The 108,163-nt window shown below is 56.3% G+C and overlaps 3 protein-coding genes across 7 annotated transcripts; 2 read left to right on the top strand and 1 right to left on the bottom strand.

Moving 5' to 3' along the window:
* Positions 1–2,434: 2,434 nt before the first annotated feature.
* Positions 2,435–67,888, top strand: CUX2 (cut like homeobox 2). 2 transcript variants are annotated; one of them, XM_086623427.1, is made up of 20 exons: positions 2,435–2,584; positions 51,545–51,627; positions 51,660–51,913; positions 56,252–56,389; positions 56,582–56,708; positions 57,547–57,623; positions 57,707–57,773; positions 58,052–58,100; positions 58,873–58,977; positions 59,601–59,792; positions 59,902–59,960; positions 60,082–60,338; positions 60,585–61,220; positions 62,115–62,216; positions 63,094–63,869; positions 64,314–64,473; positions 64,998–65,267; positions 65,511–65,699; positions 65,805–66,078; positions 67,231–67,888. In XM_086623427.1, the coding sequence occupies exons 1-20, from the start codon at positions 2,522–2,524 to the stop codon at positions 67,886–67,888; spliced, it is 4,536 nt and encodes a 1,511-aa protein (XP_086479553.1). In that variant the 5' UTR covers positions 2,435–2,521. The 2 variants fall into 2 exon arrangements, with proteins under 2 accessions (XP_086479553.1, XP_086479552.1); XM_086623426.1 differs by lacking the exons at positions 2,435–2,584; positions 51,545–51,627 and having other exon boundaries at positions 51,754–51,913; positions 58,873–58,975; positions 59,596–59,792.
* A 4,675-nt stretch (positions 67,889–72,563) lies between these two features.
* On the bottom strand, positions 72,564–73,343 carry PHETA1 (PH domain containing endocytic trafficking adaptor 1). The gene has a single exon (XM_086623626.1). It carries the CDS (start codon positions 73,341–73,343, stop codon positions 72,564–72,566), a length of 780 nt encoding a protein of 259 aa, XP_086479752.1.
* A 4,127-nt stretch (positions 73,344–77,470) lies between these two features.
* SH2B3 (SH2B adaptor protein 3) lies at positions 77,471–105,056 on the top strand. Of its 4 annotated transcripts, none has more exons than XM_086623220.1 (8): positions 77,471–77,801; positions 86,244–87,029; positions 99,596–99,697; positions 99,957–100,048; positions 100,167–100,258; positions 100,461–100,675; positions 101,004–101,175; positions 101,516–105,056. In XM_086623220.1, the coding sequence occupies exons 2-8, from the start codon at positions 86,271–86,273 to the stop codon at positions 101,788–101,790; spliced, it is 1,707 nt and encodes a 568-aa protein (XP_086479346.1). In that variant the 5' UTR covers positions 77,471–77,801; positions 86,244–86,270; the 3' UTR covers positions 101,791–105,056. The 4 variants fall into 4 exon arrangements, with proteins under 4 accessions (XP_086479346.1, XP_086479348.1, XP_086479347.1 ...); XM_086623222.1 differs by lacking the exon at positions 77,471–77,801 and adding an exon at positions 79,654–79,678; XM_086623221.1 differs by lacking the exon at positions 77,471–77,801 and adding an exon at positions 85,413–85,428.
* The last annotated feature ends 3,107 nt before the right edge of the window (positions 105,057–108,163 follow it).

The following is a 108,163-nucleotide window of genomic DNA, read 5'->3' on the forward strand; positions in this document are numbered from 1 at the left end:
CCCTTGCTGGACCCTGTCTCTGAGTGTCCAACAGCAGATGCCTGGAGCATCTTGGTCATGAACAGACTGAGCCATGCCCACCACTGGCACAGAGAGGACACCTTAGCATCAAACAGCAGAAACCAACTCTTAACCCAGCAGAGACCATCCATGCCTCATGGGTTTATTGACCCATCCTATAACCAAACCTCCCCTCGTGCATGGCCCTGAAAGGGGGATTGAAATGAATTCCCATGAGGGAATCCCCCCCTTACACAGCCTGTTGTCTCACCTCTGGCTAATTACAGCCTTGTTGAGCCAAAAGTGAAGCACCTGCCTGGCTCCAACAGCAAACCCAAATCTCATTACAAATTGCAGTGATTTGGGCTCTCCAATTTTTGTGTTGTGGGGTTAAGAGAGGATCTATTTATAGTGCTTGAGTTCCCAGAGCAAGCTGGGATGGGCTCAAGCAGGGGCACTGTAGAGGCACCCAATGGTTGGGATCTTAGAGCCTTCATAGAGTTTGGAATTGATGCCAATGAGGTCAAGATTTCAGCTCAGCATTTGCAATTGCACCTGGGGTTGATGGGTTTCAGGTGGATGCTTTTGTTGTGGCACTATGAGGAGGATCTGCTGTAGGACTCCCCTTCTCCAGCCAGCTCTGGAGGTGGAGGACAGGACTGGGAAGAGGCTGGAGCAGGGCTTGTGGGAGCATCCAGGCTCTCTCTGACGCAAACTGCCTTGGCTCTTGCAAATCTTTTCTTTGCACTTTGATTTTCTGTTCACTTGTTCTTCTGCCTGAGGCATTTTGCAATTGTGGGATTGCGAGCAGCTCAGAGTTTTTCTGAGTGGAAGAGATGAGAAGGATGAGATCATGTCCTAGCTGTCTGTGCTCTGGTGTGGTGCCAAGGTCATTTTGAGTGTCTGCCTTACCCTTTTGGACAGTTTTCCTGGCGCAGGTGAACTTCAAACAGCAAGAAGCGAAGGAGCAGACCTGCCCCTGTGACGGTTGGAAGCGCTTGTGGAGCAGGCTGCAGTTTGAAGGGTATTCTTTTTCTTTGGTGTCTTCTGAACTCAAATTGTTGCTTTTTAGTGGAATCTCAAGAGTCCTGCAAAATGCAGGTAACAGCAGCAGGACAGTACTTGGGCTGCCAGGTGGGACCAAGCCCTGGGATGCCTGAGGAGCTGCTGCCTCCCCAGCCCTGTGCAGAAGGAGGCTCCAGTGCCACAAGATCCGCTGCGGCGAGAGGAGCCAAGAGCTTTGGTGCTGGGATGGCAAAGGACTATGAGTGACAGGTGCAGGAGCAATTGTCCCAGGTTTGCTGCTGTCCGTGCAATGCAAGTAGTGGAGGCTGCCAGGACTGGGAACGGCAATGGCTGACCATCTCTCTCCAGCCTCTTTGAGAATGAGGTCTCTGCAGCGGCAAACAGTGACAGGTAAGATGGGGGAACACCAGCGTGTGGGTGAAGGATGAGGTGCTCCCTGTTGCCTTTGTCCTCTCTGCAGTTTCAGAGGCACAGCAGTGCCCATGGATTGTGAGCCCAGGGTGACACTTCAGTACCACATCTCTCTCCGTGGGGTGGGGGGCCTGGCTTGCCGCATGCTGGGTCCCAGCTGGGAGGTTATTGCTTTCCCCTGGGGATGCTCAAAGCCCTTGGGATGTTGGTCATCCTTGGACAGGATATGGGGCAATTTGGGGCAGAAACTATAAAGTTAGAGTGGTGAAACACTGGACCAGGTTGCCCAGAGAACCTGGGGATGCCCCATCCCTGGAAGTGTTCAAGGCCAGGTTGGATGGGGCTTTGAGCAACCTGGTGTAGTGGAGGGTGTCCCTGCCCATGGCAGGGGGGTTGGAACTGGATGATCTTTAAAGTCCCTTCCAACTCAAACCATTCTGTGAGTTTGTTGTTTTTTTTTTTTCTGGTAGGAAAGCAAAGGGGATGTTTCTTGGACAGGTTTTGTTAGTGCCCAAGTGCTCTGTTCTGCTGAAGTTGGTTGAATTCTTCAAGGCACAACTGCATTAAGTCATTTAAAAGTAAAGTCCTAAACCAGTCTGAATTTGGGGGTTTTTCTGGCCGCGCTGCGCTGTGAGTGTGTTTGCTGCGGCAATTCCCACCAGGGTCAAAGGTGCTGGATGTGTCAGGTCAGGAGAAAAAAAAAAAAAGAAAAAAGGAAAAGTTTAACCGCTGTTTTCCGGATGGTGATTTTTGCACCTTCCCGCGGCGGCTGGATGGTCTTAAAACAGCGATTTCTTTTAAAAAATCAATTGCACTGAGCCTCCGCGCCCCGTCCCCTGCGGAGGCCTTCGAGGGGCTGCTCCGCGGGGGGGTCCCGCGACCCGCGTGGGGGCGATGCCCGCGGGTGGACCCGGGGGTGGGGGTGGACCCGGGGGTGGGGGGGGCCGCCCCCTCCCCTCCCCTCGGAGCGCGGGCGGGGCGAGGCGGCGGCGGGGCCGCCCCCGGCGGTGGAGGCGGGCGGGCGGTCTCCTCCGCTCCCGTCCGCGCCGCTCCGCGCCCCTCCGCGCCGCCGGTCTCCCCCAAGATGGCCGCCGACGTGGGATCGATGTTTCGATACCGGACGCGGTTTGATGTCCGCCGGCTCCAGGTTGGTGGCGGCCGCGGGGCTGGCGGGGGGGGGGGGGATCCAGGCGGCCGCCCCCATCCCTCCCTCTCCCCCCCCCTCCCCGCGCTCCCCTCCCTCCCTCCCTCCCTCCCTCCTCCCGCCCTTCCCCATCGATAGGTATCAGAAATTGATCCCCGCCGCCGCCGCTCTTTGTTCGGCGCCGCCCGGGAGCATGGAGCAGCGCTAGCGGCGATGGAGCCGCGCCGCCCCGGCCCCCGCCCCGCCGCCCCCGAGGTGACAGCGGGGCCGGGGGGCGGCCGCCGCTCCGCCCCGGCGGGAGGGGAGGGAGGGAAGTTGCGCGGGATGAAGTTGCGGGGAGCGCGGCCCCCCGCGCCGCTCCGCCAAGTTTCTTGCGGTCCCCGCCCGCGGAGCGGAGCCGCAGGTGCCCGCGGGCTGCAAAGTGTCCCCGGTGTGTCCCGTGTCCTCCCCCCCCCCGCCGCCCCGGTAGCGGGGCCGGCTCTGTAACTGCATCCCCTGCTCGTCTCTGGAGCCGGCGCTGGGAGGGCAGAGACTCTTTATGGAGATGATGGATGCGCGGTAGCCCGGGGGATGGCGGAGCGGGGCTGCCCGGAGCCCCGCCGCGCTCCCATTGTTATTCAGGGCCGGGGGTTTGCGGCGCCGGTGCTGGGACTCGGTGAGCCCTGACTGTCAGAGAAGGCGATCGGCGGCAGCCGGTTGCCAGCCGGTCCGGGGAGCCGGCTCGGGAAAGGGCTGGGTGCCGGCGTTTGGGACTTGTGATGGATGCGGCGGGAGAGAGATCCTTTGTGGCTCTGGGCAGGTCACGGATGCCATATCCCGCCGTAGTGCCCTCGGTCCGTGAAATTAACGGTAAGTCCTTTGTTAACGGGTGCGAGGGAAGGTTTGTCAGGGGATGCTGACAGTTTGTGACCTTAAAAAGGCACCTGTGTGGCGGGGAGGCGGATAATTAACACAATAGCTCTCCCAACATAATGGGATGAAACCCAACCTGGATCTACTACAAAAGCCGAAACGCTCATTTACATGGATATTAAATGGGTTTATCCTGGTAGGATATTACGGAGTTTAAAATGCAGCATGCTTCGTAGGGGAGTAAACAAATGGAAATGCGATTTATGGGGCTTCGGTACTGTATCAACAGTTCCAGCATTTAATACATTTTGGCTTTTAAGCAGATTACGTGCTACATCTGTGATACGCGACCCTAAAAGTAATGCAGGTACCAGGGCCGGTCGGCTTGCCATGACTGCTCAGTTATGGCATTGTGGTCGGAAAGGGATTACGGGTCTAAGCGCTTTGGATACAAAAGCATTCCTCGCTACGTCGCGCTAATGACTTTTCCTGGGTGCACACGGACCTTTATTTAAACACAAATATCGGCAGCTACTTTTCCATGGGTTTGTCGGAGGGGGACTTTGCCAGAGGGAGAGGTGGGCTGGGAGGTGAGCTGCTCTCCTTCCCCGCCGTTCTGCTTGACCGGGTGGCCGTGGCTGGGTATGGGAGCTGGAGAGGGAGCAGTGGGGATTGACTTCTGTCCAGGCAGCAGTTTTGCTGCCTCAACGGGATCACGGTGGGAAAGGTGACCTTGTGCCAGCTTGGCCTAATGCCCTCTATTTAAAAAAAAACCTACAAAAACAAAACCAACCAAAACAAAAAAAAAAGGAAAGGAAACAATCAATTTATTATTCTTCCAAGAGCTTTTTCCTTTTCCTTTTTTTTTTTTTTTTTCCATCGCTTTTAATGCATGTGTCTGAGCAGCTCTGCTGGCCTGGGGCTGGCCGGGAATGGCAGAGTTTGAGCAACCCTGATGAATGGTGGGCATATGTAAAACATGTAGATAATGTGCTACTCGGCAGCACTTTGATTGAAACGGCGTTGAGCCTTTTTACAGCAAATAGTCTCGGAAATGAGAAGAGATAAAATTCTATCAAAGATAATACCAGACATATTTCACTGGGTTATGAGATTGTTTTATTGTGTACATTACTAATGCAGTATTTTTTTACAGCTTTCTTGTGTATAATAGTCATAGCGGGATTCATACCTTTATGGGGTTTTTGTGTTTTAATTTGCTCTCGGTTTATTATGTTCCGGTTAGCGTTGTATGGATTACACGCTCCGGATGCCGTTTTAATCTAACCCGTTCTGTGTTAAAACGGCAAAAAATGGGAAGAGTTGTGAGCTGCTGATTTGGGATAATAAATATAACCGCGAGCGAGGGGAGAGAGACCGATTATAGCCATCTTTTAGAAACGTCTTCACATCTCATTATGCAGATGAGCTCTGGCTATACGGCTCCAGCGTTCGGTTCGTCACATAAAAAGCTCTTCGTTTTATTTCCCGTAATGCAAATGCTTTCCGCGTGCCGGAGCAGAGTTGGGCAGAAACTTCGGCGGCGGCTCAGCCGGATGGCGGTGTGCCGGGAGCCTCGGAGCGCCGTGCTGTTGATGGAATGTTTTTGCTGTTCAGAGTTTAGGGGAGGGGGGGGGGGAAAAAAAAAACCAAACCCACAACCCAACAACTGCGGATGTGATTAAAATATTATAACCTTATGATATTCTGAAGTGCATAAATTTTACATATCAGCTACAGAGGGAGTTTAGACATCCATTAAATGATATGACAGCTTGACTTATCTAAATGTGCTATCATTTAACAATGTGTCAAAATTCTTCTTTCTATAGACGACAGCAGTAAATAAGCTATCAGTCCTCTTGGCTGAAGCTTAATTCCTGGAGCTTGGACTAATAAACTTAACTGCACTCTTGTCGAGCAGCCTGCGGGTGGGATAACCTCGGGGGGAGGCCAAGACTCTTGTGGGGGTTTCACCTCTGCAAATCCGCTGGGCTCCTGTTTGTTTTTTAGGGCTCTTATGGAAAGACTGGTGGGATCTTCCAGTTCCTTCCAGCACTCAACGCTTTCCTTCCCACCCCTGCTTGGCAGAGGTGGGAGGTGGGATGGAGGTGGCTGTGCCCGAGGGGAAGAGGGAGGAGCCCGAGGGGGCTCTGGGTGCTGCCATCTGGATTTTGTCTTTCCGAGGTGAAACCTCAGGGTTTGGGCAAGTGCAGTCCGTGCCTGGGACTGGCTGAGGAGCATTGTGGGGTTGTGAACGTGGTTTGTGCTTTCCAGTGGCTCCAGCTGCTCCCTGTGCGTCGGAGCATGGGCTGCCGAATTGTCCTGTTTAAACAATTAATATGGATTTAGGAGCAGTGGTGCTAACGAAGGCTGGTTCTCTGCAGATGTCTGTCTCATGGTCAGGTTAGCTGGTGTCTAGTAGGTGTATGTTCCTCTTGGGGCATTCCCAGTGACCAGGGCCTTACTAATAGTGCTCTTCATGTAGATTCTCTGCTGTCTCCTATTGTGGCTGTGCTCTGTAGCCTGTCTCCTGGCAGGGATGCTGGTGGCATTTTTTCTTCTCCCAGGAGCCCTGTTCCCTCAGAGATCTAGGGCTATGGCAGCTAGAAATGGTTGTCCTCTCTATGTGCCACTAAGCAGGTTCAGCTGAACTGACCTCCAAAGTGTAGCTGATGCTCCAGCATGGCCCATTAAAACCTTGGTGACTGGGGGACTTGCGTGTCTCTGTATGTCACCATCATTGACCACTTTGTGGTGTCCTCTTCTTCCACACCTCCAGCACATCTCCCTCCTTGGGACAGGTTGAGGTGCAGCACCTGTCCTATATCTCACTGTTTCCCCATAATCCTTCATTAGAAGTGAATTCTTGAGGAGAGAAGGCTTTGGGGACTCCTTTTAGCAGTCTTCCAGTATCTAAAAGGGACCTACAAGAAAACTGGAGAGGGATTTTTTGATAAGGGCATGTAGTGATAGGACAAGGGGCAATGGATCTAAACTGAAAGAGGGGAGATTCGATTAGACCTAAGGAAGAAATTCTTCCCTCTGAGGGTGGTGAGGCACTGACACAGGTTGCCCAGAGAAGCTGTGGCTGCCCCATCCCTGGAAGTGTTCAAGGCCAGGTTGGATGGGGCTTTGAGCAACCTGGTGTAGTGGAGGGTGTCCCTGCCCATGGCAGGAGGGTTGGAACTGGATGATCTTTGAGTTTCCTTCCAACCCAAACCGTTCCATGATTTCTAATATTTCCAATTTATTGAAGTGAAGGGGAGAGCAAGATGGGCTGTGTTCCTGGTCCTACCTGCTGCTGGGTCTGTGTTGTGCACCAGCAGAAAGTCGGACCATGAAGTTCCTGAGGTGAAATGTTATGTTTTTTCTTTTTCCTGTGGCTGAATAATTGAGATGCTGCCAGACAAGAAGAGAGCTGCAGAAAATGAGAGTTTATCTTTAGCTCTGCAGCTCTCACTTTAGAAACTGGTGACCCCAATTCCAGCCTGAAGAGTGACTTCTTCCCTAATTAATAAATCCATTAATTAATTGTGTGCATGCTGCAGCCCATTAGAGATGTACGCGCTGGCCTCCTGATCCAGTTTAGTGGATTGTCTCTGTGGCCTTGGGAAGGGGGGTGTGGGAAATGGGATTGTAACCAAGAGGCGAATAGGGGACAGGGATGGAAATATAATTTGATTTTTGTGGGACCGGAGGGAAGGGTGTCAGCTCTGCCACCTTCTGGAGGGTTATCCAGCTTGGAGATGGGCAGGGGGACAGTGAGCATGGGCTTACTGTGCCCACCGAAATGGGGGGGAGCACGGGGTGGGGTTCGTGGGGTGGAGGCAGCTGCCTGCTGCCCCCAACTCAGACCAGCCTGGGTGGTGGAGGAGCCTCTCACATCAGTGCCCTGCATGATGTGATGGGGGAGCCATTTCCTTGGGGTCTCCGGGCTGCGTCGTCATCTCCCGCTGCCTCGCAGGCGGCGAGTTTGGCAGGGCTCAGCCGGGCTTTTGTGCTGCAGGTGGAGCTGAATGTTAAAACGTTTGGTGATCCGAATTATTATTTATGACCAGATTAAGCAAACAGTACACTCCCAGCCTGCGAGTCCTTTAGGAGGTACTTGCTTAACTAGATAACCTCAGCGGAGCGTGCAGAACTCGCTATTCATCTCCCTCCATATGTTGGCACGGGAGCTGCTCCCTTCAGTTAATTTTTCTTGCTGTCTGTGGAGACTTCAAATAAAAATGCAGGCGTAATTGTTGTGCGTGCCAGTCCCACAGCTACTGTTTTCTCTGCTGAACGGAAAGTTAGCTGTTGGCAAAAGAAGAGCCATCTTTAAATGCAGAAGGCTTTGCTTGCCTATGGATTTGGAGGCTGGAGGGACCCGTCTGCTCTGCTGTTTTCCCCTCCTATTTTTGCTGGTTGGGGAAAAGCAGAGATTTGGGGTTCCCAGGGGCGACTGCGTGTCCCGTGGGACGACGGCGATGCTGCTCCCCTCCTCCCTTGGGTGCCAACGTAATTACGGTGCTGTACATCCCTGGCTGTGGGAATTCCCACCTCTGGAATTTCAGGGAATTATCCCAGGAGCTGCTGACACAACATGGCAAATTGAAAACGCGGGGCCGATGTTTGCAGGGAGGGAGGTGATGGTGAGCTGCAGCATCCTGCTCCTCGACAGCCTGCCTTGGAACGACATTACTTTGGGGTTCAGAAGTGATGGTGGGTGCTCCCCTCTTGCCAGCTTTTGAGATAGGAACCACACTGCAGCTTGCCCACTCTGTTAAGGACGTAGCAGATTCCTCCTTGGATTGGAAAAGGCGTATTAGAGGCATCTATTCCCCCTGCAAAAAAAAAAAACCAACAACAGGGTGAAGTTTCTCAGAACACTTTGTACCACCCTGCTCCTATTACCGAAAGATGTAATTCCCCAACTTGGGAGATAATAAGCAGGTATTGACTTCTGCTGGGGTCATTATCAAGATTTATTCAGTCAATATGGCTTCTCGGGTCAATAAATCTTGAGGTTGATAAAGGAGGAATATATACTTGCAGACTTTATTAAAAAGTTTTCCCCTTTCGTAACACTTTCTCGTGTGTGTTGCAGTAGCATCCATGACTGAGTTTTCTTTAATTACCTTTTTTTTTTTTATGGTGCTTGCTTTCCTGCAGCTTTTGGTGTGTCTTGCCAAGACAGCAAAACCAGGGAAAGAGGATTCGGCCCCGTGCTGGGTACGGCTTGCTCGAGATCGCTGCCTTGCAACGATCCCCCTCTCCTGGCTTGGCTTTGGTGGTGGGGTGGGGGCCTTGGGGGGAGTGGGGTCTGCGGGTGCCTCACCCTGTCATCTCGGGGCTTGGTGGGTCGGGAGAAGAGGGCTGAGCATGAGGCATTGGGTTTTTCTGCGGAAGGGTTAGAACTCAGGATTCCTGTTCCCAACCCGCTGTAAAATAACAGGATCGTGTCCCCTTCCCCAGCGCAGACTGAGACATCTGTGATTTGGGATGGAGCGAAAATGACCACGACGCTGGGTCAGATGCTGTCCCAGCACCCACTTGCTTCCTTAGGCAATGGGTTTGTGCCTCCATCCTGCTAATGGAGCGCAAGGGATGGAGTATTCTTGCAAACCAGTGTCTTAGGGCATATCGCCCCAAAAAGGGGCCTGGCAGCATTGTGGTGGTTGCGCCCATGCTCTGGGCGTGTGGCTGGGTGCTTGCCCCTCGTCTCCCGCAGCAAAGGGCCCTTGGAAGGGTTGCGTGTGCCATTTCGGTTGGCCGTGCACAGGATCTGAGAGGAGCATCTCTGCAAAGAGGTCCAGGCTGTATGGGCACAGCGAGGAACTGGCTCCTGGAGCCAGCGAGCCGCTAGCCGCAGGGGCTCGGCAGCAGAACCGAGCCAGAAGGCTCAGAGAGCCCGGAGAGCTGAAGTGCTCGTTATTTACCGCAGCGCTTGGTAACGAGCAGGGGGGCAGCGGCGGCCCCGGCCCGTGCTGGCAGATCCCAGTTTGGGGAAGAGGGCAAGCCCTGGACGAGGGGGCAACAACTGCTCAGCCTGGGCTTGCAGGCAGGAGCCCCGTTGGAAGGGCTGTGTGCGATGATGGGCTCCTTCAGCCTCATCCGTGTGTTTAATATGATTTATTTTGGCTGGGTCTGCCAAAGAGCTGCTTTGCCATATTCCCACAATTGGTGGTTTTTCTTTTTAAGTTGAGCTTCCCGATTTCACGCAGCTGAACACGCCGACACCTCCTTCCAAAATGGTTGTAGTACTTTTTTTTTTTTTAAATTTTTATTTTTTTAATATGGCCTTGCTGTGTAATTATTTTTTTGACTACTTTGGTGTAGCACTTAATGATTTCCCCAAAGCTGCAACAGGACCCCAGAGTATTGATTTAGCTGCAGTTTAAGCGACTCGCCGCTAACGCGTGGCCGTTTTAATATTAATTGCTTGGCGTGTGCGTGCTAGCTGGTTATTCTGCAACGCAGATTTCTATAAAAGTAAATAACCAATTTGAACCCCGTGTAAATATTCCTCTGGTGGGAGCTGCGCCGTGCGTCAGCCGCTCCGAGAACGCTGCCGTTGCCTTTGGTAACGCTTCTGCAGTTTTACACCGAAGTCAGGACCTCGGGCATCCTTTGTTTTCTTCCGTCGGGATAACATAATAAAGTATTACCTGGTGCTGGCAGCGGGGCTTGTAATGTGCGGTGTAAGCACAGCCGCTCCTCGGCGCCGGAGCCGGTGTGTTATTGCTTAGCCTGGCTGCAGAGGACATTTATTCTTTATTAATCACGCCGACGGGGAGAGCTGCCTTCGGCTGCGGCTCTCGCAGCGCTTGGCAAACATTGCTTCATCCCCGGGAGCTGGGTAATTATTACCCCTCTTATCCCCCTGGCTTCTCAGCCAAAGGGAGAGCCGGGGCACGGTTTGGGGGAGTGGTGTTGCTAGAAGCCCCCCGTAATGCCTGTATGCGATAGCTGGGATGGGATGAGGAGGAGGATGGTGCCCTCCAGGAGGAAGGCTCTTGGGGACGCTTGTGCTGTAACTCCCTGTGCCCCCTGGGATGGCAGCTCCCCACCCTTTGTGGTGGAGCAGGATATCACACTAGGGCCCATGAAGTTCTTTGGACCCTGAATTCAGCACCCAAGTTGCTGGTGGATGCTCCTCCGTGGGGTCCCTTCCCCCGTGAGCGTTTGCTCGTGCCACATACACTGTGCCGGAGCGGGATGCCCTGGCTGTGCCGCTCTGGTTCCCTTCCTCCGGCACCGGTGATGGGCTGCACTCTGCTGATCCCAGCCACCCCCAAACTCCCCTAGACCCCAGCCCTGGCAGAGGTGAGGGCTGGCCAGTGCAGTGGGTGCCCAGGGCCAGTGGGACCCAGCCCGGGGCACAGCTCTGGCACGTGTCCTGGCAACCAGGATGGTGGCGGCCAGCCAGGACCAGCAGCTTCGCTTGCTCCGTTCTCTGCTCGGCACACGCCGCAGAGGTAGCAGCGTCTCCTGCCACTGCACTTTTCTTTCAAATAAAAGCAGCTAATTAACATTATTCTTTAATTATTGCCTTTATCAACAAGGGGTCTGGTTTATACCAGCAGGATAGTCGCTTTCCCTTCCACTACCCAAGCGAATGCTTCAATTCCTGTTGCTTTTGAAATGAATTTGATGTCATCTGCCCATTGTCACTTAATGGGGACACTTGGGTAATGATTGCGCGCTCCAGCCCTGTTAGCAGCACTGCGAGCGTGTAATTTAGCCCCTTAGGCAACGGTACTTTTGAAATCTCTGGATAGTTTTGAACTCTCTGTTCTTAATTAAATATGCAATTTTTCACGGTAACCAGGTTAATTCTTTTGTGTTGTGTTGTAATACTGTTAGGAATTTTCATAGTTCTTATTAAACATTATTCAGGCATTGTGAATTCCATAATTAAAAAAAATGAAAAGAACAAAGCTTGATTCACTTCTTTCTTTTCCCTGGTTAATTTATCAAATGAATTTTGCAAATTTTTCTTTTTCTCCCCAGACGGTGTGCCAAGTGTTTTAAAGGGGAAGGATTTAATTGCTCTGTAGGGATTGGTTGGTTATGAAGGATTTGGCTGTTTGATTAGTAAACCCTATTGGGAATGGTTTAATGCTCCATGATCTTAAAAATTGTCTGATTGTTAGGCTCTCCAAGGATGTTTTCTCTTTTCCTTATGTACGGCAACAGCTTCGCACAAGTGTGATTATTAGACAGTGAGGAGGGAGCGGAGGGGTAGATGGCCGGTGCTGGGTGAGCCTCCCTGCCCCGGCAGTGCCGAGGGGGCCGCCGCAGCCTTCGGCACAGTGACGATGATGATGATGGAGAGACAAACCAATGGTTGTTTGTGCCCATCCCTGCAGACTGTGGGGATGGATCGCTGGCTGTGCCAGGATGGGGCTGCTCTGGGTTGGATCCTGTGCTCAGTTTCTCTTCCAAGACTTGTTCCCCAATAGCTACCTTGTAATATAATGAAATTATACAGGATATCTGGTTTACCAAGAGGTAAAACCTTGCTGCGTTCTCCGTGTCTGAATCACTCCGGTATCCCACTGGGCACCATCCCCATCAGGATGCTAAAGTGCATGGGGAGGTCTCGCTGGGAGCATCCCTGGAGCCAGGCAGGCAGGACTGTGCACAAGGAGAGATGCGGGGCTGCAGTGTGCCAGGGTTCAATCCAGGCACCCCATAGTGGGGGTGCTGGTAGAGCCCCAATCCACGAGTTACATGGGCGATCAACCTGCTCTGACCACAGAGCCTGGGGATGCCGGAAGCCTTTAACCGCAAAAGCTTTAAAAAAGGGAAAAACAACACAAAAACACTCTGCTTGTGGTTTTTCTGCTGATGGGGAGGGCACCTTCTGCCCAGTCACTGCTGCTTTTTTTTATTTCTCCCACCTCTGCATAAGAGGGGGCTGTGCCTTGCCCTCGCACCCCTGGCCTCGACGCCTTCCACTGAGGTTTGGATCCAGAATTGATGGAGGTGACGTCTGCATGTTGACATTGGGGACAGGCTGTGACTCCAGCTGTTTGGTGTGCCAGGGAGAGTGCAGCCCTCCAAAATCCCCTTCCAGGGCGGCCGGAGAGTGTCCCTGCGGGTGCTGTTGCTGGCAACAGCTCTCTGGGTTGTTTTTAAAGCACTGTTGGACTTAAATAGGAAAAAAAACATTCAATAGCTAGTGCTTCTAGCTGTACCTTGCCAGTTGGGGTCCCCCTAAGGTTGTGGGGTGCAGGACAGTGATGGGTTTGTTATTAAATGACTGAAAAGCTCTGGGGTGGCACTGGCACCCAGCAGGCTTTTTGGGGTGGGGGTAGGAGGGGTTTCGCCTCCTGCCTGACACGTGGAGCATCCCTGGGGGTGCCACTTGCTAGGAGATGGCAGCCAAGCCAGGATCGATAGTGGCTGGTCTGAGGGGGCTCCCCAGGGGTTATTTGGGCTTTAAGGAGAGGTCAGAGAGTCATTAAACTTATAAATATATTATGATTTAAGGAGAAGAGCTGTCCTTGTCTTCAAGCTTGGTTTATGTGGCGCCAATTTTTCCCCATTCTGGTTCAAATCTCTTATGTCGGGAGGATCAGCCAGTGGCTGATCAACCAGGCTGTTGCTGCCTGCGGCCGGGGCAGCACCTGGGCAGCTTGGGATTGAAAATAAAACATGCAGCAGCATTAGGCAGCGAGTCTTTGCCCCAAAAAGCACCAAAACCTGCACTTAAAACTTCACTCCCCCTGAGACTTGCAGAAAGATGTTGATTTGAGGTCTGAGGAGCCAGGTGATGCTGCTGTGGCTCAACCGGTGCCAATCTCATTCCAGGTGCCAGCAGCGGTGCAGAGTTGGAGCCTGCCACGAGGCTGGGGCTTCTCTGCGTCCTGGATGCTTTTGGGTCAACGGGGGTTTTTTGGGGAGGTGTGAGTCAGCAGCACGGGAGTGCCTGGGCTTGGCACTGGAGCCCTGGCAGAACCAAGCCTGGTCCACACCAGCCAAGTGTCCCCTGGGCACGGTGTGACTGTGGAGAAGCTTTGCCAGCCCATAAAGCCGGATCCAAGAGGCAACGTGCGGGGTATTACCCAGTGGCCACATCAACCCATTGCGATGTCTCCGTTGTCATGTGGAGCAGCACGGGCAAGGAATGCAGAGGGGCTTAAAAATATTGATTAAAATAAAAAAAAAAAATCCAAATTTCTCTCTCTCTATTCCTCCATGGCTGATCCAGCAATGCTGGGCTGTGGTTAAAGCAGGGATGCAAACCGTTTGCTCTATGAATTCTGCTCAATGGCGGCTCCCTACAGTGCTGTGCTGAATCCAGAAAGTCATTTAAAAACCAAAAAAACCCACAAAAAAGGACTAGACATTTGCAAGGCGAAGCCGAGCAGACGCCGGTAATGTATTCCCAGGCATGACACAGAGTGGCAGCGTGTTGTGAACTGCGTCCCCAGGGACCCCCGGGTCTGTGATATTGGCTTTAACCCCCACCGGCTCTGGTCGGGGCGTAAATTCATCAGGCTTACGGGTATTGCTCTTGGACTACTGAATAATTTACAGTTGCAGAGTCCAGCCAGGTTCAGGTCATCGGGGTTCATGGGTTAATAACAGGTTTGGTTTTTGTTGTCAGCAGCTGCCTTGATAACATATGAAAGAATCCTATTCTGTTGATTAGATTTTGAAATGGATCAATTTTTAATCAGCAGAACATCTGACTCACTCAATAAGAGTAGCGTGGTGGAGACAGGACGAGGGTCTCGTTATTTACAGGATTGTTTGTTTTTACTAATACGCAAATCCTCGCCGGGGCTGGAGCCTGCCCCCCGCCTTCCCTCGCCCCGGCTCCCCCAAAATAAATCGTCGGGATTATCCGCAGCCTCGTGCCAGGTATTTGATTCATCTACTGATTCGGTAGGAAATCCATGATGGTGTTTAAGAGCTCCGAGGGCACGCAGAAGCTTTGATTCAGCTATCTGTTGTTATCAATGCAAAAACATTTACTTACCAATGACCAAATCTTGGCTATAAAAGCACCTTGGGGGTGCTTGGCTCACCCCTTCCCGAGCATCCCTGCGGGGAGTTCCCCTCCCTGAGGGCCACCAAGAAGCACCTTCGAGATGCGCGTGTGGGTGCTAGGAGAGCCAGGGACAAAGCCCCATGGGATGCAGAGAGGTCCTGGCCAAAATCCTGGGTGTGAGCAAAGTTTCAGAAGGAGTAACTTTGGTTTCATTGTTCATACTAAAAGAGCTGAATTCCTGTTAAAAGCTAAATACTGAGTGGGAGACTTGGACAGATGCTTTTGCTTTTTTTTTTTTTCTTCATTACTTTGGGGCACAAAAAGCATCCCAAACTTGACATACTGCATTACATCTTGATAACGACCTGTGTTTCTTTTTGTAAAGACATGCATAAACCACTTTTTTTTTCTTTTTCCCCTAAATGGAATCTGCTGGGTCAAAATTTTGCCTTGAAGCAAGTGTTAACAACTGCTCTAACAGGACTATCTGAAAACAAGACTCTATTTCTTAATAACAGAAAAGGTAAAAGTCCCAGAGACAGAACTTTGGGAAGAGTGTCAGTAGAGCACGGATGACTCTGCAGTTGCTGGCTGGGGACGGTCTGTCTCTGGCAGGTTTTGATATAGATAAGGAGAACTTGGTTGTGATGGTAATTTGCATGGTTTTGCCCTGGGTGCTTTGGGATTTTACTTTTCAAACTTGTGCCTTCTGGCAGTCTCCTTAACCTAAATAAATATTTTCCCTCTTGCCACGGATCAATTAAGATCATGGCTGCGTGGGGGCTTGCTCCTGGCAGTTTTGGTTTTTTTTTCTCCATTTTTTCCTTGAAAGAGTTGCCTCTCATTTAAAATTGGGTGTGTTTATGAATTTATATATGTAGATTTTTTGTTGATTTGATGAGGTAATGATTTGAGTGTGCTGCAGCCTCTGGCTGGCAGTGGGGATGCCGGCGGTGGGGATGAGCTCCGGGACCCTGCTTGGTGCCGTAGTCTATTCCAAGGGCTCGTTTCTATAACCTGGAAATAACGGTGCAGGTAATAGGTGTTTGCAAACAGCCACAGCAATAACTTACAGACTCGCGGGCCCGGGCGATGTATCGGTATCTGCTGAAAACATTAGCAGCATCAGAAGGTTAAATATGCATATTATGTCATCCCTGGCGGTTTTATTTTCGGGAGAGCAATGGGTGTCACAAGTTCACGGCTTCAAAATTAGTTTATTTAGTGATGGAAAATGTGCTTTTCTGTTGAGCATCTGCTGGTTATTTTCTGAGATGGGTTGAAAGAAAAACGCTTTTGCAAAGAGTAGAGGGGCAGCTGACCTGGCTTTTATTTAATAATAGGTGCTTAGAAAGCATTGATGGAGATGATCAGTCTTTAGGGTCCATTGTTGGGCAATGGGGAGCTGCCCAGTTCTTGTGCTTGAGAAAGGCAGCGGCTCCCCTGGTAACTTGTTAACTCTCAGAATTGCCCTTGTGTTTAGCAACTGAGTAAATGAGTCGCTGATGGGTCCCTGGGTTTTGGTGTCATTGCCCTGGACAGGATTGACCCAAAACTGTGCCAGGGCCGATTCTGCTGCCCCCGTGGGTGCAGTGCGGTGGGAGCTGGGTCCGGCACACAGTGGGAACAAACTGCACTGGTGGGGTTGGAGATGGTGTTGTGCTGCTTCGTTTGTGATTTAAGGGCACGGGAGGGGGTTGCTCCTTTGCAGCTCAGGGGTCGTTTTGGGTCTGTGAATTTGTACTTGCAACAGTCCCAAGGCTGGCAGGTACAACCCTGCGTGTTGCTCGAAAGCTGTGCTGATTTGATCTGGGTCTTGATTTGATCTAGGTCTTGATTTGATCTGCATCTGATGGATCTTTGATCCAGATTTGATCTAGAGCATAGTCCTGACCTTTTTTCTCCTTGAGTTTTTTAAGCCGTTTAGCTAGCTATGAAGCTCCAACAATTTTAGGCACCACAGGGTATTTGGGTTGGTTAGGTCTTGCTATGGGGGACATGTGGGTTGCCTTTTGGCAGCAGTCCTCTTCTCCTTACCCATCCCTTGCTCTTATTGGAGAACCCCGCTTCCTACCAGGATGCATAACCTGAGCCTGGAAGGGTTTGTGTTTCCATCTTTTTTTTTAGGCTAATAATTAAACAATAACAGCGCCCAGCATCTCTTTATTTAAAGAGCAGATGGAGCATCCTGAATATTAGCATGGTCCCGGCTCCGGCAGCGCCAGCGAGTCCTGGAGCTCACGGTTTGGATGTGCCCCCCAAGGACCACGTTATTGGGCAGGCAGCAGGCAGCAGCCCCGTGGGATGTCGCTCCCGGCTCTGCCGCTCAAAATTACAAGGGCATCATTAGGTCGAGGTGAGCTGAGATGCTTTTCCTGCCCTCCCTTCCCATCCCATGGCTGAATCCCAGCGTGCTGCTTTGGAAAGCACTTTTGGGCCTCGATGGGTCGTAAGTCCTTCCCGCCGTCTGAGTTGGCAAAATCCGGCACGCCGTGGCTGCCACGGGCTCGGCCGGGCGCCGGGCACCTCTGCCTCCATCCTGCCTTTGTGAGCAGCTCGTGAGCGATCCGAGGAGCTGCAGCTTTTACAGTTATAACCGGCGTGGGGTTTTTTTGGTGACAAATACTTTATAATGGATAATCCCAGTCTGCTACTTTAAAAAGCTATAAAAGAAAATAGCACAAGCACTGGCTGCTGAGCTTGCCCGAAGCTGGTTGCTCCCTCCTTCCAGTCACGGATGCGGAGCCGCAGCGATGCATTTGGAGCTGCAGATGCTGCTGCAGAGGGTCCAGATCAATCGCCAGCAAAATCCCTGTCTTTCCCCATTTTGCTTCTAACCGGCATTGCCATCTAGCACCTGTGATGTTTGCCTCCCGCACTGATTTCTCATTGAAATGCTCTATTTTTGTTTTTTTCTTAAGCAGCTACAATTGATAATTTAGCTCTGGATAAAGCAACCTTAGAGCTTTTTATTTCTCAGAGGCCAAACATTGACGTTGTGTGAAATGGGAGCTTTGAGGAGGCTTTGTATGGAACTTAGCTTCCTGAAAAATTTATTTACTGCGACTGTGATCTGCAGGAGCGAATTGATGTTTATCTATAGTAGTTCTTGCCAGAAAAAAATAAATAAATGCATAACTGCACTTTCTTGGGAAGCCTTGAAAGGCCTTTTAAATAAGTGTCTAATAGTAGGCTCTCAATAGCAAAGAGCCAGCTTGATAGACAGTGTACAGTATATTATTAACCATAAGCAGGCTTAATCTTTTTCTCATGTTTTAGAGAATGCTTTATAACCTTGTGGCCAAAGAATTCATGATCGCCAGGTAGTTGAAGCTGAGCAAAATTATACTGGCTGTTACTGCTGGGAGATCGATACTGCCGGGAAGCGCGCGAGGCCGTGAGCTCCTGCTCGCAGCCCGTGTCCTGGCGTCGACTGCTCCCAGGCAGTCCTGGCCGCGGAGCTCGGATTGAGGCGACGTGTGATCCCTGGAGAAGGACACTTGATGGGGGTTATTTATTTATTCTCTTTTGCAATTGCCACGCAGGAGCTGGGGGTCCCTGCATTGTGCTGGAGTTGTGTGTGTATCCCAGCGTGGCGATGCAGTTGCGTCAGAGGGCAGGATTTGGCCCTGGTGGGATGGAACTGGCTCACCTGCATCTCTCTTCTGTTGGATGTGGCAAAAAAAAAAAAAAGCCAAAGTTTTCTGGTTTGCCCCGAGATGAGGATGCTGAAGTCCCCAGTGAGCCTCCGACCGCCGTCTTCACTTGCAGTCGAGGGCGATCTCAGCCACACGCTTTAGTGCCCGCGTTTGCAGTTGTGTTTTTCTGCTTTTCCTGCCTGCTCCGTATTGGATCCTGGGAGCTCTGGCCAGGAGTCAGGGAATCGATAGATGGTTAAGGTGATAAGTGGCTTTGCTAAAAACCAATTTTGCAAGAGGAGTTTGCAAAGAGGTTAGCGGAGAGGATCTGCATCCCTGCCCCAAATGGCTCGCTCTGGCCAGGAGCTCGACTCTGACCTGAATTAACCCAGGAAGCATCCTCGGTGCAGGTTGCAGCTGCTCTTCTCCTACGTCTGTAAATCCATGTGGATCCTGTGGGAGGGTGAGCCCAAGGAATAAGTCTTTTTCCTCCAGAGAGATCGTTTGAGGAAAAATCAGAGAGGTGAATGAGCCTGAAGGCAATATAAAATTAAATAAGCAAAATTTGCTCAGCTGATAACTTCTAGCCAGTCTCAGAGCCGGTGGCTCTGCTGGCATTACGGTGCCAGTATTTACATAGGGATGAAGTGTTCCCGTACAGCTCCTCCAGCGCGGCCAGGTCTAAGCAGGTTTTTCTCTAATCTCCACCACGGCTGGCTGCTGCTTCCAACTCTATTTTCCTTTGAATAAACATATTTGTTGCACTCACCATTGAAAAGATCCCATGGCCCGTTAGCGGTGTGATCCTTGCTTTCAGCAGTGCCGGGGGGACAGTGCCATGCTGGGACACCGTGCTGCCTCCTGGCATCAAGCACAAGTTCCCCCTGGTCTCCCGTTTATCGAGTGGGATTTCCCTTGGCCATTGACCCCAGAAGGAGCATTGCGGGATGCTCATACGTTGCTGTTGGGCTTTGCTTTCATGCCATTATTCATTACTATGTTGCTTCATTAATGCACCCACCGTTGGAATGCAGTGTCTGAAACCACCTTATTTCATTTTTTTAATCATAGTGGGGAGGCTGTTTCTGGATGCTGATTGATGGAAATATCTTATCTCCTCTAGTCAAAGTGTCTCCGCTTTGCGCGGTAATGAAATAGTTTGACACTTTGACACGAGTGTCAAACACTTTTCCGACGAAGCAAACAGTGAAGACTTTGATCTAGGTGCAAACTGGCTTCATTACAACAAACAGACCCCCCTTTCATCCGGAAAAGAAGATAGGGGGTTTCAATTGGTGCTAACTAGCAACTGCTCTTAATGATTATAAAAATAAAAATAGGAAAAAATATAATAATAGAATAGTTAAGCTATTATGTCATGTTATAAACTAGCCCCAGTGCTGCGGAGTGAAATAAGGTAGGCGTAACACCAGCAGTATGAACAATAAACATGAGAGAATCCTCCTAAAATAAAACAACAGAAATCTTCTGTTTTGGGAGATGTTCAGATTTGGTTTTCCCAATATTTCAAGCGAGAACATCTTCAGAAATGCCTTTTCTGGAGAAAATGCATCTTGTTTTTCACAAAAGTGGCATTACCCATGAAAAAGAACGACTTCTACTATTCGCTTTCTTTTTAATCTCTCCCCCTGATTTTCTCCTGGCCAAGCCTGGAGATATTTTAAGTCCTGGTGGGAGGATTGGACGGAGGAATCCCAAACACACCCCCAAGCTGACAAAATTCTGCTCAATCATGAGCTTTTTCCTTTTCAATAGACAATTTTGAGTAGAAACGGGTAAAATTCCTCCCTGGTGTAACTGTGTTGGCGTTAGGCTGAACCATGCCTGGATTTGGCCTGAGTATGTCCAATTAAAGGCAGCAGCAGCACCGTTTTCCTATTTTGAGTGTGGAGTTTGTGCACAAATGCCCTATGAGCAGCTGAAGAGAATTTATGTGACGTATGGAAATGATTCGGTGACAGCAAATCCTGAGGTTGACGTGGAGGTTTTCTCTTCCCTCTCCGCCGTACGGACACGAGTGGCATCAGCCCCAATGCTGCGTTCTGTCTTCTCGCTTAGAGAATTTTGCTTTTGACTCTTTTCTTAGAAATCTTTCCCCTTTTGAACATCTTGGACTAGGTCATCGTTGTAGGTCCCTTCCAACTGAACCAGGTCACATCCTGCTGCGGTGCCCCAGGTGCTGGGTTTGTCTCCTGTCCTGCTCTGCCCTTGACCATTGCCCCCCAAGATCTCTCTGCCCAGAACCATGGATCACGCACGAGCAGAAATGCTTAATTTCGTGCCTCTTTAATTAGTGCAGCAATGCCTACTCCTTGCCCTCGTCCCTGCCCTCTCCGTGCTGGGGGCTGGAGTGCAGCGAAATCCTCCCCGGGAGATGCTGTATTTGGAAATGACAGGGGATTTGGGGCTTAATTTTAGCCAGAACACGTGGCTCGTTTTCAGATGCTTCTCAAGTGAAGTCGCGGTGGCTTTGTTATAGTTGAGGGAAGAAAAAAAAAATCCCAAAAAAACTAGAGAGGCGACGCGGTTTAGATGGTATCTCCGCACAGACGGAGTTATGGAATTTAATACAAGGAAGCTTTTGCGAGTTGCCTGGTCTGCATCGGAGCACAGAGAGCCTGCGTTGGAGATTAAAACTCACATTTCATTTTTATACACTGTGCTTAATCCAATAATGATTCCGTGTTACAAACGGCAATAATATCTTTCAGCATAGTTAATCAGAAGAGACTTAATGCTGTCACTATTTATTAACCTTTGTTGAAAAGCAAGAAGTTTTCTTACTAATCTGTGATTGTTGCTCTTGTCAGGCTCTATCAAGTGCAAACCAGATTTGGCATTCGTTACAGCGGGGAGGATGCTGCCGCGTTCCCTGCTGTCTGCTGCATCCGACCCCCATGTAGGGACGTGGTGTCCTACAGTGCAGGGGGGTGGTTTGGGTGCCTGGGCCGGTGGGGGCCAGGCTGGCTGGTCCCTGTATCTCACCCCTACATCTGCAGCTCCCAGATGAGTTACAGCCTCATCTGCTCCTCCAGCTGCACAGTGCTGGGGTAAAAAGGCAGCTTTACTTGTCTCGGGGTTATTTTTTGGCTGCCTGAACCGTGTTCCTGCATCCAGGTCCCCTCCTTGGGGGCTGTTTGAAGCAGCAAGCTCCCACGTGGGGAGGTGTTTTCCTGGCTGTGACGCTGGGGCAGCAGCGTCGGTCCCCAATGGTTTGCAAGAGGTGAAGTGACTTCCAGTGGCTTCCCCAAAAACTTGAGGGATCCCCCCATCCCGCTGCCTGCATCCGTGCCCAGGGGGGGAAGAGGGTGTCTCTGGGTGGACCAAGGGGTTAAGGGGGTTTTGCAAGGATGCGGTGGCAGGAGCTGAGCCGAGGCACGTGGAGCTGGCTTGTCCTTCACATCTGGAAAGGCATCCCTTGCATCCGAGCATCACCTCAGTCCCTGGCAGAGGCAGGCAGGAGGCTGCAGGCAGCGCTGCCCTTGAAATCACGGCCCTGTGTTGGCGTTCCCAGGACAGCGGCTCGCGTGGCTCTACAGTGCTTTTAGCCAAAATGTGGGGTTTGGGGAGGGGAGCTGTGCGGAGGGTGTGTGTTTTTTGAAGCTCCGTGGTGATAAAAGGTCAGTGCATGAAGGAATTTCAGCCTTCGATATTCTCCCGTTTGTCTTCTGTTGCAGAGAGGCCAGTGCTGGAATTGGCTTGTAGGAGCACCTGGAATTAATGAGCCAGCTTGGTGCCGTGCAGAAATCGATGCTTCCTGCATTAATTGCGCAGTGTTCGAGCTTCGGCTTTTTATTCTGAGTTATGCAGTTACAGGGAGAGATGTCTCTCTTCGGCACAGCCTTTCCTGGGGGAAAGGGTCCTTCTCCCTGCACTCATCCTCCCTCGGTGCAGGTGGCATGTCCCGCATCGCTGCCAGCCATGGGACAGGGATGCTCAGCGTGGCCGGAGTGGGAAAACCAAAAACTAGAACAAAAATAAACCTCAAGTCTCAACTACCTGCCTCTGTAATCGGCCAAAGGAAGAGACCGCTGGTGATGGCCAGGCTGGGTGTACATCTCAAGGTGGAAAAGCCACTGGCACCCAGCCCTGGTTTGCAATGGGAGATGTATGTGCAGGTGCAGGAGAGGTCTCTACAGAAGGCTGGTGTCTCCTTGCGAGTGGGTTTGCAGCAGCTTTTGCATTTATTTGCACATTATTTGTGATTTCTGTAACCAGGCATCCGTGTGGATGGAGAGCAAAGTCCCCCAGACCCTGGGGGCTTCAGGAGCTGTTTTGGGAGAGCAGGCGTTGCTGTTATTTTTAGCATCGAGCACCATTCTGATCTCAGCTTGGGCACTCGAACAGGTGCAGTTATTTTACGTACAGCCACGAAGAATCCCACTTGCTAATATCGTTAAAGCCTAAACATGGTATTTATATTTTTAGCAAATTGTTCTTTATGGTATTGATTTACATGTAATGTAGTCCTTGCATGAATAACTACCATAAATCTGGAAGCATTTATCATCCGAAATAGCTGTGAACTCAGTCAAATCCTTTATTTGTTAGACACGATTAAGGAGCTTAAACTGGAAGGTAAAAAGTAAAATGTAAACTGTGTTTTTTGTGACCAGCTCAGAGTTTCTGCCAGCCAGCTCATTGATCTGTGATAAGGGTTAAGATAATTTGGCAAAATGAAAAAATCAGGAATAAATTACAATAAATGGGATCTTTGGTCTGGCTTGTCAATGTTGGGGATGGTGCCTGCCTCCACCTTCCCTGCCTTGCTGGAGGAATTAACTTTTGAACTGGATGCCTCCAATCTTTTTCTCCTGACTTTCATCCTTTGTGCTGATGGGCAGCGGGGACAGGCACTTATTTGTTATCCTATTGATACTGAGCCCAGGAAAGCTTGGCTTTGTGGAGCCAGGGCTTAAAAAAATAGTGTACATCTTATTTGGTATTTGTGAAACAGAGATCGTATTAAAAAAAAAAACCAAAACCCAGCTCCCAAGCCCTCGCTGGTGCTGTGTGCCAGACGTGGAAGGCTGGAGTTTGGAGGACTGGAGCGTTTCTTGTTCTAAATTTAGCCATTTAAAAGAAGATTATAGACTATCCACTTGGGACTTTTTAAAAGGCTTTCACAATAACTCTTGAAAGCCTGGTGCCTTTAATCCTGAACTTTAATTTAAAATAAAGAAACCTTTTCAACTTGCCTCTTTCCCCTCCTCCATCCCACTGTTCCAGGCTGAGGTTCTTTCCAACTTGCTTACGGAGCAAAGATGTGCTAAGCTCTTTTAATTTCTTATGAAGATACTTATTTTTTAATAGAAAGAAAAATCAAGTCAACACTCGAGAGTATACACAGCAGTTTACCGCAATAGGAGGAATTAATCAGTCTATAAAGTTCAAAATATACAAAGAGGGAAGCAAAAAAAAAAAACCCGACTGATCAAACACGAGGCTCTTCTCTGAGATGGGAAGATAAAAGCCTTTTCCTCCGCGAGCTTCTCCGCTATTGGCAGCCAGTGGGGTCAAGATTTTTTTTGTTGTTGTTGTTATGGAAAGCTTGAGATAATTAATGTTGTTGAAAGAGGACCGTTGGGTTGGCGTCTCGCAGGCTAGCCCCCGAGTCTGGCATCTCGTGAAGCAGCAGCGAGTCGGGGGGGGCGAAAGTTCCCCACCGAGGGAACTGCCAATTTAGTGGAGCAATAAATAATATCGAGAGATAAAAAAAAGCGTTTTAAAAAGGGATGCGGTGCTGCTGTGGCTGGTTGAGCCTCTGTTCCCCAGCTCAGCATTGTCTGGGAGCTTGGAACAGGCTTCCTGGAGAGGTGGCCGATGTCCCGAGCCTGGCAGTGTTCAAGAGGCATTTGGACAATGCCCTTAATAATTTGCTTTAACTTTAGGCCAGCCCAGAAGTGGTCAGGCAGTTGGACTAGATGGTCATGGTAGGTCCCTTCCAACGGATATGTTCTAATTCTATTCTATTCTGAACTCTATTCTGGATAAACTCTATTCTATTCTAACTCTATTCTGGCATCTGCCTGGTGTTACTCCTCCAGATGCTGTTGCAGGGCCAAATATCTGCAGACTCCTCCTGGATACTGGGAATTATCAGACGGGGCTGTGTGGACCCACTTGCTGCATGCTTGATCTCTCTTGTCTCCTAAAGCTCATTTGGATGTGTCCTATTACGGCGTTCGTGTTAGATCTGCCTGCACTAATAATCAATAGACGTATGGTCACCCAGGCTGTTTATGTATCTCTTCTATCAAATCCCTGACAACACGAGATCAAGATGCGAGCAGGCAGGCTCCTACATCGAACCGCTATTTAAAAAGCGGGATGAATTAATTACCACCATTAATGACTGGGGAGAGACTTGAGGAAAGCTTCAGCTGATGGTTTGGAGCCTCGAGCGTGAGACAAACCGAGTAGGTGGCATCTTCTGGTGCTTCCCTGCTGATGTTTCAGGCTGGGATTCTGTGGTCCCCATCCACATCCTTTTAGCTGATGGTTGTGGGACCGACCAAAATTTGTAGGGTGTGATGAGTCCCTGCGGATCTGGTAGGGAATGGACCTGGGGAAAAGATATATCTAAATGGGCCTTGTTCCTAGCATCTTTTCCTCATCTCACTGCTTGCTCAAAATTGTGTTTATTTTTTTTTTTTTTAGTTACTGGGGGATCTTTCTGGCCTTTCCCAGCCCCCATCGAAGGAGCCGAGACGGCACAGCTGATCGTCCCATCCGCCGCCGCCTTTTTTTCTCTTCCAGTTATTTATTATGCAGCATAACTAGAATTGCTCTCAGACAGGACTTGTCAGCTATAAAAGACACTGGCAAATTTTATTAGTTGACAGAAGGGTTTTCTTTTTTTTTTCCCCCTTCTGAAAATATTAAAAAGTCATTGTAGTTTAGAAACCTAATTTTAATTTAGTTAGGTTTTAATTTAATTTCGTTTTTAAATTCATTTTCCAGCAGAACTCAATTTTTCAAGTGTAATTTGATGCCGTCAGTGGCTATAATGTTTAATGTCCTACCTATAAATTGCGGGGATGGCTTCGAGATGATTTACAGGATTCAGGGGGATAAAGCTGTCTCCTGGCCCCGCACGTGGGAGAGGCTGGAGAGAAAACGGTTTTATGGTGGCAGCCGCAGTGGCCGGTGCTGTTACCTACGGAAAGATGGGAAAAGTCTTGATTTTCCTCCCAGCTCAGTGCTGGGTGGGGATGGATGGGAGAGGGATGGGGTCTGTGCTCAGTGGGGATGCTCTGCGGATGTTCCTGGGTATTTATGCTCTGCCTGTCTCTGTACAAGGATGAGGGGGACCCCAACAGAGGCAAGGGGGGTTTGGGACAGTGGTGTTACCCCACAAACCCATCTGCTTTTCCGAAAAGCGAGCCGAACCCTTTCTGGACGTGGGATATAGGTGACAGCTGGTCCCCTCAGGGGTTAAAAATTGGGGCAGACCCTTAGAAAACGAAACATCAACATAATTGCGTAAAATACCCTCCCGCTTTCATCCATCTAAGTGTTGCATCTAATTACTGGATTAGAGAAGTCTTCGGACCATGTATCGAACATTATAAATGGGGATAAGATGATTCTGGTAATGGCTTAATAAAACAGGGGAGGTAGTTGAGGCTGTCTGTGTACCTCTTTGGGTCGGGGCCAGATTGATTTGGCAGAGGAGGAGAAACCCCTCGGCGCTTTGGAGAGCGTGGCCATGGGGAGGGTTTGATTATTTTATTCTTTTTTTCCTCTTAGTTTTGGCTTCTGAATAGCAGCGGTTGGCTCCTTTCGTTATCTGGGGGATGCGCCGGCCCCTGGCAGTTCTTGCCTGGTAGAATTTGTCTGAGTTTTTTGGAAAAGAAGCAGCTAAGCTGTGCATTCACGGGTGGGAAGGGAAAATCCAGGGGCATGTCCCAGTGTGGAGTTTGGGGAGCCCGGCAGCAGGCTGTGCCTGCCCGGGTGTCACCTGGGGGCAGGTGGTTTTGGCTGCGGGTCGGTGCGGTCGTATCTCATCTCATAACCAACTTTGGTGCGGTTGGGGTTTTACCCTCCTGGGACCTGAGACGTGGTCGCTTCCAAACTGGGTGCTCAGGGAGCAGATGTGATCCTGGCTCATGCTGCAGATGCTGCTCGTGGCTTCAGACCCGCCACGGGCTGTGGAAACTCATGGAAGTTGCAGTCTCCTCATAGAGATGGTCAGTAGGAAGCAGAGGAGAGGGGGCTGCGTTGGCTGTTCAGACCCCAAATCCATCAGCTTGTGCCAAGCATGCGTTTCTCTAAACATAAGAGTCCTTGCCCTAAAAATGGGTGCTCCCAGGTCATTGCTGGGTAACAGCTGTGCTGGGCAAAGGCCTCCATCCTGGAGGATGCAGATGGAGGGAAAAAGCTCATCCACACGGAGAGGTGCAGCCTTGGACCGGTGAGATCCTGGGACCTCCATCTTTGGAGGTCTTCAGAGCTGACTGGGACGTGGCCCCAAGCAATGGGCTGGGCTGGAGACCTCCAAGTGTCTCCCCTGACCGGCGCTTGTGCAGAACGGGATGTGCTGCCGGCTCCCACCTGTCAGAGCAGCACCGACCCATCACACGTCCGACCATGGTGAGCTCCATGGTGTTCATCCCCACTGGCCAACATGCCATCGCGCAAGGAGCCCCGACCCCCTGTGCCTGGCTTCCTGCAGGGCTGAGGCTTGTCCATGATGTCCATCCCCCTCAGTAACATGAGATTCCTTTGGTGAATTTTAACCAATTACTGAAGATGTAAGTATTTTAAGAGATACCCTGAAAATTTTCATGAAAATGGGCAAGAGAAAACCACCTTAAACGATTGTCGTCTACGGAGAGAGGGGATACAAGCACCGTCACCATATTAGACACTGGAGAATCCACGTGGGAGCTGTGTGCTGTAGCCTGGGCTGTGCCGCCATCCTCCCGTGCCACTGTCCTCTACGGCTTCTCCTGATGTTCCCACGCTGACTTTGGGCTCCCGCATGGTCCAGATGCTGCACGGAGGGGTCTGGCCATGCGAACGCCCCCGGCGCTCAATCCCGAGGCTGATGTGCCGGCACCAAAGGTGAAATCCCAGTGCCCCGCTGGGGTGCCTGTCTCTCCCAGCAAGATGCCATCGTCGCCTGGCGTCCCCCGGGTTGTCATGGTTACTGACGCATGGGACCCCAGAGACCCGGCTGGGAATTAATGGCAGCCCAGGATAAAGGATTCCTGTCTCGGCCGAGTTGATGGATTACATTGATGTGCCATTTGTCATACCGTAATTGTTCTGGCAAATGTAATACCCACTAGTATAAACATTGTGCTGCTTTGCTAATAAAACTGAAAATAGGAAGAGAAAGGATGATGCAGTGTTATGGTCAGTTAAAGAGACACCACCTCCGCTCCGCACCCGCACCGGGGGCTTCTGCCTGGAAACCCGCCCCATCCTGCCCTCGTCAGCCGTGGAAGACGGGCAAAGCGAGTGGCGAGATCCTCATGGGATGCGTGTGCGGCCGGGGAGGCTCTCAGCATCGCTTTGCCCATCGCTGCAGTGCTGGATCTGCCTTTGTTTGGGGGTACCAGGCACCTTCCTCGCCCCCCAAAACGGGCAGGTGGGGAGCTGGGGACCCCAAGGGTGTCGGTGCCAGGGGCTGAGCCCATCCCTGCCTCGCACCAACTTTAATTGTCGTGCGAGAGGTGAAGGAGGGCTGCATGCACTTGGCATCCGAGGGGGCGGCTTTCACCTTGATGGGGCTTTATAAACAGGGGGATTTATGGTGTGGTGGGTGTTTGCCCCGGGGTGCCACCCCTTCCTCTTGTTCTGGGGGGTACCGGCGTCTCCCCTGCCCCACCGACCGACGCTGCTGGGAGCAGCGGGTGCCTGAATCCCCAGGTAGTTTCACTTTCTCACTAATGGACCCATGGATTAGGAGCCCAGTGGGGATTTCAGCCAGGGCTGAACTGGTCATCCTTCTGCGAACAGGTCCCAGTGCTGGCTCGGTGATGGAGAGAGGTTGGAGAGCTCCTCCAGCTGCTGCCGGCCCTCACCAGTTGGACCCTCCATCACCGCGGGGTGATCTGATGCATCATCCCTGCAGCTTGGCTGGGCGTTGGGTCATGATGCCAAGCCTGTGTTTTGGAGGAGGTGGTTGGAGCAAGACCCCAACAGCACCATCTCATCCCTGTCTTTTCCCGTCTTGCTGGCACAAAAAGCAACAACGAAGAGGAGGAGGAGGAACAACAACAACAACAACACCACCACTCGCCCCCCCCATCAAATCCTGGGGTAGTTCAGCGGCATCATGGTTTATACGATCTTATCTCCCAATGTTTTTAAAGTTTCTGGTTGACCTGATTCATGGGGAAAAAAAAGATAAACACCCTTTCTGTGTTTGCAGTCATATGTAATTTTTATCTCTTGACCTTTAAACGTAAGCAGCAGTAAAATGAAGAACTATGGCAGTCATTTAACACCCTGCCTGTACTAACTGGTTTCTGCCTGTGAGCTGTGGTTTTAAATTGGCTAATGCAGAATACTTGCAGAGCTAATAATAATTCAGATTACTCCTGTCAGCTATTCCGGTTTCATGGGTAATTTAGTAGTTGAATAAATTTTTAAAAAAATTCATTCGTTCCCATGCACTGTTATGAATCAGTAGATGGTTTACCATTGGCAGCAGTAACTGTAAGAAGATTTAAATTGCTACTGAAAAGGATTTGAGTGAAGGTAATGTTTTATAATGTTCTAAGCCATATGCACTACTTTCAGGCCTCATCAGTTTTACATTGATTCCTAGTGAAGTGTTTAATTGCATCATGAATGCAATATAATTCAGTTCTTTTTGCTAATATGGTATATATCTCAAAGTGATATACAGCACTGACAGCGAAGGCTCAGGATTTTCTTAGGATTTTCAAATCTGCGTCCGTGTGTGTGTTTGCACGCGCGTGTTGGCAGCTGTGTGTGGTCGGGAGCTCTTTTCTTGGGGGAACCTCTGGGCTCCGCGTTGGGCGCTCGGTGCCGAGAGCTGCCGGGATGTCGGCATGCGGCCATCAGCAGGTAGGGATTTTTTATGCATATATATAAACACACACACATATACATACACACATATATAAAAATGTAAAATAAATCAATATATTGTATATTTATGGGTGTGTATATCTATGTATAAAACATGCCGATGTTACAACGTGACTGCTCTGATGTTCACCGCTGCGCGAGGGCCAGCTCTGCTCCGGCCCCGCTGCTGTTTCCGTCCTTCCCGGTGCCGCTCACCCCCGCGGTGGGCGATGGCATCTCGGTCGGAGGCGCAGGCCTGGTGCTCTCGGAGCCTCGTGGGCAGCGGGTTAAAAGAAACACGCCTTCACGTTACCGTGAAGACGATTTATTTGAGTCCATAAAAGAGCAAATTAGGGATGCGGCACATCGCTGGCTGTTCCCTGCCCGCTCGACACCAGCAGCGGGGAGACGTGCGCTGGCGGTGCAGCTCCGGAGCCGCTCATCCCGACATAAAGCCCATTCCTGTCCCGCTGCCGAGCGTGCTGAGCCGTACGGGATCAGCTCCGGAGCCACCGCACTGTGTCCGCCAGTGGCCCTGTGCTGGTCCTGGTGCCCTTCCCTCTCTCCCCAATCCCTCTTAGCACCTTCCCTGTCCCCCCTGACTCCCTCTTGCTGCTTGCGCTTGTTGTAACTTCATCAACTCGCTAAGGATCAGGCCCTGCCAAGCCTGTTGACATCCTGATGGGGAAACTGAGGCAGGCTCAGCGCCGGCTGGAGTTTTCCCGTGGGAGGATGCCAGCTCTTGGCTGCAACGGAGCGAGCATCCGCCGTCCCTGCTGTAACCTCGTACCTGGCTGCATCCCACCGTCTGCTTGGCGATTTCCCAAACTGCCACGCTTTGCGAGGAGAGGAGCACCCAGTGCCACCGGGGACACGTCCCTGGGGGGTGGGTGCTGTTTGATTGCGGCTGCAGCTTTCATCTTTGGGAGTCTTTAATTTTAGATGAACGAGTTCTTCGTTCAGGATGCGGCGCCTTTTGTTTCAGTTTACATCTCGCCATCGTGAGCGGGGAAACCCTGCCCTGGCCGTGCCCTCGGTGGGATCCTCGGCTCAGCACCACGGGGCTGTGCGACTTCTGGGGAAGGTTGGTGAGAGCAGGATCCGGCCCAACATTTGGAATATTCCCAGAATGCTCCCCCTTGACCTGGGTGCTCCCCAGCTGGCGCTGCCGGGGCCGGGATACATGCTGGTGGTAGAACCTAGTGCGATACCGAAGTCACTAACATGGTTATGCTTAGATGTCATATTAGGGGAAATGAATCCTGATTCAATACCAACTACTAATTCACTAGAACAGAAAATTGCTGAGAGAATAGAAAATTGCCGAGCGTGCCGAAGCCGGGCATCGCTCGGAGGAGACGCGCGCTGCCTGGCTCTCTGCGTGCTGGAGCTGTTTTCTGCAGCGGTTGGTGGCACAGTTGGCCGGGATGGCACGGAGCATCCCTGGGTGTGTGCCAATGCTGAGCTGGGCAGCGGCTCCGGAGACGGCTTTGCCGAGGAGCTGGGATGAAGAAACCCTGCTTTGCCTTCGAGCCCGAAGCTCGCAGCCAAGGGTCAGGGGATGTTAGGTGGGACCTGCAGGAGAGCAGGGAAGTGGCTCCAGGTGCTGGAGGCGAGGGGGAAACAAAGCTGGTGTGGGAGAGTGAGAGGGTGAGACTCTCTGCCGGGGCCGGCTGCCCCAGCCGGAGGAGGCTGCCCGATGGAGCTGATATTTTAAGATATTTACTTTTCTAGTGCGTGCATCATATCTCATTCCTGGGCTGGTGCTAAGCTTGAGCATCCTGAGATTCAGGGGAGCATCCCTGTCTCCGTGACCACGACACTGACAGGGGCTTCCTGTGGGCCAGCCTTCCTCCTCACCGTAGGCTCTGGATTTCCTCCTCCTCTTCCTCCTGCTCTTGGCATTTCTGCCTGGGGACGTTCCCCCCTTGGCATCTCAGATGTGCTCCCTGCACCGGTTGCTGCTGCAAACTGGCTGTGGAGTCTCCTGCTCCTCAGGACAATCCCCGGCACCGCGGCTGCTCCCACCAGCACCACCATGGATTTGTACCAGGGGTCGGGGAGCGTTGGGGTCTTGGTGAGAGGCAGCTGCTAACACCAAAACTACATGACAACCTTGTTAGTTTAATTAGAGTTCTCTTTCAAATTATTATTGCTCGTACGAGTTTTCAGGCTGATGATGTTCCTGGAGCCACGCGATGTCCCCGGACCGTGGCGCTGGCTCAGCTCTCCGTCCACCGGCACAGCTGGGGGAGCTGGTCGCACAGTGAGGGAACCCAAATTTCACCAATTTACTTCTGAATAAGGAATTTTCATTGTAATTTAATGCATCTGCTGTGGATCGCCTGCACCGTGGGGGCAGAGCGGGGTCCTCGGTGTCCGACCCTGCATGTCCCCCCGGCCCACACCTGCACCTTGGATGCGATGAACGTGGCTGGTTTTGGAAATTCTGGGTATTTACCTGGTTCAAAGAGAGCCATAACTGGGACACACGATGTTTCTGTACTAATATGGTAGGAGAGTCTTATTGTATTAGCAATTTCCCATCAGATCATGTCATATTAGTATTGTATTGTATTAGTATTTGTTTTCACTAATGTGATGTGAAAGTTGCTAATATGATAAGACTCCTGCATTGTATTAGTGAAAACAAATATTAATATGATAGGATGGAAAATAGCTAATAAGAAACGAAGTTGCTAATCTGACGTGATGGATCTCCTAAAGGAATCGGTTGTAGCTTTCCTGTACTTTTCCAGAACCACCTTCAACCCCGCTCGGGGAGAGATGGGAAGGCAGCGGCACTGACGTGCGGCACTGCTGGATTTTAAAGGGATGAATCCACCTGGAAAGCGAGAACATCTCTTTTGGGCTTAAATCCAGGCTTTGCTTGGACAGGAAGAAAAACAAAATCCCATATGGGAAAGCCCTTGTGTTCCGGGAGCCTTTCCCAAGGGTCCGGGGGCAAACTGAGCCCTGGAAAAGTGCAGCAAATGTGAATTTAGGGGGAGCAGAGCCGTTCTCCGGCGGCCTGGAGGCCACCCCGAGCTGCAGTCCCAGCACAGTTGAACTATGATGAGACATAACCAAGTTTCCTAATTTTATTATTTTTTTTCTTTTCCCCAGCCACCGGAGCAAAATATCAATTTCTGACATGGAGAGCCAGGGTAGGTGAACCAGAGCTAAATAAAAATAAACATTAAACAATTATTGGAATTTAGGCTTATTTAAAAAATCAGCAGGGTTGAGGGAAGGAGCCACCTATTAGCGGGCAAAAAGCTATTGGGCTTTTTAACAGCAGGCTGTTTCTTGGCGGAGGCTGGGATTTGGGCTGCGCGCGCCGCGGCAGCCCTGGATGTTATTGATTAAAGATGATGTAGCAGCAGCGCAATTATATCACAGTTTGCGCTCGCCGCGGTGGTACCGTTGGCCTCTCATTTGTCTGGCGGAGATTGGTTTGTTTGCCGTGCCCTTCCCGGGTGTCGCTCGTCGCTCCGATGGGTCGGGTCCCCCGGCACCGGCGGAGGATGCTCGGGGCGCTCGGGGACTCGGCTTGGTCTCGGTGGTGAAAATGTTTTTAATTGCTTCTCGTCCTCTGTTATTTTTGCATTTAAGGATAATTCCAGGTTCTGTGCTATCAGCTGCATCGATGCAAATAATAGGGGAATGTTGTGTTTGGGATGAGGGATGGATGACTCCACCCTCGCCCTGTGCCGGAGGGTCCGGTGTATCCCCAAGGTCGGGATGAATCTGACCTTGTGGCTCTGCGGCCCATGCTTGGGATGCCATAGTGGGCGAAACAACGAGGAAGGGTGGTTTTAAAGTGTTTCCAGAAAATTCTACACAGGGATTCAGAGGCCAACGTAGAGGCGATGGGAAGGGAGCGCAGGAGCGAGCGGGTAGCTCGCAGGGAGCGTGCATCTTCAAATCAGTCTATAATGCAATCAATTCTGTATATCCCTAGTGAAACAGCAACATTTATTTAACGTCTTTTATAGAGCAGCTGAGTTTTATCACAAATCACATTCCATTTCTATTCATCGGGGACCCCTTGAAGGCTAAAACGCACTTACTTTCCTCCGAGGAAGTTTACCAATTCTTCAATAAAGCCCCATTTGCCTCCGTATGTAAAATTGACACTTTTATTGAATATTAAACATTTGCTGGTTGCTCGCGCGCGTCTTTCGACTTTATCCGCTGCCCTTAAAAAGTCATTAAGGGAAGGATATATCAAAGTCGCAATAAAGGCGTGTTTACGGATGGCAAAGGGATGCTCGAATCTGCCGGAGAGGCTGGTTTATCCCAGTCGCTGACTCCATCCTCGGAGCAGCCTCTTTCCTCCACTGTGTCTTGGCAATAACCATTTGGCAGTGGGTTTTCTCTGATGATGATAAAGGATTTTCCGTGCGTAAAAGCTGTTTCGTGTTGGGTGCTGGTCGGGGTTGTGCCGGGTTGCGAGGGATACGCTTTCCTAATCCGGAGTCGGTCGAGCTAATTAGCAGAAGGTCCAATAAAACAAGTTTTTCTTTTATCACTGTTACTAAGTGCTGTTGTAAATCAATTAAAATGTATTCTAGTAATTCTGTTTTTCCTTGGCGACTCCATTTAAAGAAATACCGGCTCATTCACCCTGTTCTGTGTATGTTTGTGGGAGAATATTGTGCTGTTGCTGTTGAATTCGGAGCTCGGCGATGGACGCCATGCCGTGCCCCTCGCTTTTTTCCCCCAAGCCACACGAGTCTCTGCCTGTTTATTTGGAGAAAGGTGCAGGTTTTTTAAAGGTAGTAAGGAGGGAATTTTCTTTTCCTTGAAATTGGGGATTCACACACTTTCTACGAGCCATCGCTCCTCTCTGTCTCGTTTCCCACCTTTTCTCTTCTTTCCTTCTAAGTAGAATTTACAAACGTGGGCCGGCTTGCCCTGCTTTAGGGGTAATTTCTCGCAGGCCACTGGCTAATTGAGGACGCGTCGTTAGGCGGGGAGGGGGCTGCCGGGTGGTTTCACTGACTCTCGAATATCAGCAGAGCACGAGTAGCTGTTAAACGATGGCTGGCTTGACGCCTCAAATGGAGCCCTACCTGCTCTATCAACCTGGAGAGATGAACGGGCTACAAAATTTGGTAGGGAAGGGAATGTCCTCCCTGCTGTGGTTTAACTCTTTAGCCCCATCGGGGATTGGTTTTGGCAGCATTTGGGAGAAATGGCCCCAACCCATCCTGGTCATCGGCTGCGCTTACGGAGAGCGAACTCGTTGAATTACTACTTTGCTGAGCACAGGGATGGGATCGAACTATTGGGTTGGTTTTTTTCGCTCATGTCACCAGCAGGAACAAGGAGCATTAAATTTGTGATGTAGGGGTTGCTTGGTTGTTTTTAAGGATTGAGTTTTGTCCCTCCTTTGGAGTGAGGCGACTTGCATGCTGCGGGGATGCAGCTGGCTGCAGGATGGGGTCTGGCTCCCACTTTGCCATCATTGCTATTCCATCTCTGGATACTGAATTGTAACATGCCTGGTCAGAAAATGAAACTCTTGGAGCTGAGACACCCCGAATTGTCCCAAAACGGAAGAGCAAATGGGTGTGCGGAGGAGCCAGCCCGTCTTCGCAGCAGAGGCAAATTTTCAGGGCTCTTGTCCATATTAATTTATAAAAGAAGCTGGTATAATAAACGTCACCTAAACAGAGCTCCAGTAAACATAGCTCATCTTGAGTGTATAATAAAAATAATATACGGCTGCCTCTCGGCAGCTCCCGTCTCGCTGCCGGCCGGGAAGAGAAGCCCCTTAGCCGGGGATCCCGCTGCCGGCACGACCCTCGTCCCCGGCAAGAAACACCCGAAAACAGCTCTCGGCACAAATAACCTTTCCAGTGCACCGAGAGGCTCTTCTTTATGGGTGAGGGAAAGTGCTTAAAATGCTTAGAGGGAATAAACAGCTTTTAATGAAGTTACATTGCCACATAATGGGTATCATAAAATTGCCTTCATAGTACGGGGTCCCAGGATGGCTTTTATTATCGACTGAGCAGGAATCCTGTCTGTAAAGCTCCGGCAGCTGCAGAGAGGAGAATGCAAAGTCTTCTTAAATTACCTGATTGAAATAACGGGCAAATATTCTGCTTTGCTGCTTTGTTGAAGGCAAAGCTGCCTTTGGGGTGGTCTGTCAGACCTGGTTTGCAGCTTCTGAAGAACACAGGAGTTTCATTGCAGCAAAACAGATGTTCATCTTGTTTCTCTATCGGCTGTTTGATGAGAAATTTATTGCTCTTCTGCTGGGCTGGAGCTCCTCTGCTGTGGAGTCTATTAGGCAGCCCGGGAGCTGGCGGGGAGCCAGGGAAGCCGCGTTTTGATGAAACCCATGAAAAAGCCTCGGCTTCGAAGGCGCCAGTAATAATGCATCGGCTAGACTCTTCGGATCGGGCGATTGATTGCCGTGATTTGATTTATTGATCGATACCCTCGAATTTGGCGTCTGAGAAGCTGAACTAATCTTTAACTGCTGTGAACATCTCTGCCTGGTGGAGAATTAGAGCTGATAAGGAATGTATGAAAGGAATCTGAGCTTATCTTAATCACACAGTGCCCCAGCGCTGCCTGTGCCGAGCGGGAGTGGATGTGTGCAGAACACAATCACCAGGCAGAACAGAGCAGATCTATAAATTGATGGAATTCAAAGCCTCCAGCATCGATTACCATTATAACAAACAGTGGCGCGCTGAATGTCTGATTATTTTTAGACAAAGATTCTGTGCTCTCAGCAGCAATTTTGCTGATGCTGTCACTGTGTCAGATGTCTGTTGTTGATTGCAATTAGATGCGATACAAAAAAAAAAAATTTAAAACTATCTCTGCCTATAGTTTTATTTCCACTTATTAAATCCCCTCCTTTGTTTGCCTCCTCCTAATGTCTGCAGCTGGATGAAATATTGCATTACCAGAAGAGATCTCTTATATTCAGTTGGATATAATCACTTTACAGATCATTGGATTATATCTGATATGGTTCAGATAATCCTGGGGAAATGTGGGACATTTACTCTGCCTTGGTTAAACGCGCCCTGGTTTAGGGTTTTGAACGCAAATCTGCGTAACATTTGGGTTTCTGAAACAGGTCTGCGACCCTCCCAATGATCTAATTCTATTAAAATACTAATCAATTCCCCTTGACGTCAGTCTGCTTTCCTGCTGGTGCCGAGCGTTAGGTCCGACGTGGATTTATCCTGTTCTTTTTAAACAGCTTTTGGAGCTGCTACGCCATCGGAATGGTTTAAGGAATGAATCCCCTGAAGCGGCGACAGGGTGTGGGGCAGTGGCAAGCGTGGCACACCGGGCACCGCAGTTTGGTTTGCTGGGGTTCTGTGTGCCAGGATGCCACTATTGCCAAGTGCATCCGTTGGTTTGATGCTTTCTGGTTTCTCTGTGGTGCCGGTGTGTGGCCGAGGGGCTGCGTTTGGCACTGGTTGGTGCTGTGGGAATGGCTCTGCTGGGGAAACGTGGCTGGAAAAGGGCAGTTTCTGAGATGGCTCTTTCTGTTGGGGAAAGCTTTTTGGGAACCCTCTGTGAAGCCCAAATGAGCGATTCACGCAGGGATGCAGAGGCATCAGGATGGAGGAGGGATTCCTGGGGAGCCCCGTTGGGGTTTGTCCACCTGGGCACTGGGCTCTGTTCGCACCCCACAGCGGTGCCCGTACAAGATCTTTGGGGAATTTCACGTCTTTATTTCAACCCAGATAGGGGGATGTGGGCTTTGCCATGTGGTGAGGCGGTGGCCGTGGCCCTGGCCCTGACCCGGCCGCCGAGGGAGCGGGAGGTCTCCTCTTGAACGTGACCTCATCTCACGCAGCCACGCGCAGCTCCGGGGCTTGATGGAAAAATGCGCCGCGGCGGAGGAGTTATGTGCTGCTGGCAGCTGGTGTTTTCTTTCTTTGGGAAATCTAATATATTGATTAGCTTTCTTCAGAACAGCATCAATAAAGCGTATAATGGCATGGCTGGTGCCTGCGGCGTCTCCTCCCCTGGTCTGAGCCCCCCTGGAGCCGGGAAGGACCTCGGCTGCTCCGCGTCCCGCCGGCTGCTCCTCCCTTTCCTGGCAGCCACGGGCCCTGCTCTGCCCAGCGAACGTGCTTGGCTGGACACCCTGGTTCTCTGCAGGGAGGTTGGCCCAGGCAGCCTTCCGCCTCCTCCTCCTCCTCCTCCTCCTCCGCCGTGCCTCTGCAGTACAGCTGCCGCCAGCGGCTTTGGCTCAGTCGGTTCCATCACGGAGCTGGTGCCTGGAAAGAGCCAAACCCCAGCAAATATCTCCAGAGTCCAGCTATGCCATGGGGCACAGCCGTGACGTGCTCCTGCCCCAGCCGTCCCCATCTTCGGGCAGCAGACGTCACCAGCGGAGCCACCATCACCCAAGGTGGTGGCACCAGTGGTGGCGGACTGGCACAGTGCCGGGGGGGCTCGCTGTCCCTCGCTTGGATCTTGGAGCCCTTCCAGGAGCACATGGGTGCTCTGCCCGTGCTGTCGTGGTCCCTGGCATGGTACAGACCCTCCTGCTGCAGCCTGGCCTGTGGTGCATGAGTTGCTGCTTCAGCCCCATGGTCATGGCTGGGGAAGATGGAAGGAGATACCTTTTCCATTAAAGCGTCTAAGAGAGTTTAGAGGGTGGTTTATTGTTGTTTTTGCGGTTGTTGTGTTTTTTGGTTTGGTTTTTTTTTTTTAAGCTGATTGATTGCAATAATGAATGGAGCCCAGAAATCGGCTGGAGCGGCGGCTCGAGGCTGGCTGCCAGATTTAAAGTCCTGGTTGGCTTCAAAGCCTCTCAACTTTTTCAGCTTTCATCTGCAAAATGCGCAGAGAACAAGCAGGACCTTATTTAGGGCTCTCCCAACCCCAGATCTGCCCTCAGATGCGAGTGTCTGTAGCAGCAGGTGCCTCGCGCTTGGATTATGTACATCACCGGCTTATTTCTTTCTTCGTGGTTGGCTGGAGAGTGAATCCATGTGGGGGGATGGCCCGTTCCACCTTGCGGTACCGCGGCGTCATGCGGCGAGTGAGGACAGCACCATCCAGGATTGATCCAACTTATGGATGCTTTTATTTTTCTTTCAAGTCCAGGCTACTTATAAAAGGGTAGAGGCACATCCCAGTCCCCAGCGCCCAGGGGGGAAGGTGACCAGGCTGCGTACCCCCAGCCAGGAGCCTGGAAGGGTTTTCTCTGCTTCCCGAGCATCTTGCTATGAGCTCATTCCAGAGAGAGATTTTCAGGGAAAATTGACAGCTGATGACTATGGGAAGATGTTTTCAAAAGGAGAAACAATTTGCAATAATTAGAAATTTATAAAATGTCTTTAAACATGGTGGTAATAGGGGTAAGAAAACACTTGCTGCAATGTAATCAGTTATTAGCAGCTGATCATTTATCTCGATGGATAGTTGCTGCTGGTACATGAGACACGTAATAAAAGGACTCTTGATTAACTAATTTGAATATCTTTTGAGAACAAATTCTGAGTTCTCTTTTTTCTCCATTGTAACGGATCCGTACATCTGCGAGATAAACACTGAATGAATATGGTAATGAATATTATTCTGGAAGTGTAGCCCTCCGACGCTCCCGGCGCCGTCTCAGCCCTGGCCTCGGGGAGCTGCCGTAAGAGATGCAATAAGGAAGGGGCCTTAACGAAGCCGGCCGGGAGGAGCCGAGCTGCGGGATGCAGGAGGAGTGTGCCAGGGGGTTTGCAGGGGTGTGGGATCCCAGGGGGCAGGACCAGGCTGGCCTCCTCCATCAGCCCCTCTTTGGCCTCCGGTAAGGAGCAGGACAGCAAAACCCCGGGGTGGTGAAGCTGCCCGTGAGCAGCCACCAGTACAACACGTGAGATAGCGTCCCGTGGTACGTGGGGCTTTTTAAAAGCACAGCCTTTCCTGTCTCGCCGGGAATGGAAGTCTGAGGCGCGTCTCGGATCTCTGCCCTCTGCGAGATCCCGTTACGGCTCTTCGGATAACACGCCGCAAAGCCCGATTCCGTTTTAGATGCTGGGACCTCGTCGCTCAGCATCTGCACTGCGGGACCGTGGACCGTCGGTGGCCCTGGGACAGGGGACAGGTACCAGGGTGACCAGTGGCAGCAGCAGGACTGATCCCTGCTCCCGTGCCCACGCGTGCCAGCGGTTAAAGGACGCAGCTGCACGTGTGCAAGCAGCCGGGAAAGCAGAGCGAACTTGTATTTCTCCTTCCTGGCACAGCAGGCAAAGGGAGGAGGCGGGTGCTGGGTGGGTTAAGTGGGTCCAGTCCCAGTCCCAGTTGGTTTCTCTGGCAGCTCCCGGCCCGTCATGCCAGCTGTCTGTGAACTCGCTGGCGTCTCGGCAGCGGTTCCTGCTGCCTGTGAGTTATTCATCCTCCTCAGCCACTAATGGACTCCATTCACATCCTCATCTCTCATTCCCCTCTCCCAAATGTTCTGATTCACGTAGTGGCTGAAAGCAGGTTCCTTTTGGCAGCAACAGCCTCAGGTGTTTTATATTTACGCATCATTTTCTTCAAGGATCCTAATTTTTCCCTTCTCTCTTCTTCCCATTCTCCTTTTGGCTCCATCCCTGCTCAGACCAGGTTGTGGCTCCAGCTCCGTCACCTCCCGTCCCCTGCCCACGTGGCCGGCGATGCTGCTGAGGGCCGGGGGGTGCTGGATACGGCCGCTCCTGCGGGGTTGGGAAGGTGATGCTCCGAGGTGTTGGCACTGCTCCTCCTTGTTGTATTTACTGCTGCGAGGAGCAAAGTCCACGCAGCTGTGGATGCAGTTTACAGGTAATTAAACTCAGCTTGGTGAGGATTTAAACATTAATATTGATGCTAAAGTTTTTAATAAAATATAGGTACAGAGGGAGAGAAAGAGGTATCGATTCCTATAAGCTTTTTATTTTTTCTTTTCTCCCGCTTTTATTGTCGTGGGGAAGGGTTGATATATGGGTGAGCGTGAAATAAAAATGTCCTGTGCTGGCGCGGGGGGCTGCAGTTGGGGACGGATACGATCCCAGAAGGACAAGTTGGGGAAAACTGTTAGGAAAACGTGTTTGGAATTGATCCGTATGGTGAGGCCGTTCCTGACGCTCCCCTCCTGGGCATCCTCTGCGGTGGGCGCAGGCTCAGCCCTGTGCTTGGGGACAGCATCCGCTTCTCGGGAATTGTGCCGAGCCTCCGAGGTTTCCACGTCCGCTTCGGCATCCCACGTGCCGCTCGCCATCGCGGCTGGATCAAGACATAACCCTTCGGACCGCACCGCCGTCCGTCTGTCTGGGCAGTGCCACTGGCATCACTCCCATTCCCGGTGTAGCATCCGGGATGGGGGTCTCCACCGTAGCCCCGGTGGGTCCGGGATGGGGTCCTTGGCACCCTCTGGTCTCACTGTGCCACTGCGGTCATCAAACCCCCTTTGCAACCCGTGTTCCTGTACCGCACCGAAGGCCGTTAAAAAGATGCTGACGGCCGTTTTTCACTCCCTGCTTCTCTGTATACACACAGGACTTGGCTTTATCTGCTTTCTCGCCAATATTTTTTTATATAACAGTGAAATATTTATATTGTCCAATAAAAGGCAGTAAGCTTGCAATCTCGCCCAAATTCATCTGAGACCGGGAGCTTCGTTGTCTGAATTTTACACCCAGCAGTGACCCCTGGTAATTGGCTCCATACGTCTTGAGCGTCGCGGATTTACGTAAGGCGTAGGGGGGAAGGTCGATGGCCGGGGTCACCCCACCTGCCCCGCCACCCATCTCGCAGGGGACGGTGGTGGCCGCCCTGCGCCGCGTCTCCTCCTGCCCCGCGGCCCACCGCGGCACAGCTGGGTGGGTTTTTGGTGATGCCAGGGAGGAAGGAGCCGGTCCCACCGTGATTCAGAGTCGTGACTCAAATCCTCGCGGCGCCGAAGTGCCAGGTTGGCGCTGCGCCCAGCGCTGTGGTCATGGTCTTGAGGTTTTGGTGGGACGTGCAGGAGGTGGAGCAAACTGTGGGTCCTGCAGCCAGGACTGCTGGTCTTGGTGGTGGCGACTCCTTCCGTTATGAACCCAATTTGCCCCAAAAGTGCCTGTTTTGGGAGCTGGGGCGGGTGAGTTGGGGACGGGCATGCGTCGCTGGCGGCCGGAGCTCAGGGCACAGTCGAGCCCCACGCAGGCACCTCCCAACCTCCGTCACCAGCACCTCGGCCCCCAATTTATCAAAAGGCCATTAATAGCCTCCCCTTGCCCCTCCCCACTCAGGTTTTACGGTTTCTGTCTCTTCCCGCCGACTGCAGGGCAGTAATTAGAGTCTGTCTAATGAGGTTTTCATGGCGGGGATATGGTCTCTCACCTTATCTCCCCATCAGACAAAGGCTTTGCTGTGGTTTATGGTGCCGGTGTAAATTTTTTCTGGCTGTTTTCACCGCGATCCAAGTCGGATAGAGACCGGGACATCCCTCGACACGGCCGGACTGCGGGATTTACCGGGGAGCACCCGAGAGGTTGTCTCACATCACATCAACCCCATCACTTTTTTTAATTTTTTTTTTTTTTTTTTTTTCACGTTCCACCAAAATTAAAAAGCCATCTATATCTTAAAAACCTTATTTATGAACACTTAAGCGTAAGTAAGTCATCGTTGGACGCCTTCCCTCCCCGCTGATGGATGTAATCTGGCACCGGGGTGGACCGGGAGGGAAATCTGGCAATACAATATGCTGCGCTTGACTATTTTGACACTCGGAGTGCGATGTTTTTTTTACAGTTACTGATGAGCTTATGGCACTGCTCCTTTTGGAGAAGCGAGGAGGAGGCTGGGGCTGAGAATATTGATTAGCAAGCTCCTGATTATCTCAACAACCCTCTCGGCTTGCCTTTTCTTTTGCGGGGAATACAGAATTTCTTCAATTATTCATATAAACCCCCTTGTCGATATTGCCGACGCGCCGTTGGCTGCGCGACGCAGAGCGAAATCAGTCCGGGGGAATTATATTCCTGCGATTTTAAAACCCAACCTTCCTAAATCACCTTTATTTTATTTTTTTTCCTTCTCCTTTTTTTTTTTTTTTTTTTGTTTTGTTCCAGAAGGAGCTGAATTCCGTTGCTTCGGCGCTGGCGGCGCGGCGGGGGGAAAGCGCGCAGTCTCATAAACATTTAATTGAACTCAGCCAGGAATTTAAGAAAAATGTACCTGAGGTTCAGGAGATTTGCTGTTAGAGAATTAACTCGGCAGGACGGCGGATCCCCCTCCCTGACAACTAGATTTTTTTGAGAACCATAGATGTAAGTGGCTAATGAGAAGGGAAGCTAATTAGCCACAAAGACAAATCGGAGCCCCTGACCTTGGGCAATGGGGGATTTTTTGCTCTTGTTGCCTCCAGTAACTCCTTTGGATGGGCAGAGCTGGGTCCTGGAGGGGGGACACAGGAGCTTCGCCGGGGGATGCAGCATCTGCCCAGATGCATCCCGGGAGCGCGGGTGGAAGCTTTGGGTTTCGAGGCGTTTATAAAAAGCCAACGTTGAGCGTTGGGCGCCGAGATGCTGGCACCCAGCTCGCGGCCCAGATGGGAGGAAGTGTGGTGGGGTGTTTTTTTTTTAAAAAAAAAAGATTAAAAAAAGACGAGAAGGAGAGGAGGAGAAAAAAGAGCGATTCTAAAATAGCTTTCCTCGGAGGCCGTGCGGGAAGGGGGGTTTCTGCCTGCCTGGGTGGGAGACAAAACTGGCAGTGTTATCAGGGGATGCTTCCCCAGCCGGTGCTGGATGGTCCTTGTGCCATGCATGGGCAGGGTACAGGCAGGGCGGGCAGGGCCCTGCTGCCCATGAGCTCCCTGATGTCCTCTGCAGGACACCAGGGATGGTGACCCTGCCTGGAGAGTTTCCAGGCAGGAGAAGGAACCATCATCGCCAGGAGGTGCCGTGGTGTGGCCAGGAGATGCCATGGAGTGGCAGGGAGGTGCCACAGCATGGCCAGGAGATGCAATGAAGTAACTGGGAGTTGCTGTGGTGTGACCAGGAAATGCCACGGTGTGACCAGGAGGTGCAGTGCTATGATGTGACTGGGAGGTGCCATGGCGTGACTGGGAGGTGCCATGACATAGCCAGGAGATGCAATGACATGACAGGGAGGTGCCATGGCATGGCTAGGAAATGCCATGATGTGACCAGGAGATGCCACGGCATGACCAGGAGGTGCCACGGAATGGCCAGGAGATGCAGTGACATGACCAGAGGTATCATGACGTGACCAGGAGGTGCCATGGTGTGACCAGGAGGTTCTGTGGCATGACCAGAAAATGCTATGAGATGACCAGGAGGTGCCACAACATGGCCAGGACGCATCAGATGAGGTTGCAGTGGGAGATCTGAGGAGGAGCCAAACACCAGGGTGGGATGATATGGTCCCAGCCCACCCTGTTGTTGTAGAAGGCATCTCACTCCTCCATCCTTCAGCCTGCCACGGGTGCTCCCCAGCCCCGTGTCCCTGCCACGTCCCTGGAGGCCCCGCAGATGCCTTGGGTTTGGTCCCCGACGCCGGCGAGAGACGTGTTGCACTTCAAGATACCTCTTCTTCTCCCCAGCTTGTTAATTCTCTCTTTGGGGGCTGTTTTCTCTGCTCCTCTAACGCGCTTCGATGGAAACCCCTGGAGAGGTACCGGTACTCCGAGCTTGCCAGCAGCGACACATTAGGATCTGTCATCTGCTGAGCGTTACCTGATTTTAAATCTGTCTCTTTGGAGCTCCAGAACTGCATGAGAAAATATTAAAGTAAACAATAAGTGGATTTACACAAATGCGACTGATTTCCATATTTTTCATCACTTCATTTTATTACCGGGTTTACTGATACGCTCATTTATTTATGGGGCAATCCAGTATTGATTCATTCCGATGCGCTATGCATAAACACATAAAAGAGAGTGATAACAATAGGAATACATTTTCAGTCTTTTAAATACTGCATTTTTTTCCAATAGTCTTCATTAGATCCGCTACGAGAATATGAGCTATGTCCTTCGGGGAGCCCCCGCCGGTCCCTGCGCCCAGCGCCTCTGGATTTATGGGGGTGTAAGGGAGATTGGGATGTGATTCCCAGCTCGGCAGCGGCTGCTTCCCCAGCTCTGCTGCCTTCTTTCCCCCCAGAGGTTTTTCCCATTGGAGGTTTTGGGGGATTTTACCCCAAAAGGTGGGTTCTGCTCCCGTGAGGTTGGGTTTCTGGGCTGCCTCAGGGCCCGGCAGTGCGGGATGGGCACCGAGCGCTGCCGTTGCTCCTGGGGCTGGGTTCCCAGTGGCCCAGGGGACTCTTTCCCCCTCTTTTTCCCTCTCATTTTCTGCCTCTTTTTCCCCTCTTTTCCTCTCTTTTCCTCCTTCTTTTTCCCGCCTTCTTTTTCTCCCTTCTTTTTCCTGCCCTTCTTTTTTTCCCCCTTTCTCTCCCCTTTCCCCGCTTTTCCCCCCCTTTTCCTCCTCTTTTCCCTTTTCCCCCTTTTCTCCCTTTTCTCTCCCCTTCTCCCCCTTTTCCCCCTTTTTTCCCCCCTTTTCCCCTCTTTTTTCCCCCTTTTTTCTCTTCTCCATTTTCCCCCTCTCTTCCCCCTCTTTCCCCCTCTTTTCCCCCTCTCTTTGTCTCTCTTTTTTCTCTTTTCCATTTTCCCCATTTCCTCTCTCATTTCCCCTCTTTCCTCCACTCTTTTCTTCCCTCTCGTTTCCCCTCTTCTTCCCTCTTCCTCCCCTCTTTTCCACATTTTTTCAAAATACTCCCTGGCTCTGTTTTCCCCCTCGCGTGCACTTTTCAGCGCTCCCATGACCATGTGGAGGGAGAGCCGAGCTCCTCATCGTCACCCCACGGGAAGGAGCCCGTACACGCGGGTGACGGAGGATGAGCGTTCCCTCCCCCACACTCCTTGGAAATGGGAAAAAGAAATAAGAAATAAAATCATTTTCAAATACTAACCTGGGTGGGGGCGGATGGGCTTTCCGGGCCGTTTCTGCCATTCCCAAATATATCTCCTATACATTTAGGCGCCTATATGCTTCCTATGCAATTTTTTCCTGGAGGAAGGAGGAGCGGGGCCGGGAGAATAAATCGTATCCATGGAGAATAAACCCAGCTTTTATTTTTCCCCCCGCTCAGCTAAAGGGCAGTTTCTTTTTCTCCCCGAAATCTGCCCGCCACGGCGGTTTAATGGCAACAGCTTGAGCCGGACAAAGTTTGAACATCCTTGCGCCGGAGAAAAGAGCAAAGCGAAAGCCCTGCTAATTACAAAAGTTGCTTTATGAAAGATAATTCAAAGCAATAATTTAGCAAACATAATCAAGTAGCGCAGATGGGGATTTTGATGAATAGTTTGCAACATGCAATTAGCAGCTCTTGCAGTTACATATCATTAACCCTCAGAGCACAAAAATTATTTTCTCATTATTAGATGAAAAGGTAAAATTAAGCTGACTAGACAGTAAAGGAACAAACTACAATTAATTACCTTCATTTATTACAGTCATTATTTTAAACTTATTTTTTTTTTGCTCTGATAGATAGATGAAAACATCTAAATTAAAAGTTTTGTTCTGCTAAATGGGAGGTGAAATTTTGCGATGCTCGGGGTGCGCCCGCGTGCCAGGGCCAGCCCGGCCCCCACCCCAACCCCCTCGTCACCCACCTTCGTCCGCGCCGGGCACACAGAGCCTGGCACATCCCTGCCCGTCTGCTCCGCCGACCCGCGCCACCACCACCAGCTGCGCAGGGAGTTTGGCGTATTTTTGCAGGAAAATAGTTTTGCAGGGAAATAATTTTGCAGGGAAATATTTGCGGGGAAAATAATTTTGCAGGGAAGTATTTTTGCAGGGATATAGTTTTTCAGGGAAATAAGAAATCCGGCCCTGCTGGGAACTGACCCGCCCAGGGGGCACCTTCTCATGCCGACGGTTGGAAATCAGCCCGCTCCTTCGAGCTGCGTTGGGTTCGACGCTGAAGCCTTTCGTTTCGGCGCGTGTGCCGGCAGCAGATGGTTTGGAGTTGCCAACTGTCAGCAAAAGCACTAAAAAAATGAGGAAAAAAAACAAAGAGGAAAAAAAAAATTAAGGAAAAAAACCTTAACTAAACCAACCAGTGGGAAAAAAAAAAGTGGATTAACTTATATTGGTGAGGATGGTAAAATAAACTTGAGAGATTTTCCCCACTGGCTGCGTCGTGCCGAGGCTGCAGCTTGGCTGGGGATGGGCATCGGGAGGAGCAGGAGGATGCTCCAGCACGGAGTGGGCAGGGGCCAAGAAATCCTGCGGTGCCAAGAAAGGGAAGAGCTCGGGCACCTTCTCCCGGAGCCGGCCGGGCCGGGCTGCTGCGGAAAAAGGGGAGAAAAAAGCAAATAATGTAATGAACTGAACATCCTCTGCTCTGAGGAACTTTGCCAAAGCGTCATTGAACTTGTCAGGAAGTATTACAACAAAATTAAGAACCAGCAGCAATTTTCTTGCGTTCGGGATCCGATGCTTTATAAAGTAAATTATTAATGTGATTTTTTTTTTCCCTCCGTTAAGCAGTTATTTGCAGCAGTCTCGGTATATTTCTCATTAGAAATAACATCATCTGAAGAACTTATATTGATTCTTTTTTTTCTTTTTTCTTTTTTTTTTTAATCTCCGAATCGCGAACGTGAACAACATATTTCTATGACGTTCCCTTTAACTAGAATTCTCAGGCTTTATTTTTATATTATTGATCTTTTTGACACGAATTGCTTTTTGGCCTTGTGCAAACGTTGTGAGCTGCTTCTGCCTTTGGAGGAATGGCTGGGGGGTGCGCAGGGGGACAGGGGGTGCAATGGGTCTGGACGAGTGTGCAATAGGTGTGCGTGCAAGGGGTCTGTGCAGGTGTGCAATGGGTCTATGTGGGTGCAGTGGGTCTGTGTGTGTGTGCAATGGGTCTATGTGGGTGCAGTGGGTCTGTGTGTGTGCAATGGGTCTATGTGGGTGCAATGGGTCTATGTGGGTGCAATGGGTCTGTGTGTGTGTGCAATGGGTCTATGTGGGTGCAATGGGTCTCTGTGTGTGTGCAATGGGTCTATGTGGGTGCAGTGGGTCTGTGTGGGTGCAATGGGTCTATGTGGGTGCAATGGGTCTGTGTGTGTGCAATGGGTCTATGTGGGTGCAATGGGTCTGTGCAGGTGTGTGATGGGTCTGTGTAGGTGTGCAATGGGTCTGTGCAGGTGTTTGATGCATTTGTGCATGCGTGCAATGGGTCTGCTTGTGTGCAATGGGTCTGTGCAGGTGTGTGATGGATCTGTGCACGTGTGCAATGGGTCTGCACATGTGTAATGGGTCTGTGCCCGTGTACGATGTGTCTGGGTGGGTGTGTGATGGGTCTGTGCACGTGTGTGATGGGTCTGTGCGGATGCACACGATGGGTTTGTGAGTGCACGCGATGGTTGTGCGCATGTGCAATTGGACTATGTGTGTGATGGGTTTGTGGGTGTGCAATGGGTTTGTGCACGTGTGTAATGGGCTCTTGCAGATGTGCACAGTGGGTTTGTGGGTGTGCAATGGGTTTGTGGATGGATGATGGGTCTGTGCCTGTACAATGGCTTTGTGTGCATGTGCACTGGGCTTGTGCATGCGCATGCAATGGGTTTGTGGGGGTGTGATGGGTCTGCACGTGTGTGCAGTGGGTTTGCACGTGTGGGATGGGTCTGTGGGTGTGTGTGCAATGGGTTTATGTGGGAGTGTGATAGGTTTGTGTGGGTATGATTGGTCCATGTCCATGTGTGATGGGGGTGTGTGTGTGCACCATGGGTCTGTGTGGGCGTGCGATGGGCCCGTGGGTGCGATGGGGCTGTGGGTGTGCCGCGGGTTCATGCGTACGCGCGATGGATCCGTGTGTGTGTGCAACGGGCTTGTCCGCGTGCGATGGGGCTGTGGGTGCGCAGTGGATCTGTGCAGGTGTGCGATGGGTCGAAGGAGCCGATCGGACGCGGGGCACCGGGAAGGCAGCGAAGGGCCCTGGCACGAGACGTGGGCTCCCTGGCACATGGCTGGTCCGGCCCCCATCGCCCGGAGCTCTGCCCTGGGACAGCAGCTCTCTCCCAGGCTCTCCCCCCTCTGCACCCTCCCCTCCCGCTCCCCTCCGCTTCTTTACACTTCAGCAAAAACAAGCGAGGAAAATAGCGAAGGCTTGAATGTATTTTTTTCAGCAGTTTTCTTCAACATTCGGGGTCTCTGCTGCCGCTTTCTCCCCCGACAGCTGTTCCTCTCCGCTGAAAAAGAGCTCATTTGTGGTTTACTGCCACCAGTATTTAGATGGAAATAACCCACTACTTATCCTGCACTTGATCTCATGGATATAAGAATAAAGTCACCGCCGGTGCGATGCAAATCCCGCGCCTTTGGAGAGGAGCCGCTCAGACAGTCGCTCCTCGCCGCCGTACCGGGAGGAGAACCGGCTGCGCCGGGGGAGTTTTACCATTTTGTCAGTCAATTATAATAATATTTCTGCTTCCAAATGTTTAAAAAGTTGGCTTCGGAAGGTATAATCATGGCACAGAGGCCAGCCTGACAATAGTAATTAATTAGGCTATTACGCATTCTACAGTGATAATTGCTTTGCTGGAAAGTCACCAGCCATGAAAAGGACCCGGCGCGTAAATGTAATTCATCACGCGGCAGCGATCCCGCGCCGCTGCCGTGCCTCACCTTGAGCCTGCGGATGCTGCGGAGGGAGACGGAGCCGAGGGGAAAAAATAAGAAATTAATAGTACCTTGATATATAACGCGGAGGCAGAGCTCGCCGAGGGCTCGGCGGGCGGACGGAGAGCGGTTGGCGGTGGGTTCGCCGTCGCCGATGGGCATCGTGGTGCCAAGGGGAGCGGGGATGGCGCCGTCCTGACCCCAGCGAGCCGGGGCTGCTTGCGGGGACGTTCAGCTCCCCTGTTTTTAGCAATTTATCCTCTTTTCAGCAGGACGCGGGTGACGTCGCTCTCTCAGATGGGGATGCAGGATTGGGCCCAGCTTCTGCTCCAAGGGAGCAAACGTTTAGGGTGTTTTTTTCTACAAAACCTGGATTTTAGGGCTGATGGGGGCTTTTTCCAGGTGTTTATTCAGCTTTACATGAGGAATAACAGCGGTTTCGGGGTTGGGGTGAGCAGCTCTGGCAGGAATGTCCCCTGGCGTTTTGGTGAATTATCCCCATCCAGAAAAGGTTGCTGAAAATTTTAAATACCCTTTTTTTCCACCAATGTTGAAGTTTAGTGGGGCTCCAAAAGAGCAGAGCAGACACCTGCCTCGCCATCCTGCCGATTGGCCGCACCGGTGGTGCCCCGGCACTGAAACATGCCGGCCCCGAGCCAGAGCCCGGCAGGGGAGAACGGGGCAGGAGCCAGGGCTGGTGAAACGGCCCCCAAATGCCTCCTCAGCACGAAACTGCGGGTCCCGTGGCTCTGATTAAGAAGCTGATGGTAATTAATGGGTGGAAAGGTGTTACACGGCGCCACGCGTGCTCCCTGGGAAGGTGGGATGAGTAGTGGGTCCACCCAGCGCATGAACCGGGAGGAAACCTGGATCCATCCCCAATGAGCCCGTGGTGGGTCGCCGTGGAGAGATGGGGTCCTGGGACCACGGCGCAGGGGTGCTGCAGGCTCCTGCCCACCCCGGAGCCACAACATTCCTGGTGGGGAGGGCTCGGATCTCCATTGGGGTTTCATCCTCCCGCAAGGAGAGGGAAAGGCATCAAAATTTCTCCTTGGAAAGCACTTTGTCTCTATGATGTGGCTTCAGGAATGAAATTCAGTGGAAACAGCCTGATGCGGAGGTTGGGGCTGGCTTCTCCTCGCTGGCACAGGGTGGGCATGCCAGGGCACTGGCACGGGTGATGGAGAGTTGATGGAGAACGCAGGGCTGGCTCTTCGTCGCCCCGCGGCAGAGCCGTGCCTCTGGGCTGTGCCATCTCCAGCTCCTCTCCCGCGCAAAGTCCAAAGGATGCGGGAAGTGGGGGTGTCTCAGCATCCTTACGGACCCCCCAGCCGGCTCCCTGTGCCACCACAGCGCCACGTGCCACCGGTGAGTTCGGCAGGCGGGGTGCTGTCCTGCCGCAAGACGCAGGCAGTGCCGCTCGCCGCCTGCTTGCTGCCTCCCTCGTCTCTTCCCCACTTTATTATTATTATTATTATTATTATTTTAAAGCACCCCGAAGCCAAGCTTTTTTGCAGAACGCTGAAGAAAAGCCCCCAGATTCCTCCTCCGCTGGAAATGCGGCGCCGAGAAAGTAGGTTTGTGTACGAGACGCTATAAAAAGCCCGGCTTCTGCAATTTTAACAATAGAAAAATGATCTTTGTGCTCCAGTGCCTGCGAGCTCGGAAGGAGAAGGGCGGTTTGCTCAGGTGCTGCCGGATTACAAATGAGCCCTTCGCTTTGGCTGTGAATGACAAGCGATGGCAAACCGGGAGCTCCGCTGGCACGAGGAGGCGGGCGGAGGGAAAAGGTGTTCCGGCGTTGGAGGTGCCGCTGGGCTGAGGTGTGAAGTTCGGGCTTTGGTTTGGTCATTAGCCCATGGGTGACTTAAGAGTGGTTTAATTAACGGGTCTACTGTTGGTAATAGTGTGTCTGATGCCAGGTGGGCACCTCTTCTTCTCTTGCCAGTTGGCACAGGCACCTGGTTTGGATGAAATGGGGTGTTTTCTGGCTGGGAATGGGTCATCTCCATCCCCGGCTCCTGTGCCCGGGGTGGCAGGGACACAGAGGTCCACGCGTCCCACTGGCATCCCATCTCACCCGCTGCACGTGCAGCCGGATGCGCAGGGGTAGCGAAGGGACCTTCGGCAAACGAAACACGCCGGAGCCCGGTGGGCAGCACCCCTGCCCCGAGGTGTCGGCACGGCTTGAAAAATTAAGGGGAGTAAATGATTCATGCTCATAAATGTTGGATGGGAGCGTGCAGCAAATTAATACGTTGTTCGGTTATTAGCGATGCAGCGTGCCGTCTCCCCGCGCCCAGCCGGCACAGGCGTCACCGGCACCGTGGCAGCCGAGGGGGACAGGGGCGTGATGTCCCGGTCCTGGTGCACGGGGCTGGCACGAGCGTTGCTCCTGCCCACGGCATCGCCCCGGCCATGCCATCCTGGGGAGGCCTGGGTGCCGGATCCAGCCCGGGAAGACCAACAACAGGCTGTCTGCTTTATTTCTTATTTAAGCGCCGACATTAAATTATAATTTTCATTTACTCAGAGCACATCAATGATTTAGGGCGACGTGACGCGGCAGCGGCACGAGGAGTTTAGCCAAAGGCGGCGAGCGGCTGCGCGGGGCACAGAGCGGGCACAGAGCTGCGCCGGGTGGGACCCGTGTGGTGGTCACGGGTGGCACCGGTCCCGGTGGCCCGGTAGAGCTCACTCCTTGCCCCACAGAGCCGGTTCCATCCCCTGAGCCCATCTCTCACCTCCTTTTTCCATCTCCCCGCAGGTGATTGCACTTAGTAAGAGGAGCAAGGAGGCTGAGACGGCTTTCCTGAGCGTGTACCAGCAATTAATCGAAGCTCCAGGTAAGCAACGCGCTGGCGACCTGGCTGCCTAACGAGTTGCGTGCCGGCTCCGGTGCCGAGAGGAGCCAGCGAGGACCGCGGCAGCGCTGCCGGCCCCGGCGCAGCCGGCGTCGCCGACCTCGGCTGGCGCATGGTGCTCTGGAAATACCAGCCGAAGAGCGGAGCGGAAACAGCTTTTGCCGTCGCCGCGTTTCAGCCCCTGAGCCAAATGCATCTTGACGTTAGGAAAGGAATACATTTGCTCAGCCCGTGTAATAACGCTGCGGCTCTCCCCGCGTGTCTTTTTGACGGTAAGTTAACCGAAAACAACCGAGTGCCGGCTCGCAGCACAGCTCCTGGCACCGGCTGTGGCTCAGGGACAGCTTTCCTCGTTCCCGGTGTAGCACCCGGCCAGGGTGCTGCTTGAAGTCTTGGGAGGGGGAAACTGAGGCACAGGGCAGCCCTAAGGCTTGTGTCGGCAGAGTCGGTGCTAGGGCCGGGCGAGGGGCTGGGACCCCCCTCCCTGCTGCTCCCCGCTCCCCACTGTGGGCTCTGAGCCAGGGGGTTGGCTGCACCGGGCATGGTGGCGCGGAGCACCCCGTGGCACGGTGAGGACGGAGAGCTGCGAACAGCTGAAGATGCGCAGGAGGGCTCCTGCAGGGCCGCTCATTCATTTTCCAGACATTTAGGAATAACAAAATGTTTTAATGATTTCTTAGGGGAATTAGGGAGACATATTTTTGTCCTCATTAAATTTTCTCCTGTGCTACAAGAACCAAATGTCAGCTCGGTTTCCAGAACCCAGTTATCTTCCCTCCCTGCGCTCACCCGCCGCGCTCGTCCTGCTTGCACACGCATGCGCTTGCATGCACATGGATGCACACATGTGCACGCGGATGCGCACAGATGCACACACATGCACGCCCCAAAACTGCTCCCCTATGCTCTCTGTACCCCTCCTCTTCCTCCTCCTCCCCTCTCTCTGCTCTCCCACTGCATCCATCTCTTGCTCCCATCTTCCCCCCTTCTCCCCGAATCCTCCCGCCTGCCACTTTGTCCCCCGTCCGTTACGTGTCCGTGTGTCTCTCGACAGGCGACCTCTTTGTGGAACACTTTGCAAGCGCCACATAAGTCCTGATTCGACATTTTTTTGCTTTGAATGGCTGCTGTCAACACAAATCTCTGGCAGAGACTGTAACAGAGCCTGATTGCTCAGCAAGTATTTTGATAAGTGAGCTGGCTGCGTGTCTGTAATTACGGGAGAAAACCGTAAATCTTTTGGATATTGTTCACACAGATGTGGCGAGAAGGGAAGGGGGGGAAAGCAGTAAAATGTGTTAAAAGCATAATTAATGTCATTGTTGTTGGGGATGATTTGATTTAAGGTTGACTTGGATTCGTGGAGGGATTCGTAGGGCGCCGGTGGATGCGGTTGAGCAGGTTGGGATGGGGCGGCGGAGGAGGTGCCGCCCCGCTGGGAGAGATGGCAGGACCAAGGATGTGCCATGGAGGTACCGTGGGTGGAACGTGCGTGCACGCGGGTGCAACGTGGATGCACTGTGGACGCACTATGGATGCACCAGGGGTGTCCCGTGGATACACATGGATGCACCATGGATGGATGCACTGTGAGTGCCCCGTGGGTGCCCCATGGATGCATTGTGGATGGATCCACCATGGGTGCACCGTGGGTGCACCGTGGGTGCCCTGTGCTCCTCTTGGAGCTGGACAGCCAGGTGAGGCAGCTGTCACCCTTCAGCCCACGGCACGGGGACCTCCGCCAAAGACCAGGCCAAACATCCAGGCCCTGGCACAGAGATGGGCTGCCCGTCTCCAGGGACACGGGTGCTCCCTGGAGCTGTGCACGTGGCCTGGTGATGGGCACCCAGGACACCTCACACCCCGTCACACAGTGCCTCGAGCTGCTCTGGTGACTTTGCGGTGCCGCAGTAGGGGGGTCCAGGAGTGAGTCTGCTGGTGACCCAGACCCCCTCCAGCATGGGGAGAGGCTCCCAGCCCCATTCCCCCGTACTGGGGCTGGGGACACCGGGAGAGACCCCTGCCCACTGCCTGGTCCCTGCTGCGGCACTACCAGTGCCACTGAAGGACGGCCAATGACGCCAGCTAGTGGCAGCACTTATTATATAAAAAATAAATATATATATTTTTATAGCTAGTGGGCAAGCGTATGGAGCAATAGGTAACCAAAGCGGCTTCTGCTTTGCGGCAGGGACTTGCCATTTGCTGCATGAGCTGGCTGTGCCGCCGGCGGGCGACGCCATGCTGTGGCCCTTGGCATACGGGAGCTGTCGCGGGTGGACGTGGCGCCGGCGCGTGCGGCACCCCAAGGTCCTATTTTGGCACATCCCTCTCTTGTGTCACCCATCACCCGGCTGTGCCGCCGGTGAGTCACCGCCACGGCGGGGCTCGCAGCGCCATCTCCTCTGATGTGTACCAGTGGTGGCCGTGACCCATGCAGGGGGGACCATCCCCTGTGTCATGGGCAGTGTCCTGAGCCGTCCCACGCGGCTCGGTGTGCGATGGCACGTGGCATCCGCGCTGCCTTGGCGCGAGGAGATGATGTGCTCGATTTCAAGCGTATCCTCTCTCCAGCCCGGCAGTGGGACGGTTGGTTCGGCAGCACGAGCATGGCATGAGCATGGTGTGAGCGTGGCGTGAGCGTGCCATGAGCTTGGTGCCTGGTCCCAGCAGCCCCTCGGTGCCTCCGAACGCGGAGCAGGGCACCGGCGGATCGCCCTGGCTGTGTTTTGGCAGCGGGGCTGCGGCTGGTGGGAGCGGAAACGCTGACCCGAGGAAAATCCCCGGAGCTTTGTTGCTGAGGCTGGTTCCTCCCGTGTTATTTTCCATCACGGAGGCAGGAGAGGAGTTGCTGGTGCGGATCGGACGGGGCCTGCCCCGGCGTTGATGGCGGCGGAGGCGGCTCGCAGGCTGGCACGGAGCCTCCTGCCAACCCCTCCGGGGCTGGAGGAGCATGGGGGGGACACCCAGCCCCCACAGCCTGTGAGCTGGAGTTTAATTAGGCGTATCGTTATCTCAGCTCCACTACTTATGGGCGTTATTAATGGCTGTGAGAGCATCCAGCCTGGTTCAGGACCACGCCGCATTGCCGCGCTGGCACGCTCCGGCATCCTTGGATGGGGAACCAGCCCAAAAGGTGCTGAGCCCCGGCATGCCGTGAGCCGAAGGGTGCCGAGCTGAAGGATGCCGGGAGCAGCCCGGGAGGGTCCTATCTGGAGCCAAGTCACCAATTCAGTGCCAAAGCTGGCAGCGTGCCAGCAGGGCTCAGCGCCCGCCTCTGGCTGGATCCCCGCGGCCGAGCCCTGGACACAAACCGTTTTTCCTGGCCCATCCGCGGGGTCTCTGTGGTGTCCAGCGGAAAGAAGAAGGGTCGTTCCCTGCAGAGCAGGATGCGCCGGGGGCTTTCGGCATTAGCACGTGGCATCCAGCAGTTGCTGGTCCGGGGAAGCCATGTGGCGGGTGCTGCGGTGGGGCCCTGCACCCCATGGCAGCGATGCTGTGGGGTGGGAGGGCAGCAGCGGGTTGGGAGGACCCCCCAAACCCCATCTTGGGGGGGTCACACGTCTTAGCTTTGCTCATCTGCAAGGAGCATCCGTGCTGGGCACCTGCAGCGAGGATGACAGGCCAAATCCTGCATCTTTTGGGCAGGTTTGCCCCAAAGATGCCCGGTGCGCCATGCAGGCGCAGCCCCAAACCACCCCGAATCCTGCAGCAAGGCCATAGTGGTGCCAGGTGCCCTTCATCCTGCTCTGCTGCCATCTCAGCCGGGGACTGGCCGAGCAGAAGACCTGCTCTGTGTCCCGTTCGAAGCAGAGACAGGCGGTTGTTTGATTTTTTTTCCCATCACCGTTATTATTTTTCACCCTTGGATGTGTGCCACACCGCCGTGCCGTACAGTAGCGCGCCCGGCTCCATCCCACTTCCCTGTTTGTCTAACTTTTAACCCTGGAGAATTCAAATCTATTTTCTTTCCTCTCTTTTTTTTTTTTTTTAAAAAAAAAAAACAACAACCCAAACCTATATTAACCTGGCTCAATAGGAGGCATTTTCTTGAACTTATTAAAAAATCCAGACTTGTAAATTAATTTGTTCGTGTTGTACAATGGCAGTGCAGATGGACTCATTAGCATGCACACAACAAATAATTATAGATGAATTTTTAGCTGGCCTGCTTAATGGGCTTGCTGGGTTAATTATGTCAATGTATAATTACATCAGCCCTGGGAGACATAATGGCACACCCCGCTGAGCAGACACCAGCTAATGACGGTGTAATGCTGACGGAGGGAAGACGGACGGCTCTGAATGCACCTGCTTACCTCGGCACAACCCGCCATTGTCTGCGCCCCAACGGGCTGGCGCTGGTGCCACCACGGCCACCGGTGCTGCGGGTGCCGCCGGCTCGCTCGGGGAGGTGATGCCCCCGCTGATCCCTCGGGGCTGGCGATGGAAAGCGGGGTGGTCACCGAGGGGTGGGTTTTACGCGGGGTGCGGAGGGTGGATGCCGTGGGGTGGGTGATGAGGAGGGTGGGCAGCGGGTCTCCAGGGAGGTGGGAGAGGGCTGGTGGTGGGCATCGCTGCCACTCACCGCCATGTCTCGTGTGCCACAGACCCTGCTCCCGTGCTGGAGGCTGCCCGGAGCCTGGAGGACCGGCTGCAGCAGCTCCAGCGCCTCGAGCCCGAACCCACCCCCCTGAAGGACATCAGCCACCCCTGGAAGAAGCACCCGGAGCTTGTCGGCACCAAAGGTACCCCCCGGCGCCGGCCGCCCCATCAGACGAGGGTGGCAGCGGCGATTCCCAGCCGGGTCCTGCCACGTGCCTCCAAGCACCCCTGCGATGCCAGGGCTCTCGGGGCCAGGACCCATCCCCTGGTCTGTGGTCCCCGGCAGCCACCGTTGCTGTCCCCAGCGTGGCCGTGTGAAACATGTCCCCTTGCAGAGCGCAGAGAGGGGACGTCGCCGGCGGCCGGGCCGGTGGCAGCAGCCGAGCCCCCGCTCTCCGGCGCCGACGGCAAAGCGCCGTGTGCGGAAACCTTGCAGCAGAGAAATGAGGCAGAAAAGCAAAAGTACGTGAGTACCGGGGACGGGGCTTCGCACCCCACAGCCGGGGTTATTTCGGGGTGCTGGGGGGACACGTGGCTCCATCATCCCTGCTCCTGCACAGGCATGTCCATCTCTCCTTCCCTCTCCTCCTTCCCTTCGTGCCTCCTTTGCTTGTTAAGGGCAGACACATCCTGCCCAGAAACCTGATACACAGTCCCAGGCGCTCCGAGTGTCCGTCTGTCCGTCCGTCCTCCATCCCAGGTGGTTTTTGGGCAGCGGCGGGCGCGGGCAGAGCCGGGGCAGGTCCCACCTGCCAGTCCCTCACGCCGTGTCCGTGGCACATGGCTTTGCTCGAACAAATGGGCTAAATCCAGGTCAGAGGATGAACCCTGTTAAACCTTCGAATTTGGGGGCTCCCGGCTTTCCCGGTGCCTTCATTGTTATTCCTTAACGTGCTGCACTGGGAAACAAATTAGGAATCTTTAAACCCTAAATTGCAGATCTCTGCTAGTGAGTTCCTGGCAAGCGCAGGCTATAAATAATGCAGAATAACTTTTCCCTGATTGCTTCCCCTCACCCTCCAATTAATTAGAGGCGGGGGTGGGCTGCCATCCCCCCCAGTGGAGGGGTTCAGCTCTGAGGATCGGGACTGTTTTCAGTCCAAAGTGAATTTTTTTACACCCGGGGCAATAAACCCCCAAACGTCGGGGGTTATGTGGCTCGAACACATCCCAGTGTCCGCCGACGAGCCTTTCACCAAGCGATGGGGTAGAGGAAGAGATGCCACAAGGGCATCTCTGCGTGCCCTCGGCGGGGCTGCGGGGTCGGCACGGCCACAGTGGTGATGCCCATCTCTGGCAGGGGGCTGCAGGAGGCACAGGTCACTTTGGCCACTCGGCTGGGGGAGGCAGAGGAGAAGATCAAAGTGCTCCATGCAGGTAGGGGTGCCAGGGCAGGTGCCGCTGGCCATGGGGGGGCCAAACCCCCACCCTGTGGCTCACCTTCCTCTTCCTCTTCCTAGCGCTGAAGGCCACGCAGACGGAGCTGCTGGAGCTGCGGTGTAAATACGACGAGGAAGCTGCGTCCAAGTAAGTCACTGGTGATGCCCGGTGGTGCCCAGAGGCTGTTGGCATGAGTGAGGCTGAGCTGAGCAGCCTGCAGCAGTGCCAGGACATCTGCGCAGTGCTGCTGAATGGCTTGAGGAGCTGAGATACTTTAAGTGACCATAGCAGCATCCCAAGTTGCCAGGGCTCCCTGTATCTCAGCCTGTGCCCTCGGCTGCGGTGCCGGCAGGAGCCCTCGCCAGCCATGGTGGGCTGTGTCTGCACCTCCGTGCCAGCTCACGCCTCTTGCTTTCTCGTCACAGGGCAGATGAAGTAGCCATGATCATGACGAACCTCGAAAAAGCCAACCAGGTGAGTGGGACGGGACTTTCCAGGCAGTGCAGGACACGTTCCCTGCTCCCCTTCCGCCGCGCTCGGCCGCGGCACCCCGGCGATGACGGGTTTCAGCCCACAGAGCCCGGTGCTGCATCCACCGCAGCACCCTGAGCATCCGCGTGTCCTGGATGTCTGTCCCCAAAAATGATAAGGAGTGGCTGGGCTCCAGGACTGGGAAGCCCAACAAAGTGGGGGCTCTGGTTTTCTTCACCCGGGGACTTCTCCAAACCAGGCCAGTGGGACCCCCTGCCCCATGTTGAGGGGCACTGGTGTGTTTGGACTTCTGCCAGGCTGCATTTTGGCTGCTGGAGCTGGAGTTCGGCACCTCCGGTCTCTCCCGGGTGTTTTAGGGCATGACCCACCTTTGTGTTGGTTTCTGGCGTAAATACTTCTGGTCCCATCCATTCCTATTCATTAGTTTTATTTAATTCTGGAAATGGAAGCACCCATAAATGTGCATGGGTAATAAAAGAGGCTTAAAGAGCAATTTTCACGTAAATATGGACTTTTGGGGTGGAAAAGGCCGTGTTCTGGAGGTGGTGTGTGGCCAGCACCCAGGGATCGGGACCAGGAACCGCCTAAGGACGTGGGGAGCCGAAATTCGTGGTGGGGCCAATGGTGACGGTGGTGGGAGCAGGATGCTCAGGCGAGGCGCGGGTCGGTGCAGACCCTGGAGCCCCGCTCTGCCCCGTGCGGGGTGGGACGAGCCACGGGTGCCCGACCTGACACGCTTTCTGCTCTCCTGCAGCGAGCGGAGGCGGCGCAGAGGGAAGTGGAGAGTTTGCGGGAGCAGCTGGCGGCCGTCAATAGCTCCCTGCGCCTGGCCTGCTGCTCCCCGCCGGGCGCTGCTGCGGTGAGAGCACCCCTTGGGGCCACCAGCACCCCATCGTGGCTGGCAGCACCCCGTGGCGGCTGGCAGCACCCCATCGTGGGCAGGAGCACCTCTTGGGGCTGACAGCACCCCATTGCGTCTGGGAGCACCTCTCAAGGCTGGCAGCACCCCGTCACGGCCGGGAGCATCTGTCACAGCCAGGAGCATCCCGTTGCACTCGGGAGCACCCCATAGCAGCTAAGAGCACCCCAGCATGTTCAGGAGCATCCCATTGCATTTAGAAGCACTCCGTTGCGTTCCAGAGCTCTCTTTTGCTTTCGGGATCACCCACCACGTTTGGGAACAAGCCCAAAATGCCCCTGACAGAGGTGTTTTTCCGCCATGTGGGTGGTAGCGTTGGCCGTGCCCAACCTGCGGCTGCAGGCTCCTATGGGGAGGGGGACGTGCACCCCCAGAGCACCTGGGAGAGCTGTAATAGCAGAGGAAAGGTCTGTCCCTGCCCACGACTGCGTCACCCCGGGTCCCCGTCCCACAGGGCTGAGTACTGGGCTCACCTGCTCCCCATGGGGACGCAGCTGACGGGAGGGTGGCCCGTGTCCCCACGTCAGGCGACCGGGAGCTGACGGTGTCCCCTCTCCCGGCAGGACAAAGTGAACTATTCCATGTGCTCAGGGTCGAGGCTGGAAGCGGCTCTGGCCACCAAGGACCGGGAGATCCTGCGGCTCCTGAAGGACGTCCAGCACCTCCAGAGCTCGCTGCAGGAGCTGGAGGAGTCTTCTGCCAACCACATCGCGGAGCTGGAGGGGCAGCTGGCCGCCAAGAACGAAGCCATTGAGGTGCGCCCATGGGGGCTAGGGGCTTGCCGGGGACGGGGGGACATGGGTCTGGCTGTGCTGGGTGTATGCTGGGAGCCGGCTGCGAGGAGTGCCCTCCTCTGCTCCGCAGAAGCTGGAGGAGAAGCTGCAGGCGCAGGCGGACTACGAGGAGATCAAAACGGAGCTGAGGTATGACTTGACCGGTGTCCGCAGCCAACCGGGTGCCGCCGGCACCCACGGCACACTTCGGCGTGTTTATGGCAACGAAAAGCCGTGCCTGCCGAGTCACCTCGCCTTGTCTCCCTCCCAGCATCCTGAAGGCGATGAAGGTGGCCTCTGCCAGCTGCAGCCTTCCCCAGGCAAGTGCCACGGCACACGCCAACGCGCTCGCCGGGCTGGGGTGCGCGTGCCAGCCCTGCTGCCGGTGGCTCCGCCGCCCTTTCCCATCTCGGCTTGGCTCCTTGCAGAGCATATCGAAGGCAGAGGAGGCCCTGCTGCTGGGGAAGGAGGCTTTCTACCCCTCGCAGAAGTACCTGCTGGAGAAGCCCAGCCTGCTGGCCAGCACTGGTAGGGTCCCCGGGTCCCGCGGCATTCCCGGTGTCACCGGAACATCTCTGGGAGCATAGGCAACAGGGCCGGATCCTGCCCCAGCTGTGGGAAGGAGCCTGGAGCCAGCAGCGGGGTGGGAGGATGGACAAGAGATGGGATGCCACCTGGGGAAACTGAGGCAGGAGATGCTTCGCTGCGAGGTCGTGCCGGTGCTGCTGGCCGGGGGGACTCTAGCGCGTCTCCCTCTCTCTTGTTCATCTCTAGAGGAGGATCACTCGGAAGACGAGTCGGGGAAGGAATCACTGGGCATAGAGCAGCCGTACCCATCCCCCCAGCACACCTCAGCTGACGAACCCGCCTCCCCCACTCCCCTCCCACCGCTGCCCGGCCCCGGCCTGGCCCCCGACGGCCCCCGGACTTTCTTGCTGTCCCCCTTCCCGGGGGGTGAGCGGCTTTCAGGGGACCCCAAGACCCCCCACCTGCCACCACCTGCCTACAAGAGTGAGAGTTCTGCAGGGGTGCCGCCCTTCCCCTCCACCTTCTTCGGGGCAAAAAGTGGCACCGTGCCCCCTGGCACCGTGCCGGCCGCCAGCGCTGCCAGCCCACCCAGCGAGCCGTCCGAGGGCAGCAGCGGCAGCTCTGCTGACGAAGAGCAGCTGGACACGGCCGAAATCGCCTTCCAGGTGAAGGAGCAGCTGCTGAAGCACAACATCGGGCAGCGGGTCTTCGGGCATTACGTGCTGGGGCTGTCGCAGGGCTCCGTCAGCGAGATCCTGGCCCGGCCCAAGCCCTGGCGCAAGCTGACGGTGAAGGGCAAGGAGCCGTTCATCAAGATGAAGCAGTTCCTCTCCGACGAGCAGAACGTGCTGGCCCTGAGGACTATCCAGGTGCGCCAGAGAGGTGAGTGGTTGGGGTGGCCCCGGCCGACAGCTCCTGCCCCGGGATGCTGTGAGCAGTGCCGTGGGATGCCCTCCTGACGCACCCCGGCAGCACCCTGGGGTGCCCTGCACCGCGGCGGGCATCCTGCAATGTGCAGGCAAGATGGGCAGCGATGCCACGCAGAGTCACTGGTGGCACTCGGGAATTGTTCCTGCTTGCCGCGGGGCGGGATGGAGCCCCCGGCAAACGGTAGCGCTTAACAACGACCCATAGTGGAAGCTGCATCCCAGGATGTGCTTTACTCATTTATTCTGACAAGTGTCATTTAATTATTCATTAGGCCGTTGCGTTGCGTACGAATCAATGTGCTCGGGAATATTTCGTTAAAATAATGAAGTCTTAACGCCGCGGGACCTCGGTGCGGTGTCGGCACCGCCGCAAAATGGTAACACCCCGCCGCCTGCGCGCCCGGCTCCGGGGACGGCCACTCCTGGCCCCATCTCAGTGGTGGCAGCAGTGGTGGCTGGTCATTCGGGTCCCCACGGGGTGATGCTAGTCCCAGAGGGCTCCTGTTTATCCCCTGGGTCCGATACAGCGTTAACCCTTTGCCTGCCAGACAGCACGATGCCGGGGATGGGGACTGTGGTCTCCGTGTCTCCGCTCAGCACCCTGCGTGCCAGCGGGGAATGGGAACAAGGTGGCCGGGAGATGCCGTGCCGGAGGCGAGAGCTGGCAGCAGGGGCTGCCAAGGCTCCCCGCGCTCCGGCTGGCACCTAATTGGGAGTGACGTTTGTCTTAAAACCAGCATCCCTAAAAATAACTGAACGCAAGGAGCAGTAAATACTTCCTGACATACAAGCGGAGCTTGTAAAACCAGCGCCGGTGACAGAGCTGTTATCCTGCCTCTTTGATCAGGGAGCATCACGCCGCGGATCAGGACGCCGGAGACCGGCTCTGACGACGCCATCAAAAACATCTTGGAGCAGGCGAAGAAGGAGATCGAGTCGCAGAAGGGAGGTAGGTGCTGGCACATGGGTGGCCCCAGGGGTGGCCGAGCTCCTGCTCTGCTCACCCAGAGGGGTGCCGATGGCTGGGTGCTGTGGCATGGCGCATCCCAGGGCTTGCCGAAACACCCACCAAAGCAGCAGCCTCTGGCATGGGGGTCTCTGCCTCCCCTGGGAAATGTTAGCGGGCCCCTGCCAAGCCCGGCGCTCGTGGCACGGTCCTGGGCAGGGTGGTCCTGGGCTAATCCTGCGGCTGGAGCCGGCACTTGGGATGGAGCAGCCCTGGCAGGGCTGAAATGTTTTTTTTTGGGGCATTTCTGCCGCTGACATCCATAGAGGAGATTTGGGGCATGGTGGGAAGAAATGCCAGTGAGTTCTGTTAAGGACAGAAGACTCCCCGGGCAGCAGCGTTTGTATCTGGGCTTTCGGAAACTTTGGATCTCCTCTTCCTCCCTCTGCCCCAAACCAGATGACTAAATGAGGATGCACGATCCATCTGGCACGAGGAATCGTTACAGCAGCTGCGCTCGCACTCAATTACAAGAGATGAAATACATTAAACCAGGTAGTCTGCTGAGAAAGCAGAATCCTGGAGAATTCAATTAGACAGGAACAGTGGAAAACCAGGCAGGGAAAACAAACCTGTTTGTGTATCGCCGGCATCGACGCTGGCATTTAGTTTGCAATCATTGAAAAAGAAGGTCGCTTTGAGCCAGGGGTGTCATGGCTTTTGCGTTGCGGATGCTGCCGGTCCTTCTGTGCCCGCTCGGTGGCGAGCACTCCACCCCACCCAGGATAAAATCCCTTTTCTCCTGCATTTTGAATTATGGCCACGAGGTAAAACAACATTTGCTGCGCCCCGGCGCTCCCCTCACCCCTTTTCTTTGCAGGTGACCCCAAACCGCCGTCGGCATCACAGGCGGTGGCCAACGGGGCGGGTGGCAGCGGCTCGGAGGACGCCATCAAGAGCATCCTGGAGCAGGCACGGCGGGAGATGCAGGCGCAGCAGCAGGCGCTGCTGGAGATGGAGTCGGGCGGCAGCGGGCGCCCCGGGGACACGCCGCCCACCGAGCGCTCCACGCTGGCCACCGTCAACCAGAACGTCGTCCCGACCTATGTCAAGCAGGAGGAGGGGAGCAGGGCCAGCCCCGGCCCCCCACAGACCCCCCTGGCTGTCCTCTCACCCGCCGCCTTTGTCCAGAGCATCATCCGGAAGGTGAAGTCGGAGATCGGTGACGCCGGCTCCTACTTCGACCAGCACTGGGCATCGGAGCGGAGCCTGCTCAGCCGACCCTACACCTCCGTCTCGCCTTCGCTTTCGTCCTCTTCCTCGAGCTACTCCAGCATGGCCAACGGCCGGGGCTGGCCGCGGGGTGAGCCTGGCGACGGTGGCGCCAACGAGGATGAGGTGCCACCGGCAGATGACGAACCCCACCGGCTGACGGAGATGAAGGCAGAGGGAGCCGGTGCGGAGCCAGCGGCTGGTGGACGTCTCTCCTACTACCCCACCTATGTGCCACGGACCCTGAAGCCCACTGTGCCACCGCTGACGCCGGAGCAGTATGAGATGTACATGTACAGGGAGGTGGACACGCTGGAGCTGACCCGGCAGGTCAAGGAGAAGTTGGCCAAGAACGGCATCTGCCAGAGGATCTTCGGAGAGAAGGTACTAGCCTGGAGAAGGGAGGTCTGGTGTCCCCTCTGCTCTGTGACCCAGAGCCTGGGGCTCATTGGTGGCCTCCACCAGCTCCTTCCAGGGCCTCCACTCTCCCCAGTGGGTTTCCCCTTGGAGGATGCTGAGTCCTCAGGGTCTGACTCAACCCCAAATGGCCTTCCAGTAGCCACCACCAACTGGTTGGTGGCACTTCCCACCAGGAACACGCTGTCTCCCTGTGCAGAGCCCAGCGGGGACCGTCCTCGCAGCCCATGGGGTATATCAGGGGGACCCACCATCGTCCCATCACCCCAGGCTGGGGCCAAGGGGTGCGGGAGACATGCCATGGGGCCGTGAGCGCGGCAGCGGGCGGCAGCCTGCTTCCCCTCCCTCGAAGCGGGGACGGAGGGCAGGCAGCAGTCTGGTGCCGGCGGGTGACGCCTGCACGGTGCCTAGGTGCTGGGGCTGTCCCAGGGCAGCGTGAGTGACATGCTGTCGCGGCCCAAGCCGTGGAGCAAGCTGACGCAGAAAGGTCGGGAGCCCTTCATCCGCATGCAGCTCTGGTTGACCGACCAGCTGGGCCAAGGCATCAGCCAGCAGCCGACCCCCTCCCAGGGTAAGTGCCACCACCGTCCCTCCGGTTCCCATGTGCCATCGGTGTCCCCGCCACTTCTGCATCTGCTCCATCCCGGTGCTGGGCAGAGCTACCCCAGCACCCCTACCTGCACCCCGATCCTGGGATGCCCCTTTCATCCCCCTCTCCTCTGATGCATCCAACTCGTTTGAACCCCCTTAATTCATCGCTTAGATGATGTAGGGCTGTTACACTGATCCTCAAATGTTATTTGGTCAGAAATGGGGTTTGAAAGTCGTCTAGTTTTTTTTTTTAAAAAGGAAAACCACAACAAAAATCCTTGGCTTTGTGCCTGGCATGAAGAATTAACTGTTTTTTTTTTCAATTAGTGGTGTTTTCTAACTATTCCACCATCTCCTCCAGCTTTGCCATAGCCCCTGAAAAAACTCGGCTGGCATCCCCCCTCTCTGGAGGGCAGAGCCATGGGCACCCTCAAAATAACCTCTCTGCTCCCGCCGGGTCCCCACTGCCGTCCCCGCTGACCCCTCTCCCCCGGTGTCGCGCAGCCAGCCCGGCAGAGCCCCAGCCGTCCCCCTCGCCGCCCCCCAGCCCCGCCGAGCACGAGAAGGGCTGCCAGGAGCCCCTCACCTTGGCCTTGGAGAGCAGCAAAGAAAATCAGCAGCCTGAGAGCCGGTCGACGCCTGTGCCGGGTGGGAAGACGTACCCCAACAGCCAGGGACCTGTGGGCATCCAGGAGATCGTCGCCATGTCCCCTGAGCTGGACACCTACACCATCACCAAGAAGGTCAAGGAGGTCTTGACGGACAACAATTTAGGTGCGGACCCTCTCCTGGCCCGGGTTTTCGGGAGCTGCTGGTGAGGTTGCGTGGATGCATCACCCCAGTTCCCATAGTGGCAGATCCCACCCGGGCTTCGCTGCGGGTGCTCGGGGGGGGGGAGCCTGGCACACTGGGGAGGATGCTGGCCGGGAAATGGGGTGTACCCGCTCCACGGGGGGACTGTAGCACCCGCCCTGCTTCTCTGCCCTGCTCTAACCACCTCTGCTTCTCCTCTGCCAGGCCAGCGGCTGTTTGGGGAGAGCATCCTGGGCCTGACACAGGGCTCGGTGTCCGATCTCCTCTCCAGGCCCAAGCCGTGGCACAAGCTGAGCCTGAAGGGGAGGGAGCCCTTCGTCCGCATGCAGCTCTGGCTCAACGACCCCCACAACGTGGAGAAGCTGCGTGACATGAAGAAGCTGGAGAAGAAAGGTGAGGGTCAGGGCAACGCAGCCCCCATGCCCAGGGTGCTGGCCGAGCAGGGGGCTCCCCGGGCTGGGGGGCGAGCGGCGTGCAGCTGGGTCTCCTCTCCCACAGCCTACCTGAAACGTCGGTACGGGCTGATGAGCGCCGGCTCGGACAGCGAGTCCCCCAGCACCCGCTCCGAGTGCGCCAGCCCCAGCCTGCAGCCACAGGACCTCAGCCTCCTCCAGATCAAGAAGCCGCGGGTAGTGCTGGCCCCGGAGGAGAAGGAAGCCCTGAAGAAAGCCTACCAGCTGGAGCCCTACCCCTCCCAGCAGACCATCGAGCTTCTCTCCTTCCAGCTCAACCTCAAGACCAACACCGTCATCAACTGGTTCCACAACTACAGGTACGGGCGTTCCTGCGCTTTGGACGTGATGGTGCTGTGCCACCAAGGTGGTGTCACTGTTCCTTTTCCAAGCCCTCCCAATCCCTCTTGCCTTAGGTGGGGAGGTGCCAACCCATGCGTGGTCACTGGAGGTCCCCAGGTGCAGGATTGCAGCCAAAATGCTGTGTGTGCCCTGCCTGGCATGTGGTCAAGGGGTGTCAACCACCTTGACTGAGTCATATTTTCCTTTCAAGGCCAGGTTGGACGAGGCCCTGAGCGACCTGATCTAGTTGGAGATATCCCTGTTCCTTGCAGGGGGGTTGGACTAGATGACCTTTGAAGGTCCCTTCCAGCCCTAACCATTCTATGATTCTATGATATTGAGCATCTAAAGAGGTCACTGTGCTTGTGTCCGCCTGCTTGCTAGTACAGGACACCACCTGCCACTGAGCAGGAGCTCCACGATGGGTGGAGGAAAGTCTTACAGAGGCTCCTGGAGTACAGGATCCATCCCCACAGCAGCCTGGCCCTGGGGAGCGGCACGGGCTTCATCTTGAGACAGTATTGCAGATGGACACGTTGCTCCTGAATCCTCCCCAGACCCACACTGTCTGTGTCAGTGGCCCAGGTGACAGGTCGTGCCCCCTCCTCTGTATAAACCAGTATAAAAAGACATATAAGTGCTTGTGTCAAGTCCACAGAGCCCCCAACTCCCCCTGGGCAGCACGAGGTCGATGGTCCGTATTGACGGGAGGTGGCTGAGGTTTCTCGCATGAAGCAGTCACACGGGGAGAGCTTGGAGAACTGGGCTTTTCGGTGAAACGTTGGCTAAACCCACAGCCTTTCACCTCGCATGGTTCCAGGGAAGGCCCTCCTGCCTCCTCGCTAAACACAGCCACCCTAAAACAAACCTTTGAAAAATGTTACCTGTTAAACGATGTCAAAAAAATACCAGAAAATAGTGGAAAATACTCGCAAAACTGGGTCGGTTTGGCTGGAAATGGCCCCACGTGTTGCCAAATCCGCTGCCCGTGCTGACACAAGGTGAGATTTTCCATCTCAAGTGACGTCATCGCGTTTTTCTGGCCGGAGATCCTTTTCCGAGGCGCGTGGTGCCCGCGACGCGGGGCGATGGGTGACCGTCGCTGACCCTCTGTGGTTGCATCCCGGCAGGTCGCGGATGCGCCGGGAGATGCTGGTGGAGGGCACACAGGACAACGACACGGACCCGGAGCAGAGTGGTGGGGCGGCCGTCCCCGGGCGCCGAGCCCCCCCCAGCCCCGATTCGGATGCTGAGGACCGTAAACCCGTGTTGGGGAAGGGCGAGCCCCCTTGCGCCGCTGCGCCGGTGAAGGTGAAGGAGGAGCAGGGGGAGGCGGGCGGCTGGAGCCGCCGGCGGGACTCACGCAGCCCGGCTGGAGCGGCCGAGGGGACCGGACCTCCCCAGGAGGAGCGGGGGGCAGCCCCCCACGCCGCCGCCCCCAGCGCCGGCAGCCTCCCGCGGCGGGGGGGCCGTGCTGGTGCCACCACCGGGGGACCGCCACCGCCGCCGCACCCCGACAGCTCCCAGTCCTCGGCAGGGTCATCCCGTTGCAGCTTGGAGGTCTCCCCAACATCACCCTCGGCGGCTTCCTCACCCGGCCTCGCCGGTTCGGCTTCACCGGGACCGTCCTCCGCCGGGCCGGTTTCACCAGCGCTACCGCCGGCTCCCGGCCCCCGGCTCAGCACCAGCGTCCAGCGGCGCCACGAGAAGATGGCCAACCTCAACAACATCATCCACCGCCTGGAGCGGGCCGCCAACCGCGAGGAGGCCCTCGAGTGGGAGTTCTGAGACCCTCCCCCGCCGCCCTAAATATATATATACACCCCCCCATATATATATATATATTTTGTTAAAACACAGCACCAAGAGGCGACAGGCGGCCGGCGCGATGGAGGGGAGCGCCCGCGGAAAGGGGGGACCCCCGCTACGAAGCCGCTTCTCCCCTCTTCGACTTTGTTTTAAATGTGAAAAAACTGGGAACAATTTTAGAAAAGAAAAGGAAAAAAAAAAAAAAACACACCACCACAAAAAAATATTTATAGACCTCTTTTAGATATTTTAATAAAAGGATACTTTGGAATTTATTAACAGCTTAAGCTGCTTTGATATTAAAGATAGCTATAAAATCAAGATGATGTAGCAGTCGTGTCATTAAATGTACACCGAAGTCTTGTAGTTTGCCACTGGATGAGATTAAAAAAAAACAAACAAAAAAGCCCAGAAAAGACTTTTTGAGCAAAGCCATCAAGCAGCACTATGAGACTGACCACGTGGAAGCGACTTTTGCCGAGCGGTTCCCACCTCTGTCTGTAAGACGCCGCATCGCTGCTGCCCCGGCCACCGACGGCGGCACAGTCCCCGGGGACTCTAAAGCGAAAACCCTCGATGCCATCGAGTGTGTGTTTAGTTCTGGTGGTTTTATGGTTTGGTTTTTTTTTTTTGCAACCTTTGTAACGCAGAATGTCCCGTGCGGTTGTAAATGTTGTAGGAATGTCTGCAATAGCCTTCTGGAACAAGACGTAGCACGGTCCCAGCACCGGCCCTTGCGCCGTCTCCGGTCAGCGACCGACGGCAGCCCGGCTACCGGCACGGCACGGCTCCTGCCAGCTCCCAAAGGAAGAGGGAAAAATAATGCAAAAGGAAAGAGAGTGACCCGTGCTGGCGATTTTGGGAGTCAGATGGGAAGAGGGACCCGGGTGTGATGCTGGGGGAATGGCTCTGGCTCGCTGCGGATGGACATCCATGGGATTGTGGTTTCCCGCCCTCTGCCATCGTCCGTTTGGGAGAGAAAAAGAGACGGAGCCTTCGAGCTTTGCCCCTGGGGTGCCAGTGCTTGGGGACGAGCACCTGAAAATCACGGGGTGCCCATCTGCAGGGGGCTGAGCCCTGCTCGGGGCTGCTCCCGGCATCACAGCCAGCTCCTGCGGCTGAAGCACTTTCTTAGGGAGCGCGCCGGGCAGGAGGAGCGTCCCCTCGCCGCAGCCGTGTCCCCAGGCGGTGGCTGCCGGTGAAACCGGGATGAGCCCCGGGGTGTTGCACCCGGTTCCTGTCCAAACTGGGCAAACTCAGGCCTGAATCGGGCAAAGCACCATCAGGCTTTGGCTTGCCGGGGCTGACGCCACGCAAAGGCACAGGAGCTCGGCGGTGGCACCGTCCCAGCGCGCTTGCCGCCACCACCCCAGCCCCAGTGCCCCCAGCCGGGGTGAAATGCCTTTATCTGATGTGGGCTGGACCACGCTGGGCTGCTCGACTGTCCCCTGCCCACGTGGCATCAGCCGTCACCCACCAAGAGCGGTCACCGGGAGGGCTCCCTTGCCAGGCTCCGAGGCTACGCATTGACTCATTTTTCCACTCTATACGTTTTTACCAGAATAGAAGGTATTTTTATATTTGGGCGGTAGTCGACGAGCGATGCTAAAAGCGGCTCTGCGAAGGCACGGCTCTCCTTGCCCACCCACCCTGCCCCAGCGAGCCCCAGCTTGCCCACGGCCGCTCCTTTCCTTGCCACCGTGCCGCAGAAGGTCGCGGCGTGACCATAGACTGCTCCTCTCCGTAGCGTGCTAGCGGGAGCTTTAGTGGAACGGGATTCGAGGAAGCACTTAGGATTAGTCTCGAACACGGCGATCCTGTTGTATTAAAGCTAGCGGGGACGTACCGGGCACGTTTTTGTTAGGCTCCTGTACTGTACTTCAAAAGTTTCTATGAGATCGATGAACTTTGTTTAACAATTTTGGAAGGAACAAGTTCTGTAAAAGAGCCACTAAATACAGAAGTTGGATACGACTCTGGTCTCAGGGTGTGTTTTGTCCGGAGGCGGCTGGGATGGGCAACTGGGTTGCTTTTGGCTCCTGGCTTCGGGTTTATGGCAAGAGTCCTCACTGCTGGAAACATCTCCCAGTGCTTTGGGGGAAAAAAGAGGGTGTTTGATGGGATTAGACCAGCTCAGGGCATGATCCTGCCCTGTGAAAGTCCTGTGCTTCTGGTTTGGAGGTTCACTCCTGCCCCGGGGTAGCTCAACATCCTCCAGCGCGAGGTTCGGTGCCATGTGCTGGCACGGCTCTTCACCAGAGCCAGCCATCGCCGGGCGAGTTTGCAGCCTCCGACACGAGGCGGGCTGTTTGCGTTTGATGAATTAATAAATCCATATGTTGCATATCTGTTTAAGCTTGTTTGTCGGCTAACATGTTGGGAAGGATTTATTTTTAATGAATATCTGAATGGCTGGAGAAGCTGGGCCAGCTGCCATGGAAACTGGAGTCTTCCTCTGCAGCCAGCTGACGGGGCCGGGTTAACCATCTGGATGCTGCGGGTGTATCCGCACCCCGGCTGCCCTCGGCGACACCACTCCGAATGCCGAAACACATAGCAGGTGCCATGCCCAGCCAGGAGCAGGGCTCCACGCTCTGCAGTGGAGTGACTCTGGCTGGCTTTGTGCCTCAGTTTCCCCCAACCCACTGCAAGACCCACATTAGCAAGAAGCTGGAGACATTTGTGCAGTTGTGGGCGTTGTGGGCAGGGACACAGGGTCACGTTGGCCACTTACGTGAGAACGACATGTCCCTGTGGGGCACCAACACCAGCTCCACTGAGGGGACACATATTTTGTCCCCGGCTAAGACCCCTAGGCAGAGGGCTGGAGACAGTGCACCGAGGGTGCAGGGCCACCCAACCAGGGGAAACCAAACCTGGGTAGCACCACACGGTGCTGCCTGTAACCTGGGATTTGGAGGGATGGTTGTAACACCCCACTGAGCCTGTAACACACCGGCAACTTGTGCCGGGGCACCCAGTGCTGTTTCTGCCGGTGAAATGGTGGGAGGGCTGTGCTCCCAGTCAGGCTCTTGGCTCCTTCTCAGGGTGGCTTTTCCAATGCCCAAATCCTCGTGTTGGTCACCTGTGCCCAGTTGTTTGAGCCGTCATGGAGGGCAGGACTGTGCTGTCCCTGCTGCAGGACCCACTCAGTGTGTCCCAGTGTCCCCAGAGTGGCATCATCTCATCCCATCTCCCCATCCCATCCCATCTGTCATCCCATCCCATTCTGTTCCATTCATCCCACCCCATCCCATCCTATCTGTCATCCCATCCCATTCTGTTCCAGCCATTCATCCCATCCCATCCCATCCCTGTGGGCAGATGTGGGGCTCAAGGGTCCTGCAAGACCCTGGCATAGGCCATGTCCCACTCAGATGACACAGTCCCTGCCCAGTCCCACGGATGCAGTGGGACAGGAGAGGAATTAAACCAGAGGATTAATTCCCACCTGGGACCTCCTCCCCCAGGACTTAAAGGCACAAACGAGAACTGGGACCAGGAGGGAATTTCTGAAACAACTTTTATTGAAGCAAAATCTCGTGCCTGTCCCAAGGGGGCAAAGGGAGCTGGAGCCACCCGGCCCAAACCCAGGGCACCCCGACTGCTCCCCCAGACCTGAGCTGGGTCACCCCACCTCCAGACCAGCAGCTTTAGCGTCAATGTAAACCGATGGGGAAATAAAAAAGAAACACCAGCGCAAGACACCGGCTTCGCTCTGGTTGGGCACATGAATCATTCGGCACCCTCCACCGCTGACACACACGTTCCTGTTGCCGCTGTGAGCGATGGTTCCCCTTAGGGAGCTGGCCGGGGGATGATGCCCTGCCCCGAATTATCTGGCCAGCAAGATGGTGCCCGCCGCCGCCACATTGCCCTTGGCGTCTGCCCCCGCTGCGGGCTCACTGGCCCGGCTGCGGGACGCCCGGGGCTGGGTGTCACCAGCTCCTGGGCCAGCCGGGCCGTGTGGTGCTGCCGCCGTTCAGGAAGGGCTGTGCTGGCTGATATCTGCATGTTCAAACCACATCCTGCTGGAACAGAGGGATCCGGCGGAGCTCGGCTGACCTCAGCCAGTCGCTCGTGCCGGGCAGGGAGGGGAAGGCGGTAGCGGGCTCCCCGGCTGTGAAACACACACGCAGGGGCTCAAGTGGGTGAGATCCCATCAAAATCCTCCTCCAAAAGCATTGTCGGTGCACGACCCCACTGTGAGAGCATCAAGAGGTGCCAGCAGAGCCAGTGCAGTGGTTGATGCCCAGGAGGCATCAGCCAGAAAGTGGTTTGTAGCTTGCTGGCGCTGGGTGGACCACCCCGCACCCATGCCTGGGCACGGTCAGAGGAGTGCACCACTGCTCAGCACAAGGTGCCAGGGAGCCTGGCAGCCCCAAGAGCCCAGGGGTTTCATGCCTGGCTGGTGGCACGCTGAGTCCAGCTGCCATCAGTGCCCGGCTGGCTTTTCGGCATCACAGAGCAGCTCTGGTGTCCCTTGGCACTGGGCCCTTGGTGGCACCATCAGTAGGTGTCCATCACCGCCGTGGGCAGGGCTGTACATCGCGGGGTGAGGAGGCGACTGAGGTGGCACCAAGGACAATCTCCTCCTCTCCACTACGGGTCCTGATGGGACAGGCTGGGGGGTTCTCTGAGGCTCGGCCACGTCTCAGAGCCGGGGGCCACGCCGCCTCTCCAGCCAGTCCTGCCGCAGCCGGGCCACTTCCCGGCCATATTGCTCATGGAGCTGGCAGAAGGCGGAGGGGCTCTCTGCCGCGGCTGCGCCGGCACTGCCTGCCTCACTGCTCGATGCCCGCCTGCACACTGGCAGTGATGGTGGCCGCGGGTTCCCCTCGCTGTTGTGCCCACCGCAGTCGGAGGTGTTGGCCAGCCGGTCTGCTCCCAGAGCATTGTTCCACACCGCGCAGCCGTTCTCCTTCGGTGTGACGGTGGGCAAAGCCAGCAGCTGTTCTGGTGACTGCTCCGGCCCCAAGGGCTTCGGCTTCCAGGAGCCAGGTGACCCCTGGCAGCTCCCACATCCCCCGGCCGACCCACAGTACATCTCCTCCAGCTGCTTCTCCAGCTCCCGTACCACCAGGCGCATGTAGTTGAAGCTGGCCCGTGAGAGCGACTTCACCCATGACTCCATGGCAGCCTGGCTCTCGGCCGCCAGCACGTAGGTGCGAGACTTGGCACCGCTGAACCGGATGGCAAAGGCAAACTCCTCGGCCGAGTCGCAGAGCTCCACGGTGCAACCCTCCAGCACGATGACGCCCACCGGCTCCCGGCTCTCCCGCTCCTCAAAGTAGAAGAGCATGTTGCCCTTCAGCACGAACCAGCGGCGATGGTACGCCGTGTGCCGCTCGCCGCGCTTGTAGAGGAAGCCAGCGTTGTCGGCGGGGGAGTCGCAGGTGGCATAAAATGCCAGGCTCCGCTCGTTCAGCTTCATGGCTCCGTGCCCTGCAGGGACAGAGGGTGCTCAGCTGCCCGCTGGCACGCGGAGGATGGGTGCGCCTTAATTGTGCGGTAATAAACCGTCGGCTTTTTGTTCCTGGCAGCACCGGCCCTGGCACCCAGGAAATGGAGCCGGTGAATAAACAGCCCCGTGATCGCAGCTGGAATAACACCATTCCCAGCCAAGGTGCTGTATCCGGCTGGTGCCAGGTGGGTCGAGGCTCACCAGGGCTCCCTGGGGGGGGATGTTTCCCCCCAGATGAATATTCCTGCATGGAGGAGCCCTGAACGTGGCTCATCCCAGTGCCTGACGTCACCCAGCACAGGTGACCTTGCCACCGGCACTGTTTGCCCTGCATCCTGCCACTCCTCCCCATGGCACTCAGGGAGGGTTCATGGCCCACACCGCAGATCCAGCTGCTGCTCCGCAGAGCCGTGGCCGTGGCCTCTGCCACCAGGCAAGGCCACCTCTCCCCTTGTCCCCTATCCACCAGTGGCCTCGCCATCCCAAGCTTTCCACCTACCTGGACTCTGCCTCTAGCTTTGTACTCCAGCGGCTGCCAGCATCAGCGACGCACCGATGGCCGTGGGATCGCTGGTGTTGGACAACGTAGGGCGGCTGTGGGGACCAGCACCCCACTGTCCCCACTCGCTCCGGCCCCAAAACGCCTGTGGGTTCCGTGCGTCACCCCGGCCCGCGGAGCGCAGGGCGGCCCCGTGCCAGGCTCGGGATTTTCCTGTTAAGCCACATTGCAACGTCCAAGGAGACAAGACGGGGGCTCCCGGGGCGCCCAGCGCCGGGGGGCATCGGGGACCCCTCTTCCCCAGACGGATTGGGGACCTCAAAGAGGTTCCCTAAATTCTTGGGGACATTCGGGAGCGGGGGAGCCGCCCTCCCCCGGCACCGGGCGGCTCCGCTCCCGGGCGGCTGCGGCCCCCACCTCTCGCGGTCCCGGCCCCGCTCCCGCTCCCGCTCCCGCTCCCGCACAGGTCACCTTTGTCCTCGGCTCCCCGCCGCCCCGGCTCGGCACGGCCCGGCCCGGCCCCGGCGGGCGGAGCGCTGCTGCCGCCCGCCTCCTCCGCCGCCGCCACCGCCCATCACCGCGGCGCGGGGCGGGCGGGGAGGGGACCCTGCGCGCGGCTGAGAAACTGCTGCGGAGCTCGGGAGAGCTTGGCTCGGCCCAAACTCTCGGCGGGTCAAACCTCTGGGGACTGGGGCCGAGATGGCACCCCGGAGCCAGGGGTGCGGGGGGATGCGAACGTTCATGGATGTGCACGTGGATGTACAGATGGATGGATGTGCACACCTATGCCTGGGTGTGTGGATGTGTGGATTTACACATGGATGTACGCGTCGGTGGGAAACCTGGGAGCTTAATGCTGGAACTGTTTGCACGACATTGGATTTTTGAGTCAGGTTTTTGGGGCGGAGAGTGGGTGCCCAGGAGCGTCTGGCAGGGAATGGGCAGAGGCTGATGGATGGGGAGGATGACACAAGCCCAGCAGGGAGGGCTGGAGATGGAGGAGACAGGGCAGAGGTTGGTCTTGCGTGGGTGGGAGATGCTGCAAGGGTCCAGGCTGCAAGTCCTGGCTGCTCTCCTGAGCTTTCAGCCACGTCCTTGGGAGAGGCTGGGACAAAGTGGCCAGGGAGGGGGGTCAGAGGGAAAGAAGGGGCTGAGGCAGAAGAGGAGTGGCCTGGGTGGGCATCCAGGGGAAGGTGACAACTGGTACAAGGCGCTAGAAAGCAGGGGGTGACGAGCTGTTGGCTGGATGAGCTGGCGCTGCTGGGCATTGTGCAACCGCGTGGGCAGAGATCGTGGCCCCCTCGCTCCTTCCTGACCGCGGAACTCACGTGGCACTTGAGCCACTGATGTATTCTGGGTCAGGCTGGATTTCCCACTGCTGGTACCCACATCCCAGGACAACCATAAACCTGTTGGCTGGGAGAAGCCCCAGACTGGCTTCTGCTCCTGCTTGGCCTTCTATGCTGGCAGTGTCACCAGCCCAGGGACCACGTGGGCAGCGCTGCCGTCCTCACCGTGTCCCAGTAAATACCAGCATCAAGGATTTGCTCTCCTTATCGTTCTCCCTTCCCTCCAGTTTCTTCGTTCCCTGACCCAGCTGCGCAGCAGTGAGTGTATTTTAGCAAACAAGGCATCGGTGCTCATTTTGCAGGCCCTCAACTAAGAAATTCTGCCATCAGTGACCCGAGCTGTGACCGCCTGCAGGTCATGGTCCTCACTGTTCACCCTGTCACCGTCCTCACTGCCCTACACAGCTGCTTGGGGCTTTGCAATCTTCTGCTCATGACAGTAGTTTTCAGTTCTCCAAGGGTTTTCCCTATCACCTGCAGACTTTCTCTTTCAGGCTATAAAAAGGGATTTAAACCAGCACTAAAACCATCTGGGCTTTATCTTCCCTCCCGAGCGGAGCGGCTCTGTTCAAGGCCGCTGGTGCGAGGTCTCTGGTCTCTCTGCAGCGCTTATCTCCCCGCCTTGCTGAGAGCTGCCCTTTCCCATGGCAAGATTAGGAGGGAGAAGGACCATGGGGAGAAGCAATATCTTTATTAGACCAGCTGGGGTAATTGAAAAAAGGCAGCCACGCTCCCGCTCTGCCTTCCTTTGCCGAGACCTCAAAACCCCAACTGCTTCTTACAGCCTCATCGGCTGCTTTAGCAGAGGGTGTTCCTCCACTGCAGCCACCTCCTGGGGAGCCTTTCGGAAGCTGCTTTGGAGAATCAGCCCAATTCCTCAAAAACCACCAACAAAATTCCCCCGTGGGTTTTTGCTTCCCGTTGGTTCTCCCTCGAGACGGTCACGTGTCGCCGCACGGGCTCCAGCACTTCCCCTTCTGAGCGGCCCCATGATATTTTCTCTGTTGTCCCTGCTGGCGAGCAGCCCAGAGCCCATACCTCAGTTTCCCCAACTAGGTCTTGCTGGGAAAGATAGGAAAATTAATTCCTGTGCTGAATTTGCCCAACAGCAGGGAAAAGGGAGAAGAAAAGGATCTGAAAGGAGGTGAAGGGCTGCCAGGTGCTGTTTTGGACGTGGTCTGCCCTTGGCCTCCACTTCCTGCTGCTCCCATGACTGGTGACTTGGCGGTGCGGTTACGCAGTGGCGGGTGCTCGACGGCTCAGCGAGGTGAGCTGGGGAGCTCTGAGTCACTGTCAATGCCGGTTCCATAGGGGCCTCTCCTGGAAATCTGGGGGTGCTGGGGGGTACCGAGGGGCTGCTGGACACCCAGCGCAGTGTGTGTCCCTCCCAGAGAGGAGAAGGGCTGCGGGTCTGTGTCATGACAAGCGAATGGTCCCCAGGGACCCCAAATGGACCCAGAAGCTGTGCCCTGGGATAGCTGTGACCCCCCCAGAATGCCCAGTGTGCGGCTGGCGCGACCTTCCACGGTGCTTTTTGGGGTGCGGGCACCCCTGTTTGGCGTCGGGCCCACGCGAAATTCCCCGTCCCTACGCAGGTCTCCAGCCTGGCAGCCCGGGGATCGGGCACCGGGCAGGGCAGCGCGGCGAAGCCGGGCTGGGGCGGGAGGGAGGCGGCGTGCAGTGCGGCGGGCGCCCGGGAGAGGGCAGCGGGAGCCCGGCCACGGCGCCGGGCAGCGCCCGGGCGGCTCCGGGCTCGGCGGGGCTGCGGAGGGGCAGCCAGCCCGTGGGGCACCCCCTCCATCACCATCCTGCCCATCACCACCGTGCCCATCACCGTCTTGCCCATCACCACCGTGTCCATCACCATCCCGTCTGTTGCCACCCTGCCCGCTGAAGGGCTGCGTGAAAGCCAGGCTGAGATTTTGGCGGGGAACGCCAGCTGAGTGCAGACCTCCATAGCCAAGCATTTCCCACCACCTCCCCAAGACCCCCTCCTCATGTCCCCGTGGGATGGCAGAGGTCATCCGCAGGCGATCCCATCCCACAGCGGGAAATACCAACATGCCACTTCCAAACCGCCCCACGCATCCTGAAAACAAAGCGGGCCAGAGGCCGGGAGTTACGGAGAGAAGTGGGAAGGACAGTTGGAAGCTGGTCAAGGCTTTTAGAGGAGGAGAGAAAGCAGCAATGGTTAAAAGCTGAGCCCGGTGCAGGGCGGAAGGGAAGCGGTGGGGTGGGGGGGGGTGTACAGGGGCATCTGCGCAGCTCTGCGTCGACAAACAGAAAAAGCAGAAGTCGGTGGTGGCGAATTAGCAGTTAGGAACTGCAGAAAATCCATACAGGAAGCAAAACAAAAGAGAAATCTCAGGCCACGGGGGCTGAGGAGGCTGAGAGGGCGCTTCCGAAACAGATGAAGCTCATAAAAAAAAGCGTGCGATAGCTGCGAGCTGGGACAGCTGCCCGTGGGAAGGAGAGCAGGCACCGGGCTGCACCGGCCACGCGTCCGTGCTCGGAAAAAGAGCCAGAAGGTGCAATTATGCATGAAGCAACGGTGGGAGGAATTAAAAAGCAGCTTTTAAGGTAAGATTTTATCACGTCAGCTGCTCCCAGCCACCTCCCCGTGGGGTTTGGGGAGAGGGCTGGTTGGTTGCGGAGCCACCTGGACCTCTGGAGCAGGCAATGTCCAAGGGGAGTGCAGGGTTATAGCCCTGTAGGAAAGGTCTGGGGGGTCCGTGGGGCTGGAGGGGGGCAGTGGGGCTGTGTCCACACCAGTGGCAGCCCAGAGCCATGGGGAAGGTCAGCTCTGGAGCACAGCCACCAGTGGGGGCTCCCGTTTCAATCTTTTCTGTCGGGAGGAGATGGATTGGGAATGGATGGGGTGAGCAACTGGGGTTTTAAAGCATCACCGAGGTCGGAGCCTGCTGGTGGTAGGACGCAGATGCCTGTTCACAAACGGCTTGGCGTGCCTCTGCCCACTCTCCAAGGGAAAAATCCTTCAGCTTCCACCTTCCCAACACCCAAAAATCCATCGCGCAGTGTCTGTAAAATCCCAGCTGCCACTTCCCTGGGTTTCCCCGGCTCGGCGTGCTGGGCGAGCACCAGCTCCCAGGAAAGGCTGCTCCACCACGGCTCTTGCGTGCTCGGCACAAGCAGCACCTGTGTGGGGGTGTGCAGGGCAAGGAGAGCCCCTCTGCCCCGGCTCTGCTGCCGCTTGGGGAGGACGAGACCCTGGAGGAGCTCTCGGGACAGCCGGTGACACGGGTGGGAGATGTCGATGGGCCAGACGTGACGGTACAGAGCACAAACCAGCCCTTTCCTGGAAAAAGGTGCAGTGAAAGTTTATTGTCCTCCCACTTCCCATGGCTTTGGCAGGGTGGGTAGCTGCAGCTCTGCCATGCTGCCCCTGTTCCCCTGGGACAGTACGGCACTGGGACAGCACCAGGATGGTTGAGCCTGGCCCGTGTGCACCCACCCCAGTCCCCAGCCCTGCTTGAGACTGGAGGGACACTGGGACGGCTCCATTTGTCACGGCTGATGCCCTCGCTCACGGTTCGGGATAACTGCGGGCTCTGTGGCCTGATCCGCTCCGCTGGGCATGGGCAGTGCCCTGCAGTGCCTTTGGCAGCCAGATAAATTTCCTGGACTGAAAGGCAGAGAAAAATGATGAGAAATGGGGTTTGAGACGGCGTCTCGCCCACTGCTGCCACCGCAGAGCTCCCATGGGTCCCAGCCCGCCGAGCCGTGGGAGGCAGCAGCCGGGCAGGAACAGGAAAGCAGGGGGTTTTCCTGCACACACCCCTCCCGAGCCCCTAGAACGACCCCGTGCCCGGGCTCCCTCCATGCCCCCGAGGGGCAGGGACCAGCCTGGGGACGAGGTGGGGGCTGCGGTGCCCGGACGCCCCCAAATACGCAGGGAAGAAAATTGTAAAAGTCATTAAAACTTTTTTTTTTTTTTTTAAATGTAAAACCATCCCCCAAGAGCGCAGCCGGGCTGTTTATGCCGCTGCCTCCGCGGGCGCGGATGCGATAAGATAAAGGCACCGACGGGGAGGGGCGGCGCGGAGCGGTGCGCACACGCGGAGCTGCTACCGCGGCCCGGACGGACGGACGCACAAACGGACAGACAAACAGCGCGGCCTCTCCGCTCCGCCCCCGCGCAGCCTCCGCCCTCGGCCGCGCCGCTCCGCTTTACATAACCCGCCCCGGGCCGGGGTCCGCGCCCCGCGCCGCCGCGGCTCGGCGGAAATGCGGAGCCGCCTGCCCCGGTTTCCTGCCTGAGCCGAGCCGTGCCGAGCCGAGCCGTGCCGTGCCGTGCCGTGCCGTGCCGTGCCGTGCCGTGCCGTGCCGTGCCGTACCGAGCCGTGCGCCCCGTCCCGCCCGCTCGGTCCCGTCCCGTCCCCGGGCGCTCCGCCGCGCTCCACCATGGGCGAGCAGCAGCCGGACGCCTTCTCCTGCAGGTAACCGCGTAGCGGGACGGAGCCGGGCTGGACCGAGCCGTGCCGGGACGGGCGTCCCCGGGAAGCGGCCGCTGTAAAGCGAAAGTGGCGCCGGCGGCGGCGGGATCCTGCCGGGCGGGGGGAGGCAGCGCGGCGGCCGCTTCTCCAGCCGCAGCCCCCGGGCGCGGACCCGAACCCCTCCCCAGCCCCAGCGCCCCCGCGCCCCGAGCGTGGTCCCCCTCCTCCGCCAGCCCCGAACCCCTCAGACCTCTCCCCGCCTCCCTGCACCCCTTTTCTGGGGGGGACGCCCGTATCCCGGGCCCCTTCCTCTGGTTCCCTCGGTCCGGAGTTCCACGGTCGCCCTCGGGGACCTGCCTCCCCCGTGGGTGCTCCCTGTCCCAGGGGCCCTGTTCCTCTGGGGACACCTGTATTTCCAGCACCCCTTTACCCCAGGGCACCCCGTCTTCTGGTGTCCCTGTCCCCCTCAAGGTCCTCCATTTCCCAGCACCCTGGGGACCCCTGATCCAGGGGTGCAGCATGCACGGAGCCAGCCCTGCCGCTCTCCTCCACCTGACCCCAGACCCCTGCAGCCCCCAGCATGGGGGTGGCCCCTCTTGGAGGTCACAGGGCCCTGTGGGGTGATGCCCACCTGCCCCAGCCGCTCTTATGGGGTGCTGCCCTGCCTGTGGGGGCTGTGCCCTGCCTGCCTGTCTTGCTGACCCCTTCCCCACTGCCCCCCTGCCAGCGCCAAGCGGAGGTGCCAGCTGGAGTCTGGCAAACGGCTCCTCTGGCTTTCTGCTCCCTGCGGACTTCTTTGGCTCACAGGCACTGCCTGGCTTGGCAGGCGCCAGGGCTTGGAGCACAAGGCCGATGCACCGTGGGCAGCGTCCCGACGGCCTCCCCGCGCCCCGCCAGCGTGCCAAGTCCTGCTTGTGCCAAGCCCCAGCGGGGTCATCTGCGGAGAGCCCGGACCCACTGACCCCTGACAGTTGCAATAACACAGTCATCACTGCCCGGGCTGGGATTTACTGTCAAGGAAACTGGGGACGAGTTGTCAAGCTGCGATTGTGATATTGTTGTTGCAAATTGATTCAAGATGTGCTGGAGTTGTGGGCTGGTGTCCTGGGGACTTTTTGGGTTGCTGCTCTTAGGTAGGAAAAGTGGCGGAGGAGGAGGTGGCTGGCGCGGGACCTGTCCCTGCTCGCTCTCACATGTCCCCGGCTGCTCTCGGGCTTTGCTGGCGGGTTATGAGATTGGAGTTTAAAGGCCCGTGAAATTACTGGCAGGTTTCACTTTGACTTGTTTGGGACTAGAGCAATGCCTCGGATTTCTTTTTAACTTGCTTTTGGTGCAGGAGAGCCTTGTCCCTGTGCATTCCCCCCGCCCCCAGTACTGCTTTTATTTTCTCGTTTGCGTTTATGTATTTATCGCCTCTGAAAAGATCCGTTTTGGTTTCCCCGGAGCCCACAGAGCAGTGGCTCTGCTGGCACCGTGTATCGTGCCGGAGAGATTTGAGTGCAAGTGCCGGTGGCTTTTGAGGGGGTCTTACCTCCTCCCTGCCCAGAGCAAACCCCCTGCCCATGCACCCGCAGGGCTGCCGGGGACTGGCCCTGCGAAGACGTGGGGACAAATCCCAGCAGGTGAGATGAAGCGAAAGTGCAAGAGCTCAGCACTGGTGGGGTTTGTGGTACCGCCAGTGCCGCGGCTCGGCAAGGAGGAAGGGCCGAATCCAGCCCTGGGGGGAATGCTGCGGTGGGGAGGGAGAGCCAAGTAGGCAGGGGGCTGAGCTACTGGCTGCTTCCCCTGCCCACATGGGTGAAGCTGGGGACCCCCATCCGGCCGCTCCCTTGGGAGCGCTCCCTGCGCCCAGCTTCTCCCCTGCCTACGCCGCAGCGATTCATTTCATGCAACAAACCAAAGCCTGTCGAAAGAGGCCACCCCGCTGCCGGGCTTTTCCCCGCAGGCAGTGGGTGTAGGAGAGTGTGATGATGTAAACCGGGCTGCAGGGTGCCAGATGCCACCGTGATGGGTGCTCGGGTGAACGGGAGCAGGCAGAGGGTCTCTGGGGAGCTGGGCTGGCTGCAGTGGCTTGTCCCGGTGAGCTCCTGCGGTCCGAGTGAGCTTGGAGCTTGTGTTTGCCAGAGGTGGGTTTGGGATGGGCTGTCTCCATCCTTTCTGTCCCGCGGGAGCGATCAGGGGAAGACAAACGGGTGGATTTCCCCTGGATTTAAAATGCTATAACATCACGCAGAGCTGTAGGTTAAGGCCAGCTCTGGGCTTTAATATAGCAAGCTGGGTAGTGCCAGGTGGTCAAATCAGGGATGTGTATGTCCTGTGAGAGAGTCGGGATAGGAAAGCAAAGTGAGCCCCCCCCAAGCCTCCCGGTTTTTAACCCGATTTCCTAAGAAAACACAGCCTGTGTGAGCATGCCATGTTGTGCCAGCACCCTTTACGAGACCCCAGAGAATCCACAGCGCCGCAGGGGGCTGCTCCCGGAGATTCGAGTGGGACAGTGCTGAATGGTTCCTGCTCCGGGTTGTCCTGGTCTGACACACCACGGGCGTTGGCTGTTCTGGAGTGACGCTGTAAATATGGGGGTGCTGGTTTGGGGGGGGAGGATAGGGGCCCTGTCACCCTCGTTGCCCACCATGGAATCCACCCCAGGGCTGTGCTGCCCTCAGCACATGGGTTGGGGGGGTTTTTGTTCTGTTCAGGGGTAAATCAGCAATATTTACCCCACTGGTGAAAGCAGGCTGCTGGAAGGGAGAAGAGGCTCGGCTGTAGGGCAGCAAAAAAATTCCGTGGGGCTTTCCGTGAGCTCAGAGCTGGGGCTGCTTTCCATGGCTGTGCCAGGGGCAGGGGACGTGCCGTGAGCACGTCGCCTTGTGACCCAGCTGGGAGGAGGGTGAAATCAGGGTGCTCTCCTCTATTCCCCCCTTATCCCGCATCGGGAGGCTGGAGCCGGATCCTTTCCCACCTCTCCCCCTGCACCAGACTCTCCTCCCTGGCTGAGCAGCTGAACCTCAGTGCCCGTCCCCAAACGGCCGCACCGCCCCGCTTGTCCCCAGGGTCACATCCAGCCGCTCCTCAGTGCCCGCTTCCCCAGTCGCCAGGGGGTCGGGATGCGCAGAGGGGCTGCAGAGCTGCGCCGGCACCATCTCAGGGAGGTGCTCCACACCACCCAGCCCTTGCGAGCTCACCCCCGGCGGGCTGCCCCCCCCCAGGGGACCCGCATCCCCTGGAGCCCCCGCACCGGATGCTCTCCCATTGAAAAGTGCTGTTCATTGTAACCCAGCCTTTTATAGCCGCCTCGGGAGCGGGCTGCGGGGCCGTGCCAAGAAAGGCTGCTGCCGGCTCAGAATAGCTCTTTTCATGGAGGACATCCTGGGAAGGGACAATGTTCCCGCTCTTAGGATTGTGGGAACTTTTATATTTCTGCCACTCGGGAAGCCGTGAGCTGCGGGACCAGCGAGGGCGTCTCCCGGCCCCTCGCTTCCCTCCCTCCTCAAAATAGTCCTTGGGGTGAATTTCGAATAGTGTTGTGCTTGTAAAAGGGAGCCGAAAATGCCACCGGCCGCTTTTCCTCCGGTTGGGGAGTGGTTGTTTCTGGGAGAGCCGGCGAATAAATCAAATTTCCTATTTACGTCGCTGGCGTGCGTTTTCCTGGCGCGGAGGGGAGTTGGGGCCGGTTTCATTTTCAGATCGGCGCTGCACATGCTCCGGGGCTGCCCGTGCACGCGCGCGCGTGTGCGAGCACGCCCGCTCGGCGCCGGGCGAGGCGACGCGGTCTCCGCTCCGTAACGTTTCCCTTCAAGGGTGGGTTTGCAGCACTGGGTGCTGGAGGGGACCCTTCCCGTGCAGCTGCAGCCCCCCTGCCCAGCCGTTCCGCGGTGGGAAGGTGGAGGACCAGATCCTGCAGCCCCTCCGTGGCACGGCTGCCCAGCTGGCTCCGAACCCCTCGTCCTCCAGGAGCGGGTGGCAGAGCTGCGGCGCTGGCTCCCGGCATTGCCCTGGTGCCGCGTGGTGCTGCCGGCTCCTCTGGGTGCAATTAACAATAAATGCATTTACTGGGATTTTTTCGGTGCCACGAAGGCATGAATAACCCATTGCCGGATCCAAGCCGCAGCCTCGGGGTTACCGTCCCGGCTGATGCTGGCACCCGCTGCTGCAGTGACGCTCGCCAGGTTGGGCAAGAGTTTAATGGAATCTCCTGGGGGCGGCTCGGCTGCAGGGCCGGATCCTGTGCAAGCCGGGGCTTGCCGCCCCAGCCCGCATCAAAGCCAGCCCGCAGCCGGTCCGTCCCATCCCACTCTTCCTCCAGCTCCTGACCCAGCACCCCAAAACAACCCCAGCACCCGAAACCAGCCCTGAGCCGGGGTGGGCTGGGTGACCTACAGCTCTTCCAGTGGCTGGTGGGGACGTCAGCCCCCCATCCCAACCGGCCTGCGGCATGTCCGAGGGCGGGCTGGATTCTCCGTTCAGTGCCAATTAAAGCAATTAGCCATTGCGACAAGTCCTTCGGCTCAGCGGTGACGCGCGGGATGACCTGGAGCCCCTCGTAGGAGTGTATGGGGTCTGATGGATGCGGATGTAAATTCTGCCTTAAAGTCGCTGGCTGCTGAATTCCGGCACTGTGGAGCGTAATGGGCTGGAGCAGGAGGAACCCACGTGGCAGCGGGCACTCACATCCCTGCGGCATGGCCGTGCCGAAACCTGGGGTGAGAAGGAGGAGTGGGATGCTGCTGCGGTGGATTCAGCCGGCATAGCCGGGATAGCCGTTTCCACGTGAGAAGCGGGAGCGGGAAGGATGGCGTCGCGGTTCGTGCCGGTGCCGGCAGGCGGAAGCGCTGGGGGTGCATCGACCGTCGTTGTGCCGGTTGGAAAAAGCAGGTTGCTACCAGAGACGGCCTTCGGCTGCTTCCCGCCGCATGGCGCAGGCGAAGCCTGGCTTTTCCCGGCTTTTCCCGTGCTGCAAACCTCTCCCGAAGCCGGCATTGAGCGAGCCCGAAAACTTGGAAGCCGAATTCCCTGTCCTGGGAATCTCCCACGCACCTGAGGGGCCATCCGCATGGGTGCCCCGCTTCCCTCTGCGTTTTGGGGGAGCATCCCACTGAGCGTGCCGGCGGCGCCGGTGGCCGCGGTGGCAATTCCCGGGTGCCGGGAGGAAGCGGGAGCGCGGCCGGAGGGTGCTGAGTCACGGGCAGGCTGGCAGTGCTGATAGACCGCCGCGCGTGGGGGCCTCGCCAGGGGGTTCGACCGGGCTGCGGACGCACGCCCGGCACCGCCGCACCGCCAGCCGGCCCCGAACCTCGGGCGGCTCTTCTGAGAAGCCGGGCCCCGGCGAGGCTGGCGGGGGGCAGATAACATCTCCCCTCGCCCAGAAACTTCACAGGACGTACTAGGAAGGGCGGCGGGTGGGCAGAGATAGAGGTTCTCTTCCCGGCGTTATCGCCGCCCCGGCTGCAAACAAGACCCGCCACGCCGGCATGCTCCGCATCGCCCCACTTGCTTCCTCCCAGCCCCTCGTTTTTTTGTTGATTTTTTTTTTTTTTTCCCGTTGTTTGTTTTTTAAATTTTGCCTCCCCCTGACAAATGCAATCACTTTTCCTCCCCTCCCAGCAGCCAGAGTGCTGCCGCCGGGCAGCCGGCGTTTTGAGGAGGCAGCGGTGCCCACGCCGGCGTGGCAGGATCCGGGTGGGTTGGCCAATGTTTCCTGCCTGAACGGAGTGCACGGCTCCGATAAGTGCTGCGGGCGAGCACGAGGTTCGGCGGTAAGCAGCGCGGTGCAGCCGGGCCAACCATGGGGAACGCCGCTACCAGGCTCAGCCGGGCACGCCAGGGCAGCTGCCCGCTGGCCATGGGTGCCTTCAGATTGACCTCGCGGCAAAATCTGCTCGGGGCAGAGATACGTGGTTTGCTGGTGCCCGGCAGCCCCTCGGTGCCGCAGGCGGCAGAGCATCCCCCAGGAACACGCGTTCTGCCCAGCCGTGCCGGCGGCGCGGCTGCGTCTCCCCAGGCCAGCGGGGCCGGGTGGATCTGGCAGGCGAGGCAGCTCCGTCCCTGGATTTCTGCAGCTTTTCATGTTGTTTCCTCCCCTCCCGCCCCCGCTCCGGTTTTATCAGCTCCGCTGAAATGGGTCCCTGGAGGGAAACCCGTCGGCACTGCGAAGCCTTGGCAGGAGGAGAGCGGATGCGGCCCGGCCGGGCGTCCCCCCGGGGCGGCGGGCAGCTGCAGGCAGCTGTGCTGGCAGGAAGCCGCACAGACGCCCCGCTCTGGGACCTGCCTGCACCCCACCTTGCAGGTGGGGAAACTGAGGCACAGCCCTGCCAGGTGATGGGGATGGGGCTGCGAGGTGCTGCGGTGGAGCTGGGTGCTCGGCATCTTGCACAGCCAGCACCTGCAGCGGGTGACCAGCTGTAGCGGGTACTTGCGCGGCCGTGCCACTCACCGAGGAGCTGGCCACCCCCGGGCCGGCTGTGGCGCCTGTCCCCGCGCTCTGTCCTGGTGAATGATGGCTGGGGGCTGCTTGGGGCCGGGGGGAGGCATTGGGACCACCCTGACGCCGCCGGTGTGCTCTGTCTTGCAGCACGACCGCCTCGCTGGAGCCGTGGCAATGAATGGGCACGCTCTGCCGGCCGGCACGCCAGCGCATCCCCGGGGCTGGCATGAGTTCTGCGAGCTGCACGCCATCAGCACCGCCAAGGAGCTGGCGCGGCATTACCTGCGCTTCGCCACCGAGCACCCGCACCATGACCTCCTGGCTGCCGAGAACTTCTCGGTGCAGTTCACCGACCTCTTCCAGCAGTACTTCTGCCACGAGGTGAAGGAGGGCTTCGCCATGAACCAGCTCCGCATCCTGCCCGCCGGCCCGGCGCGGGATTACCGGGAGACTCACCAGCGGCACACGGACGCCTCCCTGGGCACGGTGGCTGCCAAAGCCGAGGTGGAGCCGGGTGCCCGCCTTGAGCAACCCGTCCGAACGCCCGAAGCTGCCCCGACAGGGCTGCGCAAATCCTGGAGCTCGGAGGAGCTGGTGGGGCCGGCGCGGCGACCCTTCTCGCTCAGCCAGCTGCGCAGGAGCTGGCGCAGCCTCTTCCGCCGCCGCTCCTCCGATGCCATCCCGGGCGACGGGGACAGCGAGGCGGTGGTGGAGGCACCTCTCAAGCCGGGACTGGGCAAGCGCATCCTGCCGTGGGCGCTGCCGCGGGAGCAGCCCCCCGAGGTGCGCAAGGAGGGGGTCCTCAAGTACGGGCTGCTGGACGAGAGCTCCCTGGACAGTGGGACGCGCTGGCAGCGCTGCCGCCTGGTGCTGCGGCGAGCGGGGCCGCCTGACGGCGAGGACTACGTGCTGGAGCTCTTCGACCCACCCAAGGTAAGGACCTGCCAGCGCTCGCCTGTTGCGGCCGGGCGATGCTGTGGGTCCCTCGGCGGCAGGCTGGGGACGATGCCACGGTGCCAGCGCGTCCTGCGGTGGGGAACGGGGCCACGGTGTGTCTCCAATCACCAGGTTTCTCCCCGTGAGCGGTGTCTGGGCACGAGCCAAGGACCCGGACAGGTTTGCTCTGCCGCTGCTCTCCCTCCACCGCAGCCACACAAGGCTGCGCCCTGTTTATTTAAGAACTTGGAGAAGGAGAGCCAAGCCACCGCTGCGGGCTCGTGTTTAGGGGGGTGGAGAATGCTGTGACCGTGTGCTGTGGGCGATGTGCCCGCTCGTTACCGCCGTCGGTCGAGATGCAATTGTGTTCCTCCCTGCTGGGACCCCAAACCTGAAGTTTCTGGCTAGAAGCAGAGCACCGGCCTCGCGAGCCAAGGATGGAGGCTGGTGGCCTCCATCCCACTTGTCCCCAGATCCACGGACCCGTCTTAGCAAGGTCGGGGGTCACTGGCTCTGGGGAGCCCCAAATTCACCCTGTCCCCGCTGTGCCGTGGCTGCAGCAGCCAGGGCATCTGCTCCCTGGGCAAGCTGGGGAAGGAAGGGGAAAATAGAAATCAGGCTCTGTGCCTTCCTCTGTTCCCCGTGGGATGTGTAAGGGATTGAAATTTGATTTTTTGGAAGTACTTTTGTGGCTAGAAATTCAGCTCCTGGCTACCCCGGGGAGCTCCCATGGTGCTTCGACTCCGGCTGGAGCGGAGCTGATGCAGGATGTGAGCGAACGGGGAGGGATGCGGGGGGAGCCGGGGGGTTTAATCTTTAAAAAGACAGTTCCTCCGCGTGGCAGGTCTTACGCAAACGTCATGGGCTGGCGTGGCTTTTCCTTTTTTCCTTCTTTTTTTGTGTGCTTGTTTAACTTTGACTAACTTTGTGCTTCGGAAGGAGGAACCTCGGCCAGAGCCAGAGGCTTGTCCCTGCCTTTGGGCTGTGTTTGCTGCTCCCCGTGGCACTGGGCCAGGGCACAGCTGCCTCAGTTCCTGCTATTTTGGTCAAACAACCCCAATATTAAATATTTTTTTTTAGAAAAACAAACAAACAAACAAAAAAAGGAAAAAAATACATCAAAATTGTAAAATCTGAAAGTAAAAGCCAGTTTTGCTCCGTTGTGTCAGGGGCTGCAGTTGTTTGTCCCTGTGGGACCGTGTGTCCCCGTCGCGAGGCACGGTGATGTCCGGCTCCGAACAGCATCACGCTGGGGCTCTGAGGGTGCTCCCAGCAGCCAGGCAGCACCGCTGGGTGCCAGCGGGGTCCAGACCCCAGCTCACCCCAACGGCACTGGGCACGTGGGACCCCGCCGCAGGGATCAGCCTGGTCAGTGGGGAGGAGGCATTGGGCTGGTGCTATTTCAGGCGCTGCTGCCAGATTTGCTGCTGGCTTTGCTCCTCCTCATCCTCGGTGGCTGCTGGCCAGCCTTGTCCTCAGGGCTTTGCCAAAAATAAGAGGAGAGTGAGGGGATGTCCTCCCTGGGGTGGCTGTGCTCCCCGACATGGGGGGGCTTTGGCAGTTGGGGCCAAGCACACCCCTCCGCGGGCACCCGGTGCCCTTGGGCCGCCAAGCCCCGCTGCAGCACTGCCTTCAGCCCTGGGGACCCCAACAGCAGAAGGACATGGAGCTGCTGGACCGGGGCCAGAGGAGGCCATGGAGATGATGCGAGGGCTGGAGCACCTCTGCTCTGGAGACAGGCTGAGAGAGTTGGGGCTGTTCAGCCTGGAGAAGAGAAGGCTCCGGGGAGACCTTCCAGCACCTTCCAGTGCCTAAAGGGGCTACGAGAAAGCTGGAGAGGGGCGTTGGACATGGGCATGTAGTGACAGGACACGGGGTGATGGCTTTAAACTGAAAGAGGGGAGATTTAGATTAGATCTAAGGAAGAAATTCTTCCCTCTGAGGGTGGTGAGGCACTGGCACAGGTTGCCCAGAGAAGCTGTGGCTGCCCCATCCCTGGCAGTGTTCAAGGCCAGGCTGGATGGGGCTTTGGGCAACGTGGTGTAGTGGAGGGTGTCCCTGCCCACGGCAGGGGGGTTGGAACTGGATGATCTTTGAGGTCCCTTCCAGCCCAAACCATTCTGTGATTCTGCCAAGCGTTTTCCCCCAAAGGCAGCACCCTTCCCACCGGAGCAGCACCCTTGTCCCGCAGGGACTGCTTCCTGCCTGCCCCCAGGACCTGCTCCTTCCAAACACTGCTTTTTCCTCCCTGTTTTTTTTTTTTTTCCCTTTTTTCTTACCCGCCCCCCACCTCTGCCTCCCCTCAGGAAGCCACCCCAGCACTCAGCACCTTCTACCTCTCCCCGCAGCCCCTGGCCGGCTTCGACCCGCGGGGTCGGGGGCATTTCAAACCGGACATGCGGCACGTTCGCCCAGTGCTCGGCAGCGTTATTCCTTCCAGTTTGCAACAAATCTCTGTCCCGCAGAGGTTCCCGCTGAGTCCCTGTCACAGCGAGGCCAGGGACCCCATGCTCCCCCCCCGGGGACCCGAGCAAGGGGGGGTTCTGAGCCAGGTCTGTGGGAGAGGGGGACGTTCCTCGCTGGATTTCGCAAGACTCCGGAGTAAATTGCTTCCTGTGCAAGTATGCTCAGGGCGGGTCCTTCCGTTCTAATTAACTGGGCCGGGGCCAGATGCTGTCTCCTTTACAGCAGAATCAATCCAACCCTTTTCCCAGTAACTGCGGTTTGAATTTGGGGTGGGGAGGGGGGTTGGAAGCCCTGTGCTGTGCTGGGGAGTCCCATTCCCCAAACACAGCCAGGGGGCAAACCCCGGAGCGGTGGGAACAGAACAGCTTGTTGTTGGTGGGTTTTTTTTTGTTAGTTTTTTTTTTTTTTCTTTAAAATAACTAAATAATAACCAGTAAGTTCCTGGGGAAGCCTGTGGGGAGCCCCCTCGCCTCCATCCTAGGATGCTGACGGGGCTTTCCCGGTGTCGTGGATCCATTTTTCATTTGATCGTCGTGAAAGATTAATAGTTTTAAATAAGCAATTATCAAAACGCTCCTTGGGCACTTTCATCCCTCCCCTTCTCCCCTTTAAATGGAATTTCAGCCCAACCTCCTGGCTTTCCAGCATCCAGCCAAACCCTGGAATACTCAGCGCCGTGTGGTGACCTCGGCAGGAGGAGGTGCGTGGGGAAAGGGGGTGACCCCCCCTCGTGCCCCACCGCGGCTCAGCTCCTGCTCTGTCGCTCCACTTTTGGCAACTCCCATCTCATTCCCCCCAGTTCGCTCCCGTGGGGCCTCCCAGCCTAATCCCATAACGTGCCTGGCATCAAAGGGAGCGGGGCGCTTTGAAGAGCCCCAATCCCATTTACTGCCTGGGCGGCTGTGGCCAGTGCTACGCCAGGCGATGGGGTGAGTGCCGGCGAGCCGTGCCAAAGCTGCCCGCGGTCCCTGCGGCGCTGCCCGGTGTGGGCATCCCAGTCCTCAGGGATGTGCTGGTCTGGCGGCGGCTTCAACCGGATGAGATGGGGCTTCCCGTGCTTGCAGCTGCTGCTGGGTTGGTTTTGGCATCACTCCTTCCTCCCTCGAGCGCTGGAAGAACGATGTTGCAAAGGAGGGTTTGGAGGCGACGGGATCCGGAGCTCAGCCGGGAGCGGGTCACAGCCTGGCCCCGGGGCACCCGTGGGCTCAGGGCACCCGGACCCCCACCCTGCGGACACGCTGGAGGGTGGTGGGGAGAGCAGGGGATCGCGGACACCATGCCACCAGCCGGTGCCGGAGTGTGGTGACGGTGCTCTGCTGGGGCCAGACCCAGCGCCAGCGGGGCCATCCTGTGCCAAGCGCCCGGTGCAGGGGGATGGCAGACGGCTATAGCACTCGGATGTATGGGGGTACATATGGCCACAGGAAAAACGGCGGATCCCTGGGGGGGCTCCTAGGGTACAGCCCAGGTGGGTTCTCTGATGTCTCGTACGAGGGCGATGCTCACCAGCCCTCCCTGCGTTCCGGTGGGCACCGAGGGCTTTCTCCTCTCCCACGTCATTTGTGGGATTGGGGAGCGCTGGGGCATTTCCACCTTCACAAATTCAAGCCAAAGCTGCCAAAAGAGGTTTGTGTGTTTTAGGGCGGCCCTGCGGGGTTTCGGGGCTGCCCTGTTCAGCAGCTGAGCGCCGGCCCCAACTGCCTCTTATACAGCCAAGTCCTAAACTCCATGAAAACTGGGATTTGCAACGGAAACGTCCCCAGCCAGTTCTGTGGACCAGATGTTTTTACAGGAAGGGGAAGGGAAATGGGATTTGCATTTGCACTGGTTTCTTTATAGCATTTTAATGAAATCCAGCGCATCCCGTAAATCGATGGTGCGCTGAGATGAGCCGGGAAGACTCCTTCCGCTGAAACCCGTGGTGCCTGTGTCACGGCTCGTACGTCTTCAGCCGAGGCCACCGGAGCAGCAATATTTTTATCTCTGCTCAGCGTGAGACTGCTCTGACTTCCTTTTTTTTTTTTTTTTCTTTCTTTTTCCCCTTCCTTTCACCTGAAGCTGGTTTCTGAGAACTGCCACCTCCTCAGCCGGCAGGTCCTGCGCCGCCGCGCTCCCGTTTTCAGCGCCCGGGGCTCCGCGCGGCAGCTGGCCAGGCGTGGAGCTGGGGGACATCCCGGTGTTCTGGTCCTCATCCTCATCCCGGCGCCGCTTTGTACCCCCGGGAGCAATTGGGGCTGCTCAAACGTGGCCTTAAGTGACTCAACCAAGGATATATGGAGAGGCAGTGGCAGAGGAGGAGCCGCTGCGGGATGGAGAGGCTGCATTTTGAGAAGCCTTGACCCTGGCAGCAGCAGCTGCCTTTGCAACCCTATCCCAGGCAAAGGCTTGAGCAAACCCCCTTCTTTTGCAGCACAACACTTTGCTTCAGAAAAAATAAGATGCAAAATGGTCTTCTCCTCCCAAGGCCACCATGAGCTGAGCACCTGTCGCCCGCTGGCTCTGGCAAACCGGTTTGCTGGAGCCGGCGGGCAATGGGTGCCCAGCGAAAAGGAGTTTGCCAGTGATTTGCAATGAATTTGCATTAATGATCCCAGGTTGGTGGGGATGCTGCCTTGATCTTCAAGCCAAGAGCAACCCTGTAGCATCATCCCCTGGAGGCTGGACAGCATGTGGCCGGAGAGCTGCATCTTTCTCCTGGCATCCCCTGGAGTTGCATCCCTCTCCCTGCATCCCCAGGGACCGCATCCCTCTCCTGGCATCCTTCTCGAGGCATCTCCAGGAGCTGCATCTTTCTCCTGGTGTCCCTTTCCCAGCATCTCCAAGGATTGCGTCTGTCTCCTGGCTTCCTTCTCATGGCATTTCCAGGGACTGCATCCCTCTCCTGGTATCCTGGCATCTCCAGGCACCACATCCCTCTCCTGGCATCTCCAGGGGACTGCATCTCTCTCCTGGCATGTCAAGGACCACGTCCTTCTCCTGACATCCCTCTCTTGGCATCTCCAGGGGACTGCATCCCTCTCTTGGCATCTCCAGGCACCATGTCCCTCTCCTGGCATCCTTCTTGAAGCATCTCCAGGAGCTGCATCTCTCTCCCAGTAACCCCAAGGACTGCATCCCTCTTTTGGCATTCTTCTCATGACATCTCCAGGGGATGGCATCCCTCTCCTGGCATCTCCAGGCACCACATCCCTCTCCTGGCATCCCCAGGGAAGGAGCCAGGAAACCTACTGTGGGGTGAGAGCTGGAGGGGTCGGGGTGTACTGCGATTCCCTGGGGAGAGGTGAAACCGCACCCAAAGGTGCCCGGAGCTGCACCGAAACCCGACCGCAGACTTTCACCGCGGAGCAGGGCGGGCGCTGCACCCCCTCGCCGCTTCGGTTTCGGCGCTGTGCCGCTCGCTGTTCTTCGAAGGCGCTCGGGGCTGGGCGTCCTTTCGGCTTTTGGAGATTTTGGTGGTGACTTTTTTTTATATTCCCCCCCCCCTCCACCTCCCTTTTTTTTTTTTTTTTTTTTTTGCTATCGCAGGGTGAGGGCGCGCAGGGGGAGGGCGCTGAGACAAAAGGTTATTTGTCATTTATTAACCACAACTTTTTCCATCCTTGGTCATGCACGGAAAAAACACTTTTAGCAGCGTAACCGCAGCCCCGGCGTTAATTGCTGAAGAGCAGAGTTTCTTATTTTGGAAACCGTGTTGCTGGGATGGAGCTCGCCACGGCTCGGTGGGGTGGTGTGGGACGGAGCCCCATCCTACCGCCTCGCCCGGCGCTGGGGTTTTGGGGTTTGTAGCAGAAGGACTCGGAGGGTTTCCTTCCTTTTTAATCCCATCCTTTAAAATCCACCCTGCTGTCGCTGGGAGGGGGGTTTACCCCATCCCCGTGACCCCTCTGCTCACGGCGGTGACGCTTTGCACGGGTGCTGCAGGGCTGCGCGGGGACGAGAGCACCACGTGCAGAGTGAGAAGTGAGCGAAAAATCGAGATATTAAGTGAATCTCAGGAAAAGGGATGGGGAAAGTGCTCAAGGACTCCGCCACGTCCCCCCGAGCCTCCTGCAGCCGGTGGGTGCTGGTGGGTGCTGGATCCCGCTCAGTGCTGGCAGCCGGTGCGAGGTGCCCGGCGGTGGCTTTTGGGTGGTTGTCTCTTTTTTTTCCTCTCTTTTTTTAAATTTTTTTTTCTTTTTTTTTTTTCCTTTTCTTTTTTTTTTTCCTCTTTACGGCCCAGGATGTGGTTGTTTCAAGGCTGAGCACTGCCGCTTTCAAAGGTAAATATTTATGAAAGGCTGCACAGGCGGCGCTGGCTCTGGAAGGATTTATCCCGGTGGGGGGGGGGGGCTCGCCTGGGACAGACCCCGCCGGGCAGCTGGTCCCAGCTCTGACCAATGCCCATGATGGACATCGTGATGTTCAGCATCGTTTTGAGATTCTGTTAAAAACCAAAGAATTTTGGGCACAATGTGCCTCCTTCAGCTGGGCAGGGTGCAACACTGGGTGAGGGGCAGGTCCTGCTTTGGGTCCCGGGGGCATCGAAGCTCCTGCTCGGGCTCCTGAAGCTCTTGTGTCATCTTGGGCGATGCCAGATCCTGGGGTGATGCAAAACCCTGGGGTGTCCTGGGCATCCCAGGGACCCACTGGGCTTTGGAGTGGCTCAGTCCCGGGCAGCAGCCGCCTCCCCCAAACTGTGTTTACTTTCCGTGCTCGTTGTTTATTCCAGGAAATTATTAAGGCAGCCCACGCTGGAAGCAAGTTTGGCTTAAAATAAAGAAAAAAAAAAAATTAATGAAGGAGCTGGTGGAGGCTGCCTGGTTCCAGCCCCCGTCTGCTCCTCTGTGACTGTGAGCCCATCCCTGGGTTTGGGGTGATTTGCAGGGATTTTGGGCAGGAAGCGTTGACTTATTCTCCTGGAGGCTCATCAATGCACAAAGAGGGGCAGTCAGCCCCGAGGATGGGTAGGGGTTTCCAGCGGGACCCCCCACATCCCTCCCCACGGTGCGGGTTTACCCAGCAGCTCTCGGGGTTGCGTTTCGCAGCACCCCGGGGTTTAATTTAGTGAGAACTGGGCGCAGTGGCTCGGCGGGGGGCCGGGCTGTGTTTTTCGCGGCACTCGGCAGTCGCCCGGGATGGGAACAGAAGGTGCTTTGTGCCCCGGCTGCCCCCGAGCCAGCGCTTCAGGCTGGCACAACGGTGCCTCTTGTCACCGCAGAGCCCGGTGCCCTCGGGGACGGCTCCGTCCCTGCCGTGGGCTTTGGGGATGCGAGGAGACCGGGTGTCTTGGAAGCTCTTTTGTCCCTCTGGTGTTGATGGGTCGAAGATGGTGGCTGGGGTTTGGGGTGGCAGAGAGAGGTTTTTGGGGGAGGTGTTGGCCGTGGTCTGGGGGGGCTCGAGCTCACACAGCAACCCGCAGTGGGGATCACCCCTCGTGTTTCTCTGCTTAACAGAGGCAGGAAATCTCCTACGCCCAGTGCCCCAAGCCTAGAACAGAGAACCCCATGATGATACTCACTGCTGCTGTCAGTAGGTTTCAGAGTGAACAGCCTCCATGTGCAGGCAGAGAGGCCAGCGTGTGCCACCCTAGAGTCCTTCCCAGCTTTGAGGGGTGAGCTGAGCTGGGGGGACCCTGCTGTGGACTCGAGGTGCAGGAGACGTGAGAGGCCGGGGGTGTGCAGAGAAATGGCCCGAATCAGTGAGATCTCAGCCCCCATCCCCAACGCCAGTGTCAGCCCAGGGTCGACCCGTCCCCTTGGGGTCAGCAGTGGTGCAAATGCCTGAGGAGGAACGTTGGGATTAGCTGTTCTACCAACCCCTCAGAGCACTGGGATTAGCTGCTGGAGGCCAGACACTGGGATGAGCTGTGCTGCTGCCCTGCGAGGCTGAGCGTTGGGCTTAGCCACGGTGCAGAGCCCTGCGGGTGGCCGCCAGGATCAGCCGTGGTGCCAACACCTAAGGACACATGCTGGGATCAGCTACGGTGCAAAGTGCGCGAGGACGAGCGCTGGCTTTGACTGCGGTGAACACCCCTGAGGACAAACACCGGGATTATCGTCGACGCCAAGTCCCTGAGGACCAACGCCAGGATTACCCGTGGCGCAAAGCCCTGTGGACCATCACCAGTGCAACGGACACTTGCACCCTCCAGCACAGCCCTCGCTGCCCCCCATGCCCGTGGGACCCCCGTTGCCACCCTGCTGCCCCGTGCTGGGACGATGGGATGTGTTTCCCGGTGCCGCGTGCCTCCCTGCTCCTGGGAAACTCCACAAAACTCCCCGTGGCCGTGGGTGCAGGATGTGGTTTTACGGCGGCGTAAGCCAGCGCTGGCAGATCTCGGTGGCCTGTCTGGCCGACTGTCTGTCTGCCGGCAGCCCGGCGGGGCTGAGCTGTGCCCGGGTGCTCCGCAGCTCCGGCTGAGGTTTGTCCCTTGCGTAAGGGACGCGCGGCGGGCTCCGAGATTTACAGAAAGCGACAAATCTCGCCCGTATCCGTTGGGGACCTCGCGCAAGGGCTCGCGGCGTGACTCAGAGTGGAAGCGAGAGAGCCGGCATGGGGAAGTCCCCGGCACGTGGAGGGGCCGGTGGCAATGCCCGCTGCTATGGAAGGGTTTGCTCTCTGCTCCATGCAGCCTCAGCCTGCCAGCCCTGCTGCCGTGGCCTCGCCACTGCCATCATTGCCATGCCACCACCGGTATCGCTGGGCCACCACCGGTATCACCGTGCTGCCGCTGGTATGGCCGTGCCACTGCTGTCATTGCCATGCCACCACTGTTACCCCCGTGCCACCACCATCTTTGCTGGCAGGGGCCTGGGCACTGGCCAAATCTACTGGGAAGGGTGGATGGTTCTGGCTCCCTCCCGTGCAAACCACTACTGAGGCAGCGTTTTTGGGGACCTGGCAGAAATCGGCTGAGCCTGAGGGTGCCGGGGTGGGAGGTGGGTGCCGGGGTGGGAGGTGGGTGCCGGCGCCATGCCAGTGTGCGGGCAGTGCTGGTCGAACCTGGAGGTACCTGTGGCTCTGCCAGGCATGGGCAGCGTGGTCGGTGTGATTTCGCTGCCTTCCTTTTCCCTCCCAGCCAAAAAAGCTCTACCAGCGTTCGCGGTGTCCCCGGTGCATCCCGGCGTGTTGTGCTCCTTATGGCAGCGACTCGGAGTGTTACGGCAAGAGCCATCCTGGCACACGTGGGTGGGCTGGGGGGAGTTTTGCTTCTGAAAAACCACGTAAACCCAAACTAGCCATGTTGGAGGGGTGCAGGGAGGATGTGCCATGCCAAGCCGGCCCCCCTGGGCAGTGGTTTCCCCACCACCGCACGCACGTAAAAGCGAGAAAGGCAAGCGGCAGGGTGAGGGTGAAGGCTGCCGGAGGGAGCATCGTGGCAAAAGGAGCCGACGAGGCTCGTTGGCACGGGAAGCTCGCCGGCACCGCGGCCACCTGTGTGCCACGCGTAGCCACGGGTAGTACAGCGAGCGGCGGGTGAAGGAGCCGCGGCGAGAGCTGTTACCGGGGGTTTGCAGGGCGGAAGCGCAGCAGCCTCTCGCCGTGCCTGCAACGCCCAAGCACGGCTGTGACCTTGGCCTGACCTTCAGCTCACGCTCCCGGCACGACCACAGCGCCGAGCTGCCGTCGGTCTCCTTCCTATATTCGGCAGATGCCGGCAAACCCCGCGTTCTCCCGGCCGCCCTGCCCCCCCCAGGTGTGCGGTGGCCGTGGGTGCCGTGGTGGTGCTCCTTGTGCCGTGCCAGTGCTCTCTATGCCAGTTCTTGCCATGCGTGCCAGGTGCTGGGGAATGCCGCAGCGATGGCACGGTGGCACCTGTGTCGTGGCGGCTTGGGAATGCAGCTTTGCGGGGCATCGTGTCCCCAGATGATTTTTTTAGGGGGTTCCCCCGTACACACAGGATCCTTTGGGGAACAGTGGGTTGAAGGTTCAGACAGGAGTTGATGCCAGTTGGGCTGGGGGCTGAGCTGGGGCAACATTCTGAGTGTCCCATCCTGATCATCCCTTCCCATCCTGAGCATCCCATCCTGAGCGTCCCATCCTGATCATCCCAAGCATCCCATCCTGAGCATCCCATCCATCCCATCCTGAGCATCCCATCCCATCCTGAGCATCCCTTCCCATCCTGAGCGTCCCATCTTATCCTGAGCATTGCATCCTGAGCATCTCATCCCATCCTGAGCATCTCAAGCATCCCATTCTGAGCATCCCATCTTGAGCATTCTGAGCATCCCATCCCGTTCTGAGCATCCCAAGCATCCCATCCTGAGCATCCCTTCCCATCCTGAGCATCCGATCCTGAGAGTCCTTTCCCATCCTGAGCGTCCCATCCTGAGCATCCTAAGCATCTCATCCCATCCTAATTGTCCCATCTCATCCTGAGCATTGCATCCTGAGCATCTCATCCCATCCTGAGCATCTCATCCCATCCTGAGCATCCCATCCCATTCTGAGCATCCCCTCCTGAGCATTCCATCCCATCCTGAGCATCCCTTCCCATCCTGAGCACCCTGATTATTCCTTCCCCTCCTGACCATCCCATCCATCCTGAGCATCCCAAGCCAGGCTGGCAGCGGGGGTTGCCCAGCACCCACGATGCTGCCGTGACACCTCTCTTGCCGAGAAGGAGCCCGTGGGTGCTGGGTGAAGACACGGTGAATTGAGTGTGCAGTTTTGGTTACCAAGAAATCCCTTTCTGGGTACGGGCTGCCATCGAGGAGGGCATCTTGCGGTCAGGTGCAGCGGTTTGGGGGGGCGAGGGGGGCACCGTGCCTGCGGTAGGCACTTCTCCGAAGCCAGACTAGGGTTTTTTTTTTCTGGGTGCCGTATCTTTCCGCCAAATCATTTCCTTCTGCCAGCTACGCTCTCCTCGGGGAGGGCTGCAGAGGAGCTTCGCCGAACTCCCTTTTCCTGGAATTTCCCCGCTTCCTAGGAAAAACAAGAGGCCGCCGCCGCGGTCGGGACTCGTGTCGATAACGCCGAGCTTGGGGAACATGCCGGATGTCACAAGCCACGTGCAGGAAAGCAGCCAGGATGGGCCACCCCTTGGCTTTCTCCTCCGCGGGACGCGGTTATTTGCCAAGGCTGGGCCAAAAAAAAAAAAAAATTCAAAAATCCTTCGGGATAAGGCACCGGTGTCACCGCGGTGGCTCCTCCACCGGTCCCGTCGGCGACAGTGATTGCAGCGGAGCTGCAATCACTGTCGCTGACGGGACCGGTGGAGGAGCCGCCGCGGTAGCGCCGTCGCCGTTGCGCGGTGCCATTCGGTGAGCGACTTCTAAGAACTTTCTTTTCGGCGTATTTCGGCGCTGATAAGGGCTGATCCCTCTCACGCTGAGTTTCCGGCCCCAAAGTACACCGAGTCCTCGGTCGAGGGAGGGAGGGAGGAGTGGCGGGGGGGGGGGCGGATGGGGGGGGGGACACACACCGGTGCTGGCCGGGCTTTGCCGGGTGGCTCATTCACTCGCCCCGGCTGCGGGGATGGGCACAGAGGGGTCGGCTCCATCCCCCAGCACTGGTGCAGGGTTACCCCATGAGGGTCCCTGGCACCCCGGATACAGCCCGGTCCCGGCTGGGTGGGTGCCGCGTGCCACGTGCCGCAGCCTCGCCGGGGTCAGCGGCTCTCTTGCTGGTGCACGGGGCGCACTGGGTGGCAGAGGAACCGAAAGCTGCCGGGAGGGGTATTATTAGCTTTTCTGGAAGTGTTTGCTCAGCGTTTTGTCATGTGGCTGTGTCAGCGCCAAACCGGCCGCGGGGAGCTCTTGGCACGCCACCGCTGAGCCTGGCACCCGTACGCGGGGTGCTCCTTGCCTGTGCCTCAGTTTCCCCATCAGGGCACACACTGCCGTGCTCAGAAGCCCCTTCTCCCTCCTCTCCTCCACCCAGCCCTCCACTGCCGGGTCCTCAGGGGGCCGCCGAGGTGGGTCCCCACTCCAGGCACCCCTTGGTTACCCCCGGGGTCCCCTGATGGTGCCGGGCAGCACCGTGCTGGGTATTTTGTGTGGCTCCCGTTGGGCTCAACCTCCCATCCCAGCGGAGTAGCAGGATGTGAAGGTGGTGTTTCAGGGTCGGGGGGGGGGTGCTGGGGCCCAGTTCAAGCACCACGCTCCCCTCCGCAGGGCTCCAGGCCGAAGCTGCATGCCACCTGCTCTGCTGTCCGGGAGGTGCGGAGGTGCACGCGCCTCGAGATGCCCGACAACCTCCACACCTTTGTCCTCAAGGTAGGGCCCAGCTGAGGGGGGGTCTGCAGTCGGCCCCGAGGACTTTCCCACCCTCCGGGATGCACGTGGCTGCCAAAAGCTCCCATGCCAAATTTCGGTTCCTCTTCCCGGCTGGGGAAGGGATGGGGGGGGGTTGTGGAGCACAGGGTGGGGGATGCTGTGCCCCGGCTTCGGTCAGGGTTGATGCCCAAGCGTGGGTGGGTGGGAGGGATGCACGTCTCTCTCTCTGAAGCCCCCATGTTCCTCTGATGTCCCCCAGGTCACCAACGCCACCGACATCGTGTTCGAGGCGGGGGACGAGCAGCAGCTCAGCTCCTGGACGGCTGAGATCCGGGATTGTGCGCGCAGGGGGTAGGTGCCCGGTGGATGTCCCCGAGCTGGGGGACGGGGAGGGCCGCTCCGTGTCTCCCAGCACCGTGCCGGACCGCCCAGCACCAACACTCAGCCTGGCTTCTCCCGTCCCCGGCAGGTCCGATGCGGGTGACCCCGAGCTCCTGGCGTGCCAGCACCCTGACCCCGCCGCCACCAGCCCCACCACCAGCACTGACACCCTCAGCCAAGGTGAGCAGCCGGGATGCCCTGGGGACAAGGTGGAGGTGCTGGGGGCATCCCTCGCTGCTGGGGGGTCCCTGCCATGGCTGGGCAGGCTGGTCGGGTGTCCCCAGATTGCCTGGCAGGGGGGCAGAGGCAGAGGGGAGGGGGACCGGGGGTGCCAGGCTGGGGTCCCCGTGTCCCCAAGGCTCTGATCCGTGTGCCCTGGCAGGGGCGGCACCGGGGGGCCCGGGGGAGGCAGCGGGGCCGAAGATGGAGCAGTTCCTCTCGTCCTGCCCCTGGTTCCATGGGCCCATCTCCCGCGTGAAGGCAGCTCAGCTGGTGCAGCTGGGGGGGCTGGAGGGTCACGGTGTCTTCCTGGTGCGGCAGAGCGAGACACGCCGCGGCGAGTACGTGCTCACCTTCAACTTCCAGGGCAGAGCGAAGGTACGGGCGGGAGAGGGGTGGGACGAGGTAGGGTGGGGGGAATCTCGCAGAAGCCCCTCGGGCAGCCCCCTCCCTCACTGCAGCGCGGACCCTGTCCCATCCCAACCCATGGAGATGCTCCCCTTGCCTGGTCCCTGCCCTGATGCTTGCAGTGGGCTGGTGGCTGGGAGGCAAAACCCCCCCCGTAGTGAGCAGGGCACTGCGGGCACATCATGCTAAGGCCGTTTGTCCCCCCCTACCCCACCCCGAATATCCCCCATGTCCCCCCATCATCTCCTCCAGCAAAGGAGCCGGTGGAAGGGTGACAGGTCCGTGCTCCTCCCCGCAGCACCTGCGGCTGGCGCTGACGGAGCGGGGCCAGTGCCGCGTCCAGCACCTCCGCTTCTCCTCCATCGTGGACATGCTGCACCACTTCCACCGCTACCCCATCCCGCTGGAGTGCGGGACAGCCTGCGACGTCCGGCTGTCCAGCTATGTTGTCGTCCTGCCCCACCTCCAAGGTATGTGGGCACGGAGGGATGGGACATTCCTGTGGGGTGTGGGCGATCCTGCCCCACTGGGAGGGTCCCCGGGGTGGAGGTGGGTGCCCTGGGGCTCAGTCCTTTGGCCTCACAAGTGCAGGGGGAGCGGAAGCGTCTGGGCAGCGGCACAAAAGGTGACTCCCGAGCTCCCAGCTTCCTCTTTCGAGAAAGGAGAAGCTGCCCCAAACCACCAGCTGCTCCCCATCATGGCCAGGGTGGGTGTGGGATGCACCCCCCCGTACCCCGACCCCAGTACCCGCAGCAGGGCAATGGGGCAGGAGCATCCCACCGACCGGCCGTCTCTCCCCTCCACCTGCAGCTCCCGGCTCCGGCACCACGGTCCCTCTCCCCCTGCCCGTTCCCAGCTGGAGCCCCGAATTCAGCCTCGCCCCCACCGCCTCACTGTGCCCCGACGAGCCCCCACCGGAGCAGATCTTCCACCTGGTGCCGCCGCCGGCTGAGCTGGCGCAGAGCCCGCGCCCCGGCGGGGCAGCCACGGCCCCCGGCCCCCGGCACCGCGATTCGGACTACGAGGCAGAGGCGCCGGGTCGGGGACACGTCCGTGCCATCGACAACCAGTACACGCCACTCTGATGGGCGCTGCACCAGTGCCAGGATGCACTTTCAGATGGAGAAATCCTGGTGACATTCCGGGTGTCCCATCGAAAGAATGTACCTAGTTTCTTCCTTCTGGTTAGGGATGAGTATTGTATTTTTGCAAGGAAGGGGGTAATTTTTCACTCCGGTACGGGTGTGCTCCCTCTCTTTGGCCTGTTAAAGGGCCTTTTATTTTTATTTTTTTTGGTTGTTATTATCAAAGCTTTCTCGTTACTGTTTACACACGCCGCCTGTGCCTGTGTCCCTGCGTGCCGAGCATCACGCCGCCGGGCTCCGTCTCCCACCCGTCCCTGACACGACAGCGCCCAGCGAAGGAACCGGGGTCTTTGTTACACCATGTCCTTGGAGAAAGGATAAAAAAAAAAGGGGAAAAAAAAAAAAAAAAAGGAAAAAAAACCCCACAAAGGATTATAAATTCATCGACCAGTTGCTGCTCCAGCGAAGACGAGCCCCGTCCTCCTGCCCCAGCACGTGCTGCTGCTGCCAAACCCTCCAGCAAAGCCCGACCTGCCGGAGCTGAGCTCCTGCGTCAAAAAAAAATGGCTTTTCTTGCTCTTTTTTCTTTTTTTTTTAACTAGCACAGTTGCAGTTGCTCCCCTGCACCAGCCAGAGAAATACTTAATATAGTCAATTAGCCGTTAGCCTCGCTAATTAAGCCGTGAACACTAACTGCTCCATCGTTAATAATGTCACTAGCTGAGAACTAACGCGGAGACTGACAGCGACCCGACCGCTCGTGGAGGTGGTTTATCCCGGGGATGGGCATGTTCCATCCCGGTGATGGAGGTGTTCTGTCCCGGTGATGGAAACGTTTTAGGCACAAATCTAAAGTGAGTTTTTCCCCCATTTTTTTTACTGGCGGCCGCCCACCCTGCTGTCACTTGCCTTTTCTTTTTTTTTCCTCCCCCTAAAACACTGCGTAACCAAAATTCGGTGGTATTTAAAGCTCTGCCACGGCCTCTCGCAGGCGAGGGGGTGCCACCGGCGTATGCCTCCGTGCCCGCAGAGGGGCTGCACCCCTCCACGTGCCGTAGGCGGAGGAGCCCGGTGTTGGGTCGGCGTTTCGGTGACTGTCATCACCCCCCCCCCACCCCGCAGGCACCGTAAGTCGTTCACCCGCGCGCGTCTCGCCCCTGGAGCGCCAGTTGCCGGCACGGCGCGGTGTGCAAGATGTAACTCCCACGGGAATCACCGTGCGTCCAGCAAATCCCCAGGGCTCCACGTCCCTGTCCCCAGCAAAGGGACCCGCACAAGGGGAGCGGTGCCAGAGCCGGGAGCGTGGCCGTGCCCCAAGCTCCATCGCTGTTCCCAGGCTCTGCAGCCGGCGGTGCCGGGTGCTGCTTTACCTGGAGCGGCCGGCGCGGCCACACGGAGAGAGGAACCGCTTCTTAGAAGCTGCCGTTATTTTAAGAATAAGGAAGGGGCTGGAGCCGTTGCGACACGGGAGGGGATGTTCGCAGCACCCAACTTCCAGATTTCTCAGCGCAGCACTCCCCTGGATTTCGGATACAAAACTGGCCTTGAAATTGCCTTACAGGAATTTTTTTTTTTTTTTTCTCCTCCCCCTGAAGATGGGAGCCCTCAGGAGCGTTGACATTTAGGGATTAATTGGAAAGTGAGCAAAGAAAAAGCCTCGTGGGGCCGAGGTGGGGAGTGCTGCAGCCATCTCGCCTTTCGGCAGGGCTTGGCCGTTAAGCCGGCACGTGGTGAGCCCGGTTGGCAGCCAAAGCCCAGGGAGCTGAGCTCTGCTTAAAGTCAGGGGTTGAAGGGGAAGGTCACGGCATCGTTGGGCTGAGCTGGGCCAGAAAGGGCAGCTGGAGCGCGGGCAGGGACCAGGAGCCGGCAGGGCCAGAACCACCGGGGCCAAACGCAGCCCAGGGATCGGCCGTGAGGGTAAATCTGGTTTTATAAGTAGTCGAAGGACGAGGGGCTGGGAGAAACTGGATCCCTTCGACTTGAGAAATCACTTTGGATTTGCATTCTGTGCCTCCCCATCTCTCCCCAGCCTCTCCCGTGCTGCCTTGTATGTTCCGAGCAGGCAAGGTCTTTATTTCCACCCTCGCTTTCCAAACCGGAGCGTTAAGAGCAAAGGGCCGTGGCCGGTCACACCTCCGGTGCTGCCAGACCTGGCACGGCTGCCAGGGAAACAAAGCCAGCCCTGTCCTCAGCTGGAGCTTCTCGGCCATATCCGCATCCCGTTTTCCTCCCCAGAGCAGCACAAAGGCTGCCTGGAATGGCAGGAGCATATAGCCAGGGTGGGTTTGTGCCAGGCGAGTCAGCTTCCTCCGTTGCTAATAAGTGACTCCCCACAGTCTTGAGTTTATAGGGATGAAGAAGGGAAGGGGAGGAAGCACAGCACAAGTCGTTGGCTCTTTTCCCTGCTCGGTGCGTGGATCCCGGAGCACACACGCCTCGGAAAACACTCGCGCGTGCTAAATCTTGCTGAGGTTCAAAGAGCTGATTTCAGCTCCGCTGGGCTCCAGGCAGCCACGTTCCAAGGGGTCTTTGCCCAAAAGACAAGGTGGTCTCAGCCCAGTCCCCCTACGCTCAGAGCATCTGCACCAAAGAACGGGAAAAGGGATGGCTATTCCCTGCCGGCGCAGCCCTCGCCAGATAACGGCTGCTGCTGGGACGGGTGGTTTCGGCGCGCCGGGGCTTACTGCTGGAGCACCAACAGCTCTTGCTGGAGCACCAACAAGCACATGCACGTGGTGGTTTTACCCTGCAGTTTAATTGCACGGGCTTTCTCCGTAGTCTCAATGGAAATCGCTGTGCTTCATTAGCAAAAAAAAAGTTGAGTTCATTATCGCCCCGTCAGCCGCAAACCCACTCCGGGGGATGCGAACTCCAGTCCTCCCTGTGAGTGAGCAGTGGGAAAGCTGCTCGGATTATTTCAGAGAGTTATTTCCTTCTCAGACCTCCCCAACAAGGTGGTCAAGGGCTATTCCCTCACCCAGCTTTTCCTTGCCAGGGACTTGTTGGGTTTAAGCACGTCCAGCCGAGCCCAGAGCTGCTGCTGTCCCTCCCCAGCCACCCAGTTCCCCATCCCAGTCCTCCCACTCAACCCCGGCCGCGCCAGGAGGATGTTTGGGCTATTTCCCCAGCTCCTGAAGGGCCGAGTTTGAAATCCCGTTTCTCCTAAAAACCATCTGGCTGGTGACACAGGACCTCTGCTCCTGCCAGCACCCGTTAACCCAGCCCGTGAGGTACTTGATGCTCTTTATTACAGCAGTGGGCAAAGAGCCTCATTCTCTTTGGAATGGGCAAAGAGCCTCACTCTCTTTTGGAATTCTCTCTAAATGGAATTTTTATAGTCTTCTAAATTTGGGAAAAAGAGCCTAAGACTTAGCAGGTTTAGCTCCCCAGCCCACCTGGGCTTTTATCGGCCTTTATGGAGTATGACCGTTGAGTTTTGGGAGGAGGGGGAGCCCTGGGAAGAGCCCCCGCACGGCCACGCGCCGCAGGTACGGCCAGCTCCGAGGAGAAAGAGCCTTTCCTAGAGCTGAAATAAAGTCAGATGCAACGGCCAAGGTCTCGGCTTCCGCCTTAGTCCTGGAGACGAGCACGTGCAATGTGAGTTTGGATCCAGCCTAACAAAGCCACGACCCAACCGGCAACGACTCCCGGTGCCTTTGCCCCACGACGCAGAGAGGGCTCGGAGGGAGGGATGCTCCTCCTCAGCGGGCTACTCAGGACAGTTGTTTTGGCAATAAAGATGCAAAACAGGCAGTGCCTTCGCTTTCGGACAGCAGGGACCTGGCTTAGTGTGCAACCCAAGACTTGGGTCCAGCCAGAACTGCTCCCCCTCGTCTCCATCTCACACTTCGGAACCCACGTTGCCATTTGCTGACGGGCCGTCCCCCGCGGTGGCTTTTGCGTGTCCTGATGGGCGACAGGTTCTGAAGAAGTTTGTGACACGAAGCATTACTTCATCTCTTCCTCCATCCCAGCCCTGAGGAACGGCACCAGCCATCCAGGGCAGGTTACCCAACACTGACCACCCCACCCCCGTTGCCTCACCAATGGTTTTGGCATCAGAACTGTTTTGGGGCAAAGCTTCTAGGAAGAGGTCCAGGGTGAGGCCAAAGCTTCTTGTTTCTTAGTCTCCGGATCACGGAACACTGCTGCCATCCAACCAATGCAGTTTTACTCTAACAAGCACATAAAGCTTTGAAATCTTGACTAACAGGTTTGAGTATTCCAAATTTTAATTAATTTAAGTGTGTTGGATGGGAACAGACCCGACCTTCACCGGCAACTACCAGCGGTGGGGGAGGCGACTGTGCGTTCGCTAACTCAGCCTTTAGCAGGATGATTAAAGCCAACAGTTTGTTGGATGAAAAGTGTCTTGATTTGAAAGTTCTACTTTCCACCTGCACAGACTTCTTGTATAGTAGGTTTTTCTATGTATTGTTTCTGTATGTACTGTACAAGTAACTTATTCTCAAATAATGCAATTTTACCGTAATATAAAAAAAAAATAATTCTGCTCTCAATAAACTGTTTTTAGAACCTGTTTCTCACTTTTTGTCTTTAGTTTGATTCTCTCTCGGTGCCTGGACACAGTTTTAGCAGGCAGTGGGTTAACAGCTGCCAAACCCTTCCTTGGAAAGGGCCACCAGCCCGTGTGACGAGCTGCTCCTTCCTGGGAGTCCTTCCAGGAGTCCTGCCCCGCGTCACCACCGCCCTCCGCGACGGCCCCGCGCTCCCTGCCGCTCACCTGAGCAGGAATTCATTGCTTTTGGGGGGATTAAGACAGAAGCCGCAGCAGTATTTGTGTTCCCCGCGTGTTTTGCACCAAGTCACAACGTTCACCAGGCGTGCCAAGGAATGCTGACCCCCATTCCTTCCTTTTCTCCCCCTCCAGCAGCACCACGTCTCGTATAGCGTTATCATCTTAAGCCTCTTGACATCATCTTGGCACCCAGCCAGACCAGCGTGAGGCTGAGGCATTAGGGAACCGAGCTGAACACAAGGAATTGTTCAAAGCCCTGAAACTTTTTGACTTATTTTTGCAAGGGCCCTGCAAGTCAAACACGACGGGTCTGGCGGCGTGGCGGGGGACGCGCACACGACACGGCGGCGGGACACGACGGAAACGCCGTGCAAAGCTCACCCCCCGATGCCGAATCGGTCACCCCACCTGCATCGAGAGCTGGAGAACACACTGAAGTGAGATACTGGTCAAACAAGACACAAACACTAAGTAGGTCAGTTTTTAAAACTTTTTTTATTTTTTATTTTTTTTTTTAAGTTTTTATTTTATATTATCTACAAAGTAAAAGTTTTCTTAACTTAAAAGTTACATCACTGTCTCACGATAGTGATTATCTCATCAAACGTGATTTATAAATAATAATTCATCAGTTTGACGATTAGAATTTTTTTTTTTTTTTACTGAACCTGTTTCAAGTTTAGTTAGAAGTAAAAGGGATCTCCAAGTCTTGATTTTTAGTGATAATAGCAGCAAGAATCACTCTTGTTACTTCTTTTGCTAGCTGATGAGTTCATAACTTTGAAGGGTCAATAAAAAATAAATAACTTCCAGTTTTCAGCAAGCAGAGTTGGGGCACTTGCAGGACTCAGATACAGTGCATGGAATTATGGAATAGCCCACAAGTTCCTAAATGCCTCTACTCAGTCCGAATCTCTCCCACTGCAAGATGAACTGTTAGCATTCCTAGTGGATGTTACAAGAAATCAATTTTTTTTTTTTTTTAAACAAAATAAAATGAAATTCTAGTTTTCTGTGCTTCCAGTTGGCAGAAGCAGTAGAAGGAGGGTATTTGGCCTACAAAAGGTATCCAGCCTTTCAGTTATTCCAGATGAGCCTTACAACTGCTGTTGGTGGTGGGCTTGTACTGTAAAAAAAAAGTTCAAATGTAAATAATAAATTGGCAAGCCACACAACAGTTTGCTAGTAAAGTGGTCACAGGACAACTACTGAGCTCAACTTTTTCTTATTTTTTATTTTTTTTAATTTTTTCTCTTTTTTTCTTTTTTAAATGAACAAAACAAAACCCTGCACATCAAGATGTCCTTTGGATGTTTTTTTTTACCCCTGCCTAAACCCTAAGCAGCCTTGTTCTACTCACACATTCCCCAAGAAACAAAATCAGGTTTCTAGTTCACTACAAAAGTTTAGAGGCTGTTTGGAAACGAGTAACAATAAAAGAAACCTCGGTAAGGTTACATTAAAAGCAGAAAGAAGTCATACAGCACCTACTTTTCCCCAAAAGTAAAGCTGCAGAACGTTACTCTGAATTAAGGATTAGACTTCAGTTGTCACTTTACTTCAGTCATTAGAAGTCTATCAGCCCTACCCCCACGCAACATTTCCACTCCTATC

The sequence above is a fragment of the Tauraco erythrolophus genome, chromosome 19 (assembly GCF_009769465.1).
Source record: "Tauraco erythrolophus isolate bTauEry1 chromosome 19, bTauEry1.pri, whole genome shotgun sequence".
Classification (NCBI taxonomy): domain Eukaryota; kingdom Metazoa; phylum Chordata; class Aves; order Musophagiformes; family Musophagidae; genus Tauraco; species Tauraco erythrolophus.

What these genes read in the sequence shown, in the direction of transcription:
- PHETA1 (XM_086623626.1), bottom strand. Translation starts at nt 73,343, where the DNA reads ATGAAGCTGAACGAGCGGAGCCTGGCATTTTATGCCACCTGCGACTCC.
- SH2B3 (XM_086623219.1), top strand. Translation starts at nt 85,847, where the DNA reads ATGCGGCCCGGCCGGGCGTCCCCCCGGGGCGGCGGGCAGCTGCAGGCA. An exon ending in AGCTCTTCGACCCACCCAAG is followed by an intron (nt 87,030 to 99,595) that starts GTAAGGACCTGC and finishes TCCCCTCCGCAG; the next exon opens with GGCTCCAGGCCGAAGCTGCA. An exon ending in CGTCCTGCCCCACCTCCAAG is followed by an intron (nt 101,176 to 101,515) that starts GTATGTGGGCAC and finishes CTCCACCTGCAG; the next exon opens with CTCCCGGCTCCGGCACCACG.
- CUX2 (XM_086623427.1), top strand. Translation starts at nt 2,522, where the DNA reads ATGGCCGCCGACGTGGGATCGATGTTTCGATACCGGACGCGGTTTGAT. An exon ending in TTGATGTCCGCCGGCTCCAG is followed by an intron (nt 2,585 to 51,544) that starts GTTGGTGGCGGC and finishes ATCTCCCCGCAG; the next exon opens with GTGATTGCACTTAGTAAGAG. An exon ending in GCAGCCGACCCCCTCCCAGG is followed by an intron (nt 64,474 to 64,997) that starts GTAAGTGCCACC and finishes GGTGTCGCGCAG; the next exon opens with CCAGCCCGGCAGAGCCCCAG.